The sequence below is a fragment of the Nelusetta ayraudi genome, unplaced genomic scaffold (genome assembly GCF_046127955.1).
Source record: "Nelusetta ayraudi isolate G7.1 ecotype Tasmania unplaced genomic scaffold, CSIRO-AGI_Nayr_v1 ptg000070l, whole genome shotgun sequence".
NCBI lineage: Eukaryota > Metazoa > Chordata > Actinopteri > Tetraodontiformes > Monacanthidae > Nelusetta > Nelusetta ayraudi.
Window position 1 is genome coordinate 2373744 of NW_027466120.1, and position 140038 is coordinate 2513781.

The 140038-nt window shown below is 45.0% G+C and overlaps 9 protein-coding genes across 15 annotated transcripts; 1 reads left to right on the forward strand and 8 right to left on the reverse strand.

Annotated features, from left to right (window-relative positions):
- Positions 1–243: 243 nt before the first annotated feature.
- On the reverse strand, positions 244–15351 carry ube4b (ubiquitination factor E4B, UFD2 homolog (S. cerevisiae)). 2 transcript variants are annotated; one of them, XM_076041672.1, is made up of 29 exons: positions 14967–15351; positions 13591–13810; positions 12838–12973; positions 12543–12630; positions 11514–11658; positions 11170–11395; positions 10524–11003; positions 9612–9719; positions 8589–8730; positions 8148–8248; positions 7861–7975; positions 7503–7586; positions 7043–7099; positions 6825–6941; positions 6637–6735; positions 6431–6544; positions 6109–6307; positions 5617–5755; positions 5431–5530; positions 5056–5183; positions 4822–4920; positions 4485–4720; positions 4239–4365; positions 4009–4153; positions 3729–3863; positions 3384–3575; positions 2898–3072; positions 1912–2058; positions 244–1386 (listed from the first exon to the last, which is right to left on the reverse strand). In XM_076041672.1, the coding sequence occupies exons 1-29, from the start codon at positions 14988–14990 to the stop codon at positions 1322–1324; spliced, it is 4143 nt and encodes a 1380-aa protein (XP_075897787.1). In that variant the 5' UTR covers positions 14991–15351; the 3' UTR covers positions 244–1321. The 2 variants fall into 2 exon arrangements, with proteins under 2 accessions (XP_075897787.1, XP_075897788.1); XM_076041673.1 differs by lacking the exons at positions 9612–9719; positions 10524–11003 and having other exon boundaries at positions 14967–15346.
- A 235-nt stretch (positions 15352–15586) lies between these two features.
- rbp7a (retinol binding protein 7a, cellular) lies at positions 15587–17041 on the reverse strand. Its single transcript, XM_076042440.1, has 4 exons — positions 16829–17041; positions 16492–16670; positions 16276–16377; positions 15587–16177 (listed from the first exon to the last, which is right to left on the reverse strand). Exons 1-4 carry the CDS (start codon positions 16899–16901, stop codon positions 16118–16120), a joined length of 414 nt encoding a protein of 137 aa, XP_075898555.1. The 5' UTR covers positions 16902–17041; the 3' UTR covers positions 15587–16117.
- Positions 17042–17781: 740 nt separating this feature from the next.
- On the reverse strand, positions 17782–21637 carry nmnat1 (nicotinamide nucleotide adenylyltransferase 1). The gene is made up of 5 exons (XM_076042436.1): positions 21494–21637; positions 20957–21096; positions 20132–20315; positions 19495–19619; positions 17782–18694 (listed from the first exon to the last, which is right to left on the reverse strand). Exons 2-5 carry the CDS (start codon positions 21069–21071, stop codon positions 18291–18293), a joined length of 828 nt encoding a protein of 275 aa, XP_075898551.1. The 5' UTR covers positions 21072–21096; positions 21494–21637; the 3' UTR covers positions 17782–18290.
- Positions 21638–21678: 41 nt separating this feature from the next.
- lzic (leucine zipper and CTNNBIP1 domain containing) lies at positions 21679–24752 on the forward strand. 2 transcript variants are annotated; one of them, XM_076042438.1, is made up of 7 exons: positions 21679–21829; positions 22282–22411; positions 22753–22888; positions 22985–23083; positions 23175–23270; positions 23571–23652; positions 23747–24752. In XM_076042438.1, the coding sequence occupies exons 2-7, from the start codon at positions 22311–22313 to the stop codon at positions 23800–23802; spliced, it is 570 nt and encodes a 189-aa protein (XP_075898553.1). In that variant the 5' UTR covers positions 21679–21829; positions 22282–22310; the 3' UTR covers positions 23803–24752. The 2 variants fall into 2 exon arrangements, with proteins under 2 accessions (XP_075898553.1, XP_075898554.1); XM_076042439.1 differs by lacking the exon at positions 21679–21829 and adding an exon at positions 22137–22182.
- A 156-nt stretch (positions 24753–24908) lies between these two features.
- On the reverse strand, positions 24909–58785 carry clstn1 (calsyntenin 1). Of its 4 annotated transcripts, XM_076042432.1 has the most exons (19): positions 58516–58785; positions 46689–46811; positions 43917–43946; positions 42218–42413; positions 41137–41345; positions 40068–40217; positions 39652–39837; positions 38789–39037; positions 38210–38331; positions 37962–38124; positions 37536–37586; positions 36470–36627; positions 36233–36381; positions 35080–35324; positions 33334–33504; positions 32473–32618; positions 32236–32371; positions 31282–31466; positions 24909–28351 (listed from the first exon to the last, which is right to left on the reverse strand). In XM_076042432.1, exons 1-19 carry the CDS (start codon positions 58598–58600, stop codon positions 28157–28159), a joined length of 2949 nt encoding a protein of 982 aa, XP_075898547.1. In that variant the 5' UTR covers positions 58601–58785; the 3' UTR covers positions 24909–28156. The 4 variants fall into 4 exon arrangements, with proteins under 4 accessions (XP_075898547.1, XP_075898548.1, XP_075898549.1 ...); XM_076042433.1 differs by lacking the exon at positions 43917–43946; XM_076042434.1 differs by lacking the exon at positions 37536–37586.
- Positions 58786–75866: 17081 nt separating this feature from the next.
- ctnnbip1 (catenin, beta interacting protein 1) lies at positions 75867–94060 on the reverse strand. The gene is made up of 4 exons (XM_076041919.1): positions 93902–94060; positions 87041–87155; positions 85988–86078; positions 75867–78478 (listed from the first exon to the last, which is right to left on the reverse strand). The coding sequence occupies exons 2-4, from the start codon at positions 87134–87136 to the stop codon at positions 78420–78422; spliced, it is 246 nt and encodes an 81-aa protein (XP_075898034.1). The 5' UTR covers positions 87137–87155; positions 93902–94060; the 3' UTR covers positions 75867–78419.
- A 732-nt stretch (positions 94061–94792) lies between these two features.
- On the reverse strand, positions 94793–110562 carry pik3cd (phosphatidylinositol-4,5-bisphosphate 3-kinase, catalytic subunit delta). Of its 2 annotated transcripts, XM_076041715.1 has the most exons (23): positions 110278–110557; positions 108973–109147; positions 107970–108198; positions 106977–107212; positions 106518–106694; positions 105505–105660; positions 105024–105113; positions 103825–104046; positions 102006–102102; positions 101588–101718; positions 101447–101497; positions 101163–101330; positions 100410–100531; positions 100158–100301; positions 99959–100058; positions 99702–99868; positions 99158–99267; positions 98889–98967; positions 98617–98805; positions 97720–97843; positions 97295–97440; positions 97085–97217; positions 94793–97003 (listed from the first exon to the last, which is right to left on the reverse strand). In XM_076041715.1, exons 2-23 carry the CDS (start codon positions 109111–109113, stop codon positions 96866–96868), a joined length of 3150 nt encoding a protein of 1049 aa, XP_075897830.1. In that variant the 5' UTR covers positions 109114–109147; positions 110278–110557; the 3' UTR covers positions 94793–96865. The 2 variants fall into 2 exon arrangements, with proteins under 2 accessions (XP_075897830.1, XP_075897831.1); XM_076041716.1 differs by lacking the exons at positions 94793–97003; positions 97085–97217 and having other exon boundaries at positions 97299–97483; positions 110278–110562.
- Positions 110563–114682: 4120 nt separating this feature from the next.
- On the reverse strand, positions 114683–124383 carry tmem201 (transmembrane protein 201). The gene is made up of 11 exons (XM_076041829.1): positions 124159–124383; positions 123537–123657; positions 123188–123382; positions 122924–123103; positions 122377–122720; positions 122097–122297; positions 118014–118237; positions 117586–117648; positions 117188–117478; positions 116812–116943; positions 114683–116432 (listed from the first exon to the last, which is right to left on the reverse strand). Exons 1-11 carry the CDS (start codon positions 124266–124268, stop codon positions 116335–116337), a joined length of 1959 nt encoding a protein of 652 aa, XP_075897944.1. The 5' UTR covers positions 124269–124383; the 3' UTR covers positions 114683–116334.
- Positions 124384–124926: 543 nt separating this feature from the next.
- On the reverse strand, positions 124927–126354 carry foxl2l (forkhead box L2-like). Its single transcript, XM_076042258.1, has one exon. The coding sequence runs from the start codon at positions 126263–126265 to the stop codon at positions 125456–125458; it is 810 nt and encodes a 269-aa protein (XP_075898373.1). The 5' UTR covers positions 126266–126354; the 3' UTR covers positions 124927–125455.
- Positions 126355–140038: the final 13684 nt, after the last annotated feature.

Consider the following 140038-nt stretch of genomic DNA (forward strand, 5'->3'; position numbering starts at 1 on the left):
AACTGCCAGGTTAAGTCTGGAAGGAGGAAAAAAACAGATGTTTTTAATACTTCCGAATCCACATGTTGGTGCTCACTTAACGTCTATAAAATTACAAATAGTGATTAAACTGAAGAAAAAAAAAATACATTTTTGAACAATGCAATCCAACTTGCATTCACTCAAGCTAGCCTAATAAAAAATAGACAGAAGAAACTGTAAAGTCATTGACATCGGCAAATAAAACTAGTGACAAGCTGCAAATAATGTGCATCATCATTTATTTCAGTTCAAAATCCTAGCTTCCAAAACAGGTACGTGGTTAAAGGAGACTGTTTCCTGTACAGTCATCAAGGTCGAGTTAGATACAGTGCCGTTGAGGGAGAACATCCTGCGGTGAGATGTCAGTGGTTCAGGAGTACAGCCTGGGCGGTGTGCTCCTAACATGGTGGGGCTCTTGTGTTCATGCTACATTCTCTCATGTTCCCTCCAGCTCTCCCAAAAAAGAAGGTCATTTTGTTCACAAGGCGCTTTGGAGCTTCTAGACTGGAGGCCATGCACACACAAGAAGTAGATTGAGCTAACTGAAGTCAGCAGGGGGGAAAAATGTGACAAGAAGGAAATCTTCAAAGTAATCAATTTAGATAACCACTGTTTTTTTCCTACAGTACTCGGAGAAGGTTGACATTTAGAATTAGTTTCCTTAAAGATACACCTTTTAACTGATATTCCCACTTTTGTTCGGCATTTACAAGCACAAGCCGTGCATATTCTAGATTAGAGAAACCTGCGTACATGGCATGGACTCGACTTCCCCTTTGTCCACGTCATAATGACAACTGCAGGTTTGCAATTAAATCAGAACTCCCCTCCAAACTCCAAAAAAATCATTGCCCATTTTTCCTTGAATCAAGTATTAAATGAACCCAATAAGAAAATGAGGACCAAAAGAAATATTGTTAATGAAGAAGTGTATGCACTTCGCTGGTAATCGTGTCATTGGTGAAAACCTTTTCCTGCATTATAGTCGACTTACTAACTCTTGTTAAATATATGTATATATTTAGATTTTTATATACACAAACTCATGAGAAAAAAAACTTAAAAGTCTTAACTTTATTATATTTCGCTTTTAGAACCATGAAAATGGTTTAAGACAAAAAAGGGGTAAATGCACATAATAATAATCATAATAATAAATGAAAAAATTATCAAATTGGGTCTACTTTTTTTTTTCCTCAAATTTTTGCCGTTAATGTAGTCGGGAGCAGTGACACTGTATTTAGGCAATTTGAATCCCTTAATGGCGCCGAGCAGGCCAGACAGTGGTGACGCGTGGTCCTTAGATGAAGCGTCCAGCTTGTTTCTCTCTCATCCAAGTTTGAATCCTCTCCTTCAGTTCAGGGACTGCAGAATTAATAACAGATTGTAAGTGAGAGCAGGGAAATATATGCAAACAGACAGACTGTAGCCGCGTCTCCAATCACACACTGCTGTACTTAATACCTAAAATTCAAGAATGCAAAATGCAACCACGTTTGAAAATGTGAAGCGCTTTGCGATTGGTTTAGGTGTTCTGAAATCTCCTATGTGGAGTTTGCAAATCACAATTCAAAAAAGTAGTCAAAGACAAAGACGAACACGCAGTTACTTCCAATAATGCCAAAACATTAGCATACATATTGTGACAACATTTCTTCCGTAGCACATGATAAGTGTGCTGCGGATGTCCGCAGCAGTGCTGATGGACGTTTGCCATCTGGGACACAGCTAGCAATTCAATTTGACATTTAGGTGATGCAGAAACACTTGACCTGGACTTTAAACAACATGACAGCTTAAGCGCTCTCACTGAGAAGTGCATCATCGCCACTTCTGCTTCCTCAAGGTTTGAAACGTGTTTATGGTCACGGGAGGGGAGGGGAGGGTTACCTGACTCCAGCATGCTCTCCGTGAGCGGCTGCCTGTTGAACGGGTCGGTGGGCGAGTTGAGCAGGTGGCGCAGAATGATGGATCTGTCCATGATGTTTCCAGAGGGCAGCATCACGGGGTCCGTCATGAGCGTGTCCATCAGCGGGTCTGTTGGAATTCAAACACGGGCACAGTTGGTTTTTTTACATGAAGTGTGCTCTCGAAACAACCGAAAAGGAGATGACGATGGAAGTCTTCTCGAGTTCTCAAAGTAATGACACTCTGCAGCAGCTGTGTTCTGCGCATTTCAATTTATGAGGCAAGGCAATTGTTGTAGTAGCTAACTGCCCACAAGAACAACAACCACTTGACACTGACGGTGACACACTGCTGTCTGGGGCCAGCAGCTGAACAAGTAGATGATCCCAACTAAAGGAAATATCCACGATGAACTCGGTGGCACCACTTAATGGAGCACATCCTGAACTGAAATGTCACTAGGTTGTTACAGTACGGCCAGGACGCAACAAAAATAAAAGCAGCGGTGGGAGATTTTAACCGGGTGGAAAGCCGATACTCCAGTCTCCTGCACGGCACACTCCACGCAACTGTGGTGGGCCGGCTGGCATAGCTGGGAATCAAAGGTGGTATGTGGGTCATGTTCTCTTTCTAGATTATATTAAGTCTGTGGTTATGGGATAGGCCTTGCTCCAAGCTGTCTGTATGACCTTTATGATCTGCAAAATCCCTCGCAAATGTCTGGAACTCAACAGCAACAGAGGCTGTTGAAGAGCTCGTCCGTCTGCACCGGCTGACCCGAGGTCACACCAGAGATTGACAAGGGACTTTGTCTGCCAGGAGCCGAAGATTCAGTCAATCACTATTTAATATCAGTAATTCTGTATATTGAAATATATTAAATACCTACAATTACAATGTTTACTGGATAAAAATATGTAACAGTTGAAAGTGAAAACACGTTTTGGATGAGAGAAAAAAACAAACACCTTTAAACTCGTCAGGTGCATCACTGTAGTCCATTTCAGATTGAGAGTTCTTGGCAACTATTTCCTCAACTTTCTCCAGTAGCAGCTTGAATTTTTCAATGGCGATGGAGGATTTAATGCCAGCTTTCCTCATTTTTGAGATCACCTCTTCGAAGAGCTCACGGCTGTAGGACCTCTGCACAAAGAAAAACAAAAGGGCATGTGTGTAAAGAGACAGAGACAGAGCCAGAACATTTAGAACAAGAATGTATAAGTATTAAAGATTGAGTTGACACAGGACCAAATTACATTTTCATGGGATGAATCCTAGAATTTAAAACAAGAGTGAATGATCTGCAACTGCTTCTCAACTGCATAACTGGGGACAAACAGACGGTCTTCTGAAGGCTGATCACAGTTCAGTGAACTGGACTGTGATCATCATGACCTTCCGTAGTTTGATCACACGAATGTTTGCCAAAGATAAAAACTTGTTTCACCCCTGACCTGGTCATCAGCGATCGCTTTAGCGAAGCGGGCGCAGTCTAGCTGCAGATAAATGTCTGTCAGCTGGTCCAGGAGCTTCTTGGGCTCGAAGCCGTACTTCTCGGGGTTCTCCACCTTTAAGTCCCGACACTTGGGCCCACAGAGCTGCTGGAGGTTGTAGTTCAGCATAGCAGCTAAACGTGGACCAAGTTCCTGTCAGAAAAAGGAGAAGGAGAACCTTGGTGAGTCGAGAAGGCAGCTGGAGTCTTAACATCAGTTCTTATGATGTGTATTGCTTTGCCAAAGATTCCAGAAAACATAAAAACTGCCATTGCTTTTATTTTATCTTTTTTGAAAAACACTTACAGGCCTGAGGAACGGCTTCTGGACCTGTTTGGTGAGGATGTGGAACATGTCAACAGTCTCTGTTGCCAGCGCCAGATAGGAGCGAGAAACCCGCTCGTCCTGAGTCAGCTGGGACTGGCGGCTCTGCTGCTGCTCCTGAATATTTACAGGGAAAACACGCAGTCATGCAGCGCAAGTCAGCACTCACAGTCGTAACATGTTTGTGTTGGAGTAGCGGAAAGGATGTAAACAAGCGCTTTGAAAAAAGTGAAAAGACATTGAGTGAAGTGGGAGAACAGACCCGAGGCAGCTGCTCCCATTGCTCCTTGTTCTTCATCTCCTCTTGGACTTCGTGGATACGCTTCAGGGATTCAAGGCTCTCATCCAGCAAGAAGGTTGTGTCATTAATCAGCATGTTGATGTAGCGCACAAACTGCTTGCCCGAGCTGAGAGAAGGCGGGCAAGGAGATTACATTGATTAGCATTAGGACAACATTTGACAAAATCCTTCGCCAAAAGATTAAAACTCACTTGAACTCCTCCATGAAGGTGCCGTGGTGGGCGAGGTTCTGCCAGAGGCTCTTGAAGATGGTGCTAATATGGTACCGTATAGTAAACTTGTCGTAGAACTCGCTGGTGGCACCGGTGTGCTCGACATCTGACCAGAGGAGACAGACATAGGAAAGATTGCATTCAAGAAGCCCTCTGAGAGTTCGAGCCAAAGCTGCATCACAAGTCTCTCTTTTTTATTGTCGGGCTAATCCAAACAGAACCCACCCGTGTAGAACTTCATGAGGGCGGGGACCAGCTGTTTGACGGACAACGGGTGGTTCTCCATCATTTCGGAGAATCGCTGAGTACGAGGCTGGACAGCAGGGTTGGTGACGAACAGCACCTCCACCAGCTTGGCGATAAGGTAGGGGTTCCTGATGTAGTTCTGGCTGCAGATGAACACCACCAGAAAGGTGACAATGTCCTGGACGCACGGCTCATATAAAACCTGGGGAGAATACCTGGGAGGAGGGGGGAGGGCAAGAGAAGCAGAGTGTGAATGCGTGAACGGCCCACGCAGAGGATTCTTATTGTTGATCAATCAGACAATAGAGTGACTCACTGCACTATGAAAAGCAGAAACTCAGCCACGTCTTCGATGTAGAATTCAGGAAGAGCAGCAAAGCTTTTGGGGATGTCGGGGTTCAGCGGCAGAGTGATGCTAAGAAGAACCAAGTGCATTGGCAAAAATGAAACAAAGCCCAAAACACAGACTCGTACTTCAGCCCCGAGTTGCCCGAAATACATCAGTATTTCTGTGACATTGTGAAAGCTCGTCGGCGACGGGGTGACTTACTTCGGGTAGGCGGGGTCCACCATGCGCAGAATGAGCTGAATGACGGTGCTGTAGAACTGCAGACATCTGCGGAGTAGATTCTCATCCAGCAGGCCCACGTCAGCACAGGCTTTGGCTCGCACTAGTCTCTGACAAGGCAGCCACACACCATCAAAATCAACTGTGTACATGTCTACCTGGCACAGAACCCCTCACACTCCAGAATCAACGACTGCTTCATGAAACTGAGTCCAACTTTGTTTTCCGATTAAACTGGAAATATTTCACAAAGTTATACAGAGGTCTTGATTATCTGATCAATTACAGTGATTGAGTCATCTGGATTAATTACAGCTATTAAGTAAAAACATATGATTGCAAAATACTGCCACTTACCTTCAGCTGTGTTTTGCACCGTTTGAGCATTTCCCTGTGTCGACTAGCCAGGGGAGAATCTTTCCATTGGTTTTCACTGTTCTTCAGCTCCTCCACAGTCCTAGTGTGGGAGAAAGTACTATTAAGGTACACTGCCATGTCATGCCATTACCACCTCTTCCATTCTGTGCGTGTGTGTGCGTGTACCTGTTCAATTCACGGATGGCTCTCAACCTGCGGATGTAGCGCCTGCAGCTGGGCAGGATGGACAAGTGGTGGGTGTGCAGCGTGAAGAAGAAGCACTCGGTGGGGAACTTGGGCTCCGAGAACTTGGTCGGGTCTTCGTCTGTCCGTGTGAACCAAATTTCATTCATTACTTAGAGGAAAACTAATCAGTCTAAAGCAATTCTGCAAACACCTGGCCCATGAAATGATCACACAAGGATGAAGATGTGAAACATGACAAATATGGGACAGGCCCTCTGAGAAATAATTTTTAATTTAACTAGCATGACAGATGACAAACTGCTCTCGAGGCAACCAACCAATTGCTCAAAATGGCAGCAGTGCATGAAATTGTGTAGAAGAATGGACAATAAATAACAAGACTTCTATCACTGATCATTTTTATTAAATCAAAAGAGGCTGTAGCCAGGCTGCAGCAGGGCCTGTTTGTGTTCGTGTGTGAGAAAAACCTACGCAGCTCAGTCAGCCAGCTCTTCAGCTCCTCCATTGTGGCTTTCAGACGAGTCTCCTCGTGGCTGACGGTGAGGCGACACCGTGGATGGAAAATATAGTAGGGGTCCACCGTTTCCAGTTTAATCTTCATGCTCAGCTGTTGCAGCACCCATAGGAAGTTGAGCATGAAGCCGTCTGTGGACACCAGCTTATCGTCGGTCTAGAGGGGAAAACAGTGAATGCATAAAAAGGTTGAACAGACTATAAAAAAATCTGCACCTCAAGCCTGAACATCAGGACAATTGGGTAATTCTGATGAAATGAAAGACTTTGCTGCACTGACCTGCATCTGTGCTTTCTTCACATTATAGTTGACTAGAGCTGCCATGTAATTGAGCGCCGACTCGCGCGTCTCTCCATTCAGCAGGATGTTATGGAGAACTTTAAACAGGTCGCCCTGAGAGAGACAAAAAGAAATATCAATGCTTACACACTGCTCAAAATTCAGAGGGCATGCATTAACAAAAGTCTAGTGGAGAAGTCGCCCACCCTCGCAGACTCCAGATAGTGCTGCAATGACTGGCTGACGACCCGCGTGTTCTCCATGGTGATGGCTGGGCCAGAGAAATACTTGTCTCCCACTTTGGTCTGGGGAAAATTGGAAAGTTCGAGATTTATTCAAGTGTTGTTTTATTTTTGGCATACTATGACCTATGTACCGTGACTGGACCACGCACATCATCCTCTGCAAACACAGAGAGGTTGAAGAAGGCTCCTAAATAGGAGAGTCTCTGGATCTCTCTGCCACAGCCAGGGCTCAGAGGTTTAGGACACCACAGAGGGAGGGAAGTCACCTGTACGCCAGAGACACATCAAACTTAGCAGCGTTCCACAATCGGGTCAAGAGGAAATAATGCTTGACACCAAATGGCTGCGTATCGAAAAACAAACTCACCAAATTGCAGACAGGGTGAGTCTTTCCAAACTTGATTTCGCAGAGTTCCGCAAATGCCTGGAAAAACAAAACAGACTGATCCATCAGGATTATATTCTTACCGAGGCTCACATATCATATGCAGTGATTAAAGCTGTGCAGACATGGTGGAACAGCAACCCCCTGAAGCTCAATATCAGCAGAAATGAGCTTGTGTTGGACTGTAGTGCCTTAAACAGATGTGGCTGCAAAGAAGCTTAACCTCTGACCACTGAAATCTCAAATCGGTCCATGCAGAGGTGTACAATTGTACATATGTGCAAAAAATCTCTGGCTGTGCACCTACAAAGTGCCCTTAACCATCAGCACTTAAAGATATCTTGTAAACTTGCAAGTAAGAGAATCAATTACTCAATTACTCATTTTAAATGGATTCTGCCTCATATTATAGGACTTTTGTTGTACGACACCTGTATCTTACCATGAGGGGGAATTTAAAGTTGTCGCTGTCAAAGGAACATTCTTTCACTGCCAGGGCCAAACCATGAAGGATTGGAATGAATATCTGGGGAAAAAATAGACAAAGTTATCAACTTTGAAATGTCGATGTTGCGCGTGAAGTATCAACATCATCAAGGGTCAAGTTTTGGTTTTTGTGGGTGACGACCAGTAACCATGAACCTTTCCAATGAAGATGGTTAATTTGCATCTTAGCATGTTGATAGAGTGTAGACCAGCGGCTTCATCAGAGTGAAAAAGGTTTCTTACTTTTTAATTATTTCAACAGGCCGTGTACTTTTCTGAAGTCTTGTTTAAAAAGTGAGAGACACACTTCCCACCTGTCTGAACACTCCATCCTCCTGGTGAGTAATGCGAACCAGTTCCTGAATAAAACCATAAGGGAGGTTCCGGCACAACATGTAAGGAACCAGCAAAGACGGCTGGAGAGGGCTCCTGCAGTGAGAGAACAAACAGTGCCGAGTGTGAATTGGATAAAAAGGCGTCCTGTTTGTGTGGGGGCGAGGTGAGCGACAGTGGTTGCTATGGAGACTTAAAAATCGGAAGGAACAGAACATAATGCAAAGAGAGAGTGAGAGAGACGGCCACGACAGTGGAAGCATCTTACCGGGGCTGGGTTAGGGTGCCTTGAAGGACAAGGGCAACGTGGGAGATACACTGAGAGCGAATGTTGCTGAGAAGCTGGCTGACATTTGGTTGGCTACACATCTGAGGGGGGAAAACACAAACAATTCATTTAAAACGGTCTCACAGGCAGTTTAACAGCAGCCCATTCAACGGCGGTAAATAACTGCGTTCTTTGACAAGATTCAGCTCTGCTCACTTCCTGGCCATCTGGCTCGCAGCTATTCTCTAAAGTACATGGTGTTCTTTTGACTTGAGCTGAGAAAGAACGTTTTAGCTCCTGGCATAAGCAGGATCAAAATAATCTTTAGACTCCAATTTAATCTCTGTATAAATGTTAGAGGATGTCACCGCGCTAAAACCTGGCCCAGGCTTCTTTTCTTTTTTTTTTTCGAGCTCTCAGGGGGGCGGGTGAGCCAGTTACCTTGGGAGCTTTTCTTTCCTCCATGCCAACACTGTCAAAACGCTCGATGAGGTAGTTCAGCATCTCTGTCTCTTTGCATGTTTCAATGGTGAAGCGGTCGCTGGCAGATTCACTGGATGCCCCCCCTCCACACGCACCAAGACTGCAAAGAGAGAAAAGGTAAAGAGAAAAAAGAAAAGGGCAAATTAGGTCAAAGAATACACAATGTGCATGAGTGTGATGTTAGCATCAAATACAACCACACTACTTCTGGTTAGCCACTCTCAAAGGTCCTAAAAGAAACAAACTATGAAGCATTAGTCAAGGCATCACACCGTCACAACTATAGAACATGTCTGAAAGCTGTAAGTCATATGATGGACGTCAATGAGGAATCTGTTTGGCCCATTTAAGTAAACAAAAATACAGAGTTTACATTGTTAGTAATCAGCTCCAGCCACGAAAACTGCATGTCAGCTGACCCAAAGCACAGCACAACCTTTAGGGATACACACAACAAAAAAACAAGAGCAAACTTATCTAATAACAAAATATCAAACTTTCAAACTTTAATGGCATCAAGCTGTAATAAAGGTGTTATTAAAGGTGATATTTTACTAGTGCAAAGGTTATATTTTTTAAAGACGTACATTTGCCAACATTTCACAGGGAAGTCACAATAAGATAAGACGATAAATGTGTTGGAAAAATTGTTTTGCAGGTTCAGCATAAATAAATCAAGGCATTTTCATCCTTAAAGCATCTTAAAAGTTTGTATTTTGAGCATCTCCTAGAAGTGCACTACAGGGATGTGATCCCACCAATTTCATTGTATATTATCTGGTCAATAAATGAAAAAATAAAATCTTAAATCACAAAGCTAAAATGCCACAACAGTCTGTGATATATATGAGGAGCTTCTAATACCACACTGGCATTTGTGTGTGCTGTTAGTGAGGAGCCTTTCAGGCCCACTGGACATGCAGGAGGCTCTGAGCCAACACTCGCACACACAAATACGGGCCACACCGTGCAGCCGTGTACCTGCACCCAAACTGAACATGTGAAAAATCTTCCTCCTCCTCCTCAGAGTCTTCATCGCTGCTGCCCTGAGACATGTCTGAGAGGGCGTGGAACAGGAAGGACAGAGGGCTGGCATGACCAGGAGAGGACAAGAGGAATGAGGGGCGGGTTGGAAGCGGAGATGGTGAGGAGGTTGTGCGCGCATGCACGCACGCAAGAGAGGACAGAAGGGGTGCAAAATAGACCAACATGAAACGGCCTCGGGTCACTGGAGGACAGACCAGAGAGCGCACGAGCAGAGGAGGCTGGGGGATGGCATGCTAGCTTCCAGCGCTCTCCTGGAGCTCTTGCTTTTAAATATTCATTAGGGCCATTTTATCTGCAGCGTTCACACACTGTCACAGTTTTTAAAGCGATAGCTGGCCTCAGTGTCACTTATTTGGTTGTGCGAAATAATATAATGTTATTTTCTTACATTATAAAATTCATGCAATGGGGTGCGTGTGTGTGCGTTAGTGTTGTGTTTTTGTAAACCTTAGAAATGAGTCACCTCCAAATCGATTTAGGGGGTAATCTGCCTCCAACTAACTCAATTATATCTTCAAAATGGGACTAAATTCATCAAACTTCAACTTGCTTAATTGCATTTATCCATTTTTTATTTTCTGTTGTCCTACATTGTTATTTCTAAAGACAATGCTGTGGATTTTTCAGAATTAACATTAAACACCCTAATCCAAGTCCATTTTACCATCATAAATACAATCAGAGGCGGCTGAGTGACACCTGAGATTACAATAAGCAAAAGAGATCAGGCAAGTGGTTTAGTCCTAAGCCCTTTAACACATTTAACCTTAACTCTGGCTTCTCAAAGTCAAGCTTTAGTGTTTAGCTTACACCACAAACTGACATGCACGTGAAGGATGAAGATACCTAGACGGTGGGATCCTGGAGGCAAAGGCAGCCTGTCGAGAACCCAACCTGAGGGACGAGGGCACGGCGAGGGGGGGCGTACTGGGAGTTTGGGTGCGAGCCCTCAGAGGGACGTGCTGGGGACTGTGTGGGGGTGGCGCTGGAACCGGGGTGTTGGGAGGAACTGCAGGCCCAGCGGCGCTGGGAGAGGCTCCCGGGTAACTGAAGCCCCTGAGCCCCGGACTGGACGGGGAAGGGGATGGGCCGCCCCACGGGGAGGCGACAGAGTAGGGGCGGTAGCGCTGGGAGATGGGCATCGGGGCAGAGGGGGGGTTTGGGGTGTGTCTGGAAGGGGCAAGGGGAGGTGGGCTGGGGGGGACAATGAACTGTGGGCTCTGGGGAGCGGACGGATCAGAGGGTGTCGGGGGTGCAGAGAGGCACGGAGAAGCGCCCTTGGCAGCAACCAAAGCCACATAGTGAGGACTACCACACCCGTACAGACTGTGGACAACATCGATGAGAGAAGAGGCATCGGCAAAAATTGTGAGGCGGAAAAGATAAGAAAGATCAAACAACAGTCTGAAAGTGCACACCTGGCTGACGACAGAGTGATGGTTACATTTAGGGACACATGTCGGAGAGTTTAGGGTACTTTGAGGGTACTTGCCTGGACAGAGAGCTGGCTCCAAAGGACCCTGCGCTGGGGCCCATGGGGCTGCCACACTGGCTGGGGGGCTGCACCAGCGTCAGATGGTGGTCAGAGGATTTGGCTGCTGCAATTGGCTGAGAAGTGGCGGTTAAGCTGGCAAAGGGGTTGTGGACACGTAGCTGTGTGGACATCATTAAGACTTCCATCAAGATCTGGCCAATCAGGTCTTTGAAGTCGGAGTACACTGCAGAAAGAAGAACGACGGCACGTCAGGCGGAGCCGAGCGGATTGTCCGGAGGAGGAAGACCAAGTCAAAAGGCTCTTGGTGGCGAGCAGGAAGAACGCACCGGGGTGTGACATACCATCTTTAGGGTTTTGGTGGAACTCGAGGGCCAGTGAAGGGAGAAAGATGACATCTCTATCTTGCTCCTGCCACGATACGCGCAGGATCTTACAAATGAGCTGGAGAGCCTGTTCTTCTGAGACGCCGGAGTTAGCGGAGCTCTCCTAGGAGGCACAACGCACAGACAAAAAGAAAGAGTCAAACATCCTGTGGACATTTTCACTGGGTAGCTGACAGATTTATTGACTTGATTGACCTTCATTATAGTGACGAGTCTATGCAATACGTGCAATATTCTGTGAAACATCAGAAATATTTGTTTTGCGCTGTATACAGGGTGAGCCAAAAAACTGACATCATTTTGCAGGCCAATAATTTTGTGCAATTCTTTTTGAAATAACCTCAAATTTTCACAGAATGTATAGAAACCGATCAAGATTTTAGATTTAATGTTTTATTTTTGTTCTGTTTCCAGGTTGAGCCATGCCCTTCACTGCCAAAGAGAAGTCATTTTATGTCTTGGAATATGCTCGCACACAATCACCCAGTTGTTACATGGCACACCCAGATGACAGGCAGTGTACATATTGAACACTTATGAAATCGGTCCCATAATAAACTTATGATGTCCAACACCTAAAACGTTCAATTTCATTGAGCTAGACTTTGTAGTTTTCAAGATAATTGCTTTTAAAATGATGTCAAGTTTGTTGGGACACCCTGTATATATGACCGATGCGTCACTTTTTAGATGTGTGTGTGTTATTCACAATGTCATTGTTATAACGCCTTTATACTTTTGTATTTCTTTACAGGAGTTTTTCATTAACCAAAGTGACATATAATTTAATTGTACCAGTACAATGACAAAAGAACCTTGATAAGTGTTATCAAACATCTACACAGGCCAGACTAAGATTAAAACTGAAACTAAAAATAGTGTCAATGGAAAGTCCGCTGAAAGGTCCAATAAATGCTTTTTGGTTCCTCTTTGAGAGACTCTGCAAACCTTAATCTTGAGTATAACATGTTTTGCTGTGCTGCTCACCTTTTCAGTCAGGTTCCTCTTCTCCCTGCGATCACTGTCCTCCACCTCCATATTCTCGATCCCTGAGTCTACATCCACCTGGGACATGCTGGAAAGACAGTTATTTAACCCAGTTAAATGAGATCCACATTTACTGATTGCCTGTCATTTTTTTTAACAATATTTGAGCCTGTGAGAGAAGTACTTAATGCTCCCAACATATTCAATGTGTAGTATTTCAATTACTACAATTTAAAAAAAGTATAAATATCAACAGTTCCACAGTCTATGAGTGGAACTTTTAGTTCTACTATACCTCTTTTCACAGGAGGCAGTGTCGATGTCCATACTCTGTGATCGCGACAAACTCTGGGATTGGGTCTCAAGGCTGTTGGAGGGGGAGCTGGAGAGGGAGCTCACCCCCTCGCTGCTCTGACTACCATACGCCACACCTGCAAAAGACAAAAAGATTGGAATCTTTGGGATATTTGGATAAATAATCTGGATATTTCTGTTTGCGCCCTCGAGAATTCTGTCTTGAGGGACTGCCTTTAGCACGGTCTAACAAGAAAGGATAAATTTGGTGCTCCATTTCCCATCCTACCAAGCCCAGGAGGGATGCGATGTTTAGCAACAAGAGCGAGAAAACAAAATACAAAACAAGGCATAAAAAATTCTTAACTCAGAATCATTTTGTCTCAATGGAGGCAACTGCGGTATTTGACAGTAAAAAAAAACAACCAAGTAAATAAAAAAGTATTGTTTTTCTCAGCAAGTCTATAATTGGGACGCAGATCAAAAGCTCCTGTGGTTTCTGTTAATGCTATCTCAGTGTGTAACTGAGTCTTACTGGCCAAATATCAAGTTCACCAACATTAACGTTGCTTTTTAGTTGCCTGCAAGTCTTTCAAGACACCACAGTGATCTCCTCCAAAAGCATTTGACCATGATGATTGGATGAGATCATCTATTAAGGACTATTAAAGAAAGGGCAACACAAACGACTTAATGGCAACAGACGACTCAGTGGCCACCTGCTGTTAACTGTGGAAAGTGGTTGAGTTCTCACCAGAGGTGCCCATAGGAGATGTGGCAGGGGTACCGCTGTGGACATTGAGCCCCAGTGACTGAGAGGCAGCTGGTGGCAGGGGCTGACTTGCAGCACCTGAGGGTCCGGGTAGAGGTCCGGGGGGCGTCTCCCTCTGTGGGGATGTCAGGGGCGTGCTGAGGGGGGTGCTCGGCTGTGACGACTGACCACCGGCCAGTCGGGCCAGTCTCCTTCTGCGTATCTTGAATGGAAATTGCACAATGACATGTTTATACTTCAAGCTATTGCAAAATGTGTGTTGAATTACAGCGGCTGAAAATACACTGACTGGTAAACCTGTTAGCTTTTAGGAGCATCAAACGAAAAAAGGGGCATTTACTTAGGCATAGAAATAGAAAGGAAAAAGATCATTTGCGTTTCAATTTGTTTAAGAATGTACCCCCCGAAGACAATAACGAATTGATAATTATTGGCACGTGTTATGGAATACAGTCCTCGTTAAATAGAAACCTTGTATTAAAATAAAATGACAGATGACGAACAACGGATGAGGACAATTAATAATGACGCTCAGCTGACGACTAGAACAATAACAAACCGGGCAGACTCGATTGCTTGTTGATTTAAGAGAATAAATGGGACGTGGGGGTGAAAGGCAAAACAAAGTGAGTGTGGCTCGAAAGCAAACGACCAGAGAGTGGTCACAACGGCCCACAGCTGATTGCACAATGGTGGCCCGGTGTGTTTTTTATGCTGAGTCGTCTCACAGGCTAATTTTTGTGTTAGCCACTCTCAGCTAGCTAGCCCAAAGAATACAAGCCAAATTCGCTGCCAAAACAAATACAGCAAAACCCGTCACTGAAACGCTGAGAAATTGTATGTCAAATAAACACCAATATCTGTGTTGACTTGAACCCATCGCAGAAAGACCGCGATATGAATGAGCCAAACTTATGCCAAACATCCAGCTTTGCATTAGCCATTTAGCATTGTGCACCGGCTAAATACAACGTCGAGGTACTATCGTCAGAAGCATTCGACCGACGCTCAGCCCTGTTTTCCTGCACGGTTATAATACATCGCACTGCTGAATAAATGTTTACACGTGTCTGTCATGCATTTAGTATGATGCTGTTCGCGAGATGTTATATTTATTTATTTATTTATTTATTTTTATCTCGGATTCATCTTTACGATTGCATCAATGCTAGCCGCTGCGCTAGGGGTTCCTGGAGCACAGTACCAAGTTGCCTACTAGCAATCGGATTTCAAAATTACGTCTGTGTTGAATCAATTACATCTGTAAGCGTTTAAAGGGAGCATACAGTTTGGATGACATATAAGGTTATTTCATGGAAATCCCGCATACAAGTTATTTATTTCAATTGTCACCTTACCTCATCTGCGCTTAACTCCTCCATCGCAGCTAAGTTAACTAGCTATATTCACTTTCAACTGTTTCAATTTGTGCCAGCCAGAGCCAGCTAGCTAGCGTGTATTTTGACTAAATATGCATAGTCTAACTCGTCCAGCAAAGGTGTCAGCCTTGATTGTCGTCTAGATAAAAACGAGGACACCGTTTCGCGGAGAGGGGCGAGTTAGAGTTATTCAAAAAGCCTCTCGTCTGCTAGTTTTCTACCAAGAAACAAAAAAAGAAAAGTCGCTAGCTATTATACGTCAAAATACAACAGCGGCCATTTTGGTTCTACACGGTGTCACGTGACGTAAAAGCTTTCTGGGGCGTTTGGCGTTGTGTGGCATGCATATGTTTTCCGATAAGCCTGTTGTTCATGTTTGGATATTGTTTTACTCCCCGTTTTAGCCGTTACACTGGTTGGCATTACTAATGAGCTTAGTTAGTGAACCGGTTGTTCCGACCGGATCAGTTCCATGCGTTCTTTCCTTTGATTATCTTTGACCAGTTAACACATTCCATTGTTTGCGGCAATTATTGAGCGTAAACGTGCGGTGTCAAGAGTCGTGGCACACAGTTTAATTTGCGATAATACAATAGTTTAGGGGGACAAAAAGGTCATAGTACTTGGAAAACATGGGAGTCACGCTTTTGCAGTGTATCGCCCACTGAGCTGCAATTTCTGTCTGAATCACAAAGATGGTGTTTGGAGCAGATCTAGAAGTGATGACAACCCAGGGGGGGAAATGCTTCTTCTTCTTTTTTCATTTATTCATGAATATTTATTTACAAAGTTACATAACATAACATGTCACACATCCCGGTTTGATGTTAAAAAAAAAATAATAATAATAATTTATATTACAGGTCTTCTCAGCTCACCTGAGAGAAAACAAAAAGGCCAAGTGCTGTTTTTATAGTCCAAACGTCCAATCTCCATAATGTGACGAAGAAGGCACTGACGCCATCTAGTGGTGACATGCCAGAACCTGACAGAAAAGCCACTAGAAGTCGCACCATGGAGCAAAATCCCCAAGACTTTGAAAGTGATGTTATTTCAGGTCGGGGTTTTCCAGTGGCCTATCCAACACGCGTGATGTCTGCCGTCACAGACAGATTCCTCGCTCCTCTTCTTCACTCGTTCGCTTTCTTCTTGAATACCTGCCTGCAGACTTCGCCCTCGCAGTACAGGTCCTGTAAACCACAGAGAGGTTAATGGCTTTCAGAAGACTGCGTGCGTGACAGCTCATACTGCGGTGTTTGAAAAGCTGTCATGTTGTTCACTGCCGTACCAGATGCAGCTTGTCGTCTTCCACCCAGTGAGCCCAGCCGCGGTTCTTCTTCTCTCCGATCTGCTCACACACCAATTTGTTTCCCTGCCACGTCACCAGTGACTGTAGCAAGGCCAGAGGAGAGCTTGGATTAACACAGAGCACTGGGAGCCCTCTGGGGGCAATGACACATGTCGCATTAGAGTTCCCACAAGGCAAAGGTTCTTGTTTGGTCACCTTGACGTGTCTGTTGTCCTGCCCCTCGGTGAACTCCTCAAATTCCTGACCCACTCTGAAGGAGATGGAGTAGTTCCGAAAGGTGCTGCAGGTTTTGATGATGCACTGGTCTCCCTTCTGCTCAATCACTTTCCTCATCTTCAGCATCTGGGCAATCTTTCTCAAGGAAGTGCTGATACCTTGAGAGTTATTGTTTGACGTGAGCAATGCAGGTTAAGGGAAAGAAGAAAAAAAAAAAAGGTGGTCACCATGACACCATCACACAGTAGAACTGCTATATAATCATATACTTTTTGGAAATGCATCATACAAAAGCTATAACATGCAAGACACTTACCCAGCGCAATCATGTAGCCTTCCATGTTTACATTGCTGATCATTTCCCAGCTCCCACAAATGCTAGCAAGCATTTTGGTGGCCCCTTTTCCTCCCCCGAGGTATTTACAAAGACTCCCTGGTCCAGTGCACTCTGAGAAGAGCTCAGAAGCAAAGCTGCTGCTTTGTGAGAAACATGCAGCTACAAATGTAGGCTTTGATTCACTGTCACCTGAAGGGTGCGTGTGAGGATGAGGGAGGTACTTTAATCAGTTGTCACCAGTGAGACGGGAGAGCCAGACGGGTCGGACTGGTCTCATAGTTCACCAGAGGAATAAACACTGGGGATACTTTACTCTCTGGTATCCCACATTAAATCACACACAACTGCACTTGAAGTATTCATTGTTGTCTTAAAGGCTAATTGTGATCATTTCCACCGTTTGCCTCATCCCATTATTGCATTAGGAGAACGCTTTTTGCACGCAAAGTGGCAGCGGATTTTACAGACACTGGAATCTCACTTTAGAGGTAATTCAATAAAAAGAATTCCGCAACGCTATATTTGGGGAACTTGGGGGACTTTATTATCGGAAACTGTGCATAAGAACGCATGAAATATTGTGAGCACACAGAGGAAAACACGCTGGGCTCGAACACCTGCTGGTTCTATTAATATGATCAAGGTTGCAATGGCACGCCTTTCTGCACGGGGAAAACAAAGGTGAGACCGACAGCGACGCTGGCAGGCAGTTCTGGCGACCTCACGCAAGTCAAGTTAAACAAACACACATGGTGCTGGTTGGGCTTGTTCTTGCAAACAAAGGTTTGGCCTTTGGCATCACAGACAGGCTTCTCCAACTGGTGTAATTCAAAAGCCTGGATGGAGTATTTAGCTCTTACATTTCACTCACCATGGTGCAACAATTAGTAATAGATTCTATTGCTGCATCTGACATATTACTCGGTGCACTTCTGATTACAATCTGTTTATTTTGGCACCATCCAAGGAGAGAATCTCAACACGTCACACAGCAGCATTGCAACTGCAGTAAATATTAAGACTAACCCAGATTGCCAAAAAAAGGTGTCATTTATTGCATTCTCACTCAAATCACAGCAACAGTTTTCAAATCAGGAAGAATCAAAGTTCAATAGTGTTCAGTTTACAGTCCTCATGAGAGTCAATGTACAACAGGGGGTTCCTTCAGAAAGATGTGAGGTAAAGAGGTACAAAAAGAAATAGCAATTTGCTAACTTGTCATAGTCAGTAATGAAAAGCAGCTAATTCTATGTCAGGCCTTTTAGCTGCTGGTGTTTTTCTCACTCTTAAATGATCTTACCTGTATGTAAGCATGGAAAATCAGATAGTAAAACTCTACATCACTTCATTAAAAAAAACTATGGTGTACATTCTAAAAATAATCTACGAGTCCAGTTCTGATGGAGCTGCACTGTGAACCACAGCACCGAGAGACTCTTCCTCAGCTGGAGGAGGCTGCAGCCGGGCACCTCTGCAGAGGCGCCAGGGTCACTCCTGCGTTTTTCTGCTCGCTCTCGGCGCTGTACAGCTCATGCGCCCGTATGTACCGAATCACGCTGTCCGGCACCAGGTATCTGACGCTCTGGCCGCGCCGCAACGCCCGCCGCACGTGTGTGGCGGAGATGTCGTTGGTCACCCACTCGTGCACCACGTGGATCCCCTTGCGGTGGCTCCAGATCACGTCCGACTGGTCCACGGACTTAAAGGGGTCGCTGCCGCAGCGGGTGATGCACACCAGCCCGAAGCAGCCCATAATCTCGGCGAGGTCCTCGTGCTTCCACAGGTTGGGAACGGTGAAGGACTCGAGGACGTCGGCTCCGCACAGCAGCATCATCTGAGGGCCGTCTGGGCATGAGAGTGAGAGGGGTAAATTTAATCAAAAAGGAGGAAGAAGAAGAGGAAGAAGAAGAAGAAGAAGAAGAAGTAAAATCTGACACTTTGTTCGACCATCAACAAAAACTATGCAGCTGTAAGGTTGTTACAACCAGCTTGCAGAGGGTGCGGTTACTAACATGGGACGTGCAATTTGTGTCATAATCACAAAGAGCTGATTTGCAGAGCTGCATCGTGTGGCGTGCGCTTTCCAAAAAGTGAAGCAAGCAAAAGAAGTAAAGGATGAAGTCTCTTCACGCCATCTCTGGGGAAATCACTAACAGGCTAGAGACACGTTATTCTTAGAAGAACATCGGCAAAGGGAATTTTCCTCACAAGTTCTGCATTATTCTGCCGTCTGCTTTTCGAAATGCAGCATAATGAAACTGACAATACACAGCAAGTCTCTGTTGATTTCCTTCTTGTTCCAATCTCGTGGCTCAAGAGGAAATATCACCATCACCACTGTGTTTAACCTCTACCCATCATGAGAACAATGCTGGAAAAACTTGGGCGACTTTGATTGCCATTTGCTTTCAAAGGTCATCTCTTGTTTTCTCACAACCTCACCTGTGTTAACTGGAAGCTGCCGCCCATCACGCAACACCACGCACCACCTCTAAACCATTGTCCCTATCATGAACTTGAATGAAGCGCAGTCATTTGTGAACGGAGCGGGAACAGGAGCCGACTTGTCGCCTCGCAGGAACAGGAATAGTGAGTTGCTGACTCAGAGAACTTTTTCACTTGTTATGCAACCGCTGAGGACCTACGTCTTCCTGTGTGATGGGACGAGGCCTCGACGTGATTTTCCTCCATGCGTCTCTTTTTGCCGTACTTGACTGTGTCCACTTCATCGCCGTCGTACGCGCCAGCACTGAGTTCTTCATAGTGATGCCTGCGTAAAAACAAAAACACTGAATCAATATAACTGTGGTGTTAAAGTGTCAGGCTGTACGAAATAAAAGCAGACAGGAGAAATTTGTGGGATTGGTTCTATTAATATTATTGTTATTAGCAACAGTCTTTATCTGGTTAAAAACAAACATTTTGTTAACATGCGCTTCACTAAATACAATCACAGTCTTAAAACAGATTCTATTTTATAATAATGGCTTTAATACAGATCACTGTTGCTGTTATTATCAATCATTGTACTACTTTATTAATCTTTACAACAGGTATTTCAGTCTCTTGCTGTCAGTACTGAATATTAAAGCAAAGCAGAAGAGAAAACTTTAAAGATGACGTTACAAAAAAAAAAGGAGACTTGGATTAAATTTTCAAAAATGGTCTTAATACTGTTTTCGATACTCAACAGTGTCATCTAGTGATATTACACATTGCTGCCCTTGACAGGAAAGGGCAGAGGCAGAGCAACTTCACAGGGCGTCGGGAGTGTCAACCCACCTGATGACTTTGGCCGTCTCCACCCACTCAGGCTGCAGGCTCTCCCAGGAGTCCACTGTGATCCAGTCTGACGTCTCTGTGGCAAGTTTGGCCATCTCCACACGGTGGCAGCCTTCAATCAGGCCCTTCTTCTGATAGCCGTCACCCACTGGGGAGATGATGCCCTTCACCACTTTGTACTTACCTTGGACATCAAAGAACAGATATGACTGTCATAAACTGGACGAAATTCCCTGGATTAGGTTATACACAGGTTAAAGATTTATTTTTCTTGCAAATGTGGCTACAACAGGTAAGGCAATTACCCAATAATACAAGGGCTCTCGTATATGCACAATGTCTTTATTATTCAAACAATACTTCTAATAATCAGATGTAACTATCGCTTTTACCCAAGCGATACAATGGATCATTGAGGTTTATGCTTCATAGTTAACACCACTCATTATCCAGTTACACCACAGTACATATTCACTTCTGTAAAATGTCTGGGAAAGTAAAAAGCTGTATATGCTATTGCACTAATGCTACTTTGCTGCAACTATCTCAGAAAGGGAGTATGCATATATAGAATAGAAGGATACACATTATGATTAGGGTGGAAAAAATACGAAGGACTGTAATGCATCAAAACAACAACAATAATAGTAGTAATACATGATGTACACCATACTAATGTCAATCTATAAGATGCAGCGCAAATCACAAAGGCTTTATTAGAGTGTTTTGTAAATTGATTTCTTAACAACTTGTGTTTTCACTGGTGTGTGTTGTACTGAAGCCTCATTAAAGGACAGTACTCACGTAAGGGTCATTTCACCTAACCTGTATCCTCCAGATAATCCCGAGCCAGTTCGAACATCCTCAGGTGCATGTTGGTGATGGGGTTGAAGGAGCCGCAGGACAGCAGGATCACGCTGGATACTTCTGGGTCGTCCATGGCTCATCGCGGGGCTGGGATCAGCCTGCAGCAACAGCAGCAGCAGCGACAACATGACGATAGCTTCAATGTTACGTCGGCTTCCTCATTGTTAATGAGACTCGCGTGTCACACAATCTCTCCCGCTCTCTGACTTCTGAAAAGCGGCCAATTCATACCGGTGGAGAAAAGTATACTATGTCACGTGGTTCCAGAAAGTTTGGAAGAAGAGTGAGCGTATAAATGTAAAACATATGATTTATTTGTAACGGACACAAAAGTGAAACCAAAAACACGGGCTAGCTTTAGTCCTCACTGAATGACGTACAAGGTTTGCAGGGCGCCTAAACAGAAAGAGTAAGACCCCAGACATTTTTGCAGCACGGAGGAGAAATGCTCTAGCGTACAATAAAACGACAAAATGCAAGTAATTGGTGAACTACCGGGTAAATATAACGGCCTGTGATTGCTCCGGAATGTCTTCTGTGTCTTGAGCCGATCCGGAAACAATGCGGACGGACGTCCCAGAGCGTGCAAACTCTAAAATCTGATTGGACCGTTGGAGGAGGAAGGAGCGAGCTGCGCCCACTGTGGTGAGCTGCGTTCAAGAGTACAAATCTATACACAATAATACGATCTGACGGGGGGCTGTATCGAGAGTTTCGTGTCTGGAAAAATCAATATTACTCCTTTTCTCTTTGTTTGTTTTGTAGACATATAATCTTACTACTGGTAAAGATTTTTTGTGCCGGTGACTGACCCACAACAGTCGAACCCAAGTAAGTTTTTTGTTTTTTTTTAGCATGACAGCTAGCTAATCGGCTAGCTCGACTTAGCATAAAGATTTTCCAGCAATAATAACAATAACAATGATAAATAATAATGAAAAACCAGAATTGTTAACACAGTAGTAGGAACGACAACCATTATCGGCATTCTGATGCAAACAAGTCATTTATGTTTCCAAGCTTGACTGACGTCAAAGCTATTTAGGTTTGAGATTATGCTTTATTATCTAGAGGTGTGCTTTCTTTGTTGCAAAAGATTCTTTTCTAGTTTCTTTTTGTTTTAATTGGTCGTTAACAGTCACATACCTTCATCTGAAAGCTCAACAAAGACCGACAATTCTAGGGTAGGCATACCAGGATAAACACTCTGACTTAGTATGCTGCAAAAAACGGTTTAAGTATTGTTTGTCGTTGGTTCACTGGCATTTTTGTGCTCCTCGCAGATTGGAAATTCAGTTTTTATAAGGCAAGGATGGCTTCGCGCGGGAAATCAGAGACTGGAAAACTGAGACAAAACATGGAAGAGCAACTGGACAGGCTGATGCAGCAGCTGGCGGATCTGGAGGAATGCAGGTGCAAAAAGGGAGAAACGTACTTCAATCTCAGTTTAACACTTGCAATGACGAGGGCCATTTTCTAAAGAAAACTAGTGAAGCATCATCATACATTCGCAGAGGATGAACTGCTACACATATATCTAAAAGCTTTAAAAAGGTTTTCTTATTCTTTTGAGCTGGACGGTTTTGTTGCTTGTTCTATGATACCATTTGACCAAGGCTACAATGTAAATAGACCTCACTGATAATATTCCTGCTTCAATAAATGTAAAACAAAAAACTTAATAGATCATTGAATATAAATTGACATTTTATTATTGTGTCTATTGTCTGACATAGCTGACTTTTCTTTTCCAGAGAAGACCTGGATGATGATGAGTATGAGGAGACAAAGAAGGAAACATTGGAACAACTGAGCGAATTCAATGATTCCCTGAAGAAGATTATGTCGGGAGACATGACACTTGTAGATGAACTCAGCGGAATGCAGCTGGTATGCCTCATACATTCTTAATTCACAACTCCCACCCGCCCCTAATGACTTACTTGGCTAGTGATTGTGTGTCATCTCTCCTCTTGTGTTTTTCAGGCGATCCAGGCTGCCATCAGCCAGGCATTCAAAACCCCAGAGGTGATCCGACTTTTTGCCAAAAAGCAACCAGGGCAGCTGAGAACCAGACTAGGAGAGGTGAGCTAATGCCCAGGATATGATTGTGTAGTTACTGTTTGTTTAATGTCAGAACCACTCAGTGGATGCCTGGTTAACTGCGTGTGTGCAGATGGACCGGGACGTCATCGTGGGGAAGCTGTCGCGGGACGATTATACACAGCAGAAAATGGAAATCCTCACAGCCCTGAAAAAGCTTGGAGAGAAGGTGACGATCACTCACAGCGGAACACTTGTGGCTGATTCAGAGCTGTGCTCGCTCCTGAGTCACACACACACACACACACACACACACAAACTTATTTCAGTCACGTAAGCCATCAGCAGACCAACAAGCCCAAGTGGCATTTAGCAGGAAGTTGTGACATGTTAATCTGATTACATTGCTGTTCCTCTACAAACTTCACTTTACCAATATTGTTTTTTAACAATATACATTTCTAGTCTGTCGATTGGATCTTCAGCAAAATGAATCATGCAGCATTTTTGCTTTTGTCCGATGCAACAGCTGACTGCAGAGGATGCGACGTTTCTCTCTGAGAACGCTACAGCTACACTGAGCCAGTTTGAAAAAGTGACTCCAGATTTGGGTGAGAATCACTTTCAAATCAATATTAAGCCATGAAATCTGTTGGATGGTCACTCCCACTCAACAGTGCCTTTCTGTCTTTCTTTTGTCTTCAGGCTCTGAAGACAAAATCCTGGCTCTGGCCAGCTCTGGAGTGAGAACCAAGGTGTAGTCGTTGTGCAACATGTTCATTTTAACCCACGTCAAATGAATGTGCCAACTGGCTGCTGAATTCGCGTATGATCACTTTTTTTTTTTTTTTTTTAACAGTATTGCTTTTGTAAAGTGTCTGTGAGAGTGTACAATAGCTATGAGCCTGTGATGTGTTTAATGTGAAGATGTCATCAAATCAAACATCTGGTGCAGTTTTTTTTCTTATTGAGCTAATTAATCCGTCTTTAACAATTAAAGTATTTGTTGATGTCCTTGCAAAAAAGGGCTCAAAATATTCAGATTTATTCCATTTCAAACATGGACAAAACTTGTTAAGGCTGAATGATTAGTGGATGTGGACACATCATTGAACAGAGAGCAACAGCAGTGCACCGGCAGGAATATACCCGATGCATCAAATCAGGCTCTGAAGAGCAGACCAAGGAAGAGAGGCAAAGGCTGATTTTCTCATTTCTTGCATTTTTACCACCAGGCAAGAGGCGGAAAATGTTTACAAAAATTGCTGAAGTCAATTTTGCATCAAATGGCACTTTTTAATTCTTCCACTGAGCAGCTGTTCTAGTGATGTGGATTTTCGTTATTGATTGAAAAACATTCAATGCCGAGTTATATGTTGACATGGGTCATGTGATGGTCTTGGGATGTGATGACTCATGAGGGATTTGGTTTGTAATGAAATCATCTGGGAGAATCTCCATTAGCTGCGGCTCACAAGGTCGTTTGACGGCGCTCCACACAGTCGGCACCTTCCTCAGACTGCCACGTACTTCCGTTTGTGTATCAGATGACAGCTGGTGGAGAGGAAGGGATGTGAACACAGCATTTAATGTCAGTCTCTTTTTGATGTGTACAAACATACTTTTAGTGTTTGAATTTATCACTGATATTCAGCTTCAAATGTATTTTTTTTTCAATTATGAGAACAAATAAACGTATTCGATGGGGGCAGCACGTCTCGTTTGTTTATTTCTGCGCACCATATGATCTTCAACCACCAGAGGGCACTGAAGTTCGTTCTTTATTAGCAGGGCGTGTACCGTTGTTTCTCCGCACGGCAGCTGCGATTCATTGAGTGATGGAGAAATAAATTACAAGGGCGAAGCAGGTTTTATACCCCATCTCACCATCCTTTATTTAGATCACGAGCAAGCATCAACTTTACTTCAATTCGCCTTTTCGTTTGGTAGAAAAGTGAGAGCAGCTCCAACAAACACAAAAAGGAAGCATTCTGAAGAAAAACACTGTCGCCTTCTTCCATTGTCGGCAAACAGGATTTCGTTTTTTCGTCGTTTGTTTCGAAATAAAACACAATAATAGAACATCCGGAATTGTGGAACAGGACAGTCTGAGATTCAGTGTTACCGCGCCTCCTTTGGAGCGGAATGCATTATGGTTACATGCACAGAGGAAAAAACTTCCCTGACAGCTAGGTGTCGGTAGAGAGCCACACTGTGCACTCACTCACCGGTGACCTGTTTGTGTTGAATATCTGTGGATGCCGTGTTTTAGAAAAACAAAAACAAAAAAAACAAAAAACAAAATTTCCCCCCAAAAATGAATTCTCAGAAAAAATAAAAAAAATACTTTTTTCCCCCAGAAACTGAATTTTCCAGAAAAAAAAATTTAATGAAAAAAAAAAAATCATTTCGAGTGGACAAGCCGGTATATCTGGTGGTGGTTAATGACATGCTGCCCTCAACATTAATCCCCAACAGCTCAGGCAACAGGACACTGGTTAAAATGACTTTCCGCACTGTACACAAAGAGCTCAATCAACACTTCACACCCAGTTAAAGCAACTTTCATCATGTAATGTACATCTCTTTAAAATGTGGACTTTGTCAGTGAATAACACACGACTTATGGAAGATACAAGATGGACCACGTCCTCTACACATCAATGTGGACAACATGACACCTAACGCATGTAAAAATGCCACCTTTCACAAAAGCAACGGTGGGTTACCGTATTCAAAAAGAAAAGTAATTAAAAAGTCAGCCAGATCTAGCGTTAAAACAAACGTAAAAAAAAAAAAGAAGTGGTGAACTAAAAGCGTGTCGATGCATCTTAATGTTAGACCTGCTAAATTGCCCTATGACTGGGAATAAAGGCACTCCCATCTCAACGTGGCGCCCCTGAACTTTCTCCTCAAGCAAGACCGAGTCATTGTGGACGGGAGGCTAATCATTTCCATCAAAGGCCCTTCTAAAGATACTCAATAAAAAACACAGATGGAAACTGTCTCCAAATCTATGACGGATGAATCCGATTCTGGCATCTGAATATTAGATTCATCATGACAACATTCTTCATCCTGAAACATTCTGTTTGCCTCAGATCTGTTTTAAATCAGTCCAGATTTGCAGTTACTTCGTTGTACTTAATTTATTTTGCTCCCACCAAAAAAAAAAAAACACAAGACATTCATGACATTCTAAGGAGTAAAAGGTAGAATTAAGTTGTTGTTTTTTTAAGAGAGAGAAATAGATTGACACAACATCGCAGTACAACAGAGTCTGTGTGGAGAAAAAGGTTGGACACATTTTCCCAATCCAATGTTTAAGCTTTATATTACAGCCAGGAGCAAAAGAAGTTCCCCAAGTGTAAATAAATATCATTCTGCGAACAATAAAGTCAGGCGGCCTACTGAGAGAAAAAAAGAGGAACAACAATGTTTAGTTTGTTTCTTGGCAGCTCAGTTTACAGACTGTGAACTAATCCGGAGGAAAACCAGTTTCAAAATCCAGTGTGGCTTTCTTATCTCCCCGTTTCAACTTGCTGCATGTATAGAAAAACTAGCGATAAAGCAAACCAAGGGGAAAACAAAGTACGTTTGTGTCACTTCCTCCAAAACATCGTCAGCACCTGCACTTCCCCACCAAACTGTCAGAATCTGCACTCGGATTGCTTTGGAGGGTTTTTGTTTGATCATCATTCTGGGGCGCAGAGACAAAAAACAAAAACAAAAGAGAATAAAAATGTTTCTTTAAAGCTGCTGAGGAAGGATTCTCAACTCGTCCAAACACACTGGCACAAATGCTCGTACCCATATTTCCAGATCAACTGCTCTACAGTACCTGCTGGCCTGGGGTTTCGTACCGTTTTGATTTTTTTTTTTTTTTACACACACGGACAAAATGATGATTTGTACATTAGCGTCTAACCCTGAACAAGAGAGAAAGAGAAAAGAAAAGAAAAAAGAAATCCCTTCTGTACAACAGTGACATCTACTGGTCATGAAGTAGGCCGACGCTTGGCGTGCCACCTGTGCAAGCGAAGCGAAGCAAAGCAAAGCAAAGCGAAGCGGTGTGTGAAGCCGAAGAAACGACCTTCGTCTTTGCAAACAGATTGAAATTAGAATTGACAAAGGAGAGAAAATGAACGCCACCTCCTGAAACCTCCGCTGAACAGTCCTGGGTTTCCCATCAAGCAGACGTTGTTTTCGTTTGTTTTTTTTGCACAAGCAAGATGGAAGAGCTGTTTGGCGGAAATTTAGCGACATGCTACAGCCTGCGTGTGACACAAATATTCTACAATACGTACTGCGTTGTTTTTGTTGTTTTTTTTGTCTGTTTTTTTTCCTTTAGATATTGGACCCCGGTGAGAAGGCCTGCACTAACACATCGACTAATTACATGATTTCTTCATATTTACAAAAAATCTTTAAAAAGCAAAGTATTCCTCTAAGCATTTGTCGTCTCAAATATCCTCATGCACGAAAAAGGAGAGAAATCAAAAGAGAGAAAACCGAGTTCTACTTGTTAAAAGCGTCGTTCCGTTCCGCCGTGAAGCTGCAAAGTCGAGGAAAGTAACAAAAAAAGAAAAAAAGAAAAAGAGGAAGGAAAAAAAAGCGAGCGAACTTGTCGGCAAACGAAATCTACGAGCGTTGCACGATGACGATGCGCTAGGAAAAAGGGGCAAGGGGAGAAAAAAAAGACTCTTCATCGGAAAGCCTTGCGTCCGAGCGACACAAAGTGCAGTGTTGGCTTCCTCACACAGTTCCAAAAGAAAAGAAAAGAAAAGAAAAATGTAGGCCAAGTTTTCCTGGGACTTAAAATATAATAAATAAAAAAATAAACAGTAAAAATCAGCAATCCGGTGATGACTACACTACACTGAGTACCACCACGAAGAGAACAACAGGAAAACCTTGACCATATATACGCTGAAGGGAATTTTTCTTGTTATTTCCGTATTTTTTTTTTAATATATATATATATATGTATTTATATATATTTATCATGGCTCCTCGGACATGAATCTTCAGGGTGAGCACGTGGTGTGTGCGTGTCTTGGTGGTGGTGGAGGTGTGTGAGCGTGTGAGTGTGTGTGTGTGTGCGTGTGTGTTCTTCTAGTAGGTGAGGGTGGAGTCGTCCCACTCCAGCTGCTGCTGTCTGCTCGCCCCCTGCTGGTCCTCCGGCTCGCCGCCCTCGTCGTCCTCGCTGCTCTCCGACTCGGCGCTCGTGATGTCGTCTTCCTCCTCGCCATCCTCGCTCTCCTCTTCCTCCTCCTCCTCCTCCTCGCTGCTGTGCTGGTCCTCGTATGTCTGCGGAGAGGAAGCGCGGGGAGCTGGTTTGTGAGACAGACCTTGGCGTGTGCGTCCTAAGAAACGATGGCGACTGCTCTGCCGTTAGCTCGTCTTTTTCCAACAATGTTCTCCACTTAAGATTTAAAGCCAATCTTTCAGGGATGTTAACAATCAATTGATTAAAATTAGTCGCAATTAATTGAACATTTTTTACTCTGGTTTTTATTTGGTAAATTGTGTGGCGTATACCTGCATACCTAGAACAAGTGTTGTTTTTTTTGTTTTGTTTTGTTTTTAACAGAAAAGTTGAAATATGACCCATTAGTCATATGGTTCAAAATGGCAAATGACTAATGACTTTTTTGAGTCATTAGTCATATTGAAATATGCCCCAAAAGTTACAATATGACCCATTAGAAGTCAACTAATGGGGGTCATATTTCAACCACTAGTTGGATGAAATTAGTCAGAGCATAAATGTTGAGGGTGTTTTTACTGTTCTCCAATGTAAAAATTGGTCACATTGGACCCTCAACATTATTTAAGGGTTAAATAATGTCTTCCTTGCACATTTTCCATTGTGAAATTTAGGTTCTCAGGAAAAATCACTGCTTACCAATTAATCGATAAGGTCAATCAACTAACGACTAATGAATTAATCGATTAATTTGCATCCCTATAATCTTCAAATGTGGTTTGTGGAAAAGTTTTAAGCTCAGAGTGTCTTAACCTGCACTGGAGGAGATGATTCTACTCCTCTTGTTGTTAGAATGATGTGTGATATCCAACAGACTGGGTAGGAGGTAACTTGACAGAGGAAACGTGAACTGCCGTGTCATGCTGACCGTCGGCTCATTTCCTGCCCTGCCACAGTCTGATCACATCTGTGATGAAGGATAAAGTACTTGGAGTTTTCATAAAGAATCACACAAATTTTCTCTGACTTGGTGGAGAGTAAACTCACTTGTTTGTCAGATCTGTGTGGTTTTCACTACTAGTGCAATATCTCCAGGCATATGAATCATTTATGGAGGAAAGTTCTGTCCTCAACAAATACACCTTAGGACCATATTAAGCTTTTCCTCTTACTCATGGGGTTACACTCACAAGCGGCTCCCTTTTAATTGCAACACCTGATGTGATTCAGGCTGACTGTTGTATTATGGTGGGCATCACAATCAACTGCAGCAAGGCTTTGAGCAACACGCTGAGGGAGGAGATGAGGCCTGACGAAACACACCCTAAAAAAAAAAACATGCCCACTGTGACATCATCAGTGGGCGTGGTTTCAAGTGTACCGTGCAGAGAGCAGGGATTTATTCTCCTCCGTAAAGGTCCAACAGCATATTTAGCCCTCTGTTTACGGCCTCTTGCCAAAAAGAGAGTCTCAGCTTCCTGCTTAACTCTGACGCATTTTGTATTTTCCATGTGATTTGAAGGGAACAAAAACAAACAAACAAACAAAAAAAACCAAAACAAAAACAAAAATGAGGAGGCTGTTGTTGTCATTCGAGGTTGGTGACAACACGCTTTTGATATGACAAAGGGCGAGAGACCAATATAAAACATGAGCATAGGACATTTTGCACAACAGAGGACCTTTAAATTAAGACTCCCGCTGTCAAGGCTCAGAACGGCGCTGCCAGATCGAATGAGCGATAAAAATGACACGCGCCTCAGCGAGGCTGATGCTTTTGTATGATTTGGAAAGGTTATATCAAAGCCCCGCTGCGAGAGCTGTCAGTCATGAGCTCAGTCAGATTAAAACTAGGCCACTATCACACGTCGGGCAAGGGGGCTTTAATCTGTGGGCAAAATCCGTCTAGACTGAAGGCCCTTACACACCGGGAGCAACAAATAATTCGCTTTTTGTTAAAAACCTCTTGAAGTCAATGGAACTGTACACACCGGCAGCGAAAAAAAGTGGCTGTTATTTTTTTTTGATCTTGTGTTGAATTGTGCGAGGCGAAAAGGCGAATGGCTGGACCTCTGACCAATGGAAATGATGTTGGATGGTCGATGACGTCACATCAAAACTTCTGTATTGTTCTCTGCCTCTGCCAACGTGGAGCCAGTTGACGGAGCAGTCCTCCAAATTGTCCGACGGACATTCTAAAGTACTGCTGAAATTTCACTGGGCAAAATTTGAGCTCCTGGACGGTCGTGTTGAACTCACTCACTTCCTCCTATGTCGGCTTTTACTTGAAAAAGCCGTGGTGTAGAAGGCGGCGGTTTGTTTTTACGCTCGTAAAACAGAACTTCTCGGTCGCCACACCTTAAAATAAAATCCTATCTTTTATTCTTTCGTTTAAATCTGTTCCGCAGAGCTTTCTAATTATCAACACATCCAAAGGGAAATGAAAAAAACATTTTATGGCAACAGGAACTTCAATAACGTTGGTAACCGCCGCTTGTTAACCAAACATTCCTATCTTCCACCTGCGCCGCTGTGTAATCACCTGACCTATATATCCACCTGACGCACACAACACACCCTCTCAAGACAGGAACATTTTTTTTTTAGCGATACAATAAGCAGAATATACACGACCACTATAAACTGAGGTACCAGGCATCGGAAAGTCATTACTTTAATCTAACGGCTGCAGCACCTCTCTCAAGAACAAGATTGGGTGAAGCCAAAGACTTCTATTTTTTTTTTAACTTTTTCTTTTTTTAATCCAACCATCAACAGGACATCATCACTTCAGGATGTAGTCAACTCTTTTGTTTCTCCTCCGGCGCGAAATAAAGAGCCCCAAACTTCATTGACTTAGCGAATTTTATATGCATATTCGGCGAGCGTTAGGTGTGTACAGGATAAATTCGCCGGCGAAATATTTGCATTTTGGCTTCGTCTCATGCCCGGTGTGTAAGGACCTTGACACCTGGAGCCGCAATCCGACAGGTGAAAAAACACCGACAAGCTCGGGAAGTTCGTCCTTTACCTCCATGGGGTTAACGGTGATGGTGAGCGCGGAGTCGTCCCAGTCCATCTCGTTCTCCTTGCCGCTCTCCTGGTCCCTCATGGTGCGCTGGTGCGCCGCCCGGATGCGGAACACGCCCAGGATGATCATGAACACCAGGAAGCTGACGCACACCACGATGACGACGGTGGCGGCGCTGGGCACCACTGGGAGAACAGCCGCATGTTAGCTTTGTTTTTCATTGCGTTACACTATCGACACAGGCGTAGGCATACTGTCCATGCTGAGATATGTTTTTGTGCAAAGCAGCTTTCATGTCAATTCTTCAATATGTGCGACACAGACAGAGGCAAATTACGTGACTCGGTGGTCCGCGGTGCAAGTACAAAAAAAGTACAAAACTGAAGTCGGATCTAAAATTAGAATAAGTAGCGTAAGTGAATTAAAGGCACGGAGACTCCCTGTTTAAAAGGCTCCGCCCCTCTCTGCGTTCCCCCTAACCTGCTCCACTTCAGCCCACATTAGCAGTGGAGGGCCACTCCTCAGGCTTAGCCAGGCTGACGGCTCAGGGGATTAGTGAAGAAATAAAAGGTTGTGCTCAGACCACCGCGCGTACAGATGTCACAAACATCACTCCAATGTAATCCTCTACTGCTGCTGTTAGGGTGGGGACTGGGCAAGTAACCAGTGCTTCATATATGGCCCACATCTGCTTTAATAACCTATAATCCATGTGGAGTAATGGAGTCATTCCGGATATACCAGAGGTCGAGTGTTAGTTCTGCTGCCACAATTAAAGCTGGACCTTTGCTTGATTGTCATGCAGGGTATCAATTGAAAATTGCTTGAGTTTCTCTTTTTCGTTTCGTCCAACAACATAAAAAAAATACGTCTTGAAGAACAATGATGACGATGATGATTTGTCCACATCATGTTGTGTCCTTTGACTCGGAAAGAGTTCCGGTGCTGCAGTACCTGAGGCCTGGTGGGCGTTGACCAGGTTGTGACCGGACAGATCCACCGAGGCGTGGTGCACCGGGTTGATGAAGTTGGGCTGCACCATGGCGTTGTTGGCATGCTCCACGGGATTGGCTGTGTGTATCACGTTGACCTGGAGACAGCGAGTGACAAGGTTGCAGTCAAAGGATCTGATTGGCTGCTATATACTCGGGTCCTGTTCCAGTGAACGCCTTGCAGACGCGCGGCCCGTACCTCGACCTTGAAGTCGTTGCTGATGTAGCGGCCGTTGAGTTCAGAGCAGACCAGCTTGAACTTCCTGTCGAAGAGAGCCTCGGTGTGCCAGTTCTTGTAGCGGATGAGGTGCAGGACCTGCTCGTAGTTGGCCATGCTGTTCACGCCTGCCGTGCACAGTCACAGTCAGAGTCAAAACACAGGTTAAGAACTTGAAGAAGAAAACATGAATAACAGGAAGACTGGGAGAGGGTGTGTTTAAATAACAGTCATTTTCCAGTTATAAAAACTTAAAAGTGAATGATGAAAGGACAGGATAGAAACATTAATTAAGTTTCCTTCTTCTTCTTCTAATGCATGTCAAACTCTGGCCCGCGGGTCATATTAGGGCCGTGAGGGCGAGACAAAATCACTGCCAGAGGTGGCCTGCCGGGATTATACAGCACATGTGCTGCTAGTACTACAAATCCCAGAATGCTCTGCTAGTATTTTGGTGCGTCAATCAGGACAGGGCGTTCATTGAAGGATATTATATGTACTGAATTGGTTTGTTTAAATCAGACTGCTGCAAATAAAAAAAAAAGGCACACAATTTTTGTTTACATTTTATTTATTTTGATGAGTTTTACCTGTGTGCAATATTCATTTATTTATTGTAAAGCTTTGCTCGATCCATATTCAGGTTCCAGCTAAACTTGTTTGGGTCCATATAAAAAGGTTCACTGTTCCATCTGGAGGAAGATTTTTTTTTAAATAAATATCAACGTTGGGTCTCGAATTCACCCAAGTTTCACATTTTGGCACCGCTGTGTATTTGAGTTCGACACACCTGTTCTAATGCATAGGACCTCAGACAACAACTTGATTCCTGCGTGTGCGCACCTGTGATGACGAGGCCCAGGTTGGAGGAGCTCATCTCCAGGCTGTGCTGCTGCAGCTGGGACACATCCAGCTCCAGGCTCTCGTGCTCGCCGTCCAGCTCGTCGCCGACCACCGTCACCTCGCACGTGTCCAGGTTGTGCATGATCTCCTCCGACACCACCGTCTCCTGGACTGAGAAAAACAAGGGAGGGGGGAACCACGTTCAGAACGACGACTTTGAGGTTATTTATGCCTGAGTGTGAAAGTGATAAAAAGGGTTGGAGAGAACAGCACGTTTCGGTCTCCAGTTACACCTTTCCACAAGAACATTGGGTTTCGTATTGCGGCTAAAATTGATGCTTTGTCGGCCCTCCCACGGGTTTAGAAGGGGACAAAAGCAAAGTCGCCTGAGAGGGCGGAGCCTCGTAGAGGTGATGTCTAGTGCTAGGGTTAGAAAATCTATTGTTGAACCATGTGATCTGTGACAACAGGACTTTCAGGGACATTTCCTTGGGATGAAGCAAGCCTTCAGTGTATGCAGCCTCTCATGTAAACACCAAGGTTAGGGAAGGTTGACCAGAACAGATTGGGGAGGGCGTCCAGTAGCTCAGATAGGGTTTGTATCTTTTGCCTGGCGACATTGTGTCTCTAATGAATGTGAATCCAGATACTGTTTAATCCATGGTATAAAAGACTTGTACTCCTGCTCAGGGAACAATTGTGTCAGACACACGCACCGGCCGCTCGTCTCGAACACCCTTGTTCCTCTCTTGTTTTTTTTCATCAGCCAGAGTTCAAAGCCATCCTTTCACTCACAATGCAGAGACGCAAAAACGCACCACAACACTTTTTTGTCCAGAACAATCACAGCAAGTTAATATGGATATTAACAATACAAACATGGAGATTCGTGAAAAGACACATTTCATTCTTGGCGGGGGCAAGAGAATTGGAGGGGCAGTGATTGTGAGTAGTGATGATATTGACTTTTTTATCGATATTTGATATCCCGATATTGTCTAACTCCTAATTTCCAATACCGATATCAACCAATATCAACCGATACCGATATATGCGGTCATGGAATGAACACATTATAGCGAATTTGTATTGTGATGTCCCGCTGGATGCAGAGATAATGATAAATGTAACAATGGAAATGGAAAACAAGGTTTTCCAAAGTCCAGTTATGAACAAGCTATTTTGTTAGCAGCCAGCCACCACTGAAACCACTCTGCTGAAACTAAATAATAGCTGACTAAATAATATGGGCCTTCCCTAATTGTGAGTCTTCTAGCCATGACGTCTCATTTGTAGCCGGTAGCTAGGTTGGTGCAGCAGGCAGTGTAATTCAGGTGATGGCAAACGGATCTGTGTAAGCTCTCTCCTTCTCCCAGATGGCCCCCCTTTTACTGCAGGACATTAAATCCTGCTGTATCTGTGTCAGCCGTCGTGTACGTGCATTGTCCGTCCTGGTCTCAAGCTCATGCACAGGCTGAACAGATGGCCACGACCCCGCCCACTATTAAAGTAGTAAACAACTTAGCTTTTTTCCCCCTCCTTCACTCTCTGTCCAATCGTGTCTGTCACCAGTGACTAAATCCTCACCGCTAATTTACCGGTGCAGCTTTTAATTGTGGGCCTACTCAGCACATTTTCTGGGCCAATGATAGCTCAGGGTGAAAAAAATGAAATAAACAAAAACACAAACAGTCCAGCGATACTGTTCAGAATGATACTAGGGTGTCATGTCCGGGTGATAGATACCAGTGGGGTCGTCATCGGTGCCCTCAGCCACTTCGGACTCTGTGTCTGTTTCCACCTCACGGGTGATGGTGCTGACGATGCGCAGCTCGGGGAACAGCGTCACGCCCTCCTGGCTCTCGAACTCGGCCGCGCTGCGCGCAAAGTGGTCGATGCCGCTCAGGCTGATCTTGGGCTCTTCGGGCTGCAGCACCATCACGTAACCCTCGGCGTCCGGCACCGCCACGCAGGAATCCTCGTTGAAGCATCTGCGGGGGGAGCATTATTTATTTATTTATTTATTTATTTATTTTAATTTAATTTAGAAATATAAAAAAATATATATAAAATAAATGCTTTCGCTCCAGCCATCTGGTCATAATATTCTGTTTACAGATTTTGGGGAATGAGAAGAAGCCTTGAAGGTGAAAATCTGATGTCACTTTTGGTGCATTTACATATATGTGAAAATCTTGCAGACCACATGGAATAAAGTGCAATAACTGCAGAATGTGATGTCATGAATGTGGTATGCATGTTGTGTGGCATGTGTGTTTTTTCTTTTACTATGGATTTACAGTATTAGTTATGTTTTTGTAGCATTTATTGCTTATTCATTTAATTAACAGTTATTTTAGTCTTAATGAGACTAAATCTTGTTGTACTTAACTGTATAATGATGATAAAGGATTTCAATTCAATTCCTTCCAATTCAATTCACATACAGCACAAACGTTGCTATATTATATGAAGAAATGGTGCAAAATAAAAATGTACATGCAGGCAAACCCTGCAACTCTGAGACAAGCGATAACTGACAGGGCCTGTAGGAATCGCAGTCTCCATAGATTCCTCTCATTTCATTTTCACACTAGTGAGTAAAAAACATCTCAGCTGCAGATGATTCATGATCAAAGACAACTGATAAACACAACACGACAGCTCGCAGCTCCCCAGCTCCTGTCGTTCCCCAGCGCAGAGAACTTTCATGTTCGACTTTCTGTCAAAGCCGACCTCAGTCTTACCCCCAACAAACTCTCCCAGCGCTTAAATCAAAAGACAAAACCTTTGCCAACTGTCTAGGAGGGCACACACAGGTGTATATCAGGGCTGTTTCTGAGGCTGCTGACTGACACCTGAGGTGGCCTGACGCAAGTAGGATTAAAATGCTGCTTACTTGACGGTGGTGGAGATGCGAAGGTGCCTGATGCCAGGAGTTGGGAACTGGCGGGAGTTCAAGTAGGAGATGTGCTGCATCACTTTGTCAAAGGCGTCGATGTCGTCGCCCTCGATGGTCAGGGAGGACTGGCTGGGGTTGAACTCCACCTGAGGGGTCAGACGCCGACGTCAATGTTTTATCCCGAACTACAGCTGGACTATTTCAGCCACACGGTTTTTTGCCGCCCCTCCTCACCTTGACAGCGGAAGCGACCTCCTCAGGCAGCTGCACGTCCAGACCCTCCTTGCAGGTGTATAGACAGTCGATCACATTCTTGTTCTCCAGCTTCCCAGTGCGGATCATCAGCCCGGCCAGGTTGCCCCGGAAGAACTGAGCCATTCTGGCATTTCCACCTGGTTGGCGGCAGGATCAGGAGCAGGCGAAGAAAACAGACAAGCACATGTAAAAAAGAATATTAGCGCTCAGGCGTCCATCAACTTTTCTGGAGCAGGACATTCAAACATGCTGCCTGTCTTTGCCAAGCTCAGGGCAATGGAGTTCATGCAAGTTAGTATGTGTACCCTCAAGCTGCCTGAGATCAACAAGAGTGTGACTGACGACTTATGCCTGGCATAAATTCATGCAACATGTGCTAAAAAAGGCAAATCACAGCTTTAATGTGAGAAAAAATATATGGGTGGAATAGAAGAAAGAAAAAGACAAGAACCTAATGGGGGAAAAAAGGTGACGTTCATCAATTTTAATTCCTCATTTTCATAAAATAATCTGACCTTTTGACTGTAGGTCAAGATGAAAGTTAAAATTCAAGAGAAAATCTGTGTAATGCGAAGCCTTACAATTTCAGTGAAACTGATGAATGCACTTCTGTAAAAAATCAATTATCATAGTTCAATCCTGCCCACTGAGAGACACATTTGTGTTTGTTTGCACAGCTCTAGCCAGAGACAAAGAGTTATGCGAGCAAAATGCCAACACCAGATCACGGCCTACTTCTCATTTTTATGTTCATCTACTTGGAGCTTGTGTGTGAAAAAAAATGTGCCTGTCTGCTGCTGTGGTGAAATAAATCTGCAGAATGGAAAACCAATAAAAAGAAAAAATTTGGGCAGCAATGAAACAAAGCCATACGGACAGCCACTCGTCATCATGCTCGTCATGGAATAAAACAAATTGTTTAGGATCTAGAATACGTGAGAGTCATTCTAGCCGACGCGGTGAGATGAGGATGCAGTTAGCGCGGTTGGACATTGTGGACAAGAGTGGACACGTAACGGGAGAGAAAGGGAAAGATTTGAGCAACCTGAGGCGGGCTCAGAGACTGACTCAGTGTCATTGTCATGTCCTGAGTTGTCTGCAGAGGGAAGAAACAAGAGAGCAGGAAGAGGAAGGGAGGAAAGTTCAGGATCTGCTGCAGAGATGCTAGAACTGGAGGTCACACAGTGCATTGTTTGAGAAACCTACAGGAGCTTTTCCAGGGACGTGCAAACCTAAAGTTTCTATAACAGATCTCACCAAGAAATAAATAGTGATAAAGGAGAGTAGAAGGTAGAAATGAAGCCATCTTTATTCATTTTCAGCTAAACAATATAGATCTGCTTTGTTATTGACACAAATATTGTATTTATAATTAAAGTACATACACTTAGTTACAATGAAATAGGCCCATATGGTTTCAGGACATGACTTAAGTTGAGAAAAAACAAACAGCCTGTATTAATGATCTTACCTTGCCAACAGGCACCGATGGTGAGCTGGGTTTCGATCTTGGATGCGTGCAGTGGGTAATCCTCTGTAACCAGGAAGGGCTCAAAGGTGGTGCCATCCACAAACAGAGACACAGTGGGGAACTCCACGTTCAGCACATAGTGATGCCACTCTTTGTCGCACACCTGTGACGCACACAAGGGGAGGCCGTTAAAAACGCTGAAACGCGACAAGACGAGCACGTTTGAATGTGAGCGCCTGGCGCCAGACCTGGTCCAGCTTCCAGTGGAACTCGGCAGGCTTGTAGTTCTCAGCTTCTGTCGGCTCCTGGCGGAGGAGGAGGATGAGGCGGCAGTTGTGCACGTAGAGCGAGTAGTGGTGCCTGTTCATGTCTGCAGCAGAAAACAAACCGTGACGGGGGTGAAATCGGGTGCGATCAACAAAACGTGAACAAACTTCTCTTTTTCTTTTTCTAAATCCCAAGGCGACGGACATGGGAGCCTTGCGTCTGCCGGGCAGCCGCTCTGATGTAATCCCATGTTATATAAGCAGTCAGACGGCAGCTGATGAGCTGCCTCGCACTGCCCACAGTGTAGACTTCACACTCAATAAGATCAAGCGGTGTTTGACCACATGCCATTTGCCATAAGTAGCGACAGGAACAGAGAGGTCACGGGACGCTGGGCGGTCATGGAGAAGTAATAACATAGATGGGTGCTTTTACCTGTGTTTGGCAGTCAGTTTAGCATCAGTGTGTATAATTACAGAGTGGAGCTTTTACTGTAATCAGGCTGAAAATTGATACAAAAAACCCCTCTAAACTCTCCTCCTCCTGTGCAGTGAGGCTACCTGTCTTGTCGGAGTTGCAGAGCACGGTCTCCTTCTCGTGGGCGCCGGGGCCGTGTCTCATCCACACCGAGATGGTGAAGGGCTCCTTCAGGTTGGTGCTGACGGTGCCGTCAGGGACCTTGATGGCCTGCGTGCCATTGAACTCAAACACCTGGTCGCTGTCGTGGCCGTTGTCGGTGGGAAGGCCAACGGTCCAGTTGGCGGAGCTGCTGGGCGCCGGCAGGAGCTCCACGGTGCCGGAGCTCGCTCCTACAAGGAACATGATTCAAAGAAAAAAAAAAATAGGGTTGTGTGTCGATTAAAATTTTTAAGTGCGATTCATCGCATAGTGTCCTGTGTTAACTCGCGATTAATCGCAAATTTTTTTACCCTGTTCCATGTGTAACTTTTATTGTGTTTCTTATACTCTAGGAAATATTGTAGAGGACAATAATAATTCCTTTGTGGAAATATTCTATTTTCATTTTCATTGGAACATTCTAAAATGATTACAGACTCAAGCCATGATCGCATTTGTCAATCGCGGTACTTTATTTTGAAAATTAACCTTTTCTTCTCTCATGTTTCTTTGAGTGACTTCCTGTCCAGCTTCAAGCGGGTCGCTTGCGGCTCGCGCACAAAACAGACCAGTTGCCAAAACGATCGCTGCACAGCGCGAGCTGGCCGCGGAGGTGCACGCTGCTTTGAGTCTGGCGTGAACGACACCACTGATTAACAAGGGCGCCGAAAGGAAGTGAGCTCCGTTTTCACTTCCGCTTCTGTTTATCAGTGCCGTTAAAAGGAGTTTGAGTTAACTCGTTAACGCGTTAACTTCGACAGCCTTAAAAAAAAAAAAAAAAACCTTTAGAATGGCAGCAACGTACCGCACAGTTTATGCAGAGACTTCTCGGAGTAGGTGTCCCGGTCGCAGCCCTTGCCGATGTGGTTGGTTTCTAGTTCAACGCTGGCTTGGATGGATGCGATTGGCTCGTCGCAGGTCTCCAAGTGAACGCTGGGGAATAGAGCCAGGCTCCCTGTGCCAGGCTCGTATTCAATCCTCTTGTTGAAGCCTGAGAGACAAAGCCGAAAAAACAAACAAACAAACAGAGAAAAGGTGGGAAAGAGAGTGAAACAGGATGCAGATCACGTGACAGGAGGAGAAAGAGAGCAAGAAAGAAAGAAAAAGACACAACAGTAGATACTCATTGGCTTCGGTTGATTAAAATAAAAAGGAATGAACAGTGTGTGGATCACAGAGACACACCCAGACGGGCAGACAGGCGAACAGAGGCTTTGATACCTTGCCAGCTGGGTTTGCAGGTGGGCTTGACGCTGATCTTGACCAGGACGTCCTCGGAGGCGCGGTTCTTTCCACAGTCGTAGGCGGTCACCGTCAGCTTGTACATGCGCTCCTTGCCATAGCTCAGCTTCTCTGTGTTTTTGATAAACCCTGAGCAAAGCAAGCGGACAAAGATGGAATGAGTCCTATGGCCACACTGGCACCTGCTTGCTGGAAAAATCAATGATGCAGCTGGACACTGAGAGAGTGACCCTCACAATAGAGGAGCTTGCCTGGCTGACACAGTAAGTTTGAACTTACATTTGTGTGTACAGTGTGTAATACTTTGGCTTGATTTTTTTTTTTATATATATTGGTAAAAGCTGAATATACTGCCTATGAATACATGAATAAAAGTGTAGGTCTTCCTCCCACTTAACCACCATATTACTAGGGAAAACTGGTGCTGACACACTCGTTGTCTCAAATAAACCAACAAAGAAGATAGTGAATGAAGTGTCCAGGCCACTGTAGTTCACTGGCAAGCTCAGGTGAGGGAGTGTGAGAGGGTGAGCGCTGCAATTCAAAATGCAACTACTTGATGTTGCCGTTTCTTCTCAAAATCTCCAAGCACTACCCACTTAACCATTAAAATAAATGACTAAAAGTTAATTGCGGCATCTTATGAGCATCATTAGAAAGGCCTGCTCGATATTAGATGGTGGTAATGAGCTGTCACAGTCGAGCGCCTTTGCTAACGTCACGCACCCACCAGCTCACCTCTCCACCTCATCTCCCTATCAAACTCGGGAATCGTTTTCAGCCGGCGGCAAGTATCTGAGCCCTTTTCTCCGGATATTTAATTTTGTGCGACGCGAAGATAATCCCTCAGACAACCTTGGAGATATTTCAGGGAGACCATTATTGTCTGACAAAAGCGAGGCGCTGCGCTGAATACCAATTGGGCTCCGTTGTTTACACAGATCAATAGATGGTGTGACGCGTGTCAATAAAGTTGTGGCCGGCGGGTACGTGCCGCTCTGAGCCCTCGCCAGGATACAGGGCAAGGCGATCATTGCCAGGTCCCTACCGTCTTTGTCGACGGTGAAGGGCACGTCGGGCGTGACGATCTCGTAGTTGCAGATCTGGCTGAACTGGAAGGAACAGTCGGCGTCGACGGCCTCCACCTTCAGGATGCTGTCGTACTTCTTCCCTTCGATCACCGTGGCCTTGTAGGACTTCTCCTTGAACACCGGCGAGTACTCGTTGATGTCGTTCACTTGGATGTGCACGGTGGCCCTGGAGAGATTGTTGCAATGTCAAACTGAAGGTCAATGGGGAGATGATAAAATTGGTGCAAAGAGTTTTTAAAAAAGGGAGGGATTAAAACAAACAAACATCTATCTATATATATATGTATGTATATATACAGTACTACCCAGAAAATTAGAATATCCTGAAAAGGTTGTTGTATTTCCCCATGTCTGAACTCTTCTGAGCCGACCCAAGACAGACTTTTTAAAGGCTCAGGACCCTTTTGCAGGTGTTTTGGATTCTTTGGACTCTTTGAACCTACAAAACTGAAGCTTTTCACAGTATTCTAATTTTCTGAGTTTGTGGTTTTAATAAGCTGAAAATCTTAATCAGCAAAGTTACAACAAGGAACTGCTTGAGATGTCAATTTGCGTGGAACGGCTCAATAAAATTGGTTGGTTTCATCTTTTATGTTTATATGCCAAAAGAAAACAACTACCTGTAGTACCTGTATATATATATATATATATATATACTGTATGTATACATATATACACATATATACATGTATGTATGTATGTATGTATGTAGAAAGCGATAGAAAATGTTGGCCTTTATTTATTTCGCAGGCACGCAATTCAGTTCTATAATTTCAATAATTAATTTACTTGACATGATAGAAAGTGGGCTAGCGTTTTTATTTTTGAATAAATTTGAGTGCTGTGAACTAAAATTAGGTCACGACTTCATCAAAAGGACAAAAATGTGGGTCCTGAGACTCACACCAACTGAGAACCACTGTTCTAGAATGAAGGGTAGCATTCAGTTTCTGTTACTACCAACGGGGGCAGCAGAAGAGGAGAACCTGATTGGGATTCAACTCTTTTTCTGAACCCAGAGCTCACAGCTCCACTTACTTGTGTGATTTCTTCATGTTGGCGCCGTCGGGACCCTCTCCGCAGTCGTAGGCCTGGATGGTGAAAGTGTGCTCCTTCTGCAGCTCGCAATCCAGCTTCTCTTTGGTCCGGATGACGCCCTCGCCGGTGGACTTGTCCAGCACCACGGCCTCGAAGGGGACGTTCTGTCCATGGATCCTGAAGCCGCAAATTTCACCTGAACGACACGGCAAAAGGCCAAAGGAAAGCGTCCTCAGAACAACTGAAAGAGGAGCGATGCCTCGCAGCGCAAATAAAATGAAAAAACAAAATCATGTCAACAATAAAGCCATTAAATCACAAACAACAAAACAAAAGATTAGCCAAGAGGTTTTGGGTGCGAGGGGGGATTGCAGTAGATTGGGGATTGGGTGGCTGTGGAGGGAGGCCAGAAGCACTGTCATATGGGTGAGCACGGGGGACAGGGATTAGCGGAGGGGTGTGGGAGATTTAGTATCATAGATTACAAAGTGTCTTTTTCCAAGCCACTTGAAAAACATTGCATCCAGTCATGCAAGGCAGAAACTGAAAAGATGTGGACAGGCATTTCACAGGAGCACTTAAGATACTGTAAAATCAAAGTCATGAAAACCAAGCGCGAAGAGGAGGATCAGAGAGGGAGACAGTCGTCCAAGATTACTGATATCTGTTAAATAGATGGATCTTGGTCAACGTAAAAGGACAGAAAAATTTTAAAGAAAAAAAAAAATCAAGTGTCGGTCGCATTGTAGCACTACAGTGTTGTGACGAGGTCGGTGATTCCCAATCAAATCCCTCCCATCCAAAAACATAACACCTCAGTCAGCTATTAAAATCCCATTTTTTTTTACCCCCAAATGAAAAAGTCTTCCTGTGTAATTTTCCCTCAAGCTACCGCAAAACATTTCCAAATCATAATAAAATAAAAAACATTGTGAACAACAATCAAACTTAAAAGAAGAAGAAGAACTGGATGAGAATTGGGGTTTAGAAATATCAACTTGCTTGACATCCACATCAAATGACAACTGCAGCCATGCTAATGGTGGAGATTAGAGGTGGTAGAGAGCCACTGAGGCAGAGATGCAACAACAGAAGCTTTGGTAGCGGAGAGAGTTTGCATCAGTTAACAATCCAGCAGCTTTCAGTAGAAAGTCAAACTATCAGAGAAGAGCAGAGGAGCCGGTGAACCTGCACGGGACCACGTCAGTCTTTATCTTCTCCTTCTATCTAAACACAAATTATTTGGTCCTTTTGTCCAATTATTGCAAAATTGTCTCTTGAGTTTTTGGAGGAAGAGCAGCCATTTTCTTTTTTTTTTTTTTAATATTATCTCTTGAAAGATGAGGGTTGAGCAAATTGGCAGCAAGAGGGACCTCAAATTGTCTCTGGAGGCAGCTTTGTGTTTCCTGGTGACAGCTGAAAAACTGTTAGGGTCTGCAAACTGCAATGGATGTCTCATGCACAGATATTTCTAAGTATAGTAAGCCCCACGTCACACTTTTCATCCAGCTGTTGGAGCTCCAAAAAAGGGTGAGAAAAGAACTCAAAGTCAAGAAAACCAAATGGGAAGATTACATAGCATGGCAGGAGGTTCTGCATAAAAACGTGTGGATGCTGTTTCTTGGCGTTAGTGGGTTAATATAAAAGAGAAAGAAAAAGAAAAAGAAAGCACAAGGCAGAAGAAAGAGCCCAAGATCACCTTCTTCGGTGAGGGTCACCTCAAAACTCTCTACAAGGAAGGGAGAAAAGATAAAGGCCAGATCAGTGAAGAGTTAAAGTCCCAGAAAAACAGAGAAGAGGACAGGAAGGACACAAACAGCAGATCAGTATCAGCTGACAGAGACACCGATGGAAAGGCTCAGTTTGATTAAGATGCAATTACATGAGGCCTAGAAACTTTCTGGGAAAAAAAACAAGTATTTTTATTAATGGCTCACAAGATTCAGCAGATGGCAAGAAAAACATTTTTTTTTTTTTTACGTGTTATTTTTTTTTTACCATTTGAAACAATGCACAAAGGTTTTCAGTTTTCAGCTGATTTCTGACACACAAACCAAACAGCCGATTCCTCCTGTGGACGGTGGTGGGCCTCCAGCGGCTCGGACCCCCATCCTTTTGTTTTCACGTACTGAACAATTGGAAATGGATTTCCCATTAGGCATTGCCTGTTGAGGGGACTGCTGGTGCAGCGGGAGCGCCGGGCCTCCGGGCTGAAGCCAACACTGAGGCTCCAGCCTCCTCCAGCCGGCCTGGATTGCTCAGTATTGATTCTACAGTCTTGAGTGGTTGGTCGCTCAACAGAATGAGGCAAATTAATCCGTGAGTGCCCAGGTAGGCATGGAGATCGATGTGCTGAGGCATCAATTTGCATGAAGCCAAGGCCCGGGAGAAACCCCTTAGTTATCGTCAGTGTGATTACTCCATAAAAGTAATCCAACTACTGATTACTCCTTAAAAATGTAATTTAATTAATCCTTTAACTACTTTGTTTGAGAAATAATCAATTCCTAATTGCCAATTACTTTAGTTAAAAAAAAAGATAAAGTAACAGTTGAGAACGTTGTTTCCTGCACATAATGTACAACAAACCACAATATTCTTTCATTTAGACGAAATGAACTCAAAATAATGTTTGTATTTCCAGCTATCAAACGCAATCCTTTTTTTTTTCTTTTGCGGCCGCCATGGATTACTTAGTAATAGATTACTTGTCAACACTGGTTACTGTTGCTTTTTCTGCGTCGCCGTGATTCACACACAACGTAAAAGGCCTAAAAACTTAAATCAACGAGTCAGATTTGACATAACGGGAACATGCAAGAGCAAAGCGCACATCCTCCATTGGCTCAAATATCTAACAAAGCTCCAGGCGGTCCTCTTTCGCCTGCAAGTCATTATCACGTCGAGGCATGTTTGTTTGCCACAGATGGACGCGGCTACAAGGGAGTTTAGCACGACAGAGCGGGTCGAGCCTGCCGCCGCGTCAGGGCCAAACGTCTGGAAAAGAATCAAAAAGAAAAGGGAGCCCGAGCTGAAAGAAGCTGGAGCACAAAGGCCTGTGTTCGATGGTAATTTGCTGTGAAAGGAGGCCGACATCGTACAGAAAATTTCTTTTCAATCACCCGACTCGGAGAAACGACGGGGCCTCCTCACGGCTCGGCTCTCGAGAACAGCAAATGCGACATCGTGTTCTGAGGAATATTACACACCGATTCTGGTTTTTACCCCCCAGAAGACTCGTGAACCCCCGGCATCATTTGGATCTATTTGGAAAACAAGCGAAGGAGAAGCACGGGAGCAAAAACAATAACGGAAGACGCTGAGACGCTTCACAAGCACGCAGTTTGATTTTACCCACGGACAGTTTTCACACCTCCCTCTGTGAGCCGTTGTCACAGAGTCGGCACGACTGTTGGCAGGCAAATAAGATTGCAGAACTTTGCGAAAGAAATTGTCGGCGCGCCCACGTTTGGAGGTTGAAGTCCTGCTGATGGCCACATCCGGAGGGAGGCGAAATGTGGGTACCACTTTTACAGTCGTCGGCCGTGATGAGAGGCAACAGTGCCTTGTAACATGAAACTCATTTATTATGCCTCTCCGCTGGGAGGGGGCAAACTTGAAAGAGCATTTTTGATGTGAATATATCAAGAGAGACAAACTCCTGGCTATAGCAGCCAGCTGCTCGTAAAAACATAATGAGGGCGGGACGCCGTAAAGTCGCAAAATCTGGCGAGGTGCACAGTTGTTCTTTCCAAACGTCAGGTTAACAGCCGGTCGTCAGTGCGGCATGATGGATGCGCTGCCACTTCACCGAGAGGAGCAGCGGGGAACATTCACAGGCGGCATTTTAGATTGACATCTGCCAAGAAAGCCAGTTAGACGGTGGCACGCCTCGTCTCCGCTCTGTCAACATCTCAACTATCAGCTGCATCGAGGCGGCACAGCCTCAAAACCAGCCAGTCACACCGAGATGGAGGCAGCAGCTCTGATTGGCCGGTTGATAAATGGAACATCTGGTCTCGAACCACCACAAACAATCTGTTCCAACAATACTGCAAATGATTTTTATCCAAATAAACCACAAAAACAGGCAACATTATTCAAAAAGAAAAACAAGAAAAACTGGAAACATCGTTTTGGAATTTGTGCAAGTCTTCCATTTTACAGTGATAGCCTGATGCATTGCTGAAATAGCGTTGAAGACAAACTGGATAAAAACAACACACAGAGTCAATGATGCAAGAAAAACACAGAAAAACACAAAAATCCAAACTTAATGGAGATGCAGCGGTGGCAACACAGCCCATAAATAATCTATAAGCAAACTGATTATACAGAACGTCTTGTACCATTACATAACATTCATCAAAATGTTCTTTTTCATTCAAAGCTTTATTCATAGCAACGAGAGCATAGATGTGACAGTGGAAGGAATCGTGTTCCAGTGGCAAAATGATGGTTCCTCTCTTACCTGCATAGCGCAGTGGAGCGTCCTTGTCTAGCGCAATAAGGGGAGGGTCCAGAAGCACTTTGTCGTCGTTTTCCGTGATGATCCCGTGGTACGTCGTCTCGATCCATGGTTTGTGTTTATTCACTGCGGAGGAGACACAGACAGACAACGGTCACGAATCGTCAAACGTTTTTTGAGAAGAGACATTTTTGCGCCTCGAGAGGCGCAAGAACGTCTCCGGCAACGGGTCTCAGCAACACCGGCCATCAACTGGCGAGTCATCACAGTCACAGTCTTTCACAGATATGCAGCACTGGCTGCGGCCAGTTTCCTCCTTAATAAGGTTCGGACTGCTTTTATTTCCGTGAACGGAAGGAGGGCTGCCTTCACGTTCCACAGCAGTTTAAGTGGGTTATCCCAGGAGATAACGGCACCGGGAGAGATTTGCAGGCTCGCAATAGTCGGCCCGCTAATCCCTTTGTTTGCTAGTTGGCTTGTGATGCGTCGCGGCTGCAGACGGGGCCTCGGCCGTCGCTGGCGGCTGCAGAAAAAGCTGCAGTGACTGACATATTTGGGCTGCTTTGGAAATGAGCGTGGATGCAGGGGAGGGACGCTGCTCCCTTACAGCCGACATGTGCTCGCTGCAGAGCAGGGAGGGGATGATGACGGCCCGCGCTACTGATTCTAACTCCGTCTGACAGCGCACTGCGGGAATCCGAAAACGCTGGGAACGGTAACCTGAGCCAGCAGATTTCCTGACAAAAAAAAAGAATCAAACAAAACACAAAAAACAGTGCGAGCAGTGTCGGACAGCAGCTCCGGGCCCATTACTGCCATGCTGCGGCCCCAGCGTCCGCTAAGGGTCAAACAGTTGACACATCTTGAAATATCTGTCAAGAGACGTAGTAAGTTCAATGTTATTTCCCGTCCCAGAGTCAGCTTTAATCATAAGACGGATTTTCAGAATTTCTGAAAAATGTCCCCTGGAGTCAGAATTTCAGGATGGAAGATTGAAGGACCGGCCCAAGTTTACAGTCCAGAGTGGCGGCCTGGTGTGTCAACAGTACTTGAAGCTGTTGTAGAAACAGGAAAAATCCAGACTTCATCCGAGGCAAGAAGCAGGACGGGTGCATCTTGGGAACAAAAGAGGGTGAAAAGCTCCTAAAATGAGTCTCCCTGGGCTGGGATGACAGATAACCCAGAGCAAAGTGGAAGCTCCATCGTCATTGGTTCACTTACAATCAGCTGACCGCACTCTCTCGGTCTCCATTAATACTATTAGTAATCAGTTTTTTCTTTTGAATAAGAACTTTCAGGTTTTCCATGTTTTTCCAAACGACTGACAATCCAATCCACGGTTTTGTGGATGTCAACGTTCAAAGTGCAATAAAGAAGCACGCTCTCCAGCCCGCACTTATCAACCACACAACGCCACACAATCACCCCTTTTCTGAGCAACAACGCTCGTCCCGCCACACGCATGAGAGGAATCACTGCCTCTGCAGCAATTAAGTCAGCCGTACAAACGTTCGGCGAGGTTGCCAGACAAAGCTCTGGAAATGCCTCAATTTACATTTTTGATATAATGGCGCGCAATTATCACGCACGGCGCAGTCACAATGAACCTTTCCCGAACACTTTCTTCCCACTCGAGTCACTGCCGTTTAATCCTAATTGCAATATGCTTCAAGCAATGAAAGGTAATCCGTTAGCGTGGAAATGCCGCAGACAGCCATAGCAGGGAGACGTCTGGTGGCGTTCGGCAAGTCACGATTTGGTATAATTTCATTAGGATCAAACAAAAAGAAAAGACTAATCACGCCGGCTAATAAATGAACTCGCTCTGACGTTTTGCACATACTAAGAACAACACGCAACAGTCGGCCAAATCTAATTTAGCCGAGAGAAACTGGGCTGCGTTGTGAATTTATTCCCAGTCGTGATTTACTGTAATCCAACGTAATTACTCAATCAGTGCAAATGAACTACGAGCTACTTGAACATAGCTGCCGGGGGTGCAGTGAACAGGATCGAAATCAGAAAACACAACAACGACCGCCGGCCGCCCATCACGCAGTCCAACACGAGGAGCACTCAAACATGATAACTCTTCCCTGCCGAGCATCTCGTGACCTGCGGTGGGTATCTTTAGATAGATTGCCAGGGCGGCCAGACTACTACAATAATCAGCTTGGCCTCGACAAATCAGTCAGCGTGAGCCCGGCCATCGCAGGCAGCTACCACATTAAAACCACAGACAGCTTAGGGCCAATGATGCCGATTTAAACCGGAGTGCAGGGTTCTAATGCATTCCTTTAACGTGCTGCGTCCAGTGTGGCACAATGAGATTTGGATCTGGGCCATTGAGGCCAGGTGGACGTCTTAAGCTCCCTGTCACGTTACTCAGGCCGTTCCTGAGCCGGGTTTTTTTTGTGTGTGTGTGTGTGTGTGTGTGTGTGTGTGTGTGTGGTGCGGGGATCAGTGTGTCCACCTCGAATTGAAATCTTAAGCATTTCTTTATCCGAAGCGGAAAATCCCAGCGGCAAATGTGTGAAATTGCACACAAGGCCGTTTTCACGTGACGGCTTCATCGTCTCCGAGAAACTGCCGTCAAGTGGGCGGCACATCTTTTGTCCTGCGACCTGCTCACCACATCGTTTGTACATGGAGAAACAGATGTACAGCATGAGTCAGGACTACCTGGGCGTGGGGTGAGTCACATGACCAACCCGAAGGAGTTAAACTTCTGAACTTCCTGTTTAGCAATGGGAGGTTGGCTGTGTCTCAATTCAGGTTCTGCACCCTTGAGTCCTCCGTCTGAAGGAAGCGTTCTTAGACTTCCCAGCCTAGAAGGACGGACCAAACCCCGCCTCCCCGGTAACCACCCGGGACGGTCTAGCCTTCGGCGTATTTCCTCGTTTCGTCACCGCCGTTCCCTCCGACTGGCCAACCCCGGAAGTGACGTTTTTATAGTATCAAGCTAACCATTGGTTCGCCATCTAACGATGGCGTTGGATGTTCAAATAAATAAAATCCTACGTTAAAAACTGGATACTTTATGTGAAACTTCAATATTTAGATTTATATGTCGTGTCTTAACCAGTACATGCCGCTAATTTCAGCTGACTTCCCAGGATCCCACGATGCTTTGCAGCAGCACGCAAATCATCATGGGATACCCAAGCGTGCGAAGGAGTGCGGTGCATCCTTGGAATCGGCTAAAACTAGTGCGTATTTCCGAGGGTACATTTTCAGCGTCCTAAGCACCCTCGGGAATTGGGACAAGCCTTCGCGCAGTGCTATGACGCAACTTCCTTCCAAAATGCGTACTTCAAGGGCGCAGCACCTGAATTGAGACACAGCCCTGGAGAGAGGCCAACAGTTCCGCCCTACAGAGTTCAAATCCACCAAACCTGAACAGGTGTCCACTGTTGAGTTGATGATCCACATGAGTAAAGAGCCCATCAACATTTCATAGAAAGAAATTTCATTTATTTCCACATTAGAAATGGTGTAAAGGACAAATCAAAAACACCTGAGTCAGTCACAACAATAACAACATTATATTGAAGTTAAAAAAAAAGAAAAAAAAAAGGTTTCAAGCCACTGAGTCACAGTGTGGACAAAGAACAGAATGGATACATGAATTATTTCTTTTTTTTCTAGTCACAGTCCAGACTAATTGCAAGAAAGAAGTGAAAGCACACGCACGCGTTCTGACATGAAGACGGGAAAAAAAACACAGACTTCAGTGACTCACTATTCTATTTCTAGCAAAAAGAAATCTCTGGCCTCAATATAAATATTAGATGGAGGGTTAGGTTAAAAATACACACGCCAATAAAGGTCTTCTATTTGCCTGCTGCTAAATAATGAATATTAACCAGGCGGCGTCATCCCAAGATGCTGAAACTGCCACAGAGATGATGGATGCATTTGGAAGGGCGTCTCTTCCAAACGTTCAGACAAACAAACCCTTCAAGTCGACAACACGAACCTACCACAGAAACTATCAATCAACACCAAGACAACAGAGGAGAATATAAATTAATCGCAAGTTGTCTTAATTTGAGGACAAATATAATCATTAGGATGGTGTGGTCAAAAACAAAAGCTACAGAGTTCATCTCTTTCCATCAAAGCTTTCTGGTGGCAAACCCTCAGTGGCGCCCACTCATGGCTGAACAGGCAGATATCTCATTTCATTTCATTTCACAATCTCATGATTCACGTCTGTCTGAGCCTTCCAGTGAAAAAAAAACAAAAAACAGTCAACTTCCCAGCAGGAAAATTGACACGAGGAAAATAAAAGTCAATCAAGCCTCACGAGCGTTGGGCAGCACTTCTTCCCGGTCTTCTCAAAGCAGCTGTCACTAGTGACTTCATATGTAAACATAAAAAAGGAAAGAATGGGGATTATATTTTCATCTGGTAACTGATCTGCAGGATCAGCCGCAGGGACGAGCCATTGTTCTTGTGTTGGCTCTTTCATTCTGAACCTTTTGTGCGTCAACAAACGTGGCCGGACTGAGCCTCAAACTTTCTGCAAGCCCTCCGCGGAGCATCTGTGGCGGCACGCAACCCCACTTTGTGACGTCACCGCCCGCTCCACTCATCACAAAGGACCGGGGCGACGCATTGACCATTCAAAAAGCACAAAACCTCCCCTTTTTACGGCCGCCTGTGTGTCCCTCATTGAAGCCAATCCTTTACAGTTTGACCTATTCACCGTGATGAGACGCTTCCTGCGAGAACGTTTGGAGCCAACAATGGATCCCGCTAATCTCGACATTCAATGGCCTTCAAACGCCCAAACACGTCTCTCCCCCGCTCGGCGGTGGCGGCGCTGGAACCAATCGCTCGGCCGACCCCTCGCTGATAACGCGGGACTTTGCGTCAAAGCTTTACTGGTGGATCTGGGATGACGGCGAGGGGCTGCCCAGATGGTAGCGGCGGCGGCGGCAGATGATCGGTGTGTAATTACCAGATGAGGCCTGATAAAGCCTGCGAAGCTCTGAGGGCATGTTGTGTAATGACCAGGATGACGGTGCAGCCGACTGTCAGGTCGTGTGCAGCTGATCCGCTCCATTGATTTCGCGTATGTTTTACATTTGGCCTGCGGTGGTCACGAACTGTCTTGTTTCTCTGATGGCACGTTTGCAGGAACCTGCACGATAACCCACATGGAAGGATCAACACAACTAGTGGTCACAATATGCCTAGCGCCCATCCGCAACCACCGCGTGGTCTTAAAACTCACATTATCAAGCCTCCGGACGACAAACCATCGGTGAGGCTTCGCTTGTCTGATGACACAAACAATGTTTTTTAACTTGAGTCAACTAAAGTTCTTTGGAAATACAAAGACATCAGATCTGCAGGACAGAACATCAGTTACTAGGCTCTCACTTTCCGATGAGTTGCTGCAATTTGTAAGTCATGCTGACACAGAATGTCACAATGTGGGACTGACTTTTGTAACCCTTTCCATCAAACTGAGCTGAAATACATGTTTTACATTTTACTACAAGGCTGTTTTTAGTTTCCAAATTGCAATAAAAGGGTTTGAAAATATTTCACGAGTTGGATGTTTGAAACTCTAAAAGCAACATGATAGATGTAATATATTTCATATATATATTAGGAGCAGTTCATTTTTATCTCTGTTCAGATTTCCGTTTTTGGATCTTCTTGCTTAATTTCCTGCTTCCCAAATAACCTTTGACCAAAACCACAGTGGGTTTGTTTGCCAGGTGTGCGCCACGTGGCCGTGCAATAAACGCCCGAGTCAGATACTGGACGCGAATGCCAATTGGAGCCGAGCAGGAACTTTAATTCTGCTGCTGAGTGGCCCTTTGAACCCGCAGCCCAGGAATAATCTCCCGGCAATCTGCTCGCGCTCTGAAACACTGGACACACTTCTGTGTTTGTCTTGCCTGTAAAAAACAAAAAAAAACAAAAAACTCCTGGGCTTGTTGACACAAGCCGCCCCGGGCACAGACTGGCGACTGTTCTGTGAGACCCTGCAGACCCCTTCGGGTGGGGGGGGAGAGCTCCAGAAACTCCACAAACAGCCGGCTCACACAGGAGAGCCTGTCAGCCGCTCTGCCAAAGCAACGGACGCTTGTCCGTCCTCTGAACGCACCTCCTAATGACCGCAGTGGGAGGGGGCGGGGCAGAGAGTGACATTCAATCGACGCTCTGTGTGAGAGTGGTGGCAGCGAGAGTGAGGCGGAGCTGCAGGCAGGTGAAACGCTCCCTGCTTCCAGTGGAGCCGATGGGGAGTCTGCACGCGGACACGCCCCAACCTGCAGGGCTCTGCAGAGGGAACGCATGAGACTCAGAGGGGTGTGTGTGTGTGTGTGTGTGTGTGTGTGTGTGTGTGTGTGTGTGTGTGTGTGTGTGGGTGGGGGGATGACACAGCTGTGAGCTGAAGGCTGCAGACTGAATTTAAATGTGAGAGCTGAGGTCATGTAACTACCGCAACAGCGTTTCAGTGCACCACATTTCAATGGTGCAAAAACAGGGAAATTTTGCTTTTCGCAAAAAGCCTCCTGCTGATTTGAAGCATTGCGGGCGGGTCAATAGAGAACAAAGTTCAGTTCCAGGATTTTCTGACTCGCTCACTGTCGCGTTTTCATTTTTCATTATCCTCTTCTCTTGGTGTCGGAGCAGAGTTTACACAGGGCTCATCCGAACGCTCTAAATTTAGATTTTGAGTCCTTTTATGGCAGCCAACACAACTTCTCAGTCATCTGGCACAACTTAAAAATTCACAACCGACTGACAGCCCCCACCCCGAGGTTCCTGACGGGTCACCGACTCCATTCAACCCCAGACGACACAAAAGAAAGGGGAAAGTCACCACCAACTTGGATTGAGACCAATTTTCTCATGCAGTGTTTTCCCGTTACTGACAATATTTAGACGCACAAACTGACAGGAAATTTACTTAAAGTGGCATTTCTCAAGATGGACGAGGCAAACAGGGTTTATATCAGTTACACTCTGGTGTTTCTGAAAATGTTGACCACAAATGTTTTTTTTCACTTTTTAAAGCTAAAATATATATATGATGTAGGGAAGCAAATTATCAATGAATTCATTTATCATTAGTTGATTGACCTTATTGATCGATCAATGATTAATTAATGAGCTGCAATTTTTCCTGAGAGCCTACATTTCACAATGAAAAATGTGTAAGGAACACATTATTTAACCCTTAAATAATGCTGATGGTCCAGTGAGACCAATCTTTACATTAGAGAACAGAAAAAACACCCTAAATATTTATCCTCTAACTTTATTATGACTTCTAATGGGTCACAATTCAACTTTTTCTCAAAAAAAAAAGTTGTTTAAAACTAACTTATTCTAGGTATACATGTATACACCATGCCATTTAACAACAAAAATCCTATGTTCAAAATTTTCAATTAATTCAATTCAAATTCTTAATCGACAATGAATCGATAACGGATTAATTGTTAACATTCCTCATATGATGCACTTTACATTCTTAGGAAAGGCAGCAAACTTCCAGCCTTTGACCTTATCATTTTAATAAAATGCAATAAAGTCATGAGTGACTGATAGAAAAGGCCAGTGACATTGATGTATGTGCAGAGCAACACCCACGCTGCCCCCGACAACACGGCGCGCACACATTCCCACACACAACACACATCTCGGCTTTTAGGCGACGCACCGTACGTGGCCCATATCTCAAGCCACGAGTTGCAAATGGCCAAACTGAAATGGCTGGACAACAGAACGGTCGCTCTCAGTGGATTATCTCATGTACACATTCTTGAGAGGCTTGAAGGCGGCGATCGTTCCAAACAGTGACCGCATTGTGACGCGGGTCGAGTCAAGACCCAGACCGTGCGAGTCTGCCTCTGAAAGGCCTTTGTTCCGCTGAGGGGGGTGGGGGGGGGAACCTCTGAATAATAAACACTGGGAAAAATGTCCGAGTTAAGTTGAACGGGACCTCTGTGCGGGCCAAGCAAACAGTTATTCAGAGCACCCGAGGGAGCAACGTGTTTGGCGACCGTTCCGACGCCGTCCGAGACAAGGGAAGTGGTAATCAAGTTCTCCACAGAGGTCCGGCAATGCGGAGCATCTGTCGCATCGGCGCTGGCCGCCAGAACACTCGCAGCGACGCGCTCTGGATGAGGAAAGCAAAGCTGCTAAATACGTCTTTTGATTGTTTTTGGATAATCAATGCGCGAAACGAACAATACCGCATTCTGTGGCATAGAAGAGAAACTGTCAAGAACTCGTCGCTGTATTATTGTGCAGGCTGTGTCTCTTTGTTCTTGCGCCAGGGATTCAAATTCGTGAGTCAGACCTCAAATAAAAGTGTGCTTATGGTTGCGTGCAGGCCAGACTGGCCACGCCCACAAGGCATTTTCAAAATGACTCGGGGACCTCGAATCGTAAAAGAAAAATTTGTCGGTTCGTTTGGACTCAACCGAGGCAGACGGCAATTGAGGTAAACTGAGGGTGAGCGACGGCACCCGACAATGTTACTCGAGCCGCATGAGTTCTTGTCAGCTGTGAGGATTTACACTCTTCCTGTTTGTCATAACAGAGAGTGTCTGCAGGATCACCGAACCCATCAGCGACTGGTGGGTTTGGGTTTCTCAGTCACTAGCTGCGTTTCCATTACCCCTCGAATAGCGCAAAACCTAAATATCGCAATAAAAAAAAAAATCGGTCATGGAAGCAACTTCTCAAATATCCCTAAAAGGCTTTTACGCTCTCATGAGGTGGTTTTTCAGACGTATCCATATAGAGGTACTGTATATCGCAATGGTGTCATAGAAACACTTTTTTCACTTTTACACGTCACCAGACGTGATGTACAGGGGTCACATGATCAGTTCACTTCAAGTGAAAATGTTGCATGATGTTTGGACGGAGGAGGAGACGGAACATTTTTTTTACAAGTAATCAAAGAGAAAAATATAACAACCATCCTTGATAGCAAACAACATCAAAACGCAGATTTATCGCAAAATGTTTTGTACCTCCATTTGACGAGAATTACGTTTCACACCATTCAATGGAAACACCTGCAATTCGCTAATTGTACTTTGTCAAAATCTTAGAAAAATGGCTTTTATTTTGCGAAAAACTGTCATGGAAACGCAGCTACTGTCGTCAGGACTGGAATAACGCTTTCCAATTTCAAACAACTTTTAAAAGCACAGTGCAATCAAGAAGAACTTCAGCTCTCAGCAAATCAACAGTTCAAAGAGACTAGGGGCAAAATTGGAACATCTCATCAGTTGGGTGAGCTTCTCGCCCGAGTTGAGCATATGTGTTAACTCAGCGCCGCGCACAGCAGTGCAGCCAATTTGTTCAACCACAATTCCCTTAATTCAGTGATGGATGAGGCGAGGAAACGTGCTACGCTCTCCCCTCTTTTGTCCTGTGGGGAGGCCGGTGCACCTCAACAGACCTCTCGTTGGACTTCTGACTGCCGAGGCTCACTACAGCTGCTGCCACTGCTCGCAGGCCAGCAGGAAAAGGGACGATTTCACAGGTGAGACCTTGAAGGAGGAAGTGACAAAAATGGTGTTTCCTTGTTGGCGGCTTGAGATGAACTGCATCACGGAGAGAGCGGTGAAGGTTTTCGTTGCCGTGTCTTCTGTGATGGATGCACCTTTAGCCAAACAGGCGCAGGGGGGTTGGTGGAAGGATGCTGCTGCTGCAACCCGACACGCTAGGTGGAATGTTTTCCAAATCTGATTCCCTGTGGTAAAGAGCTCGTAGTGTAGAGGAAGGTCCACAAATAAAGAAAATCACCTTGGAGGTGATTTCACAAAGCACAGCAGACAAATAAAACGTTTTTACTACCAGCAGGCCCCTGCCTGCGGAGAACAACAACAATAAATAAACCTTTCTAAACCGACAGTGAGGGGAAAACATGCTGTCCACTGACAAATTCTTCATTGTTGCTCTTTGTTCTTATTCAATTGAGAAAATATCAAACTGTTCTAATAAAACTGGAGCAGTTGATTCCTCAATGATGAACTAAAATGCTTTTTTTTTTTTAAGGTTGGGGTAGTGGCGATGTTACACTTCAGACTTGAAACCTCTGCAATTCCGCTGCCTTGCAACATCACTGGCGCTGCAAATGCACCCGACGCGGATAATTTCCTGGCACCATGAAACACCCGTAAAGAACTGAGGAAAATTTTCACCCCCTTCCGCCACTGGCTGGCTGGCTGGCTGGCTGGCTGGCTGGAAATAGATAGATCAACAACAAACATGGGCTGAAACGAGACAGCAGGGCGGCAGGTGATAAAATGAGCGACTGACCTTTGGTTCATAAAGATAAGCCCTTTGCCGAGATGGTGCTTTCACGGGCCTCTTGCCTCTTGCCTTGATAGAGGAGGCTGTGAAGCACACAGGTGCACTTCACACAACTCCAGGCTTGACCACAATACGAGGCGACAACATGATTCACACACACACAACCAGGACCAATTCCTTTTGATTGATGGGGAGGGAGGAAAATCAAGTTAGTGCCTTTGCAAACAGCAGCCGGTCGCCTGCCGCTGCATTCTTAGCGGCCTCACGTGGCAACAGAGGAAAAAAATATAGCTCGACCAAAGAGCTCCGAGCATGAGACTTTTCAGATGGATGATCTTTATAATGGAACATGAAAGGAAAACAACAGGCAGTGTCCTGAAGCATTGGGGCGGCGCTCTGATGTGGCCAGTAAATAATACGCACCTGCCTTTACACACCCTGAAACACGAGACCCTCGCTGGGAAACCAATGTTCTCAGCCCGACGCCATGGCAGACCATAGATTAATGCAACAAGGGTGTCGGTGTGTGCGAGCTGCCGTGACGAGGGAGGTGGACCGCCCTGCAGCAAAGACTCGTCCACCCTCAGCGTGTCCACATAGGTGAAACTGCAAGTGAGGCGCATGTCATTTGTTTCCTTTAAATAAAATAGATTCTTGTCTATCAAATGCTGGGATTGTCTAGGTGCCACTGATGCACTGTTTTTCATTTACAGATATTCAAATCTGAGATCACAGCACATTAATTTTTTAAATCCAGTGACAAAACAGAGACTTATGCAGAGGATCTGCAATGCGTAGTCAACCAAACTCCAGCCGGGAGCAACTGCAACGATGCCAAACTGAGAAATAAACACCTGCACCAGCCATTTTATTTCATTTTATTTTCAAAAAGGACAAAACAACTTGTCCTGTTCATAACACAGACCGCCCCCCCTCTTCTAAATATAAAGGAGTGGTGTGTGTGCGATAGAGACGCATGTTGTCACCAGTGAAATTGAATAAACACATTTCAAATGAGATGAGAACATGGCGTACTGGGCGAGAATGTGCGAAAGACAATCTCACAACATCGGCCAGAGCTGAGAATAACATTGTCTTTGCATATTTACCAGTGAAAAGACTAGAAGAAAGCAGCAACCCAAAAATAGACTGAATGCAGATGACAGAAGGGGGTCGTTTCGTGGCCTTGATATTTTCTCCTTATTGTCCAGCCACTAAAGCTTAAAATGACAAAAATGGCCATTTAATTTAGGAAAGCTTCATTGTGTGCATGCTGTGTGACTGGGATGCGTTTGCGCTAAGAATGCCAAGAATCTGATGTCATGTTCCGGCCGGGATGCACTTGCTGCGGGATACATCCATCAGCTGCGCCTCCATCACCCCGCACAGGTTCCCCAAACACGGGATGACCTCTCTCAGCTCTAACCTTCATCAGCCAACGCTGATCGTCCCGTTAGACGAACAAACACAAACACTCACACAACACACACACACACGGCGGGAGATAAATCCCCAGCTTAGTTACCTTTAGCTGCCTCCGCCGCGCATAATAGTCCGAGGACCAGCAGTCCGACAGCGGATGCAAACCGTGCGCTACCTCGGCACCGCATCTCGACTTGGTGTTCAACCGCGGCCAAGTGACAAAGCGACCGTCTTCCTCCGTGGTCGGTCAGCCGGGCGGGGTTTTTTTTTCTCTGGCGGAGGAGAAATAAAAAAAAGAAATCCCGCAGATGAGTGTCTTGCGCCGCGGTCGCTCTAAGATGGCCGTCGTTGCCACCACCGCTCTTCACTCTGCGCTCCTCGCGCAGCTTCGCTCCTGCTGCCTTCACGTACCGTCGGACGTTTATGGCGTTTAATCTTTTGAGTCATTCAGACGCGCCTTTTTCCTTTCTGTAAATCAGTTCTGATTGCTAGACAAGGTCAAAAGTCTGGGACGACAAGTGATAGGCAAATATGTTTTTGTGACACTTGTCTTCACACAATTAAAAGAAACGAAAATAATAATAATAATAAAAAAAAAGTGTTTGCCTACAACGGTAGGTGTGCTTGGGAGAGCGAACAGCTCCAGTTTTGATGGTGAGGTGTGATGTGCTCTATGTTCATACAACAATACACATTGGCCAACCCTAAAGAGCAACAGAGCAAGATGCTGTGTCGTCAAAATGATTGGTAGAAGTTACAGGAAAACTAGCAAATTTAAAAGACATTGCACAGTGAGATTATGCTGCTGGGTTAGCTGGACACAAAAGGTGATGATGCTCGTCAAGCAGTTATCACTGTAGCATCAAGTGCCATCAGCTGTTTACCAGTACTGTCCCTATTAACCTTCATGTCAGGTCAGAACTAATAAAATACTGTAATGACTTTATTACATGAATTTATTGATGAGGAAAATATATCTTTATGAATGCAGTAAACATACACATATTTGCATCAAATCATTGTAGGTCTATTAGATAATGTGTTTGCTGTGTCCTCATTAATTCACCATGTTGTGCAGATCGTTTAGAATGGCTAACACAGACTCACATCTACCAACAGTAATGATACACACAAAGTAGCTTTGTAGATGCCTTTTTATTAAGAATGAATGAGAAAATAAAATACAATAGTTAAATAAGGAAAGAAAAACTAGGTGCAAAATTTGACCCAGCATCCATTTTGAAATAAGTTAGACAGAGGTCAACATTAAGTAGAAACATGGACGTCGCACCTGCAAGATTTGACTGCGGCATCAAACATGATCAAATACTCTTTCAGTTTTGCTTTTCAACATTTCAAACACCCTAAAAAAAAGTTGCATTAATGTGATTTATTTCATGTGTTTCTAACCTTGCTTCTCTGTGGTTAAATTAACTTACTATGATCCTCTTGCTCTTGGAAACAAGCATGTTGCAGGTTGAAAGAGGTGAGTTTAGTCCCCCCGCAAATAAGCGCCGCGCGCAATCAATAATTACGGAGATACGTTGAACGCAGCACGAGTCCAACGACGGCGAGTGACGTCAATGCTTTTATTGTCGGAGCGCATGCAGCTCCTTGGGCACAGAGCGGGCTGTTCTGACACTCGGGCGTTGGGCCAAATGCCTCCTGGTGGTACCTGCGAGCCAGTGGCACCGTGTGATGATCACAACAGTGGCTGAAAACACACAGTGCTGAAAGCCCCACAGTGTCTGCAAATAAATTCCAAGTCTGATCAGGATTTGAGAGTGGAAACTGTCTCAGTCGGGATATTTGATGTTTTATGCATCAGTCTATCGTGTCTGAAAGGTTGGACAGATGCTCAAGATTCAAGTCGACTGCAGAGCCATTAAAAGAAAATGCTGCTTTCAGACCTCAGTGAGACGCTCCACGACAGGATTCACAAAAACATCTGTAAATCCCAAGTTGCACTTTAATTTTACCCTGGGTTTATTCAGAGCAAAAATGCTCAAAATCAAGCTATGCTGTTGCTGACTGTGGCGATGTTCAACAGAAATGAACACCGTATTAATCATTTACAAAAGTATGAGTTAACTCGACCAGCAAACATGGGCGCATGGCAACGTGAGAAGAGCAAGGCCTCAAATAGCAAACGTGGGAGGGGGCCGCTGTCTAATCAGCTTCCTCGGATATTGATGGCACCCCTGAGGAGAAGCGGGGCGCGATGCAATCACACAACTCCACGCAAACATCCATTCTTGTCCTCTTGTTTTCTTCATTTGCGTGATTTCTCTGCGTAACATTGGTGCGCCTCCAAAGAGAAGGTCAGCGTTCTGAATCCAAAAGTTTAAAGGCAGGAAGAAAATAATACAGTGCAAAAGCACAAGCGAAAACACTGCAGAAACAACATGGAGGAATTAAAAGAAAAGTAAACAAATGAACAACACATTCCTCATTCACTCAGAGGCCATCTGTTAGAGCCCAGTGCTTTTTCAGTGGCGGCAATTACAGCGCAGAGAATGGACATAGTTGTGAGAGGCCACAATTAACTGGCGGCTCCATAAACAGGGACAGTGTATGAGATTGAGGGTAGCCGCCGAGCTGAACAACAATGGCTGTTTGTTTCTCGGCTTGGCAGCACAACAAGGGGGCCCGGGAGAAAGTGGAAGCAAGCCCCCCCCCCCCCCCCCGCACACTCCCCCGCCCCTGATGTCCCAGGACACTGGAGAGGACTGGAGGACCATTATCAGTCCTCTGAAGGGACAATGGGCGGCAATAAGACAAATTGGTGAAAAGGTGTCAGACGTTAGCAAACCATCAGAAAGGTGTGACTTCCTCGACACCTGCACCCCCCCCCCCCCCCCCCCCGCTGAGCGCCGCTGCTGTTTGTCTCACTAGTTTGCTGTGCTGTCAATGCAGTGATTTAATTACTCCAAACTGTGTTACATTCAAATACACAAATATTGTCTTCGTCTTTGATTTAAAGGGCCAGTGTGGAACAATCCACTGTCTTTAAGTGGAATAAAACAAATAAAAGCATCACCAGTTAGCTTGATAAAGCCAGGAACAATAAATAACTGCTGTGTTTTCTTTTGCTAATATTCAATAATTCTATTAACCAAAAGCACAGGGGAACAAGTGGCTGGTGGCAGCCATACTGCACTGCTTCATATCAGCAGCACAGAGCATGAATCTGCTCCCTTAAATTGTTAAGGTGGATTTAGATCGAGGAAATACCTGGGACAACAGAAAACAGAGGGTAACATTGGCATTGTTTGAAATGTAATTATACTAAAGCCAACATGTTGGGCCTTAGAGCTAACTTCTACCAAGGTCCTGTAGTCTCTGGGGATGATTCAAAGCCAGCAGAAAATCTTGTCTCTCTGTTGTAGGACAGTAAAATATTTCCCTTCCTACATTAATGGATGCCTTGCTGGTCTTTAAAAAGGCAGGTAGCTGGCTGAAGACAACATCAGCGTTGCCAAAAACATCATTTTTGATAACAAGTCTTTGTTGAGTTTATGGTTAATAGGGATACGAACACAAAATCCTTTCACAAAATCCTGTGGAGCTTCTTATTCGTTATGTGACTCGGCCGTTGTTAATACTAGCTGTGGGCTAAAGTTGGTTGTGACTCCCTTCCCATTACCTCTGGAAACATCTCTTGCAATTCCTCACAGCAAATGCGACCTCATATCATTGTTTCTGTAATTTAGATGGAAGGACAAGCAGTTTATGAGTATTATGATTGCCAGAGCACCAGCAGCAGCGTCTACGTCTCCACACAGCTGCACAGCATCAACAAAGAAGCTGACACGTCATGCGTCTCGAGGTCTTGGAACCCCCCAGACGAGGATTTTGAGGATTAGTCATACCTCATTATTTGGACGGTCTGAGGTCACCACCGCCTAATGGCTGCTCACGTTGTTCAAAATCCTTCACTCCTCCCTCACTCGCCGTCCTCCAGCTCCAGGTGAACGCGGAGGCCAGGGAACATTACCAGTGTTTGGGATTACTGGCTACCATTGCAATTAGTTGTGGTTTGTCGCAAGCAGACAGAGCATTAAAAAAGATCTGGCCCGTGGGACTAAGAGCGATTGCGACTATTAAATGCTTTAGCTCCTCAATATTCTGTTTCCTGTCTCGTGTCTAGACTGCAGCTTGTGTCATTAAACACAGTTTCCTGTTTCTTCCAGGCTGCTATAAATGGAGATCCATTATCTGCTCCGATAGTAGGCCAAGATTACTAGCGCTAATTGTTCAGGAGGCAATTGTTTGGATAGGACGAAGATATCCATCTTGAATCTTTATACACGCGATTTCATATTAATGACGCTGACACACTTTTGTGAGGAGCTATCTGAAGATCTGGTGGTTCACATGCATTTGTTTTTCCTTCATCAAACTCAATCTATCAAAACTATATGGAAGGCAACCAGAACTGGTGTCATCAAATCAGATATTCATAAGCCTCAATTTCCAGAGAAGACTTTTTTTTTGTTGGAAGATTAATTTAATATACAAGGAGGCAGCCATCTTTTTCAATGCGGATGTCAGAGATTTTTACTCATGAATATATTTTTAAAATCCCCTGCTGGGGGGGGCGGGGGGGATTAAATCTCACTTTAGGAGTTCTGGATATTATCACGCTTTTTTTTTTTTGCAGTAGGAATTTTGAGCCTGTGTGTGTGCGTGCGCGCGCAGAGAAGAGCGTTTAAAGCGATATAACTTATCACCGTCTAATACCTCCGCAGGGAATATTTAAAACTCACCCCTACGTGATTTATTGTCTTCCAGTTGAGTTGACTTTTCTTCTCCTCACGTTATCGAGGCTGCAGTTCTTTTCCTCCTGCGAGGTTTCTTCCTCCTGCACTCGGGAAACACAGCATCACTTGTACCATCATACCGTACAACCTCATTATTGTTTTGGCACTGTCTGATAGCTGGCTGCACACTCATCAGAATCCCAGATCACACCTCCATCTCACGAGGTCAATGAAGCCTTTAATGTCCCACTCATTCACAGATGCACCGATGATATTTGGAGCAGATTTTGTTTGATGCGCGTAGAAGGCTGCAGGGAGGGTACTTTTCTTTTGGCTTTGAACTCTATTCTATATCTTCCTTTTATCAATTTAAAGAGAGATATTATGCCCCCCGAAGCCTTTTTGTGGTGCTGTGACCCGCTCTGACTCATCAACTACCCTCTGGATACAGAGACTGTCTACTGCCGGCTGTTTCAGTGGCCTCCAAAGCACCATTATTGCTGATATGAGGCCAACCCCTCTATAAACACAGGGCAGGAGTGAGTGGGAATCCGACAGATGGAGGCTCAAAAAAAAAGCCTCACAGAATAGTCCACTCCTCTTTATGGCAGTGGACCCTGCACATCAAGCCTCAGCCGTCTCCTCAGTCACATGCATAATCATGAGAGCCGCGTCGCTGAGCGGCTTGGAGAAAACTCTTTATTATCCGTGCGTGGCAGATTCCTCCAGATGGGCATCAGGTTGCGGGATTTGGACTTTCTTGTTTTAAGACCTTCACCCCCACTGACCTCCCACAGAAGGTCACCTCTGACATGCCGTGTGGAGGGTTCACACCCGGGGTCAAGCTGGTGTCAAACTCTCACCTCCTTGGCTTTATTGCCACGGAGAATTTAGGGGTGGGGGTGTTGGGGTGTGGAAGGGGGAAGGCGGTATCGTGGCTGTCACATTGTGAGTCCGATCAGTCACGTGTGATAGACGGAGTTCCTCTGGCTGCCCAACATCAGGTCCCTGGGGGATTGCCTGAATATCGACATGCTGGACATTGTAAGGGACTGCTTCCACATGTCAACTGAGAAACAACAAGGAAGTTTGTCTGTGCTACTTGAGAGTCCACACAGTGGGACCTGAAACTTGGAAGGAAATTGGAAGGAAATTGTGATTTAATTCCATACATACAGTGTCCAAAACCAATAAATGATAGCAAGTTCGCCTGAAAATATTTGTCATAATAAATACTAAATAAATAAAATTTAAAAATCCACATTTAGGGCGAGTTTCCACTGGCCCTACACAGTTGCCGCTAGCTCTACTCGGTACGGTTCAGCTCGGTTGAATTCTGTTTCCATTGGCTTGGTTACTACCTGAGCATGGGCGGAGTTACGGCTGTGGTGGGCCGAAGGTCCCTGGACACAATTAGCCCTGTGTTTGCAGCCCCAAGTCCAATTGCTAAAGGGAAGAATAAATCAGTGAAAGAACCAGTCTAATATCTGCCTGATGGCCTTTTCATCCAGCGGAACAGTGGGCGAGTGGAACCACAAACACTTATCAAGGCGTCTGTGCATGCCTGTCTCTTATTGCGGAACAGCCACTTAAAATTAAACACACGCGTACAAAAATCCCCTTTGCATGTGCACAACACACACACACACACACACACACACACACACGGGATAGAGCTAATAGCACAGAAGCAGGCTGAGTGGAGGCACACGTCCCAAACACACTGTAAGAACCTCCCAAGATGAGACACGCTGGTGATTAAACTGAGCCGCAGCCGTCCAGGCGGAGCAGCGAGTGGCCTGCTCCATCACCGCTCTTCAAGGAGGCTCATATGGCGAGTGGGTGACATTAAAGAGGAAGGAGGTTAGGACTGGCTCAGAGCCCAGTTTGTGTGTGTGTGAGCGTGTGTGTTCGTGTGTGTGTGTGTGTGTGCAGCCAGGAGCACAATGACCCACATGCTGGAAAAGCTGATAAATCATTTGATGGTAAATCTATCAAAGGAACAAATCTGAAAGCAGTTCAGACCAGTGCAACAGGAAGCCACATCAATCGGCAGCCAACAGTGCGCATCTGGACCTTGGAAGGCAGAGTTTGTTCCCTCCTGCTCACCGGGTGGTGGTGGTGGTGGTGGTGGTGGTGGGGGTCACAGGCTCTGCTGATTGTTGTTATTAGCTTCCCTTCCTCCTTGCATCTGATGGCCTCCTGCGATACTGTGAGGCTGGAGGTCAGTCTGACCTCTCCTCCGTCTCATGGGAGGGCTAGCACTCTAAATGCTTCTGTCTGCAGTTTGAGACCCCCCCCCCCCACACACACACACACACACCCACAGGAGTCAGCGTCTCCACAGTTAGCGTGGCGACGGCGTGGCTCAGGTCCCGTCACAGTGCTTAGCCCTCCCACTGCTGCTGCTCATAATCATGTTGTTAGCCAAGACTGGCGAGGTTGGTGGGGTGGGGTGGGGTTGGGGGGGGGGACTCCCTCGATGCACAATCTCTTCATGGTGCTGCAGAGCTCAAGGCTGAACCAACTGGCCATGACTTTGGGCTTCAGTGGAGGGAAAACACATTAATTTTTGTCTGATGTCTTTTTGTGTTTCCCGTCTGCGTGCTAACGTTCGCTCTTTGACAGGAAGACTAAACGCTAACAACTCCAGCAGCGACACCTGTCATCAAGGGTAATTGGAAGGTTAACACATCTTTCCAGCTTTCCACAGACATCAAGCAGAGGAGTTGCAATCTTTCCCAGGCCAGCTCTGATGAAGTAAAACAGGAAGGAAAAAAAATTGTTCGCTTCCACTTTCCTTCCCAAAACTTTGTTTCATGTCACATGATGGAAATGCAGACACAGTTGGCTGGTGAGTCTCTTTATCAGAGGAGTAGATGGCAGATGAATACTAATGGTGACAGTGAAACAAATCAGACGGATCAAAAAACCCGGGAATGTAGAAAAACTTTCACCCTTTAAAGCCTGACATTCAGTTTGAGGAAGGCTGAGGCACAACGTATGTTCTTTATTTTGTATTTAGCACGAGCACCCTTAGAGAAGAGTCTGGAGGAAATAAAAGTCGTTAGAGTGACAGACTACGGTTCAGATAAAACAGGTTGGCTTGTTGGCAGGTAGGTTTGACCACACGGACAGAAGCAGGACCTCAGACGAGTCAGACAGTCAGGTGCCTGAGTTAAAAACACCTGAGGAGTTTAAACTGCCACACCAACAACAAGTACATAGAGAGGATCCTGCAACTAGTGGAGCTCCACTAGTAGATTACACTGGTGGAGCCACACTGTGTAAAGGTGGTGAGCTGATGATGACCCAGTGGACTTGATTGCTGAGGCGCAGCAGGTGTGGCTCATTCTAGGAGGCGGGGCCAGGATATATATATTTAAAAAAAAAAAAAAAAAAAAAACAGACAACAAAGTGCACAGATGCACAAACAGAAAAGTCCTTCTGGAACATCATAACAGTTTTTTCTCTAATTGACTTCTTCTTATCTTCGACGTGTCCTAGAAAATGTACTGTTGCGCTTGTGTTCTGTTCGTCAGAGGAACACACTCCCTGCTGAGAGACTGACTGAATAATGCATTAAAGTTCATATTAGTCAATCCTGTGTGCGTGCGTGCGTGCGTGTGTGTGTGAGATTTCAACTTGAGTAATTTGTGGTATTTTATTGACAAAAACAAAAGAATGTCACAGTCGCTCCGCTTTGAAGGTCCTCTATCAGTCACTCCATCCGTGTTTTCTAACGATCACACGTCTCTGTAGTTTGTTAATGAACTCTGAGGGGGTAAATATGTGCGTTCAATCAATCAATCAATCAGCTTTTATTTGTACAAAGCGCTAAATCACATCCAAAGGCGTCTCAAAGAGCCTTGTACAATCAGTGTGTTGAAACATTGAGTTCTGGAAAAACAGCTCTTTGTGACGTCAAATATCTCTCACATCGAAGACGTGAGTTCATTGTACAGTGTACGCTGTGACTGCCTTATTTTTTAATTTCAGGCTGTAAACAGATGGCTCTCTCTCTATATATATTTATTTGTATATACGATCCATCATGAGAGGCTGCTTCTGGAGTCCAGGATTAAAGAAAAATAAAATAAAGGAACCTGATTCAATTAGCCGCTAATAAAGCAGCTCTGTGAATACGCACAGAGCTGCGTTATGTGCTGGGTAATAAATTAAACCAGCGCAGCCTCTGACTGCCACACTGTGTGTGTGTGTGTGTGTGTGTGTGTGTGTGTGTGTGTGTGTGTGTGTGTGTGAAATATAATTCATTTCTCAGCTGATTGCAGTGCGCCACAGTTTGTATAATTCAGATACTAACACACGGAACGTCTCCGGCTCTGTGCGCTAACACAGCGGGACGAGAGCGTCTTCCCCTGCGTGACCTCACGTGATGAAGAGGCAGATTTTTTTTTCAGTCGCCCGCCGCATGTTAATGGAGGATTTACAGTTCAGTCAGAGGTCTCTCTCTCTCCTCCGTCCTCTCTCGTCTCCACATGACCTTTTAATTATTGATTTCCAACAACCCAGCCTCCTCCTCCTCCTCCTCCTCCTCCTCCTCTCTCCTTCATCTCTCTCACTCGCCTCCTCGCTCCCTCCCTCCGCCTCACCACCACTCCCGGCCTTTTTTTCTTCTTCTTTAATCTTCCAGTCTGTTTTCCTCCTCCATCACAACATCCCTCTCACGCAGAAATACATTTTTTATCGTGCGACGTGCAACGCTTTTTCTCTTCACTGCTTTTCTTCTTCTTCTTCTTCTTCTTCTTCTTCTTCTTCTTCTTCTTCTTCAGCTCGTGTTGAACTGCGTCGCATCAGGCCCAGAGCTGCGGCGTCAGCAGGGAGGAACCGCCTAAGGTAATTCATACCCGGCTGGGCTGGGGGAAGGAGGAGGAGGCAGTGGGGACGAGGCTTCCACCCGAGGAGCTTGGAGGCATCAATAATCCAGCGCCTGGTGCTGCCGCCGGCGCCACTGCCTCGTTAAACGCCCGCGAGCTCCCGGCGCCGCCATGTTTGCTCAGCAGGAGGCGAGGCTGAGACGAAGCCGGTGTCTCTTATTCCTGTGGGAATCACAGCCACATGCTAATGGGTTTGATTTGAATCATGCCATCAAGCTGAATTCATCCACCGCCCCCCCCCGGCTCGGCTCGGCTCGGCTCGGCTCAGCAGTGCCCGGCTGGTTTCCACCCAGCGGAGGCACGGGTGTGTTTTCCATGGCCCTGTGAGACGCTCCTGGAAATAGACTGTCACGGCTCTCATCTCACATGGGGAGGGGGAGGAAAAAAAAAAACCCTGCAGTCATAAAAATACAGCTCCACACCCAGCGACAAGGACAGAAACACCAGCGTCCGTCGATGGAACATATTATTTTAAAGGAGCCTATTTTGGAAAATTGGTCACGGTTTATCTTTTGGTTAAACATGTTTTTTAACGACTGATATTTTACAACATTAGTTTGTCATCTGCACAACACAGCTGCATTAACACAGAAAACACTCATGATGCACATCTTCTCATTCGATTTTCATAATTTTATTTTTCCCCATGCTGATTCTTTCCTGGTTGGAGGCCGAAATCGTCACACTCACGTTCGCCCGTTTCCACAGGCGCAAGCTAACGTGCGCTCCTGCCTGCCAGGTTACCAACTGTTCAAAAATAGGCATTTATGAACAGCCACCACTGACCAAAAAAAAAAAAAAGTCTCCCGGCTCCCGGGGATAATTCTGGCGCGGGTATTCTCGGAGGCCGTCTCAGGATGAGATGACGGACAGCTGCTGCCCTCTAATTTTAAGTGGAGGAGCCCGAGGATCAGCCTGTCACACGGCCGGCCGCCGGGAGTTAGCGGCTGATAAACACATTGGAGAAAAAAAACGATTATTGTTATTTCTTTTGCAGCGAAGGACGTCATTTCAAAGCCCAGCGACACCATTTTCAAACAGCAGCGGGAGGTCATGACCTGAACTTCACACTGAGAGCGAAGCGCCGGTCAAACCCCGCGATTCACTGGCGGAGCTTTCATCCCTTGTTGCCACGGCAACATCACCTGCAGATGGATAAAACTCACTCTGCCTCCCCTCCTTGCCGCTGCCGCTGGTCAAAGGGGGGGGGCGTCCAACGAGCAAATAGACAAATGAAGGGCCTTCCTGGTTTGTGGGCGGCTGTTTACAACGGTGCCCGATGTTTCCAGCGGCTCCGTAACCGTCATCGCTCGCCAACAGGTGCTGCCGTTTCGGCGCCAGCCGTTGCGTAACCACCGGTTGGTGTCATTGGCGAACCTATCGACGCAGCGCTTGAACCGCTGTTGGCTCTCTTCCATTCAATGCCATTCAGCTCCACATTGGCATTCACACGGGCGTTTCCTCAAGGTCACGCAGACGGGGCCAGCGTGCTTTGCCCTGGGGCCACAGAGCCTGAAACGAGACACTGACCTTTGACTGGTCAAAGGAGGGCTGATGATGTCAGTGGCAACGACAAATTGGAACTCTGCAACTATCTGGTGGCTCTGGGATGCAGATCCTATTATGTACATGTATATATATTTTTTTCGACGTAAAATAAAATCTATTTCATCTGAACAGCCTTTGATACCAGGAAATAACTTTCTTTCACGCAGGGAATGTGATATTTGAGGGGTTCAGTCAATGAGGTCAACATGGTGGTCAGTTCTGAGGCCACGCCCACAAGTCCACAAGGACCCATATCATACCATCTCCAGTTTCAGATCCTTATTATTCAACTTTGACTGTGGTGGAGCTGCCCTCCATGATGAATTATTCAAAACATTCTCTAGATTCTTAGGGTGCTTTTTTTGACTGGAAAGCCAAAAAACTTTGAAATTTTGAATCCTATTAAAACTGAGGCTTTATTGGACTTTTGACATGTTGGAAGGGGACAAAATAAGATGGACCCAGGGGGCGGAGCAAACACCCAGGGGTGTGGTCACTAACCCAGTGACAGCTTGAATTAAAGAGCCAAAAATGCTGACACGGCTATTTGATTTAATTTGCTGAGCAACTTACAGAGATTAGAAGAAGAAAGAGACATCAAGATCAAACAGAAAAGGAACATTCACAGCATTATTAACATTGTAGCATTTCATGTCCTTATATTTAATCAAGTGTGCGGAACCACCAGGGCTGCAGCAGGTGGTGGTCAGACTGTGGGGGGCTTTCAGGGTGAAGCGTGAAGTCCATCCATCAGGCCTGCAGTGACACCCAGACGCTGTCCTATCGGCTATAATCACGCCGTGCATTCTCTGCAATTCCACTAATTGCGTGTTGGTCCACAGCTTTCTGGGGATTGGTTTGACCCCTGTGCTGAAAGCAGGTCAGTAATATTTCCACCGCTCCCCTCTGTCAGGCTGAGGCGCAGCAGCAGCAGCAGCAGCAGCAGCTATCGACAGACGGCAGACTGTTGTAGTGGCCGTGATGGATGTCCGCTCTGCCCAGAACGCTGAGTCATTCTACGCATTCCCAGCATTCAGCGGGACGCTGCGCAGACGTTGCTGCTCCAGTTTATCCGAGGGGTCGAGGCCCACAAATAGCTCGGCCCACGGAGGATCACAATATGCCGTTTGCTTGACGATGCTCTAGTTTCAGCAGGGCCCACAGGTGGAGCTGGAACTGGAGTCATCGGATTGACAAAAGACTTGTTTAATTCATCCGCTTCACTTTGGTTCAAAACAAATGATGGGCCTGAAAACTTTCATTGCATAAAATGCATTAAGAAAACCAAAACCGTTTTATATCTGAAAATGACATAGACACAACCTGACTGATCAGCCTCGTGAAATATATTTTGAGGAAATTTGGTGAGCAAAACCTCTTGCTCGTTCCCCAGAATGACTTCTCTCTGGTGTGAGGGATTCTTAGGTACGCTGGTAAAACACTGAATATATATCCAGCCATGTGATTTCCAACCCCCGGTCCCAGGCAGCACTGCAGCTCGGCTCTGACACACACACACTGTTTGCTGTCGTCTGATCTCCTCCAAACAGACTCGAAGTATATTTGGTTCCTGCAGCAGCAGCAGCAGCAGCAGTCACTCAGGCTTATTTCAGTAGGCCTTATGCATTCCTCGGGCCTGATGGCTCAGCCTGAATTTGTTTGTTATGACGGGACAGTCTGAGTATTGCAAGGTTAGAGCGTAAAGTTGACTGTGTCATTAACTGTGACTTTGTTGAGGCTCTATTTCTTTCGCACTGGAAAAATTTGCAGAACATTTTGTCAAAATACAACCATGGCATCTTTGCTTTAAGGGATAGCATTGAGGAATTAGCCAGTGTACAAGATACATTGTTCCAAATTAGACTGCAGAGAAACAGTGTCTGTGATACAGATCAGTCAAGTCAAAAGCTGGACAGTTTCTCCACCGGAACTCTGGTGATGTCTGACTACTTCCCATTCCTCTGATGTGTCGCCTTCTAAAAGCAGAGATGACCTCTCCATATGCGTACGGCCCACACGCTGTAGCGTGAGCAGGAAATAAATCTGTCTGGCTGAAAGAAGCCGGGTGGGAATCCTGGAGGTGGACAGGTACGTTAATCCCGGAGGGGGTGAAAATAGGCCTCTGTCAAAACCATATCACGTCTAGGAAGACTTGGAAGAGATGGCCGAAGCCCCGCAGCACAACTCTACTCCTTCACACTCTGATTTTTGTGTGTGTGTGTGTGTGTGTGTGTGTGTGTGTGTGGAGAAAAGAACACCGCCTCCTAAAGGCAGGTGGCGACGGCAGGCTTGGAAATGGAAGGCATGTTTGTGTTATTGACAAAAGGAGTCCAGTGTAGCAGCGGGTGGTCCTGATGAGGAGAGGCCACCTCAGCTTAACCAACATCGGATCTGGAGCAGGTGCAGAGGGAATCGCACTGGTACAGTATTTAAGAAATGCCTCTCATGGCTGTGATGGTTTTCATTTCCGAGCAGCAACAGCAACAGCAGCAGCAGCCGGATCCAAAGGAATTTTAGCTTGTTTACTCAGCCATGCGACACATAACCTTCACCAGTGGTGCAGAATGTGTGTTGTTGCCTCTTCTTCTTCTCCTTCTGCTGAGCTCCGGAACGTCACCCACAACTGAACCCTCTGGGAAAAAATAAAGGGAGCCACAACCTCCAACAGTCCACCGTGCCCGCTAATGTTGTCGGCCTTTTACAGACTCACTCTGACCTGCAAACATTGTTAACACATGACGAACCTCGCCACCCTTGAGAATTCTCAGTGGACATTTGAGAGGCAACAGGCCTTTCAGTTGGTAGGGAGGGAAGACTGAAGTTAGATCAGGGACGACAACACAGGAGGTGGTTGTTGAACGGTTGTTCAGCAATTAGCATGTTAGCGTGCTGTATGCTAAGAGCTGCCAGATAGAACATGCTGTGTCCGAAAAATCACCAGGCCTAAATTTAAAAGCGTCTAGGACAGTCTGGTTCTCAACTGGTGGAGTGTCAGGACTCACATTTATTTCCTCATCACGAAGTCACGACCCAAATTCATTCCACGAAAATAGAAACATTAGCCCACTTTCTATCCTGTCTAGGAAACAAATTATTAAAATTATTGAATGGAATTGTATTTGCTTATATATATATATATATATTTATGAAAAAGGGGTCGGGGGAGACTGTCCATGAAGCTGCAACCCAATCAAACCAGTTTTGGGTCACAACCCATCAGTTGAGAAACGCTGGTCTAGGAGAGAACATGAGCCTTAATCTGCCTTCACTGCGCTGTTTTTTTCATTGCTGATGCAGACTCCTCGTTGGAAGAGACTTTAAACAACTGCACTCGTTTAACTGCATGTTCTTAATAAAGCAGCCTCGAAAAAAAAATGTAAAAACACATTTGCACGGGTGAGAGGACTGACGGCAGTGCTGTCTGCGGGGTAACGCAGCAGAGGCTGGAGAGGAAAATGATTTGGGAGGTGTCTGATACATGAAGGGAGATCATTTTTATTTTTTGACTGGCAAAGAGTTGGGAGCTGCGCGTGGAAGGAGCTGAGAGACAGCAGAGCTCATCTATTAGTCATGAGCTTTAAGGTGGACCGAGCTGCGTGCTGCTGCTGCTGCTTCAGCACCGCCCTCCCCTCCTCCTCCACTTCCCACCTCCTCCTCCTCCTCCTCCTCCTGCTGCTGTGGCTCCTGGTTCTGCCTCGTCTCTCTCTCTGGTTGAGTCACAAGGTGGGAGGGAGAGACACCTTCCTTGCTCCGGCTCCTGCTTTGAAGATGAAAGGTGGAGCTGATCGCATTCGTTTTTTAATCTGCACAGTTTTTAACGGCCTTCCTTGCAGACTCGGAGTGGTGGTGGTGGGAGGCGTGTGTGTGTGTGTCTGTGTGTGTGTGTGTGTGTGTGTGTGTGTGTGTGTGTGTGTGTGTGTGTGTGTGGGAGGGGTTTGGGGAGGAGATGGAGCCAGTACAGACCACTGTGTGATTTTCAATTGAGCTGAACTCAAACTCTGTCAGAAGAGTCACGAATTTTTAAAAAAGCAATTGACTTGAAAAATTCTTAAAATATAACCAAACATCTGCATTACAGACTATCCAATGGAAGCTCATAATAACAAACCCAAATAACAAAATAATTGCATTGTTAAAGCTGTAAAATTATTTATATATTTTTTAATGATTTCGCACATTATGTAGTAACAAATTCAAGTCTGAGTGTGATCCCTATTTTTATTTTCTACTTTTGCACTTCTAGCTCGGAAGAACTGAACGCTTTAAGTTGCTTGTATTTCAGAGAGCTAATGTGTGAAATTGTCAATTTTTGCAGACTCGGTTTTTAGAATTAAACAGCTTTGGCAAAATGTGGTCCGTTAAAAGTATTCAATATGTTGATGTTGATGCCCAAAATCCTCGAGTCGCTGCACTGATTTTGTATTTTCACGCTCCTGCAAGATGATGCTAGACGCACATTCGGCTAAATTTAGACCCTTTGACAAACGGCAGGAAAAACAAACGACCGTCATTCCCTCCCTCCCTCTCTCTTTTGGGAGCGCGCCGTCGGCGACAAGAGGGAGAGAGGTTGACGGTTGTTTTGTCAGACGACGCTCAAGTGTCTAATATTCCCGAATTACACCGGAGATGGAGAGCTGCTTGGCGCGTCAGTCAAACTAAGTGCACGTTAAACGGCTGCACTCGAGTGCCCAAAAACACTTGAGAGGGATTGCGTCCTCAGTGTGTGTGTGTGTGTGTGTGTGTGTGTGTGTGTGTGTGTGCAGCAAGGCTGTCCAGGCACACACACACAATGTTGCATAACGTGGTGTGATAGAGCTGGTGGCAGCTATCAGCTGCTTGGTGCTCACACACTCACACGCACACACACGAGCGCGCACACACACACACACACACAATGCTGTGAGGGGATCAGTGCAGCGCCCAGGCTCACGTGTATGCTCAGAGAGGCAGCTTAGGGATGTGCTGCTGTCACATGCTGCACTTTGTTTACACTATCAGCCCGCAGCAGCAGCAGCAGCAGCAGCAGCAGACTGGCTCTAATAAAGCCCGGCTGCCAATGTTATAAATAAAATCAAACCATAAGGGGTCCCTGCCACAGAATTATAAAAAATCAATTTGTTCACCTCCTCCTGTGCTGCTAATGTTAGCTGTGCGGCATCCAACTCCGCTGGCCAAAGTCAGATCAGGCCTGAGCGACACCGTTACATCCTGACGTGTCACGACCCCTGAGTCTGCTCTGCCTCGGTGCCATGGAGAAAACAGACCTTCGCTAAAACTGCTTAAAACAAGATCCTTGCATTGCCCAGTTGCAATATCTTGTGAGTGGCACTGAGTTTTTAGTGTGTATTGTGTTGGCATCTTGAGCACCACACCGCACCACTGTATGCAAGAGAAAAGTGAAATTCTCTGCAGAATTTTTTTTGGGGGGCCGAAAAATATTTTTATCAATCACGAGCGGCGGGTGAACTTGGTAAACACGCTGCTCATGGACCAGGAAGCTTTGACGCCGGGGGGATGGCAGCCTGAAGCGGCGCTTCAGCGCCTTTGCCGCCAGCTGCTGCGTTATTCCCGCGGCGCCGCGTGTAAACGGTACGGTTCATGTGCATCTGCGAGAGGCGGCACGGGGAACTGGGAGCAGACGCTCACCATTAGCTGCAGAGCAACGTGCCGCCCCGTTCAGAAGGTGACACCATCCAAAAAGACGCAGTTTAAAAGGAGTACATTGAAAGACCACCTGACATGAATACGGATGAGCTTGCAGCCGGTTGATGTGAACGTTGCTTGTGTGACCAGCAGCTGAGCTGTGACTGATTATGCCAATAGCGTAGGAAATCTTTTCAAAATTGCCTCATTTCCACTTGGCAGACAGTCACGTCACTGGGAACCTGAGCCTCGACGAGAAATGGAAATGCACCTTCTGATGCAAGACCCTCAGAAGTACCTCCGCGTCCACACAGTAGCACTTCTGTTTCAGATGGTCAGGAAGTGACTGGACCAATCAGGGGGAAGAGTTGGAAACAATGGGCGGGGTTTACAGTAGTTGAGAGAAAAACTGAAGCGGCCAATAGGAAGGGGCTTTAGTGGTGTCAACTTGCGCTACTGGTTGTTTATTCACACACACATACAGACACAAACACACAAGTCGTTGATCCACACACTGCATCTTAAATTGATCCTTTTGAAGAAGAAGCAGCAGAAGCAGAAGAAGAAGAAGAAGAAGCAGAACAACCAGGCACTGAGATGTGTTTTCACTGTTTAAAATATCTTTAATGGTTCAGTTGGTATAGGATTTTGGAAGCATTAAGTCAAGACATGGGCAGCAGCCATACAAAACAAAACCAACTAATCAAAAAATCCAACTGAGAGAACCCAATACAAAGGCAACACAAAAAGACAAAATAAAATTAAAAAAAAAAAAACAGCAAATAGGCAACGTCAGTTCGTCACAGTAAAAAGATTCATCGATCCTAGAAACCAAACAGCATGCTGAAAATGAAAAACCGGCATTTAAATGATGAGACACAGACACGCACGCACACACAGACACCCACACACACACACACACACCCACACACCCGCACACGAATGAAGGCTGCAGGACAACCCTTATTGGTAAAATGTACAGTAAGACACCTTTAAGAGAGAAACAAATGATGAAACAAGAGAACGATGCATAGACAAAGAATTTCAAAAACAAAAGTAAACATAAAAAAAGACAAAACTTCTTTGTCAGCGACGGACAGCGTGGCAGACCTGTTGGCGCTTTACATTGCGATGGTTGCTGAGGATATTCACACGGGAGTTATTGCCAACATCCTTTCCCGCTCCAAAAAAAAAAATTCAATTTCCTTTTTTTTTTTTTTTTTCCTGAAACATCTGAAGTGAGCGGGCAGCTTCTACAAACGTCGAGAACGTACAAATCCTCCGCCTGGATGACATTATAAACCACGAGGCAGACATGCTGGGCTTCAAAACACTACGGTTAAACTTATACAGGTTACTCAAAACACATCAAATGTCAATCATGTCACTAGAAAAAAAAAAACTTGTCGCGTGGTGACAAACACTTTTATTTGAGCTATTCCAGTTGAGTCGATTAACACAGAATTATTCTTAAAATCACGGAATTAAAAACAAGATTACAAAGTTTCTTTTTTTTTCTCTCTCTCTCGTTACAAACAAACATAGAAACTCTGTGCTAAAAATCAAATTGTATTTTTTGCAAATATCCCACAGACAATAGTGCAAGAGATACAGTACAGTCAGAAATAGCACACAGTTCTGCTGTTTGGTTGTGTTACAGGTAGTTTGAAATTAGAGTCTGAGTGTGTTTTAGTGTGATGACGACGCCGAGGAGTGATTCATGTTTTAGGGTTTCGCTTTTCTACGGGTTCCCCGTTTTAACAACGAGTCAATTCAGTAAACAATAAATTACGACTACAGTTTGTCTTGTCATTTAAAAAAAAAAAGAAAGTTATCTTACAGTTAAAAAAAACAACAAAAAATACAATTGGCACAATCAATTCAGTATTGTATTTTCAACTTTCTGTACAATTAAAAAAAAAGTTTTACATGACACAATTACAAAATAAAAACAGCAATTTTGTTTCGGGGGAGAAGATGCAAGATGCCCTCATGTGTTTCATGCGATTGTATCTGCTAGTGTTTTTTCTTTTCTTCCTTTTTTAAAATTCCAATTTTCTGCAGGAAAGGTCTGGCTGCACTTTTGGCAACCTTCAAAATAAAGCAGCATAATAACAAGTGGGGGCCTCATTTACAAAACTGTGCAAATGATTGAAAAGAGAAGACGATGGTTGCCGCCAAACTACTCGGCTATAAAACAACCACAGGCTTGTCTGAGATGCTAATGCACACGTTCGTTAGCCACTTGTTGGATTTGTATTTTGCTCATATGGGTGATTCAAGGTGTCATCCAAAAGCAGCAAAGCTTGAAATATCACCCTGGGAAATAAAGCGGTCAACTGGCTTCTAAAACGTTCTGGATGCTGAGGAAAACGATGAGAGACTGGCGACAGTTTATGTAAAAACAAAACGCGTGAGACGAAAAAATGATTCCTGCGTTACTTGAAGTACTTTTGTTGTGTGAGGCGGTGGTGAACACACCCATCAAACACCGAGTCTGTAAATGAGGCCCTCTGCGCGCTGGGACACAAAAGCCTTTAAAAGCCAACAGCTAAATGGAAAAAGCGACGCCGGCTCCTTTAGTGTACGCACAAATGTTTGAAACCTCTCCCCAAACGTGACTTCGCTGCTAAGCTAAAAAAAAAAAAAAAATTCTTTCCTCTCCCTCTCTCTGCTGCAGTCGGCTGCAGACTTTGATCGCCTCCTGCAGCAGATTTAACACAGAACACTGCCTAAAGTCTCCACGTGGACAGAAATGCACAACACCCCCCCTCCCCAAAAGAAAAACACCCGACCGAAAAAAAGGAGAAAGAAACTACATTTGATATTCATCCACACATTCTGCGATTTTCCACCAACTTCCTTGTTTGCTGGGCTTTTTCCGAACGCCACGTCGGAGCTCCCGGGGGCCTCTCAGGTGACAGTGCGTCAGCTTTGATTTCTTGAGATTTTTCTCTTTCTGACCGGGTGTGTTGCACAAGGAGGGGGGGTGGGGGGAGGACGCAGCTCGGAGCGCCGTCCCTCCCCCTCCTCCCCTCCCCTCCCCTCTCCTGAGCTCATCGGCGGTGTGTTCGGGGTCGGCGGCGGCGGATGGCGTGCGGCGCGTGAACGGGATGGGGCGTGGCGGGGTGGGGTGGCGTGAGAGAGGGCAAAGGTCACTGGCGCCGGTCCTCCGTCTCCGACCGCGAGAACGCCATCACCACGTCCTCCGCGCCTGAAAAAGAGAAACAGGTTGGTGAGGTCGGGTTCGCTCGGACGCCGCGAAGGCTGATTGGCTGACGGAAGCTCAAGGCGGAGCTTGGAGAATGGCTGAGGAGAGAAGAAGGCAGGAAGCCGGAGTGTGGTGCGATAATAAAAAGTCGCCCATCTGCCGTCTGCACACACGGTGTCGAGGGAAGTGTCTGACGTTCCAAAGCAGTGTTGTCACCATACTGGAGTTCAGACTTCGATACGGTATTTTTAAAAAGATACGAGCAAAGGCAGAAGTTTCGTCGACGGGGCGGCGGCGCACGTGGAGTATGGATATATCGCTACTATGGAAAAGTCATATTGAACCGATTTCACTTTTCAATATCGGTATGTAATCGATATATCAACAGTTTTGACAATACTATTCCAAAGTGATTTTTTTTTTTTTTTTTTTTACAGCGTGAGAAGCTCGCCACGCAGCTTTTCTCTGGGTTTGTAACAGTCTTGCATGCAAATAATAATAATAATAATAATAATGATAATGAAAATAATAAGAATAAGAATAAAATGGGAGTTTTTCCAGATGGCTGCACCTCTGATCTGTGAATATGTTGGGAAGGAAAGACAACTGAGGCTCCCAGGTAGCAGATCAGACTGATGGCTGCATGGAGCTTCAGTATCTGCTCTGCTCTTGAAGCCTCCTGCCTGCTGTGAGGAGCAGGTGTGTCCACGAGTCAACACTAAGAGCTCACAGCAGTGAGCAACCAACTAGCAACCTTCAGAGCAGCATTTTTCGTTTTTTCTCTTCTTTACTTTCACCAGAAAGTAAAAAAAAAAAAAATAAATGAAGAAATAAAGCTTGTTTTTCCTCACATCGGCTGGATCCTTCTAGATACACAATGAGACTTTCTCTGCACTGCCAATTGTGACTCATTGCGTTATTTGGTCCTGCCAACCCCCAGCTGAGACACTCTTAATCCAACCCACAAATCAAAAAAATATTGTAACCGAGGGAGATTATGTAAGATGCAGAATGCCATCTTGCCACCTCACAGCAGAGCCACCGCCGTCAAAGGCCCGGCGACTTATCCAGTAGTGGTTAGCATCACACTGATAGCACAGCTCTTCATGTTCTTTAGCATGGTAAGTGTCAGTCATCCGAGAGCCATTAGACCGTTAGACCCGGTGACCCTCGCTGCAGTGAGCCGGCAACCTCAGCAGCATCACTCTGAGCAGAGTTCTCACTTGTCAGCAGTGCGCTGCGTTTGGAAAGGCCAAGCTGATGTTAAGCCCTGTTTTCTGATGGGCCCACTTGATCCCTCAACCTCGTTATCCCAGCTGTGATGTCAGGACCAGAAGACAAAACGCTGAGCAAGCCCCCCACCAGCAGCCGGGCTTATACAGACAGTCGCTACTGGACCATTAGCTGTTCGTTTTGGGATTTTCTATAACTGGATACGCACTGCCAAGAAATCCATGCAACGTTGCAAACAGAAAAAAAATGAAAAATAGAGGAATCTTGCAGACTTTTGAAAGGCAGCATGGTGACCAGTGCTAAATATCATAAAGAAGTCAGCAAGCTGCCGTCCTGTCAAAACTCTAATAAATCATTTCTTGCCGGTCCAACACAAGAATAGATTTTTTTCCCCCTCGTCCCCACAGCAGCTCATGGATGTTATTGCTGCTAAAAGAAATCTCCACCACAGCCATTGAGGGCTTGTTAGATTTAATTATGGTGGAGATGTGAAACTAGGCCAGCGAGCTTCTGCATGTATTTGGCACAAAAAAAGAAGGTTACTATCAGACGGGCCCAGACTGGCCACGCACCGAGACCCCGCGCCCATCTCCACGCGGTACATCATTAGCACGCCTTTATTCACATCTCGCCGACTTTTGAGGGGGACGGGCTCCTTTAATCATCAGTCCTCTGGAGTTCCTCCACCCGTGGGGGGGTGGCTGGCTAACCAAACGAGGTTACGGCAAGGAGGAAAAAGCTGCGTGAGCTCACCATAGTTTGGAAGGGGGGAATCTTTGCAGTCGTTTCAGGGAGTTCACCCACATTTTATGGAGTGTTCGGAAAGAGTCGTCAGATGCCGCGCAACTTGAGCCAAGCGGCCAGCAGAAATGTTATCAAAATACATACGAAGGGGAAGGGTGGAGGGGTTGGTGGGGTGTGGGTCAGGATGAATGACTGAGCTATATCTGTTTTACTAGAGGGAGAACTCGCTCGCTCTTGTTGCAAAACACGCGAGCACAAAGCAGCTTTGGCCGACGCGATGAAACCGTCGGGGCTCTCAAAGCTGTTGCCTAGTGACGGCTGGAACCAAAAAATACTAAAATTAATAAAGTCAGACTGCTTGAGGCAAAGCTGCCTTCTTCATGCTGCTGCTGCTGCTTTCAAGGAAAATTTGCTCAGATTCCTTTTGATAAGCTCGTCTGGCCACTCCCTTCAATTTGCACCAATCCCTTCAGCAGCTGCAGCTCTGGTGGCAGACGAGAGCCGCTCTGGGTGGATGATTACATAAGTAGCAGTGGCCAACAGGCTCGTCATCCAACTGTTAACTGTAGGCATCTTCAAAAGACCAAAACGGGACAAAATCACTGCAGAAGTGGTCTTTGCCGGCGGGGGAGGGGTTATTACTGCACAGCGAGGATGAAGCCAGAGGTTTTAAAAGGGGGGACATCATTAGAATATCTCAATTAAAATCTTGATGCATCTCACAGTCCTCCATTAATCAGAGAAAAAAAACAAGCACAGCAACCAGACAACAGAACCACGCAGGTGAGAGACCATTATTAATCAGCAGTGGGTGTCACTGTGGGTTTGACTGGCTTCACTTCAGCAGGAGCAGACAGAGGTGTCCTCTTAATCACCAATAAGCCAAGTCTGGTTTGGGGGGGAGACATCTAAAATAGATGAGACACAAACTAAAAAGCAGTAACAAAACTGCAACACGATGTCTAGAATGTTAAAACAGCATGTGAGGTCACCGTGTGCAGAGGGCCAGCACAGAGGATGAAGACACACCCCGTGGTGAGGCAGAGAAGGGAGAGGCTGAGGCAGAACTTGAACTGAGTGTTGCCCAGCAACATGTTTTTGTCTGCAAACATAATGGATTTGATTATGCCGAGACAGAATTACCTGCTAAACCTGATTTACGTGTCTGATTACTGTTGATAGACGTATAAATACACTTCTAGAGTCTTCATTTAACTTTGTTCACCTCCTCTTACACGTGAGTTTGACATTATGAGAGGCGGCGAGAGAGAAGCAGATCAGCTGGGAAAATCTCCCTCAGTGCAAACATATCAAATCAGTGTTTTAAAGACGGCCATTAATGGATATGGATATTAATACATGTGAGCTCCATGCAGTAATATCCACAGTCTGATGGAATACTAAAGGGCAAGATGCAATAATCCCGGTCGGTGCAATGCAAACATGAAGCGCAAAGTTGCACTTTAGTCTGACGTTCTCTGCTGTTGCAGTGATGAGCGACTGCCTGCGCAGGGCTAATTTCCCTCTGGCGACCGAAAAGTTTAGAAAAATCATTATGACCTTTAGCACAATGGTCAATCCCTACTGCGAGAAGAACACGTCAGGTCACGTGTAGAACAGATCCAGGCCCCTGCCTCGGGCATCTCCTGGAATAACGGCAACGGAGACTTAAGTGCTGCATCACATCAGGAGTGAAAAACACAAAGACAGACAAGTGGAGGCAAGATGGAGGGATTGATAAGGCAGAGCCTGCGTGACCGCTGACAGTCGCACGAAAAGGGATGACGGAGAGAGATCGGAACATCAGGCTGTGTAATTAACACTTCAGCCTGCCTCTGGGCCCACTGATGACACCTCCTTTAATCTACTGATGCAGCACACTGCAGCAACACTGAGGCCCACAGAGAGACGCTGGGCTTCCATGGGACAACTGCGGTTGCCATGCCGATGCTGCCGCCGCCGCCGCCTCCTGCTGCTGCTGCTAGTGCCCCTCCTCCACCAGACTAACCTCCAACTCCGACGTGGAGCAAACAACCCTCTCTCGTCAAAACAGACGGGGTGGGGGGGGATAAAGGAGATGCGGAGATGTTCGGCGTCTCTGACGCGCAGCATTGTCTGCAGTGACAGAGTCAGAGTGAGTCCGGGGGAGATTACAGGGGCGGCACACCACGGGCTGGATGGGCAATATCAAGTTTCTCCTCTGCTTCATGTGCGACTGTACAAAAACAACCACATTCGCTCACATGCAAAACACACACACTAGACACGTACAGAGACGTGACATTGCGATTTCCTGAGAATTCAGCCAAAGCACAAACTCTTACTTCTGCGCTCCGTCCCCATGTTGACAAAAAATAAAATAAAATAAAAAGTGAAAAATATGAATAAACTGTATATATAGCTGAAAATCTATTTTGGCCTCATTAAAATTGCATCAAAAAAACCTGCATTAGCATTTATGGTAATGAGCCAATTAAAACTATCTGAAATGTAAATTTTGAGACTTAAAAGGAGAAAGAAATGTCTTTTTTCCAAGCCTTGGACAAAAAGGATGTTGAAACTGATTTCTAATCCTAATTGCATGTGATGAAGGGAGGCAACGTTCCTAAATGGTTTGGACGTGAATGCCTACTGCAATTATTTGTTTATGGGAATAGTTTAAAGTGATGTCAAGTGTTGAACATACTTAAATTTGGCCCAAAAAACCCCATGGAAACGGATCTTTGTTGATCATTTCTTGGTAGTTACAACCTTCTTGGAAAAAGATCTTATCCTACTGCAAAGCCAGTTTGTCTCCCTTTTAATATTTTTTGTGTCCGACATTTCTATGACTATTTCCGGGATGCGCCGCGGCCTTGGCTGCCAGTGATCAATTTGCTGAGTGCGTCTCCAGTGCGTCCTTCAGGCAACGATCGATGAGGCCATGTGTGACATGCGACACCGCCGCTGCCCACTCAGAGGACGCCGCTCTAAAACATCCAGCATCAGCTCATTTTACTGGCCTCTGGAAACGTCTTCTGTTGCTGGAAAACAATCACTGGCACCTTATAGGTGGAATCAAGGATAAAAAAAAGAAAATTGTTATTAGTCATAAACAAGTGAGTGGGGTCAAAATCTATGAGGTCAATTCAGAATGAGCACTAGACACGGTCGACACGCTGACCTGGGTGAGTCATTTGTTTTGAATTACAATTTCTTTTAGCTCAGCGGCAACAAGAACACTTTCATACAGCGTGCTAATCTCATCAAAGGCCTCGCTTTGGATTCACAGCTTTAGATTGCAATGAATCTCCGAGCATCTCCTGACGGAGCAGAGACTCTGGCGGTGAAGGTGAACCTGCAGAGGAGACACGTCACTGATACACACTCTCACGCTGATCATAAAGCCCCGTCTGGAAAAACTGCTGGCTGCTCACGGTCTGTCTGGCTGCAGCGCAATGTCAGGGTCAAAGGCAGGAAACACTGTCAACCAATGTCCTGAGTCCTTTTCACTGCAGATGTAAAATAAATAAATAGTTATATAAATATCCCTCAAGATTAGATCTGCATTTAAAGGATTTCTTCACACGGCCAAAGTAAAGCCCATCAAATCTTCCTTGACGGATGACATGCCATATTTTTGACAAGTTTAGGTGTTTTAAATTTGAGTTTATTGTCGAGGAAAATAGCCAAATTTGTTTGAAAATGGTCTGAAAATAGGATACAACAGATGGAACACAAAAGAGCGAAAAAAAAAAACAAAAAAACAAAAATAGATCTATTTTGGACTATAAAACACACACATTCATGTACAAAATGTCTGAAAAATACAAAAATAAAACCAAACAAATTAGTCTAGAAAAAGAAATTCAACTAAGCCAAAGCAACTATTTACTTTGATCTATAATATGAGCTTCTATTAAGAGCATGAGATGATCCAAGTTGCTGAAAACATTTGCTATCATCTTTTACCAGGTCTGAACTGAACTTCAAACCGCCTCTGAGGAGCCCAGGTTGCGCTGGAACCTCTCCCGACTGCCGTCTTCCCAACGCAGCGTTTAAAGGTGATAAACTCCTCACCGTCTTCAGGAGGCCTAATTACAGATAAGATGCAGCGCACTAATTATTTATTGGCTCGGGGAGGAGGTGGCGGGCGGCCAACTGACACTAAATTTATCTGTGATGTATAATTCATGCGCGAGTACCTTTCACAGGTCATAATCCTCTATAATGGATGACTCTCTGCTTTGCGGTATTGACACAGCGCGGACACGGAGTCCTGTATCTAATCAAAAAAAATAAGGTGCTGCAAGAGATAGCTCCACTTGTTTTAACAGCGAGGAAGGAAAAAGATCCCTCATGAATAAATCATCAAAAAAAAAACCCAAGTCTGATCTTTTTCTTTTGGCCGTGGTTTTAAGATGCGATTCCACTGATCCCTGCTGATCCAACGGCTGTGGTTGGCTCTTGTTCTTTACGGTCACATTTCAATGGCCCAACTTATACCACAGTGTCAGGGCTGATACAATCTGAAATACAACGGGGGTACACTAAATAATTAAATAAATACAGCCTAGTAAGAACGGAATCGAGGTCCGTTTCACTTGCATTCTCAATACCCCGCGTGTCATTCCAAATCTAATCCGCCAGCGGCTGAGAAAATTAGAGGGACTGCGTCAACTATTTCCTTTGCCGAGGAAGAGCAAAGACAAGGACGTGCAGCAAAGCACGTGGGTCAACCGCTGCAGGTGATTTTACCCCCCCCCCCCCCCCCCCACCCCCACCGTCTTGAAAGGTTTGATGTGCAAGTGACATCAGCCGGGGAAAAGCGAGGCTTGGGCAGAGCGGAGAGCAGTAAGACCCCCATCTGACCGCAGAGTTTGGACCCACTCAAAGCAAAATGTTCTGGGACACTTGGTTTCTTTCTGTCCTGCCATGTCTGCAGCATGTCGCTGCAATTTGTGTACTCCAGCTCCCTCTTGTGGTTCCCTCGTTTGAAACGCATGCATTACATAAAAAACGGACAATGGCACCCTCTGCTGGACGAGGGATCCTTATTTTAAAGGTCATATTGAAAATGACATCCTCAGGAATATTCACATATATATATATATAAACAAGAGTGCTGGTCTGCACCACTGTATGCAGTCCCAGTGTTCCCAGCCTGCCTGTGAGAAGCCACAGTGACACTTGGTTTGCGTGAGTCACTGGTCCCTCACACACAGTCAGACACACAATTTGCTGTGTGAGTAATTTCACAGCGCCGGTGGGCTGCTGACTCGGCACCGAGCACTAGCAGGGACTCCATGTCTGCTGCGTGTGCGGTGTCGCACCGAGGGACTTTCCCTTGTTGTCACTCAGGGCAAAAGTAGCACTTACGTGACATGTGAAGTGCGGGCGTGTTTGTGGACTAATAAGATTGTGCGTTTGCTAAACACGCCTGTTGCTGCTGCTAGGTTTGACTGTTGCGCCATTTAAAATGAAAACTTTCAAACATACTTGTTGTACTTGTTAAGTAGGAACTTTGGGTTGGTTATGAGTAATGTACAAGCTTACCTTGGTCTATGTTGTGCTGTGGCAGTTGACTCATCTGACTGTGAACCACACCTGCATAACTCCGGAGAAAAGCCTCTTCACTGGGCGTAAGCTGATGAAAAAAGACAAAATGAATACAAGAGAAAAGCAGTACAGACGTTTTGTTGCAATATAACAGTTATAATAGATAACACATCTCAACATGAGACTATTTGCTTTGTACAGGAATGCAAAAACATTTTAGTTTTTTTTTTCTCTCAGTCTGTTATCATTTTAAATTCACTGAAGTATGCAAATATTTCCAGTGAAGTGTTCAGAGAATAAAAGACTCTGGAATGCGACAATGTAAGACTCTCATTGCTCACAGTTTGACATTTATTCCAATGAGACAAAAACAAAAGAAGACCAAGACCACTTTGATGTAAAATTCAGTGGAACATCCGCAGTTTTACATCATTTGCAGCTTTCCCACTACTGCTGCACACACTATGAAATAGCCACAGTGTAAAAGGCCAGACATGAAATGAAGCTACATCTGTATATGTAAGTAATTGGTAATAGTAATTTGATGCGGGCAGTTTAATACTAAATGCTTAATTCAAGCTGGCTCCATATGAACTATCTTTGTGAAGGATGTTTGGTGTGTTGAGGAAAATACACAGTTTCATTCAAAAACATAAATAGCTTTCACTATGCAAGACTCTGAAGGCACCACAGATTCACAAGGAACTGAATTTGAAGACGGCGTTTAACTTGAATGGGTAAAATCTTCCTTTGCAGGATGTATGTATACATCAGCTACAACGCATTTTAGCACTTCGCCAGGACCCCAGACTCATTCTGTCACATCCATACAAGTCCTTCTGCCAATAGCTGAAAGCAGAACCTCTTCTGATGTCTTGCACGGAAGAGAAATTCAAGAGTAATTCAAAGACTCGGCTAGATGGCTAGTAAAAAAAATATATTTTGGGGACTGGTTTGCATTTGATGGTGGCGGACCACTGTTCACTGCTCCGCGGACTCGCTCAGAACCGACTCAGAGGCCGTGGCTGCCGGCCGAGAAAGTCTACCTACGTTTGATCCCATCTTCTTCAGCATGAGCAGGACCCGCACTTTCTGTTGGATGTACATGTCTTCAGGAGACTTCCCCGGGGCCTCCTCGCGGTTCATCCCCCCTTCTCCCGTGGCTCTGTGGCAGCACACAAACACACAGCACACAATGAGACTATAAAAACACAACATGCAATCCAGACATTTTTGTTGTTTTTTTAGTTGCGTTAACCGAGTGAAAAGAAATCCTACAAGCTGCAATGGCATAAAGAACAGAGATCTTGAGAAAAGGCTCTGCGTTAAGCTGTTGGATAGCATCTTTTTCCACCTGCTCTGCACATCAGGTCAGCCATGTGACCATGGAGCTCACTGAGTGGTTATCCAGACAGAGACATGATATTAAACAAATATTATCCAGACATGAAATCTGCAGACTGCAAACAAACATCTCACAAATGATATAAACATGCACAAATTGTAGTTGTGTAACGTAATTACAAAAGCTGAAAGAGTAAATGCAACCAGATAAACATTAACTATGAAGGCACATATAAGAGTATTGTTAGTATACTGATGGACTGGTAAATATGTATAAGCTGCCGATAAGGTGGTTTAGGCTTAGTGATAAATACTGGGTGCAGGTTGGGCGTATCGCAGCGTGAATAGCTGCTATTAATAGGGCGGTTTTCTCCCCGCCTGCTCCAACCATGTCTGATTCTCCGTGCAACTAATGACCTATTTTTCGCAGTCGGTTTGCAGAAATGCAAAGTATCGGCAAAGCGGGAACGAGGCAAGGGCGATAAAAGAGCTGCCAAAGATATCGCGGGTGACAGATAAGGGATGGGGTTTTGCTGCGATGAGGCACGCACGCAGGCACCCACCCACGCACACACACATCAAGGACAACTGTTTGTGCATTGCACAAACGCCTGCGAAACTCAGACACGGAGAGCCAGACGCCGCATCTTGACATCCAGCCTGCGTTTGGCTAATTGAAATATCCCGGCAAGCTGCAGTAATAACTCCCAGGAAAGGAAGTGAAAATGATCCTTTTTTTTCTTTTTAAATGGACAAATCTTGTGATGCAAACACATAAAATGAATGAAAGAATATCAGTATGCAAGTCAGGATCTTGTTCTCCCCTTAGAATTCTGCATTAAAAAAGCGCAGCGAGCGGCAGCGGCCGTGATAGTTCTGGCAATTTATTTTGTCCTCTTATCTATACAAAGGGCCACTAATGCATGTTGACAGGCTGTTTGATGTGGGGTTATATTTAATTGAGGAGCTGGCTCGCGCTGTCCCCCTTCTCAGAGCCCGGGTGTGTGTGTGTGTGTATGTGTGTGTAGGGTTGGGGAGGGGGTGAATGGGGCGCCATTGGCCGTTGGCTAACGTTTTGAGTGCCACTGTGAGCGCGTGCGGCTTCGGAGCAGCTGGAGACCAAGCTTCTGGCCACAGTCCTTATAATTAGGAGCAACCTTTGGTGCCTGTTTACAGCAGCGAACACTTGACTTTGTCTACTTATTGTTCTTGGGCCACACACAGGAGCGGGACCCTGAGTGAGGGGCGGAGGAACGCGCTGCTTATCCATTTTTTGGGGTGAGGAAGGAGAGGAGAGTGCACGCTGAGCGCTCGTTACTTCGTGCACCTCTGGGGAGGTGGTGTGTGAACGCGTCTGAGGTGGGGGAGGGAGCGGGAGCAGGGGTGGGGGGAGGGGGGTACACAACTACAGACAGAGAGGACGATGGCGGCGGCGGAGGGAGCGCCGGGGCCGCGTCTCGTAGCGGCGACACGTTTGATCACGATCCCTCGCGCTTCAAAGGGGCGCAGGAGCCGCGACTCGGGGCAGAGAGGGCGGATTAAGCGCGTGAAATCACACGGCGCAACAGACTGTGCCCCTCAGACGCACACGGGGAACAACGCGGTCACTGCGCGTGCGAGCGTGTGATTAGGAGGACACCGGGATGGGAACGGCCGAGGGATAATTGTCCAAGTGCGTCATCTCTCTTTTCTTGAGGACGGACGCATCAGTGCTCAGACTGTGACAATCTCCAGGTCTGCTAGCAAAAATAGCCCTGGTTCTGCTTCATCGACTGGGGCAGTGCTCATGCTGTAATGTTTGCTTTTTAAAGTGTGAAAAGACAGATTTATTCCTTACCACTGACTGATCTCATGGAGGCATTTCTGGTGCATGGCAGCTCAGGGCAACACATGCTCATGTTCTACCGGTAAAACATTACTTCAGGATTCGTTGTGAATATATTGCATTCAGCCAAACACGCACATTTTAAAATACACAAGAATCCTGAGGGAGGCTAAATATACCCCCGCTGCTGTCTATTTTCAGCAACACCAGAGTCAGAGTCTCCCTCCACCTGCAGTGATTTATGCAGCTGAAACCCCGAGCAGACAGTCTGGGACAGAAACCTCCCGGTGTTAAAGCCTGTGAAGAGCCCAACAAGCACACCGTTTCTGCCTCCGTCGATTTGGAGGGCCACAAAAAGGCTTCTGTCAGCCTAATTTGTGTATGCTTGATGCGAGGCTCTGAAGGTGGGCCGGCTCAGCGCTCCTCCCTGGGGAGATGCTCAGGCGGCCTCAGATGCAGGCGGCTAATATTCCCCGCCTAATCAAAGGATTTCTATAGTGCTGATCTGGACCTAATCCCCCTCCTCTCCATCGAGTTCGGCTTCTGTCGGCGGTGCAATGTAGGGCTGGGATGGGATCGAACTGGCTGCAGCGCATCATGGCTGAGAGGCTGCACTAAAGTGACTAGACGCACCTTCTTCAACCTGGGTATAAACAACATTTATCTCAAAAAGAAGAACAAATAAGATGATGATGTATGTAAATGTGTATATGTATATTTAAGAGTGTGTGTGTGTGTGTGTGTGTGTGTGTATATGTGTGTGTATGAGTATGAGTATGAGTATGTATGTGAGACAGTGTTATGATTTAGTTATGCAATGAAATAGCATAATTTAGGGCGTAAATGAGCTCATACTTCTTCCTACTTCTTTTCGCTTATGTATGTAACTGAGTTACTAATGAAGTCACAGATACAGCTACAATTTAGTTTGTTTCTGATTTTCTGTTCACTTTTTTATTTTTTTCATTTCTTTTCTGTTTTTAACGTTATCATTTACATGATCGAAATAAAATAAAGATGTCAATATCTATATCAATACCAATATCAATTAGGTAATGATTTAAAAGAAATCAGGAACCTATTTCAGCCTTTGTTGTTTTAAGATGACCACACTAACTCGCAACACGAGCAGGTCGCAAATCAGGAATTATTCCGAAGAATTGCTTGAATGAAAAAGAAAGTGAAAATAGTGGACAGAATTATGTTCCATTCTATTATGAAACGATGGAGATGATGTGCATCTTATTAACGGCCCCAATGCATGACTTCACCTTGAAGTTTTGTGTGAAGCTACCATAAAACCTAGGATGTGAAAACGGATGGAATACAGGACCTTGGAAAATTCTTTGCACGCTGGATCTGTGCCCTTACATTTGTGCTCATTTTCTCAAAGAAACCCCCCTCCACCCCTCACAGAGCTGACTTATCGTTGCCATTTCAACAACGTGACTGAGTCACTCGCTGCAATGAGGATCTGCTGCCAGAGATTACAGTTTGCAATGTGATAGGCCCTCACATTTGCCCAGGGTCATTGAGGGTGGACTGATCCACGCTCGCACAGTGGTCCAGTGCTCAGACCCCGGCCAGGCCTGCTGATCAGCTCTGGAATCGCCTGCTCACGTGACGCACACAGTCTGATTGTTTGAGTAATTTGATTCCGGAGGGCGAATGGGGAGGATGAGAAAGTGAGGCTCGCAGGTGACTGACAAAAGCATTGCTGAATGCGCCTCAGCTTTCCCACGAGGCTGCCGTACGAGAGCCGCTGAAGTCGACGGGCTCCGAGGAGACCTGAGATGGATAAATAACTGGCCGCAGCAACATCCCAAGCGCATGTGTGAGAAACTTAAGCAGGCTACAAGCCTGGTGCGCTGCCAACAACCTGGCCTGGTTGTGCAGCGCAGCTGTGTCGCTGCAGGTACACACAGTCACTTGCATGCAGCCTCGCCTCATGTGACAAAATCTCAAAATTATAAAAATAACAAAAACAAACTAGTGTCCTACTGGCTGTTCTAAAAAACAACAACATTGTAATATAGAGATTTACTGCCATGTGTTTTAGTTATATTCCAAATGAAGGAGTGCAGACACATCTGAGACAAATCAAACCGCCTAAGCCTCTTAAAACATGGGGCAACCGAGGGTAACGCAAAGTAGTGTTGAGTGACTAAATATTTCAGAGCTCCGTGTTTTTTCTACCTAATTTATATTTATATACATTCCACACTCTAATCTAGAAACCTTGTTTGGCTCAAGCAATGCTTCATTAATCAATGAATAAACTATTACATTGTCATTGCAAAAATATTTCTGTTTTTTCCTTGATAAATTATGCTTCTCAGAAGCCCAATGGATAACAGAGCTCTTCATCACAAGAAAAAAATAATACACAAGAACTTTGTGGAGATTCTAAATGATGTCAGTCAGGTCATACTGAAACAGACTCAACTAATAGCTGCAACATTAAAGGAAAAAGATGATGAAAACAAATCGGCCAGCCACAGTGCCTGCCGCTTGACTCCCCTGAGGCAACATGGGGTCTTGAAAACAGCATGAGCCAGACAATCGGATACAGCAGCCCAGAGAAGCTCAGACTTAACCAAATGTCTGCATGCTGCTTTTGTGTGAATGCATCTTCTCACATGTACAGTGTCCCACAACAATGGCTGCAGTATTTGGGGACAATAGTGATGAAGTGGATGGTGAGACCATGATTGATAAGTAGGTCATGCCTTGTTGTCACCACGTGAGGCATGAACTGTCCTGCTCAACTGTAAAGACTTGGTTCACTGATGGCTATTTCTGTGCCATCATCATGGCCATGAAGAAAATGAGTTGCATCAGGCAAGACAGGCTAATAACTCGTTTTGTTTTTAACTCTATCCCAGACCCTTATATGAAAACAAGACACCATTTAATGAAAATTAATTGAAAAATTATTCAAAATTTGATGCAACCAAGCCCACAGTTCCCAATCTAATTAAATCTGGTTCACGATCTCAGATCATCTGAGCTCACTGCTCGGGGTCCCCTCAAAGGAGCAGGAGACATAAGCTGCTGCCTTAAGCTGCTCCCCCGGGATGGTGTCTGTCAGATTTCAAAAGCGCCAACCTCTCGGCAGAGCGCAGGATTCTGAAAGTGACATGATCAATCAGCTTTGAACGACACAATGTCATGCAAATGCGCAGGATACGGCGCACGAGAAAAGACTGAACCGCACGCCGCAAAGACGTCGGCGTTTGCCTAGAAACTGGTCTTTGTGGTCATTGAGACTGGCAAAGTAAAGCGCAATAGTCTCAGCTCGCAGTATTACGGTGTCGGGCTGCACTCGTCTACGACGTGGGCTTGTTGATGCTGACACGCTGCCAAGACAGTGAGCCAAACTGAGAGCTGCAGATAGTGATGTGAGGCAGCCCAGCCTCCAAAACCAGGACCAGCAAGCAAGCAAGCAAGCAGCTGATGAGATTCCCCCCAGGGGGGTGGGGGCGGGTTGAGCAGGCGATGAAAAGCACCTGCCTCGAGCATGAGGAGGTGAGGAGGGGAATACAGGAAAGGCCAGGGGGGAGGTGTCCCGCTTTGGCCTCCAAAAATCCAGCCAGCTGGTGGAACGTGCACACTGCCAGCCTGTCAAACTGCAGTTCATGGCACGACTAACTCCAGGGGGACCCGGGCCATTCTAGGGGGCTGCAGCGCTTATCGATGCCCCACCCTGGCACCAGAGCAGGGTGTCAGCTACATCCCAACTCCAAAGATTCTTCAGCGATTTCACAAGTCGAGGAGGTGGGTGGGTGGGTGGGGGCTGGCGCTGGAAAAGGCATGGTGGCACAATGCACCCATAGGTGGCAGGACCCCAAAATAGAAAAACCAATCAAGTGGCAGCTCCGGAGGGCAATCTTGAAAATTAAGAGTCAATTACTATGAAAGTGAGCGGAGACGCGTTGGTACAATGGGCAGCAAGACGAATCTTCTAGCAACATTAACAACGCCTCGACTGAACAGTGGGCGTTTGACAGCTGGGACTGACGGTTCAGTAATGTGCATTATATCCAAACCTGTTCATTTCCTCTCACCTGAAAATGAACGCATCCTGACGAGAGGCAATACGCGGCAGTTTTATACTCAAAACATCGCGACGAGGCTTTAAATAACGCACAATAACTTGAGCCGCGCTGGCTACACACAGAGCTGAGCAAGACTACAAAATGTGACCAAACGTGTATCAAGTTTTTTTGTTTTGTTTTTGCTTACCACGTTAAAGCAAATCAGAATGGACAACTTGGGTGGATGCAAGTCACTACACATGGCCGTGAACGGCGCTTGTTATCATGCTGTACCGACTGTAAGGCTGCTCCTACGGTAGCAGCGCTTTCTGCTAGCAAGCGCCGAACCCGTCTTTAGCGCATTTTCACCGTAACGACGGCAAGCAACAACAGTCTGGGAGCAACGCGGTAAAAGTGACCCTTCTCGGCGGCTAAAGAGCCGAGCCTATATCTATCAGCCACACATTCAATTTAGCCTCGAACGAAGCCTGGCCAGGCGGCCAGTGCTAGTCAGGCAAAGCTAGCCCGCTAGCATGTGCGAGACAAAAGCCTGAATGAAGTTCCATCGGTTGCGAACACCATCCAGGTGCCGCTGCCGCTGGCGGCAGCATAGACGGCCGGGTTTTAAAAAGAACACACGCGTCGTGTTAAGACAGCGAGACCGACGCTGTTCGCCTCGTCGGGAAAGTGGACGTGAGCGCTTACCCCTCCTGGTCCAGCTTTCCTTTCTTCTGTGCTCTTGTTTGAATTGTGTGTTGTTGTAGGAGGGCGTCCTGTTCCGGGGTCACATCCCTCCAGTCGGCACAGCTTCGGCGGACTGACTCAACGCAGCCTGGGCTGCCGGCTGCTAAGTACCACTGTTGGCCACTGGGGTCGCTAGCGGCCCACACTGTCGTAGGGGTGACTGACGGGTCTGATGTATGTTCTCGGTATTCGTCCCAGAAAAATAAAACCACATTAAAAGCAGGAGGAGTCTTTTTTTTTTTTTTTTTTTTTTGGGGGGGGGGGTGTTTTGCTTTCTTTGAAACAAAAACAATGGAGAACTACAGAACAAAGAATGTCCCACAAAGGTCAGAATGCGTGTTAATGCAAATATATGAATAGGTACAAGAACGTTGGAAAAGTAATTATGATGGGCTAGGAAGACAATGAACAGTACATGGACACTGTGTGGTTTTTCACCCTTATTCATAGTTCTACATCAGAAATCCCTGATTTCTGGATCAGCTTGTTTTTAAAACTTTAGGAAAACAAGAGTAAGCTAACGAAAAAGTTAAAAGGAGTTATTTTACAAGGTGCTCACTGAGAGTCATAACAGGACGCAAAAACATTGGTCATGTTAATTTTACAAAATATGTGGCGTTTAAGGATGAGCATCTGGTTTTCATAACTTAGTAATTCATGAGCAGGGTGTTGAAGAACTCATTAAAGAAGATTCAACAATAACAACAATTGGGGTGTGCCCTCCGCTTTAAACTCAGCCCTCCAGAATAAATCTGTCAGGCACTACAAGGGCATTCAGACCTTTCAAAGAAACCTATGATGAAGCATAAACTCTGACCAAATATTAGCAATGACCAACTTATAATAAGATAATGAATTTCATGGCTTTTATTGATGGCTGTCCCTTTGAAGATGTCCAAAACATGACGGCAGGGAAACCAACGTAAAATGTGAACAGTTGTGCAACCGCTGACAAACAAATGTTCAAATTCTGGAATGGCTTTCTTATTCAATAGTACATGAGATCTGGCTGGCACTTATTTCTTACATTGAATTCAAGAGGCACTCAGTAAATTCCGACACGAAAATGTCTATTGTACAGCAAGCAAAGAAAATGTAGAATCGGGAAGAAGATGAGAAAGGGCAGACGGATCTGTTTTTAGCACTGAAATGTGAAGGGCTTAAAGGCGCATAATTTATGTATTACAGCATGTCCAATGAGCGGCTGCAGACCTTCTTTTTTTTTTTCATTTGAAAGAGGAACCCATCTCAGTGGACTCACTTCCGCTGGCTTTAAGCCGCTTTAAATAGAACCGTCGAGCTTAGTCGAGACTGAGGGACAACTGTGAATATTTCATAAAGTCTTTTACAATCGTCTTGCTCTGTTCCTTTAGAGTGGCCATCACTCTAAGACTCAAGCTGGAGTGGAACTGCACTTTTTTTTTTTTTAAAGTATGATAAGGATAAGGCAATAAAAAACACATCATCATACTTGGAGGACTGATACTGAGACAGACGGTAGGTTTGCAGGGGAATTTGGAGGGACAAAACAAAAGCACAATAAAACAACGTCATGCAGCAGGTTCACTGCAACACCACTCTGCACAGTCTAGACGTATTGGAACATGAGAGAATATGATACTCCAGGCATGAGATCTCTCACAACATGGCATCTGGCACATACGTTTCTAGATTGCAATAAGAATTTACTTAAATATAAAAAATAAACACTGCCACCCAGACACACAAACACTGAGGCTGCATTTGCTGGACTTGTCTTGTTGTAACTTTTGCAATGAGTCGCAAAAGTGGAATCCTCCTTTCATACCAGTTCCTTAAAAGGTGAAATTTAGCTTAGAGTTAGTAGCTAGCATAGACTGTAAACAGGAAGGTGCTGGCTCAGTCCCTTAGTAAACGATTGATACGTCATTATCTCTTGCGGGCCTACATGAACTGGTAACACTGCAACTTGCCCTTTTGACATCCTAATAATTACACAGAAACCAAGCTGTAATGGATTAATTACAGGTGCCATTAGGAGGAGGCTTGCCGTTCCTCATCTTCACAGTCTTTGTGCTAAGCTAAGCTAAAGGTTGCTGGCTCTCTGCTACAGAATTAGCAGAAAATCTAACCTCTGAGCATCAATAGAAATTTGGATATTTACACAAATATCAATCCATCAGCCTGGTGGCTGTTGTAGGTTTAAAGTCTACTGGACAGCACAAGCTGCTGCTGATGTTCTAAAAATAATAGGTCCCGTTTTACAGTAATATGTAGTTTTGACAATACTGTCTACTGGCACAACAAAGGCAGCGCACTTAAATGCTAAGTTACACACTGATGGGAGACACAACACTGAAACACATTTAAAAAAAAAAAAAGAAAAAAAAGCTAATTTGTAATTTTAAACAATCTTTCAAAGGCAATCAAATTAAATAATAAATGACATAATTATAAAAAAAAAAAAATGAAAAACATAAAAAAAAACTATAACTGTGTAACCGGGCTGTTGAGAAGCGAAGGCAGCCACTGAGAGTTGTAAACCTGACAAACCTCTCGAGAAGATACGTCAGCCCCGTTACTACAGTCTTTAAAGTAACCACCATCAGAAACGAACACAGACTTTGAGTGGGTTTTGCCTCCCGCTGCGAGATGAAACTTTCATTCTCCAGTAATACATGACGCTTTGTCATGAGCACACAATGTTCAAATAAAATTAAAAATAATGAATCCTTTGAGCAAAATGCATTCCATGGTCTGATGAGTGACAGAGAAGGAGCAGACTAAACCTCTCAAAGTTCCATGGTATGGTCAGTAGTCGCCCCTGCTCAGTCTCCAAGTAAACATCTGTTGGGCTAATGAACCAAAAATACTTGATTGACTTTTCTTTCTTCGTGTCTCTGTAGATACAATTTTTGGCTGGTCCTCAGGTTGACTTGGTGTTCCTCATGGTCGGTTATCTTTGGCTAAGGAGTGCATCATCCAGTTGACCTTTGTTTTCCAGCTTTCCCGCAGAGCTTCGTTGAACTTCACTTTAAAATTCTTCAGTGCCTCCTCCTCTGATTTGCCCAAAGCTAAAGAGTCCTTCAAAAACAAAACGCAAATTTTTTTTTTTTTAGAATTTTAAAATAATTCAAACCGTCCGCTGCATCAACCTCAACATACCTTTAGATACTGGATGTCCTTGAAGGATGTGAGTTCTGGCAGTCCTGCTGCCTTCATCATAGCAAAGAGGTTAACAAACAGCATCCCATTCCGGCAGAGGATCTTATAGGCCCGCTCGCAGTACTCCCTGAACCTGGTTCAGCAGTCAGCCCGTTAGCATAAACGCAGACAGAGATGGGAGAAACACAGCCATTGTAAAGGATGTTTTACCTCTCAAACTTCTCGCTGTTGTTGGTCTTTCCTTGCTGGATCACGTGGACAAAGTCATACGTCAAGATGAAAGGCACGCGTTCCCTGTTGATTCCAAGTTTGCGCTTGAAGTTGCCCAGGAAATGGCCAAAGTCAATGTGGAAGAGCTTGAGGAGGGAAAGTTACAAAGAACGTACACTTAAGTTTGATCTGTTGATCAAGCAACAAGACAAAGAGAGCTCAACAATTTAATATTTGAGATTTAAATGGGTATTTTGTTTGTTTGCTTGTTTTCTTAATAAAACATCTTGACACACAAGTCATTTAAAAAAAATCAAAAAGCAGAATCATTTATTTTTTTGAAATAACTTGGTCCACTTCAGATGTGCATTCAGAAGGAAGTGACATCAGGCTGGCCCCCTAGTGGCGATTAAACATCTCAGTACCTGTCCAGTTTCCCTGATCATGATATTGTCGTTGTGACGATCTCCGATGCCCAGGACGTAAGTAGCTACACAGTAGCCGGCGCACGACAGCGTGAACTCTTCTATTGCTTGATCGAGTTTGTCCCTGGTGAGGGATTATACGAAAAACAACAAGGAAGTGACGCATGAGAAGTTCTGTTTTCAGAGCATTGATTAATCACGCAAACTGGTAACCCACTAAGCGCCCCCACACAGTCACAAGGCTGATTCCCGCCCTCGCTGCCACATAAAATATTCACAGGAGAAGGAGGAATTCCTTTGGGCAATGAATGACTGACTGCAAAATTCTTCTCGGAACAGGAGTGCAGAGGGTTGAATGTGTTCAAACAGCCTGTCTTGCCAATCTGGCACACTAAGGTGTCTCTCCATCTCCATCTTCCCTCACTCTCTGCTCATTCCAACAGACAAGGCCATCACACGGTGTACCACCAAATAAAAAAACGACTCTTATCTAATGCTCCTGAAGCTGCAAGTGCCTGCGCAATTTACACTGCTGCTCAGTCATAAAAAAAAACACAGAACAGTTTTATAACGAAGTGCTCTCATCACTGCTGACAAATCACCCTTCATATTCTTTATTTTATCTTCCAAATAAGTATACAGGATGTATTGCTTCTATTGAAAAGATGTCGGGATTACAAAAAAAACAACCACCAAAATAAATGTCTAGATTGCTTTTTGAGTTCAAGGTTAAATGTCTTATCTATTTATAATACAATCTATATTTGATGGTATTTGCACTAAGGTTCAGGGTGTTTTTTTTCCAGATGTTTTGCGGTGAAAGGCCTGGTATTGTGCAAAACTCACAGCACCGCTGTCTTTTCACAGAAATAATTCTGTAAGAATCCCAACACTCACTCTGGATTCTTGGATTTGAGCCAGTTGAGCAGAGCGTCCTTGTTGAAGGCAGCAACCAGTACGCTTGTTGCTGCCATCCCGGCACTGTTGCTGTTGTTTCGCTGGATGTTGGCGATGGTGTCCGAGCTCTTCACCACCTCGATGAGTCCCATCTTGTTCCCGGTGGATAAACAGCCGTACGGGATCATCCTGTGAGCGTCGGGGACGTCGTAACGTCTAATTAGATACGACGACTGTGTCAAATGAAGAGCAAAAAACTTGGCCTGCCGTACCTGAGATCCAGGTCTTCCTTTTTCCATAAATTCTCCATGAGCTGGATCATCTGCAGCGTCAACATGTCCTGTCGAAGATCTGAAGGCAACGAATGAAGACTGACGTTAAAAAAGAAGAAGAATATCTTCTTTGTAAAGTAGGGTATCAATTTTTAATCTTATTTTTGACTTTTTAATTTGTTTTAAACCCAAGCAGAGCTTCTTCTTTTTTTTTTTTTTTTTAAAGTTTATTCTTCCAGAGTTTGTTTGTGCTTTTCCATGAGGCTCACCGTCTCCATTCTTGAAGATGATGCCCATCATGTCTCCTTGAGTGCTGGGGTTTTTGTACATCAGCCACAGTGGCTTCATCTTGGAGTCCATAAACCTGCACTTGTCTGCGCTGCAAGGCCAAACACACTTAGCGTAAAACACAAGATCATTGCGACACTGCCAGAATTGCAAGTTAAGTTGGAACTTTATTTTTTTGGTCGAGACAATAGTGCAAAAGAAGTTTGAGGCAGGCTGTGACGAAATGCTGAATTATGAATACTGTCAAACAGGGATGCATCTGAAATACATATTTGCTAATTTTTGAAAAAAAAAAAAGAATGACGTTTGTTTGCTTCTAGATAGAATTAAGTAAGAAAAGGAAGTGAAATAAAATGCTACTAACCAAATCTTTTAGGATTTTATCACTGTGAAAAACAAATTAAAGCAACAAAATGCTGCATTTGCAAACCATAAGATGTCCATTAATCATTCTGTGATTCAGTAAAGACAGAAAAGACAATAAGTTGGAGCAGAGTAGCGTGCGTGTGTGCGTCTGGCACCAACCAGATCTTGGTCAGGACGACGCTGGGGTCGAGCGGCGACAGCAGGTCTGACAGGGGCTCCAGATACGACTCGTGGCTGATGCACGACTTCAGTCCGTCCACCGTCATCTTCTGAGAGCCCGACTTGACGATGTCGCTCAGGGTCTTCATCTTGAGCAGAGCCTCGTTCTGCACGGACAGTGCAAGAGGGCAAAGGCGGCACATTAGAGTCGCAAGAAAGAAAGTTTGGAAGGAGTTCACATCAGCGTGTGGCTTCACCTGTCTGATTAAGAGCTTGATGTGCCAGATGTTGCCCCTGCAGTAGGCCTCCAGGATCAGAATGAAACGCAATCTCACAGATGGCACGTGGATTTCTGACCTGCAATAGTTCACACAATCTACGGTCAAACACAGGGGGAAAAAAAGCAGATGCTGTTGATGTTTTTATGTTTTTGTATTGTTCTTTTGCAAGATTTACTTTAGATGCCAAAATAGAAAGTGTCCTATTCTCCTGTTGGACAGTGCTCTCTCGAGCAGGAAGGTGGTGAGGTCACAGTCCAGGTAGGACTCGTACTTCAAGACCTGGACCAACTGGATGAGGTACTGCAGAAGTTCATCATCACTGTGTGAAGAAAGACGCAACAAATCTTGACGTCGTTAAAAGTCCAAACTGAACTCTGCCAAGACACAGAAACTGGGGCCGCGAATTGGACAAAGAATGTTTGTGTACCTGAGTTTTCTGAGGCATCTGATGGTGAACGAACGGACCGCTGGGTCAGGAAAACTGTAGTCCAGCAGCTCCAGGGCGTGAATGGCTGGGAGGTCAGGCCAGTTTTTCAACAAGCTCACCATCTGAAGAGGGTCAAAAGGTTGTTGGGTTTGTTTGGTGTTTTTGAACCACGCAAAGAGGAATTAAAACTGCACGGTTGTTTGATTATAATGATGTTATCCCTCAATATAACAGCAGCTGCGTGACGACAAACATCGAGTCCATTATTATTAGATATTTTGGGCGACACGGTGGCGCAGTGGTTAGCGCTGCCGCCTCACAGCAAGAAGGTGGTGGGTTTGATTCCGGGCTTGGGACTTTTCTGTGTGGAGTTTGCATGTTCTCCCTGTGTCTGCATGGGTTCTCTCCGGGTTCTCCGGGTTCCTCCCACACTCCAAAAACATGCATGTGAGGTCAATTGAAGACTCTAAATTGTCCGTAGGTGTGCATGTGAGTGTGAATGGTTGTTTGTCTCTATGTGGCCCTGCGATGAACTGGCGACTTGTCCAGGGTGTCACCCTGCCTTCGCCCTAAGACAGCTGGGAGAGGCTCCAGCAGACCCCCGTGACCCTGAGCTCGGGACTAAGCGGGTATGGAAAATGAATGAATGAATTAGATTATTTTAAAGACAAAGTGTTGAGTAAAGTTAAAAGCACAGGATATGGGCTGGAATGCTAGAATCACTGTCAATAGTAAAAGTGTCTCTAAGTTTACCTGAAGCACGTCTTCACGTTTATTCCATTTGGTGATGAGGAGCAGCTTGGACAAGCTTTCGGGATAATGGTCTCGGACTTCTGCACGAAGCTTCCACAGGAGCTCCTTCTCGTCCTCGAAGAACTCAGTGTAGTTTTTGTTGTCCATGATTTCTTTTAGTCTCAGGTGCTACGACAAAAGAACAAACACACACACACATTAAAACACGGAGTAAAAAAATTATCTGTTTATTTATTTTTGCCTATTTCCAGTATTTTTTCCCTGCATTGTAAGAAAGGTTTTACCTCTTCTTTACTGACAAAAGACACATCGCCGTTCCTCTCCACATTACCTATCTGCAAAACAAACGTGCAATTGTTTTGTTTGTTCTGCATAACTAAACAAATCAAATAATTGACATATAATTCTTAAAAGAAATGAGGCACCTTGTCCAGTGGAGGGTAGTACAGAGGATAGGGTCGGATGTTGGGGAAGCAGATGACGAGGCCAGCAGCACTGTCCACATTGGGGTTGTTCTCTACTGTTCCCATCGGGTTCAACAGGTCGCCTTTGTCATCTGGGACCAATCAGATTTTTAGTTTAATTTACAAAAAAAAACAACAGCAAAGACAATCACTAACCTTAACCTGCTCGGTAAAATTAAAAAAGTACATTATTCTGTTAAGTATCAGCGTTTACACTTCAAATCAAGTAGCCCTGTATTGCAAATTTGTTCTAAAAAGCAACAAATTTCACTAATATGTCCCAACACGGTGAAGCCACAATAAAGCAGTCGTGGTGCAGTGTTGCCCTGTGGCTGAACTCTCTCTATTTTCTGAAGAAAATGGAGAAGGACATAAGTACCAGGGACGGACGACCACATGGACAGGCTGAACTCTCCGGTCTTCAGCTGGTCCTTGTAGTCAAACACCATGGTGTTCACCCAGGCGATGGGACAGTCCTGTAGAGACAAACACTGACAATGAGCTTTTATCAAGCCACTTGAAAAGACCACCAGGAAGAGGTGCGTACGTGACAGGAAGCTATAGGCGACCCATGGGGGACATGTGTTGTGGCACACTTTATTTAGAAGAGAAACGGTTTCGTTTGCCCAAGTCTTGACGGCCGGATGAAGATGCGCTTAAAATTGAATCTCTCTGTTCTGTAGCCAGTCCAAGTGGAAGGGTACAACTTTTTTCAGTAGAAATAGACATATAGATAAAAAAGGATAGAAATTCATATAATAATGTAAAAAAAAATATATTTACATAATATAATATCATATAATATTATTATATTATATTATATTATATTAAATAAAAGGTATTTAATCATTTGGACGCTTATATAAAGTGAACTTTACTATTATTCTTTGCCTTAAATGATTAATTGGGAGCTAAACAAAAAATAAATATTTATCAATTCCATTTGTAAAATTTGATTGTCAGTAAAATAAAAGGACATCCCAAAACGACCTTTAGAAAATCACCCAACCATATTTCTCTATTTATTTAGAACTTGCACAGAACTTGAAGTTCAATGCAGCGGCTCCGATAAAAACCTCACAGTGCATTGAAAGACTGGGGTCTAAAATAATCAGTAGCCCTGTGTGTATTTCTGTCCTCTGTCTGCAGGACTTCTCTTCCTGGCAGCATTAGAGAGAAGTGGACCAGAATGCAGAAGTGGCCGCCGTACTCAGAACCCCACCTGGGCACATACGGCTGTTTCAAAACAAAAAGGCTGCGGCGAAGGGACAGAAAGCGGAATTCAAACTGGCCGACTGTACTCGCGAGTGTGCGAGATGAGTGGGAGTTCGGAGGCCAGCGTTAACATGAACTCATAGTACAGTTACTGAATTAGTGCCGAGGCTTGAAAAATTAGGAAGTCGGAGGAAAGTGAAAATGTCTCTTGGTCACAAAATTGTTTTATCAAATAGATGCTCATATTAATTTTTTCTTTCACTGTTGAAGTGTATATTTTTTTGTCCAAATGCATTTAAATTTAAATTGTTTTTTTAAAGAAACTAAAGAAAAGTAATACATGGAAATATATGGTTTTAAAAAATCACGATAAATAAGCCAAATAATAAAATTGTATGCATCATAAAATGAGACCGTTACACTGTCCATCACTGAGGAAGTACATCACGTAAAAATTGTGTTTCTCAAACATTTCATTTTTTTTCTTTTGCATTCTTGCTTTGGTGCTTTTCGCCAGAAGTGTTACAACACTCAAAAATGAAGAACTTGGAAAAAAAAAAAAACGACAAAAACAGACTCCTGTGTCGTGCCTGCGAACGCGAATGAACGGCTACTCGCAGGGGACAAATTTAGGATTCCGTGAAAATGCTTGGCAACCCTCTTCCTTCCTTGGCGCGATGTGGAGATAAAAGAGATAGAGCGGATGAAAATAAAACCGCAGCATTGCCACTGAACATGCTCGGCGCGGCCAGACGCATCAGCAGAAGAAGAGTGAAGAAAAAAAAAAAAACACAACAACAACAACACCCACACAGCCGTGCGAGCACACACGCCTCTGAGAGGAAACGGATCTGCTTGTGCTCGCTAACAGAATTCACACGTACCAGACGCAACGCTCCCCAGGCCCTGCCTGCTTCAATTTATAAACTAAAGCCCTGCAGAGTGTGTGATTGTGTGTTGTTACGATGAACGGGGGACCCCACCGCTTTCTTATTCTTCTTTTTGGTGCCTCGGGGTTTCTTGGCCTTCTCGATGACGGCGTAGAGGGCGATGCACAGCCGGCTCATGCGCGGCAGGTCGGCCACGTGGATGTCAAACTCCAGCCGCTGGTCCCACAGCGGCTCCGAGCGCACCGTCACCTCGGAGCTGGTCACCACCTTGCAGAGCAGCTCGCTGCCGTGGAACAGGCCGGCCTGCACCACAAGCTGGAAGGAGAGAGACGTGTAATTAAAAAAAACAAACCCACACTGATGAGTGCTGATGAGATGGAAGTTGGGGAGCCGAGAGACTTGATTGTTTGTTGACAGGTTTCTGCAGATGATTCAGAGTTTCCTGAGTCTCTACAACGATGAGTCAAAGGGTCGGCGCCGTCATAACAGGAGCAGGTGGCCGCAGCCCGGCTGCATCAGCAGTGATAAACCAAATTTAATATTGCGAAGGCCATTAAGCTCCTGCCTTTTCTTTGGAAGTCCAGAATGCTCCCAATCTACGTTTACCAAAATGTTTTGAGTGGTCATCCTTCCCCTGAAGGGGTTTTCTCTGGGATGGATAATTACGTCACGTATGACAATTTGCCATCAGCCGGAAGTGCAATTACGCTTACAAACTCCCATCGGAAAACGTAACGCACTTTAGTCATGAACACTGAGAACAGGGATCTCCGTGTGCGTGCTCACGTCTACCTTGCATTGCAAAAATGAATAAATAAAATACGATACAGACAGAGACAAAAACAGAAGTTGCAGTCTGGCTGAGAGATGCTTATGTTTTGCTGGTCACTTGCCAGGAAACACTAACCACGAAGCGCAGGTGTAATTTTAAATCCTGTCTGCAATAGTAACAGCGCACCCGCGTTGTTTTCAGAGAAAGAAAATGGAGGAGTAAAACCGAGAGACGTGGCGGCACCATCGAGTTTCTTAGAATCTAGGCCTTCAAGTGAGACCTAAAAAAAATCAGATAGGCCCTCCCCACTTCCTGTTTTGAACTTTTCACCAACCGCCTCGATGAATTATGGGAAACGTGCGGTCGGGGGCCGTGTCACTCCCTGTCATTTACATGTCAGGGCCGCTCTCCGCCGCGAGTACAACTGAAATTGAGAAATTGGGTAAACAAGCCAACAGGCCACACGCTCCATTGAGCAGCAAAGCAGGGGAAAGAACCCCTGAAAAGAAACCACACCCACCTTCATGCCCTCGTCGGCGTTGACTCGGCTGCCCTGCAGCAGGTGTATGTAGAAGGGCTCGTTGATGGACCACAGAGACGAGGTGTTTTGCTGCAGAGGGGAATCACAGGAGGAGGAATTAGAGATTGTTTAGGCTTTTTCTGGCTTCTTCTCGCTGCAGTTCAGTCTTGTGAAACACGTGTCAAGACTTTCCCGTTTGATGAGTAAGAACAATGCAGCGAGGAGAAACGTGCGAGTGCGGTACACATGTTTTTCAAGAAGATGTTTCAGCGGATATTTGCCTCAAAAAAAGTAAATTTGAGATGTTTGTGTTGGGCTCAGCGTAAAGAGAGAAAATAAATAACAACTCATCCAAATTAGTTCAAAGTCTCCGAGCGTTAAGTGCCGTTGGCCTCGCTCAAAGTCCGCAGAGTGGAGTTAAAGAGAGAACCGGAACAGGTGGAGGGCTGCTCTGTCAATGAGGCACCGGTTGACCTCTCACCTTCTTCAGGGGCAGCGGCGGGGGTCTGGTCACGGAGCGACTCTTGAACACCTGCGTGCACAGGGTGCCCTGCTCACTCTGGTACTTGAAGATGGTGGAGTGGTGCACCATGGTCAGGAGCGGTTTTATGCCATTCCTCAGACAGGAGAAAATGTACTGAAAGAACAGAAGAAAAAAAACAAAACAGGGGGGGCTGAACGAAAGGAAGACTGTTTGTTGCAGTGCCGTGCAGCCGCAGATGCTCCCCAGTGTTCAGATGCACTCCTGTAGGCTGTTCATTTGCAGTAGGTTAATGCAGGCAAAATCACATTATGTGCAGCATGGATGGACCCGCGGCTCCCACTCTGCGGGGCTGCTGGACTGATATGAGTCACCCCCTCCTGCAGGTAGCAGGACCTTCAGAACCAGCGCCGGGGTTTCCTGCTTCTGTCAGCTCCACCCGCAGCAGTCCTGCTCTGAAAAGTCGCCTCAGATATTGCCAGTCCCTCGTACCGGCCGCGAGCAGAAATACACAAAGATATATGTATATATATATATATATAAAAACCATTCAGGGTTCGGCAAAAATAAAATAAAATGCACAGCTCCTGACACAGCAGAAAATGTCTAGTGCTAATGATAATTAGCCATTTTTTTAGGCAGGTGGCACAAAGCAACTTGGCGTCTCATCCTTTCCACTTCTCTGTCCACTTTTAAAATCGTAACAACCTCAGCTGATGCGGCCATAAGCCAAATCATGGAGTCGTCAACTGCTGTGCAGAACGGTTCTGGACCTTTTTTATACGTCAGAAGTGAGATTGGAAGGCGGCTGCATCACCTGCAGCCTCTGCATTGCTCTCCAAAACATGGATGAATTACAAGAAGTGGATACCAGACTGGCAATATGGCAGTGCCGCAATCTTTCCCCCAGTGGCCACTCGATGTACTGCACCCAAAAAGCCCATGTGTCCAAAAGAGCGTTTTTAAACGGGGTAGACTCACACCAGACAAGTCAGCCCAGACTGCCAACTTACTTTGAACTGACTCAGCGGCTGATTCCCGTAGATAAAGTCCCAGGTCCCGTTGACCTGCAGGGTGTAGTCCTCAGGCTCCTGCCGCACCGAGCGGAAGACGGTGGCCTTCTTCTTCAGGGCACTCTTCATCAGGGCCACCGGTTGGTCCTGGGGGTCCTGCTGCAGCATGAAGCTTTCCTTTTTGAGAGCAAGAGACATTTTTGATTGAGCAAAGTGCCTTGGCCTTTGGAAAATACACACACGCAGAACGCAACTTTCGTCTCTTTCAGGACTTTCAGGAAAGTGTGAGCAGCGTGGGAGGGGGTTTTCACCTTTATCTGTCACACCGACTTCAAATCCTCCTCCACAAACCCCTGTTAACCCCATGTCCTCCCAGACTGTATGAGCTCAGGTCCTCTTTCGTCTCTTTGAATAACCTTTGCCAAGGTACGCAAACGCAACATCGGCGGACGGACTCACATCAGACGCCTCGAACTTGATGTTGATGAAGATCTTTTTGGCGCTTTTGGATTTGGCCGCGGCCCAGCTGCTCGGCGGCGAGCAGCATGGCTCCAGCTGGCAGGGGAAGTTGTACTCCATCCACCGCTGCCACGGCAACATCTGCCGCTGCTGAGCCTTCTCCTCGCAAAACGTCCTCATCTTGGTGCGGAATTCGTTCACCTCGTTGTTCTTCTGGGCCTCAAACTCGTGCAACCCTGGCAAATCATTATGTCAGGATGAGTAACATGGAAGTCTCGCAAAGAAAAATGAACGTTCACACCGCCAACCAACTCCCGCATGTTTTGTTGATTGAAATGGAAGTCACATTTACAGTTTATTGGGAATGTCAACCCATTCCAACACTATGACGGTATAAAAAATTTGAGTCCAAAAGCACAATGTAGCTGAGGGTTGAGCTCCATCAGCCTGTAGCAAATCTGAAAATTATCAAAAATTATCAAGAAAATAACACTGAAGTGACAACAGAACTGTTTTAATCTGCAGTCTTTCTATTAGTCACAACCAGAGTAATAATTTATTTTCATGGTGCCATTCGAACTAGACCTATTGACCATGAAATGAATGTTAACTTGATTCCATCCATGCAAATAATCTGGTGCTTCTGGTTTTTTGAAAATAGGTTCAGTGTTTGGGTAAAAAAAAAAAACTACTTCTGAAGATATTGTAGGACAATATGAGAAATGAAACCACTCGTCATTTCACGAAAGCGGCTTATTTAAGTATGAAGTCACTAAAACACACCTGCGCCATAATATAAGGCCTACATCATTTAGAGTGTTAGCGGTGAACGCTATTAAATCAGACTTTAGGGCAAAACCTATCAAACAAAATGTACTTTATTCTGGATTTTTTGACTATTCCCCAGAATTCTGAAGAGTTCAGTTGGGTTGCATTGACTCCGCCTGCAAAGCAAAGGTTTTGCCTTCCTGCTGTGGCCTGCGACCTGCTGACCTTTGCCGGTGAGCTGACTGATCTGGGTGTTGGTGAGCTTCTCCACGCGGTCGCCTTCCCTGGCCACCAGCCTCAGAACACACATGAAAGGCTTGACGTCGCTGATGCGCCTCGACTCCTCCTCCAGCTCCTCCCTCTCGGCCGTGTGGTTGATGCAGGTGAAGACGTACGCGTCGGGGTCGCCCAGCCCGCTGTACAGGGCCTCGTTCCTGGCGTTCCTCCAGACCATCTGAAATGAGGAACGGGAGAGACCGCCGTCGGATCGAAAGCGAAGGTGTTTGACATCGAACTGTACACATGAAAAGCCAAAGTGTCATGTATCCAGGCTTAAACTAAGCAAATTAAAAATCCTGTTCCGCTCAAACCTGGACTGTCCTCTGAGGAAAAAACCAAACGGGACATTTTGGGAGCATTTTCTTCGCTTCTTTGAGAATTGGCCCGACTGGAGGGACGTTTAATCAAGCGAGGCATCTTATCGGCTTCCCAGAGAATTATTACTTAACGCGGCTGAAATCAAACAGCCTGAGGAGGCAGAACTGTTGGCATAGAAACTGGCACATTCACATTTAACAGCAGATCTGCCTTGGCGCGGAGCTGGAAAATATATATAAAAATCTGTCTGTCTCTCTCGCTGTATCTCTCTACTCCAACTTCAAGATGAATCGACAGCGCACGCAAGCATTGTTCCCACTGTGCCACGGTTTAATTAGCCTAATGTCTGCTGGGAGTATTCTGTCAACCAATTAACTTAAGAGCGCAGAGCGAGAGAGAGAGAGAGAGAGAGCGAGAGAGAGAGAGAGAGAGAGAGAGAGAGAGTGTATTGTAAATAACAATGGTGAAGGATTATATTTTCTTTTCCTGCAAACTGGGATCATCAGAGCCGCAGTGTCACGCCGCAGCCAATCAGCTGCAATGCTGAAGAAATGATTGAAACAACATCAACGCGCGGCCGCATCACATCAGGTGCGTCTACCTCTGCGGTGCTGGACAGGACGGGACATACTTTTTTGATGGTTTTGATGGTGTCGTTGCGAGACACGGCGAATTTGAGGATGATCCCGGTCGGAAGCAGGAAGTCCATGTCGATCCCATGGTCCCCCTCCTTCTCCCACTCCTCCTGCATCCCATACTTCCCCGGGGGCATGGTGACGGCCTCTCATTTACCGTCAGCTCCTCTGCTGCTCACCGGAACACCAGCCAGCCAGCCAACACACACACACACACACACACACACACACACACACACACACACACACACACACACACACACACACACACACACACACACACACACACACACAGCCAGGGTTAGTGGGTCCACTAGAAGCGAGTGTGCTGTGTGTGTGTGCGTGCCACATTACCAATTTGAATTTTTCAAGTTTTGTTTTGTTTTTTTTTCGTCTTGTTTTTTTTAAATTTATTTATTTATTTTTTTAACTCTGAAAGCCTCAAGACCCATTCAAAAAATCGCACTTGGCTGACACACAAGTTACAAGCCTCAAACTGAAGGACCCTGTGATGGCAAGGTATTAAAAAAAAACAAAAACCTTAAGATAAAGGCATCCAACAAAAATCAGCAACACTTTTTTTGTTCCAAAAAAAAAAAAAAGGTGCCAATCTAATCACATCAAAAACAAAGGTGACACTAAACACATGACTCAAACAAGAACCCAGAGGCCTTGTTTGGAACCTGAACTCCTCTTTGCAATTTGTTGCATGAGAGAGTTAAACTGCTGTGCAGGGCTACTGCACTCTGCTCCACCCAAAGTGACAAAGACATTTTACCTGGGGGGTCATTTGAAGCGAAGAAGGCACAATTTAAAGAAACACAAAGGAGACAAACTATCCATATTAAATCATCACACAACGCCGGGTTAGCAAGACATGTCCTCCCTTTCCGCACTCCACATGACATGTCCACGCACTCTGACCGCCAGTTAACCAATAAGTAATTCTACACCATTGATTTTTTTTTTTTTTTCTTCAGGAAAGAGAAACTGTGCAGGCTGAACAGACACGACTTGTGTGTCTAAAAAGTATTTAAAAATGAATGAATGAATGAATATAAGTGAAAAGAAGAGACTAATGACGGTGTGAGGTGAGATGAGCGTGAAGGGAGCAGACGCTGAACGGCGTCATGTTCCGTCCGTGGCTGCGTGACTCGACGTCGGTGCCAACCTGTTAGCGTCGGGGCCCCCTCCCCCCACGCCCCGCGCGCGCCCGCCCACACACACACACACACACACACACACACACACACACACACACACACACACACACACACACACACACACACACACACACTTGCCTGTGAGCTCTAGCAACCGGTCATCTCCTCCTCACCGCTGCTGCTGCTGCTGCTGCTGTCGCGGGACGAGCATCACGTTGTTGACGTCGCCGCTTGCGTGTAAATACGAGCCGTGCGAGAGCGCGTGGGGCGCTCAAGCGTTCCCCCGCCTCGCCGCCGTCATTCAAGCGGAGGATGGTGTCGCCGCCCGCGAACGTCTTCTTCTCCTCGAGCTGCCTGCAAGGGACCGTCCACCAAGTGTGGCGTGTGCGCGAAGTGAAAGTGAACGCGCTCCTCTCTCTTCCTTTGCGCACCAACACCCGCCTACCCTACCGCCCCCTTCACAACTGCGCTCATTCAGAGAGGAGAGTTTTTTGCTTGGCTTGGAAAAAAAAATAAATATATTTTTTAATTGATTTTTGATTTATTAGTTTTATTTCGTTGTCAGCTTTTAAATACACACAGTCAAGAGACACCTTACTAGATTATTTTAAATTTGATAAGTAAGATAAGATTATTTTCCAGAGTTCACTTTTCCAAGTAAAAGCACGCATGTGTCGCTTTAATTATTTCAGTAGATTCCTTTGTAAGTTTTATACTGCCGAGTTATTCTTTAAACAGTTGAATACAAGATTCCATTTTAATTTGCATTTAAACACAGTCTTTATGATCATTTACACAATTAAACCTAATAAAAGTTGAACAAAATAAAGAAGTTATTGCATAACAATATTTGAAAGACTTTTGAAAGACAATACAATTACTGCCTTGACCATTTATTAACTCTTTCCTCTTTTCTTTTTTTTTTTTTACTAGTGTGTGTCTGCAGGTAAAACTAAAATCTTAAACTAAATATTAATTTAATAGAATATCATAATTTAGTGTAGAAACAGTGAAATAACTAAATAAACCAAAAATAGTTATTCATTTTGAAATGAAACAGGAGGGACAATTATTTGTACAGCTTGGCAAACATTGACCCACACCTACTCTCTGCACATACTGTATCAATAAGAAGACCATGCATATTTTACAACTGGATGTACTGTATAGGCCAGACACTAGGTCTCAGTACAACATACCACAGATGAATCAACAGGAACTCTGAAGGTTTTTTTCTGAGTTGACATAATTCCTGTTTGGTTTTGCAGGTGTTAATCTTTGCACTGAAGCACTGTTGGTAGGCTCAACCTCTAAAGCCTGGTTTGTGATGTTTTAGATGCTACCCTCCTGATAATGTGAAGACCAAGTTATTGCATTGCCAAATGACTACAGTCATTTGCAATGCAATTCATCTGTGGTGTCTTTTGGAAAGCACCACATGTGTTTGTGAGTGCACTTGAGCCTGGTTGCTTAAAAAAACAAAAAAAACAGGAAATGATTGAAGAAGAGAAACTTTCTGACCAGCACTGCAACCTGAAAGTATGAACTTACATACCATCTCATATCCAAAGCGACACTCTGTGTCGCTGTGAAATCCCCCTGTGAGCAAACAAGGTAGTTTTGGAACCTTTGTTAACTGAGTTTGGAAAAGCAAAAAACATCAGAAAACTCAGCTCTGTGTAAAAGCACAAAGACAGGAATATCGCTTGCAGAGAGGTGAGACTTTTAGATGATGTACTTAAAATAAATCATACATAAAATGAAACTGTATAATGAAAATAACCTGAAGCGATGATTGGTAGATCTCAGCTCTTACAACAGGTCATTTCCTCAATAGAAGGAAGCAGCAGTGAGCCACAGCCAATGCCACAAGAGCTTGAACCTTTGCATCAATACCAATACAAACAACATGGGCTGCTTAACGCATTGCTAAAGATGCGACAGTGTGCGCTGAATAGCTCATAGCAGACTGTGCAGGCTGTTATTCGGCTGCTAAACGGCAAAGCTGCACAGAAGTGCTTCACAGTAAAAGTGCAGAGTGCACATTGACCTATAAATTAAAAAAAAAATTATCACTCTAATCACTTATTTGTCACACATATCTCCGCATTTTACCTAAATTGGTTTTGGAGTTATTTGATTGCTTTACCTGTTTAGATGTCAATTGATCCAAAGCCAAAGGTAAAACATTTGTTCCATGAAACAAGGGCAAATAAGTCAACAAACAAAACGGAGTGCAGACAGTAGAACACAAAGCTAAAAGGGTTGACAAACTATACTCAAAACTATACTGCAAACTATACTCTTACAGGTCAGTTGGCCTCCAAGTAAAATTCTAGATCGATGTAAATATATACAACACTCAACAACAAGCTTTGATTTTCAAAGACTTGCCATCTCCACAGAGGATCTTATATGAGTGATTTTACACTTGGATAATGTCAATCCAGAGGTCAAAGCTTTCATAAAGAAATGGAAAACACTCGGGCAGAAAGTTTCAGACGACTAAATTTGAAATGATCTCAAAACTACAGACTAAAGGCAAAAGCTTTGGTAATCAAAGGTCGGTGGGTGCAGTCCAGACAGCTCGGAGTGATCAAGGAGTTGTGAGTTTGACAATTTGAACCAGATCAGGCGTTTGTTGAAGGCTGGATATTCTAAAGCTAATGGAGAAAGCTTTTAAACCACAGGTAAGTGGCTCGAGCACACGTTGCCAAGAGTTGTTGGTACACTTCAAATATCAGATGACTAGCAGCAAAAAAGTCAAGTATTGCCTGAGATCCAATGCGCTGTGAATATTTGATTGTCTTTTTCTGTAAACCTTAGACATGGTTGTGTATGAAAGCAGCACTCTGACCAGCCAGTCTGGCACCAACAACCTGCAACACTCAAAATGACTGGAACACCAGTCTTCCCCATCTGGATGCCCAGTTTCCATGTTTTTTCGTAGGAAGTGGCTGATAAGTGTGGATGCATTATATTACGTTCCACTTAAGTATTGTTCCAGTGGAGCTTTGTTTCTCGGGTTTTGTTCCATCTATTTCTCCCTCCCTCTGTCATTCTCTACAGGCCTGAGTTCACCAATCATCTGCTTAACCACCCCAATCATCTCCCAACCACCTCATCGGCTACTGATCATTACCTGCTTTCTCCACCTACCTTGACATCATCGGTCAGCTGCAGATTCCCTGGCTCCGCCTCCACCAATCACACTCCTCTGCCGCCCTATAAAAGGGCTGTGTCCAACCCAGTTCAGGCCCTCTGTCGTCCGCGCCAGCTGTGAGTTGATTTGCTCCTAAAAGCCCATTGAAACCTTTGAGTTGGGTCTCCTACCTTTTGACATTTTATGCCCTGTCTCGGAAAACATTAAAAGGGGGCCCCCATACATAGACATCACGTAGGATGAAACTTTGTCAAGCTACACTAGGTAAAAGGTGGTTACCACCTTTTTTATTTATCCTACTAGACAGAGTAGTGAGGCAGGTAGGCTTTTGTTTTCTTGACTAGTTAGTTAGGTTGTCTGTGTTCCCCCTAGCTGCTTAAGTTTGTTATTTTGGCAATATCCATGGTCCCCTGGCAGTGGCTTGTTTGTTTTGAAACGTTTGAACTCTTGAAAAGAAAACCTTTTGTAAATACTTGGAAACAACTGAAGGATAAAAAAATAAAGAGTAAAAGCACATAGCACCTTCTTACTTTTAATACCTGTTGACTCCTTTATTTGCCTACTAGATGCTCAGCCTCATATGTATATATACATATATGTGTATATATATATATATATATATATATATATATATATATATATATATGTATATATGTATATATATAAGTATATATATATGTATATATAAATATATATATGTATATATGTGTATATATATATATGTGTGTATATATATGTATGTGTATATATATGTATATATACACATATATATACATATATATTATATATATGTATGTGCATACATATATATATGTATATATGTGTATATATATATATGTGTGTATATATGTATGTATATATATGTATGTATATATGTATATATATATGTATATGTATATATATATGTATATACGTATATATGTATATACATATATATATACATACATATATATACACGCATATATATATATATATATATATATATATATATATATATATATATATATATGTATATGTATTGAGAGAGAGAGAATTTAAGCTCTTCAAGACAGCTATGCAACAGAGCAATGCGATAAATGAGCTCAGTTGGTAAAGCGGGACGCAAATTGATGATCGAAGGGTTGGCGGTTCAAATTTCGGCTCCAACTGTCCACTGTCCACGTTTGAAGTGTCCTTGGGCAAGACTCTGAACCATAAACTGCTCCCAATGGGGCTGGCAGCACCTTACATTGCAGCAGCCACCCATTGGTGTGTGAGTGTGAATGGGTGAATGAGAGGCCATTGTAAAGCGCTTTGGGGTACCATTAAGGTGCTGGACAGCGCTACATATACTAAGTGCAGACCAGAAGTTGCACATCAAGCCAGACAGGCAGACATTCACAAAGGTTGGGGAGCATTAACTTTGTGATAAACAACACATAAAAGGGAGTGTGTATTTTATTACAAAACTGTGAGTCAAGGTGAAAAAGGCAAATGTTGTTTGTCAGACAGATCAAACAGCTTTGGCAAAGGTTTGCATTGCAGAAATGCAGTTGAACAACAACACAGCAAACAACTTAAGACAATGAACCGTACAATATAATACAAATTCAAAAAACAATATTTACACAAAAAAAACAAAAGAAATCACTTATTACCAAACCTAGTTTGCGATTTCCTAAAGAATGTGATCATTATCTTTCTATGAGTGTGAGAAGGGGAAAAAGCCCATTGACATTTCCATAAGAAATATGTAGACATGTTGGAAGGTTTTGAATTCTGTTGTCTTAATATATCTCAGCAGAAAATGATTTTTTTCTCAGTGTTTCTTCAAATCACTCACATTTAAGTAAAACTAACTTAATAATTTGTATGAACCCACATATGCAGAGACACTTTAAAAGAAAGAATAGTTCTTTTTTTATTTTTTAAGAAAACCGCATAAAATGTCAAGTCAGTATTGTGTAAAGTCCTTTCCACAAACAGTCATTTAGCGTTGCGATAAAGAAACCAGAAGCCCAAAAAACAGAACTGTCACCTGAAACAACTCGGCAAAAGACTGTCAACATGTGACTTCATAAATGTGCACTCTTATCGTCTTAATACACACATGCACAGAAACGTGTGCTCTTCAACAGTGATATAACAACATCAAATTACATTCACACAACTGAAAATGACTTCAACTGAATAAGCAAATTCTTTTTCAGGTCGAGTAAAATTAAATATGCTGAATGAATTTTATGCATAGCTTTGTTTGGGGTAAATGTATCAAAATTTTGTCCTGTTCAGTTGAACTGACAAACAAGGCAGTGAGCAACAAATCTTAGAGAAAAACATTGTTTTGATGAGCCCAATCTTCACTCAGTTAAGTGACCAATGCGGATTGCAAACCATAGAAAACTTCACAGGAAAGCGTTTGAAAACGCTTCTGTCACAGTTACATTTACAATGTACAACAGTAGTGCAAAAAAAAAAAACAAACAAACAAAAAAAAAAAGAGTGCACAAACCAAAAGAAAACTGCACTCAACATGCTGCATTTCAGTATAATCACACGTTCTGCTGTCGTAGAGAGCCAGACGTGTCGTTTATTTAACAATTGCACCAATCATGGTCATTTTAAGTAGTTAAGACACGTCCCAATGTACGAGCAGCGTTGACTCTACATCATAATTGCACATTTCACATTATGGTTTCTGAGACAATGTCAGTGCAAGACTTGATTATTTCATGTCAGAGCAGCACCTTTGTGTGTGTGTGTGTGTGTGTGTGTGTGTGTGCGCGCGCGCACAACCAAGGACAAAACACTGGTACAGGTAATTGGAGCCAAAGATATTCTCATGACTTGTGATTCATGTCCAACTTGTTTCAGCCAAAGCTGCCACGTCCAGACCTCGGAGCACGCGAGAAATTCTTCTGATAAAAATGTGTCACGAGGAAAAACTGCAGCCGTAGAGGTTGATGCAGTCTGGCGCTGTTGTCTGGCGGGCACAAGGTCACAGTCGGGACAGACAGTGAGTCACTCTGTGCAGCCGCGGACCCTCCGACGACTCATCCCCACTGGTAGTACACATACAGGCCGGCACACAGCAGGTTGGCCGTGAAACTGGCCAACAGAAGCCCCGGCCAGATGAGCCGCGACACCAAACCTGCGGATGTCACGGGAAAAGAAAAAGTTGGAAAAGTTAATACAACGAGAATTGCTGTGGAGAATCATCACACTGGACTCGTTCGTGTGTGTTTCAATGTTACTGCACAACCCAAACATTTAAATTTAAAGTTGAATCCCCCGCACTCCCAAAAAAAGGGGATGCTAAAGTTCAAACCCTAACACTTAAAAACTATTCTACTGTTCAATGTTTTTGATAACAGTCATAATTTCGGCTCCAAATTCATTTCACAGAACATTATCCAGTTTTCTAAAGGCTGTTGCTCAAAAATAAAGGTCAAACACCTCAAGCTCACAGGGTTCATCTCTGCAGCCCTACAATGCTTTTGCTCAGACAGTTCATCTTTCAGCCATGCTACCTTTCTTAGGCGTGCTGCTGTCGAAGCCCTGCGTGGTGGTGCCCACCGCGCACGCAGAAGACCCTGACGAGCTGTCTCGCCTTCCCTCCTCCTCCTCCATCACGGTGCCATCCCTGATCAGCGAGCTCAAATCTGAAAAGCAAGAGAGTGTGGTAAATTCCCAAAGCTAAAAAAAAAAAAAAAAAAAAAAAAAGAAATCATGAAGACTGTCAATAAATTAAATCAATAGGCTCTCCCAAGAATCTGGTCAAAGATTTGAGGAAAATAAAAAGTCAATCTAATGCCATCTAGTGGTGGTGTCACGAATGACAAGACAGACAGTAAGGGGTGATGATGCAAAGTGAAGCTTTTAGTGCTACACTGCAGCCTCACGCACCATTCTGGCTTTGGAAGGGCGAGACGTCGCATGAAAAGCAGCCACTGTAGACCGAGGGGGTGGGCTCCACGTAGTAGTGGGACGGGGAGGCCGGAGGGGACATGAGGTGGGGCTCCCGCTCAGTGGAGAACAGCCGCAGCTTCTGGCCGCTGATGTTGAGGCGAGCGGGGCTGATGAGGGGCCGCCGCAGTCTGCCAGAGCCGGAGCTGGACGTCACAGAACCGGCAACCGAGGGAGCAGGCGAAGGGACCTTGGAGGACGGGCGGCTGCCGGACTTCAGCGAGAAGTAGTCTGACGCAGACACGGAGACAACCAAGAAAAGATGCAATGGTGAAACTGTCTGTCGGGCTTTACGGGAGAATGCAGCGCTGGTGAAAAGAGAGGATGAGGTTGAACACCTGAAGGCGGGGAGTCTTTGTAGGTCGAGCCCGGTCTGCTGCCGCTGAACAGGTAGCCAGAACCTGAAAGACAGATTAATATAACAAATCATCCTCTAAGGGTGGGCTCACCTATGCTTTAGCCTGCTCAACAGAAATATGACTACAAATAAATAAATATGTTCAAAATTAGTCAGCGGATGAAATGCCAGGTATTTTTTAAATGAATATTCTGCCCTCCAGTGGAGAAAAATAGCACTTTTCCAACTCCCTATTTAACCTTGAAGACTAAAAGGAACTTCTTCAGCAGTGTTAGTCCAACAGACCAAACAGCTATGTTTAAACTGATAATGTATCAAACCAACATGGACAGGTGGCGGGTGTGGGTGGAGCTTCGTATTTCCAACACAACCTTTCACCAACAGGAGACTGAGAATCCCAGAAGGTACCTGTCCTGCTGATGGAGGGGATGGTGCCGAGGGACAGCGCCCTGCTGAGGCGGCTGGGGAGGGACGAGGGCGACGCCTTGCGCTCGCGGGGGCTCTGCGGCCGGTTGATGAGCTTGGACAGGTTGGGCGGCGGGCTGGGGACGAAGGAGTCGGTCAGGTCCACGGGGAAGAGCGAAGGCTGGAGGCTGCCGAGAGGGGGCGCCGCAGAGCCACCTGAAAGGTATCTGCAAGACAAGAGCAACGCAATGGTCCAAATCCTGAGGTGATGACAGCGACAAGATGATATGCTGGGCAGTGGAAAGGAGGCAAAGGTATACGTGATGTCTTCTTACTCGGCAAAGGAGCGAAGAGAGGAAAAAAAAAGGGGCTGAACAAGAAACAAACAAGATTTGTCTGATGAGACTTTTGTGCAGGCTGCGCAATGAATAGCGAAGGGCTGACTGGCCGCAGCAGAGGCTGTCCAACAATTGTTCCTGCAGCTGTCCAGAAAGCGTGCAAGCAGCTGAGAGCATCACACTGACAAGTACAAATGCTGGCCAACAATACTGCACACTCTTGCTACTACTCCACATAAGGAGTCCACACCTTTGTATCAGTGGTTCAGTGGTAGGCACAGTGAATTGGGGCATTCCGTTTTTTTTTTCTATTCTATTTCTTTCTATTTTCTAATTCTACTGCAGAATTTTTTTTTTATTTTTTTAAACAAGCTTCGTTCTTGTTAGCTGGAAAAAAACAACAACAAAAACAAACAGAGGTAGAGAAGAACTCAAATAATTTCATTTGTTTGTGTTTATTACATTCAGTTTACAGCAAACACTCCCAGTCTCACATTAAAAGCAAGACGTCCAGTTACTGAATGTGTTGCAGGAAACTTGAACTGGATAAAACTCCATTATTGCCGTGGCTGTTTCAGAATGCACACGTTTAATAACAATCATCCAATCAAATTTGTGTTTAGAAAGTGCTTAATTGTTAATAGCATAGCACAAGTGCACGATTTTGTATAGAAAGCACCAACCCTTTGCATTATTAGTGTGAAGTCTTTAAATGTTTCTGCAACACAAGCATTCTGTAACATTTGGGGTGGACACAATCACATACACAGGCTACATACTGGGTATTACACAGTGCAGTAAAAACAAATATGGAGGCTCTATTAATAAAAATTAAAAAAAAAGGAAGAAAATGCTAATAGAGCCGTCATATTTAAAAAACGTTGCAAAATTTCTGAAGCCATGACAAAGTGTTGCAGGCTAAAATGATTATATCGGTACAAGTTTTAATATGGTTACGTTTTCAAAAGTCAAAAGTAATACAGCGCATCGTCAACCTGTTTCTCTCTGACCACACTGAAGCCCTCGGGCAACAAATAATTCACACACTTCAACACAAGAAACCTCAACACTGGAGGTCTTAGAACAAACACAAAAATGATACATGTCAGACACTAGGATAAAATGGGAAATCAATGTACTGTCAAGGCTAAACAATCGCTTGCAGTCACATCAAAAATTAAGAGGTCGCTCAACTCTTCCATTGCACAGCGGTTCAAAGAGTAACCGTCAATGTTCTGCAGAAATGCTGGGCAACATTTTAATCTGGACAAAGCGTCCTTGTCAACAGTTTGATATTTAGTTAGTTGCACAATACAGTTTTTATTGATTTATTTTTTAAGAGCAGTGCTAATTACAGCTGCAGTGTTGCGTAGCATCACGATGTTCCTAACAACCTCACAGCCACTTTATTATAAGTACCTGATATTTTCACATTGGAGCTATTTTAGCGTATGCAACTAATATTTTCACCTTAAATGAAAATGATCCACAACCAGCGTGGTGTGTGTTTCGAGAACATAAATCCAGCCTACAGTACAACATGCATCGTACAGCGCTACAGCCGACACATACACATCTTTCATCACTCCACGGCTACACAGTTTGTAACACCTTTTCACATTATGGTGAGAAACCCTCTACCTCAGAAACAAAACAAACAAGAATTTAGTAAAATATTGACGCATGCAAATATTATGTCCAGTATTTTAAATATAAACGGTCATGCCAAAGCACTAAACAAGGAAACAAACGGCAGGGATTCAAGGCAAGGTAGAGGAGGAGCGGAGCAAAGCTCAACTTTTTTTTAGCTGCACATGTTAAAACGCAATGTTGGAATTTTAAACTGGCAAAATCATCAACACAGAAATGAAAGAAAAAAAGCAACTCATGCGAGTAGGGATCTGACGGAAGTCGCTGCAGCGTCGCTTCAGGGAAACAATAACATGACTTGCACATTGTTATCTTCTTTTTTTTTTAAACGTCCACGAAAGCTGCGTGAGTGCTAGCTGCTCTTCACTTACAGGCAATTTTAAGCTTTCGGCATGGAAGACAAGAGGATGGCACAAACTTATTTCAATGTGTGATTGGTACCAACTATGTCTAGAATGTCCCTTTTAGTCACATGACCCTTACAGGAACTGAGGTATCTTATTTACAAATGGTACTGGTAGTTGGTTTGAGCGCAGCCTCACGCATAAGATCATCCTCATGAAGCCGAGGATGAATGGGATACACTGAATCCTTATTTTAACAATTTTTTCTCATCTGAAATGTAAGGCTACAGTCATCATCACATCAATATCTAACGAAAGAGAGGATACAATTAAATACACCACAGCATTAGCCTGGGGAGGAAAACTCATAACCACCCAAAACCATATAAAAATGCAGCAAATACAGTAACAAATATTTGGCATTGCTAACAAATTTAAAGTGAGGATCAATGCAAAATTGTAAGGCAAAGGAGGGAAAAATACTCACGCATAATTTAAATGGGATAACCGCTATAGGCACGAGATGACAAAAAAAGGCTGCAGGCAGCAAAACCTTTGGACTAATACTACTTTAGTAATAGTAAATGTTGAAGCTTTAATGTAACAACAATGAAACAGATACATCCTGGTCTTAAACGGTGTCTCTCTCTCTCTCCGAGGACATTGTTATAGAATGTAGTTCATCTAGAACAGGGGTGGGCAAACTTTTTGACTGGTGCGCCAAATGGGTTCTAACATGTTTATATGGATCCCTCAGGCATATAAATATATATGAGGGACGTGTAGAAAACATATCATGTAGCTTTAATGTCAACTGACAATGAACAGTGTTTAGCTCTTTGTTGAAATGACTGTTGAGACGCTGAAAAACGGATGAAACACAGCTATTTTATGACATAATATAATTTCTTTGAGTTTAGTGGGCCGGATTAAAAAGCTTAACGGACCGCATATGGCCACCGGGCCGTAGTTTGCCCCATGCCTGATCTAGAACGACATCATTCGCATGTCACTGGACGTCCAAATTTCACTGCACAAAACCTTTTAGCTGTGGATTAAAGATTAACAAGCTGCTTCATCATGACACCTTCCTTAGAAAAATCCTCAAAACAATAGTGATTAATGTTGTTTCTACTGAGGACGGGGAGGAAATTCAGTCTCTTGTCAGAAATAGCAATAAACGTAAATAAATATAGGAGGAAGATTGTGTCCTTGCAAATTAGTATTTCATGCAGGTGTGGTTAGCAAACCCACTCAGCAAGAGTTTAAATAACTACATGAGTACATTAAAAAAATGTTAATAAATATTCTTCTTCAGAGTTGAGTTTAGTACTAACTGGGCACTAAAACTTCACACTGTCACACCTTCAGCTGTAACATGGGACCTTTCCAAGTTCATCTCTCATGTTAAAATAACTGCTTACAATAAAAGAATTAAGGAAGTGGCACAAGGAAATGTCTTACTGTCATGTGTCAGTCACACATGTTCCAAAAATGTTGGATCTACAACAGGACGAGACTGGCAGTCATTGTGCAGACAGTGGTAAAGGACAGAAGTTGAAAGAATATAAAAAAGGACAATGAATTAAAAAAAGGCATCCTCCATCCACCCGTACACACTGAGAACGTGGCAATGTCTGTGGATCTAGTAGGCATTGTGAATAAATGCCACTCATGGAGGGAAAGCCTCCGATTAAATCCATTTTTTTTTTTTTTTGGAAACACGGCTGTAAAGTTACTACTCAAACTCTGACCTTCGGTATCTGGCTCTTCTCGGGCCAAGCGGTCTGTGGGTTGCCACGGCAGCAGCGAGGCTGACTAGGCAACACAGGGGGATGGTGACGAGCTTGGCCGTGTGCATCCAGTCCAGGCCACTGTTAAAGTAGCTCTCAGCCAGGTAGAGACAGAAGACGAGGAACCACAGGACCGAGGCCGCAGCGTCGATGCTCCTCAGCCTGCAAGCGCAACAACACGTGAGCCGCACGTCTTTCATCGGGCGCTGATCTTCTGAGCAGGAAGGTCGTGCGTGCTTACCTCGCAGGTCCTGCCAGAAAGATGGCAGTGAGACACGTCAGGAGGCCGGCGGAGGCGACGGCGATCTGGCTGTCTCTTCCATGCTGCCACACCAGCTTGGTGTTCTTTAAGACCATGTCTGGGAGCAGCTCCACTAGGCTCTGCAGTACAGGGACACCCTCGCTGCTGTTGCTGGTGGCATTGGATTCGTTGGCGGGTTTAGAGTTTGACGTTTCGGCGCCGCTGGGTGAAGTGGCATCGTCTGGCAGTTTGCAGAAAAACGCAGCGGCGAGGAAAGCGCATATGAGGAGAGCCAGGAACCTCAAAAGAATGACACTGGTGGGAGATGAAATGCAACAGGAGCTCTGCGGGACAGAAGATGATAAAAAGCTTAAGAAAACAGAAAACCAGAACTTAGCATTCAGTCAGCCAATTCCATAAAATTAACAGCTGTCACTAAACTAAGTGGTTGTGTGTGTGTGTGTGTACGTTTTAATATCCTCAACTCAGATTAACACACGATTTATCTCTGGAACAAATGTGAAATCTACATTGAAATTAAACTAACCTTTACAAAGCCTTTGTCCGATTCCCTGCTGCGTCTGAGCTGATGGTTGAGGAGAACAGTGCGAAGCTGTCGGTTCTGATATTTAATGTAGTACTCCACAGCTGTCTGGCACGGCCTGCACAACTTGTACATCTGCTCCAGGTGGTGCTTATAGGCTTCAATTTCCTCGTCGTAGTTCTCCTGTGGACGAGTCAATGTTATGTGAAGTCATTACAGCTGTCTATGGAACTGTAGTGGAGTAAAAGAAGGGAACAGAGTGCATACGTCATCTCTCGGAATGAACGACGCCAGCTGCTTGATCTTAACAGTCTGGTTGTTGTTGCACTTCTTGCACAGCAGCATCTGACAGTTGACCCACTGCAGTGTCTTGGGTGTCTCAGAAGCAGGAATGCCGCCAGAAACTCCATGGTTCAGATGCTCTAGGTACTGCGCCGGGATTGGTTTGTTGTAGTCGCCATTCTGAAATAATAATAAAGAAGAAAAAGAAAAAAAGACAACAAAACTTTTAATTAATAAATAAATAAATCAGTGCTCACAGAGCGGCTGGATTCTGCTGCAGTTTACAGATCAGAAAGAGAGAAAATCATCAGAAGCACATGGATTTCAGACTCACCTCCTGGAAGCCGTTGTACTGATCACAGTTGGGACAGTCCCAGCAGTTCCGGTTGCCATAGGGCACCACTGTGTTCTGGTTGCAAAACCAGCAATTCACGTTGGCATGGATGGGCTTCTTTCTGCAATTGTGCGCGGGAAGCGTAATTTAAAATGTATCCACATTTGTCAAACAAACAGGTATGTGATGGTTAAGTCGTTTTGCGAAAGTGAAGTACAGTGTTATTAGTTGGTTACAGAGTTGAAGCATTTAGATTTTAATAAATATCTGGCCCACAATAGTTAAGGTGCATTCAAAATAATCTACATAGCATCCAACTGTCGTGAACACACACACATAAAAGTGACCTTGCACGCAACTGTCAAACCCAAAACATCGGCAACTAGCAGTTAGCATCGCGGCTAGCAAAGTGAGCGGGTAAATTTGCATGCAGTGTAAGCACAGTGTTCAGTTGGAACATTAGCTACATTCTAACATTTACTATTCTATTGCTACGTGTTTCTTCCTAGCATGCCATCGTATCGAAACCACCGGAACAAGTTTAAGAGTCTTGTTTCCTATTTTTAGGCGCGTTAGCCTGGAGGAGTCGGCACCAGACACATATGGCGAGACCGCACTCTACCTGGTAATAATTTTATAGATCAGCGCTCCACCGGCGACAAAGGCCGTCGCTCCAACTCCGCCGTACATTAGCTGGCGATATTCCAACATGAGGTGGTTGAACGCCTCCATTCCTACGCAATTCGCAGGTCGGTTGGCTGAGAAAACATGGACTGTGTGTAGTGCTAAAAGTCAGCCGTGAAAACACGGCGCGAGACCGCACGCGGCAACTGTCTCCTTTTGTTCACGCCCATGTAACCGGAAACGGAAATGCGTAGCGAGTTGGGACGTCTTTCTGGAAGATCTGTAGTGATTAAAAATAAATAAATAATATCTGAAGGGATTTTGTTTAAAATAGTTTACGTATTAAAGACACTCACCCTTCGTCCAACTAAACTTCAGTAGGCACTCAATGTCGAAATACTGCTGCTGCTGCTACTACTACTACTACTACTACTGCTACTACTACGAATAACAATAATAATAGACTGAATTTGTGGTCAATGGTAATTACAATCAAGTTCTAATCTCTAGTTCAGAGTTCTAGAAAGTGAGTTTCTACATTTTTCCACATTTTCTTTAAAAATGTAAATATTACTGTCACAATGGGCTAATGAAAATATGTAATGAGTTCAAAATCTATTGTAAAAGACTTCATTTACAAATGTGGCAAAAATGTACTATCATATAATAATTGTAATACCACAATATTAACTTGATGTATATGCAGACTCAATATGTCATTAAAATGCTGACACGTGTATTGGAGGAGACAATTGGTACACGTATCTAATACAAAATAACCTTTATTTTAACAAAGATCATGCATTGTAAATCATGTAACATTAACATACCTCCAATACAGTCAGTGCTTCATTGTCAAAAATTGCATAGCAGCTTTTTTAAAAGAAAAAGGACAGAGAAAAATAAATAAATAAGCAAAACTCAGGGACCTATTCAAAAACAAAACGAATATAGGTGACATAAAAAAGTAATGAAAACAAACACTCTGTCACAGCAGTGATTGACCATCGAATTAAACGAAAAGTGAACACTTCTGATTTTAATCAGTTGTTTTTCCTGCACAATTCACGTTGGTGTAATTAATGAAGCACGGAACATCTGTTGGCCAAAAACAATTGATCAAATGCGTTAGAACAACTCAATCCAGCATACGATCATTAAATTAACTTTTTTTTTTGTTAATGTACCTGACAAACTAGCAGTGACAGCCGAACTGAAATGATGAAGAAGAGAAGTGAACAAACAGGCTGTCCGTGATAGGGGAAAAAACAACAACAACAACAACCAGAATCTCTCTACATGTTATAAACAAGAGCCATCGGCACCTCCGTTTGCCTGGTGTAGGAGGTGACCTGCTGGTAATTACAGGCCACCGACAAGGTGCCTCCGTCGGCGGGGCTCATCGGTGGGCTCATCCCGCCCCAGACGTACCCGTTGTGCGGTGCCATCACCGGCGGGTGCTGGCGGAAAGCGGCGAAGGCATGGTGGGGCAAGTGCACCGGCGGGGGCGGGCTGCAGGGGCTCACGGGGACGCCTCCGGGCGAGACGCTGGGAAGTGGGTGCCTGCTGATGACCTGAGGCGGCGGCGGCGGCGGCGGCTGCACCTGGCCGGGCTGCCACAGACCCCAGGAGCCCACGTAGGACTGCAGGTAGCGCGGGTCGTGACAGTCCGCCAGGTTGATGAAGGTGACGCCCGGGACCCGGTAGGATCTGCTCACCCGCCTCCTCCGCCGGTAGTTGCCCTTCTCGAACATATCTTCGAAGGCGGGGTCCAGCATCCAGAAGTTTCCCTTGCGCCCCCCGCCGCTCGCCTTAATGGGCACCTTGAAGAAGCACTCGTTCAGCGAGAGATTGTGCCGAATGCTGTTCTGCCAGCCTTTTTTGCTGTTTTTGTAGTATGTAAATCTTGACCTGATGTAGTCGTATATTCCACCCAGGGTCAGTCTCTTGTTGTCGCTGTCCTTGATGGCCATGGCGATGAGAGCCACGTACGAGTATGGCGGCCTCTCCTCTTCCCCCTCCTCACCTTGGGGCTCAGTTGGAGGCGACTTGGTGCTGATATCCACGACCTGCATGGAGCTGCTGGAGTTCACCTCTTCGGTCATGATTCCCGGTGTCTATCTGCCTATGCTGCGCTGCTGGGTGAAGTTTAAAAAAGAAAAAAAAAAAAAAAAAGAGAGAGGAGAAAAAAAAGTGCCGTTTACCGCCACTGGGTGCTGACGTGTGTGCAGGTGCAATCACTCCTCCTCCACAGGAGTCCATCACTGTCTTTCATCTCTGCGGTTTCTCACGCAGTTTGTGCTGCTGTTTTTTTCCCCTCCAAGTTGAATGGGAGGTCACACGAGTTTGTTTGGACGGAAATCCAAAATATTACCACAAACTGAGGCGTGATCAAAGGATGAAAGACCCCTCTCTTTTTTCTTTAAAACCAGAAAAGACGTTTCATGTTTCGTACTTTCGTACTGTTTTAATAGAGAAAGTTTTGCAAGTTTTTCAAATCTTGATTTTAAAAAGCCATTTAAGTGGTAAGGGCAGAACCAAAAGAATGCCCTGCAACAAGTTAATGCTGCTTTTGTTGACAACAACGCTCCCTTTTGTGGACGGAATGAGGAAAGGAAAATATTTATTTTGGCATCAAATAAATATTCAAAATCAAACAAATTAATTTTTGGCATGACTTGGTAACAACAACAACAACAACAACAACAGCTCCAACAACACCACCAACAGCAACAACCACAACCACAACCACAACAACAACAACAACAACAATAATAATAATAATAAGAAAAATAATTGTTTTGTCAAACACAGTAAATGTAAATGAACTTTAATTACCACTTGTTTTTATACACTATGTTTGTTTTCGTTTTTTGTCATTTGTCCAAAAAAAACCTTGACCTAGTTTTCCCGTTGAGAACTGTGCAGTCAAATATAGTAACAGCTGTCATTACTTCAAGATTGAAGTCCCACCTGTCTATTGTCCAAAATGATACTTTGTTTTAAGTCAACTCGTTGGGACGTGATGGGTGGAGATTTCCCGGGAAGGAGGTGTGACTGATCTTGCAGGCCGCAGATTTGCAGGCCTTGCAGGTGAGATGTCACCAGTACACACACACACACACACACACAATTAGGCTAGACCTGTCTGTCCACAGAGCATAGCAGATAATCATCACCCTGCTTGCAGTAGACCGTGTCTCTCACCAACAGCAACAGACTTTTACAAAAGGGTGTCGGCCATTAAAGTGAGCGTAGTAGGAATAGGTTACTAGTGCGTAGTGTGAGGCGCCACGCTTTTTATTACGGGAGAGAGGTGACCATATTCACAAAGGCATACTGTGCTACTGTACTCTCGTAATAATTGCACTGATGTTATGTTAAGCACAGTGTTTTACGGACTGCGATTTTGCATTTTGTAATTGAGATTTTGATCACAGGACAAATATAATACTCAAATCATGACAGTAGGAATGTTGATACCGTTCCTTTTTTTTTTTTCCTATACTTTTACTTTTGTGTGCTTCAAATAATATTTGCTGTCTGGATAACCTTGTGCCATAAAATATGCCAATAAGAACGAATCAGAATGTACTGAACAATTACATACAATATGACTGCAGGGTTGGAGAGGTCAGAGAACAACTTAACAGAACACCTGCAAAGCTGCGATCAGTCATTAAAGGAAATGGTAGTGTGTGTTGTGGCTTCTGTTCACATCACATGCCATAGACCACAGTGACAGAACCAAGGCCTAGACATCCCTAATCCAGGGATTACATGGAGTGTTACTTGTCTTTGTTAGTAAGGAAACAATTTGTTGATGAGCTCAAACCCATAAGAACTGCATCTTGGTAGAGAAAACAATGCGAGGCAAAATATTTTACGACGCAAATCCTGCCACAGGTGAAGCCATCAGGAAACGGATGCACTCAAGATCATTTGTACAGTTCACTAAGTCATCAGTATTCTGTCATTCCCCTGCTGCTCCTTGCAGTATGAATTCCCCCGCAAGGTGTGGTTCTGTCATAGGTGATGAGATACTGGGTACTTACTTGGAAGGCTAAACAATTCCACTGAACTGAGACGTGTCCCACAATGCATTGCTGCGTGGGTTCTACATGACAGCTGGTCAACCAGTTTGTTGCCAGTTTGGCATGGCAGGACTTCTTAGCTCTGTGCTGTTTGACTTTTTCCCCTTTAAAACGGTTCATCTGACATGCAGCAAACACTGGGGCAACAGTCAAAGCGGTGGTGGTGGTGTGTTGGGGGGTGGGGTGGGGTGTCAATAACATACTGTTATTAATAGGCTACATATGGGAGGGGCATTCCTCGACAAAGGTATGGACACTTACTTATTCATCATTTGTCTGACAGATTCTTGTCTTCATGGCATCATTAAAAATGTTCAGTGTGGTGGTAATAATAACACAGTTGCACCCAGTTAGCAAAACAGAATCTCTGCCAAGACAAAGGATACCTGGATTCATCAGCGACAGGTTCATGTTGAGAGTTCCAGGGCGTACTCTTTATTTTAAAACTCTTTCTTGGTTATACTTCAGAATTTTAGGACTTTTCTTTTCTTTTTAAAAACAGTGTTCTCAAAACAAAAGGGAACTTTTTTTGTAATCAGATTTTTTTTTTAAGAGCATAAGGCTTCAAGCTTCCTGTTTGACTATTTTCTTTCACTTAGAATCAACCTGTGTCTGTATTTTCAAGTATGTGAATTGATTACTGTCATGCTTTACTTCTCCCGTCAGACAATGTTATGGGGTTTATACTGTATATATACGATAGTGTTGTCCTCACAGAGCCTACAGCTCTTTCATGAATGGTAGCAAAGTCCTACCTGTGTAGGGAAACCTTATTACCTTATAACCTTATACCTTATTATGCTTGTAGTACGTTTTTAACCGCGTTTTACCTAGGGAGAGCGGTTGACATGCGCAATTGTTATTTATTTATTTATTTATTTTTATCAACCAGCAAAAAGGGTTTTAGCCCATTTCAGTCCCCCCACTGCCATCTTGTGGAAAGAAAGAGCAACAACAATCTTAGTCATGTTATTGAACATTGACCAATCGATAAAAACGTTTGGGTGGAGGCCCCCTTTTTTCTTAGATCTAGTAGTCTGTCTGTTAGTGACGTGTTGTTTCAGTAAAGTGTAGTGTAACAGAATTTGTCATGAGCATACTCAGTACACAGAAAAAATTAGTATAGCGGAGGTTTTCCTTCTGCCTTTCTGCTACTAGTTCATCTTGCCACTAGAGGGTAGCAGATTGTCATCCTTCGAGCCCAACTCATGACCATTCCTCTTTACTTCAGCAATCACCTAAAGGGAGAAGACTTTCATGCAAATCTGCATACGCTTAAAATAAACCTAATAATATTTGTGAAATTATATTGCTTGCTTCCGTAAAAGCAATTTTTCAACAGAACATTTGTTCACTGATAAAATATTCAAAAACATTTTGACATTTTTGTTGGGAAATCTCACAGTTTATGCTGTTCCATCAAACACAAACATTAAACCCTAAGATTTAGGGTCAGGGCTAAAGATTTTTTTCTGGTTGATTTTTGTGTCTATCTATTGCAAGAAGAATTTAATTGAATTAAACTGATAAATATTTCAAACAAAGGGACCTCAGAATAACCCAAAGCAGAATAAGAAAAAAAGGTTTGGCCCATTAATTTATTTGCAAAGCTCCCCACTCCCCCGAAAAAAACCTCACAACTTGGAAATGTTTTGTGTTATGCCCTGCGGTGACTTCATATCTTCAATGCTCCTCCACTTGGTGAGAACGCTGGTAAACATCACTGGACCTGGTGACCCCCCTCCAAGTTTCGTCATTCCCACACGTACCGTTCCAGATAACTTTGAAGTCAAAGACAAAAAGAGAAAAATGTATCCCCAGGCTCTTTGGAATGCATGCACGGAGCCACAAAAACAACACTTCATCAGGGGCACCATTCAGCGTGGCGATCAGCAATATATGGGGGAAATTCAAATGAGAGGCATTGTGCTCGCCAAAAGCCAAGGAGATTTGTCTTGTTCCTGGCCCCTTCCTCTTTTTCTCTTTCGCTCATGAGTGACTTTGATGTGGACAAGATGATTGAAAAACAAAGAGGCGCGGTTCAGTTTAATTCCAGCGGAGAATAGGTTCGCTGGACGAGTGTGGGTGGGATGGGGGGATAGTGGGGGAGGAGAGGGTTTGGGGTGAGGGGAATTCTGTTTCATCGGGGAAAGACAACAAGAAAATCACATTTCAGTCAGTGTATCAATCTGCCAAGGACGGATGGGAGCGGAGGGGAGGGGAGGAACGGAGGAGGAGGGCGAGGAGGAGATACAGAGGAGGATAAAGTGAGCGGGGTGTGAGAAAAAGGAGCTCCAGTTGATCGCTCTTTAGAAAAGGCCCCCCACTCTCCTGCTGGGTCCTGCTCAGCTCTTGTCCTCCTGGTACAATGCTGGTGGAGCAGCTGCCCCCCTCCAACATCTCCCAAGGACCAACCCCGGACCCCCTTGGCCCACCCCCTCCCTGTGCCCCCAACTGCCCTCCATGTAGTGGGGCTACGCCGACAGGCTGGACCCAAGACCCCAGCATATGGAGGCCAGACCACGAGGCCTGCTCCACAGCTGGGGCCCTGCAGGAACGGCCAGCGCAGCCTTCAGGAGGCCACATGCTCTCCAGACTTGATGACCCATATATAAAATCTAGATGTGTTTTCTTAGTTACACCTCAGGATATTTCTGTACTGTATATGGTCAGCACAGGGTCAGGGTCAGTGTGTGGCAGGCTTGTGACAGCTGATCATTAAATAGTTTTAAAGCTGTACCAATGCTCTGCAGATAATGATGACATGTGTGACCTCTGTGCCTGTCATTTCTTTTATTACTTAAGGATCTACCAGGTCTAAACCAAGCATGGGAATGATCTTGCTTTTAATTAAGGTCAACTTTTAGTCATTTTATAAGTCCTAACATTGGTTTTGGGCAATTAGTAATGAATCTCCACCCTTAACCCGTACACCTGCACATTTATTTGTAGGTTCAACCACAAACAGAATCCAATGCACTGAATAAAATTTTTTTTTTAAAGAGTTAATTTTGAAAGATGCAAAAGTACAGCTTTCTGAAAAAGATAACCTGTCAGTGGAGGCTAATGAAAGACACCACAGACACTGTCGTGGCGGTGTAAAAATGAGAAGTTATGATGAAACAAAAACAAATTGAACGTTCTCAGTTACTTTGAAAGGTCATATGAAAAAAATAAATAACGGCAGCTCAGAAGTCATTGTCTCCAGTGCCATCTGCCGCCAGCAAAACAGCAGCACCACAAAAAACTGAGCCTCATTCTGACACATCTTGAACTTGTGAATCCCACTAGAAATCAAGTACACTCGATGGTACAGCAGGAGATTTGTAGTCTGCAGTGTGACCTCCTCCTCCTCCTCCTCCTCCTCCACCTCGCCTGACATGAACTAATGTTGACTCATGGCAGAAATATGTGGTCATTCTAATGCTAATGCTAAAGCTGTACCCACCTACTTAACTACATGCCCCACACACTCCATACAACTCCACTCAACCCAATCTGTGTGTGTGTCTGTGTGTGTGTGTGTGTGTGTGTGTGTGTGTGTGTGTGTGTGTATGCACACGCACATTCACGTGGACGCGCCTCTGTTTTGGTAATGAATTTCCCGGACGGACAAACTTGTGAACTTTGCATGTTAGCTATTGAAAATTAAAGCTAAAATGCTAACAATGCATGTTGTGTTGATTAAGACAAACTAAAAGTTGATTTCAGCACTAAACTTTTTGCCGCACTCCATCACGATGCATTCCATTGTCTCTGGCAGTCAAAATTTCTAGGTTTCCCGCTTTCCCCGTCCTCACACACGTCTGCCTGAAGTCAGAAGTTAGGAAGTGGGCCAAACTAGCAATATTGTTTGCATATTTAATGTGGCAGCCCATATCCATACACTGTACATTCACGGCCCTGACCTCCTGAGGATAATGGACTGCAACCACTGGGTTTGTGATGTGGGAAGCAGGGGTCATCAGTTAGCAATATGACCCCTTGAAAAGTGTGGGGCTGCTCATCGTTTGGCCCGGCGGGGCACAATACAGCGGCGGGGCAAAGACAGGTGGTCATTAAAAGCGCTGTAATCCCCTCCATGAATAGCTCATGGGCAGGATCACAGGGGGAGAAAGCAAAGGATGGACAGATAGGGAGAGGAGAGACAACAGGAGCAGGGGGAGAGAGGTGAGGCCGGGGGAGGGCGGGGGTGGCGTTTGATGCTCAGACCGCGGGGCTCTCCAAGCAGCAGCGGTCTGCGGGGCCGCGCTTCAGAGCGGATGTGTTAACAGTTTCAGGCTCAATGGAGGGAGAAATCCCCACAAAGGGAGGTGTACAAATATTGTGGGAAATCCGTCCGCTCTTTAATATTTCATGAAGGCCCACAATCTATTCATGGGACTCCATTCCTTTGGAGGGGCCTACATTCAAGCTCACTCCGCTGGCTCAATGGGCAGCCCTTAATTGAGTGCCCGCTCATTCTTCATCTCCCTGGCAGATTGTTCCCCCGTGAAAGCCCCTGCCTCTTCATCCTCCTCTTCTTCTCCCGGAGAGTGGCCATAGAAAAAAAAAAGAGGGGGCATGCCTTGCTGGTGGTGCATGCGGGAGGGTGAATGAGCGGGGAGGGAAGGGAGGGTGGCGGCAGTGGGGTGGGCGGTTGTGGATCAAATATGATAATAGGACAAGAGGGCAGTGTGGCAGTGTGCAGAGGGGCTGGGGGCAGGGGGATAATCCTCGGGGTGGGTGATAGAGGCTGGGTGACGGAAGGGTGGGGTGGGCTGCGGTGGGGTGGTGGAGGGCTGTCAGCATTCCCACTGAATGGGTGGAGTGTGTGTGGCAGTGTGGGTGTGCGGGTGTGTGTTTGTGGAGGAGGCAATTGCCGTGTGTTTGGTGCAGAAGTTTGGTGAAAACAGAGAGAGAGAGAACATTTATTACAAACAATTAAAAGCATCACTATCTAGGTTTTGTATCTTAAAACTATACTTTATTTGGGATAGATAGATAGATAGATAGATAGATAGATAGATAGATGTTTTGGCAGTCTGGGAACATGCTCTGTACCTGTTGCATCATGGGAAATATAGGCTTGTTTTTGCGGCCAGTTGGGCCGTACACAGAGCACCAGACATGTTGGCATGTGGATGAAGATCTTGCAGATTAACGTGGAGACTCCCTCATAAATGTATGCCTCATGCCTGCGCTGAGCGCTTGATCCGGCCTAAAGCAACCTCGCCGTGCCCGTCCCAAGGTGGACGGCCGGCCGGGAGTCTGACCCGGAGGGCTCCCACACAATCGACGGTCCTGCTGGCCTTCAGCGGCGGCCCAGATTCCTGATCCCTGATTAAAGGTCATCCCACTGCCTCCTCCAGAGGCCCGCTCCCGGTGACTCCCCCCTCACCCTGCCGTGTGTGTCCAACAGGCTTATGCTGCCTCGTGAAGGATGGCGAGGGCCTGCGGAGAGGAGTCGCTGAAAGAGGGAAATCCCCACCACCCCACCTCCCCATCTAAGGTCGCACACTCACACAAGCTGCGAAAACAAGCATGCATATTCACTCGCGTGTGCGCACGCACGCACACACACACACACAAAGATACTGGATGCATAATTTGTCTGTGTGATGCAGCGCCTGGTATCCAGACCCAGCACCCACCCACCTCCCCACCACCACCCCGGTGAAGTGTGGCAGAGCCATGCTAAATGGATTCTGGCGAGGAAGAGATTTAAAGCTTTCATGCTTCTCAGTGTGTTCCAGGCGGCCGCATCTCCGGGCTTTGATGGTTTGTTCTCAAGGTTCATTTGTGGACTTTCATGGAGACGCCACTGCTGGGGCCTTGCAGCCGGTGCACAGGAACACAGGGTTCAGTTTCTGTTTATAAAGTATAAGACTTTAATTTCTCCAGCCACACCACCTGTGTCTTGCCACACCTGTGCTGGTGGAGTTCCTCTAAAGTGTTTTCCTCTCTCTTTCTTGAGCTCACTCTCTGCAGGAATGTGTGAGGCCTTAACAGTAAGTTGTCTTGGTGCCATTTTGTTTTTTTTTTTGCAAAAATAAAGTTCAGAGTGTTCAGAGTGTTATGGTATCATCATCATGAAGCTAAACTAAGCTAAGCTAGCTAAAAGAGATCGCTCAGTTGGCAACAGGATGCAGGATCAGGATCAGGAAGAATACACACACACACACACACACACACACACGCGCACACACACACACGCACACGCACGCGCACACGCACACACACACAAGCACACACACACACACACACGTATTTGTGCTATAAAAAGCTACAAAAGGTGCTATATAAATGTGTCTAAATCTATCTATCTATCTATCTATCTATCTATCTATCTATCTGTCTATCTATCTATATGTATATATGTTGCACCTTTTATTCCATTTAATCACTGATCCACGTGGCAAACAACTAAAATCAGAAATGCTGCTGTCTCTGTTTTCAATAGCTCACCAGAATATTTGTTTCTCTCCGCGGCTCTGCCGAAGCTCAGTAGGAAGCTGCTGGCCTGGAAAGAAAAGGAGTGGAAGAAAAAGAGAAAGGAACTAAATCTTATAACACGATTGTACTTTGCTTGTTAACTTAACAAGTGCAGATGATTAAATTCTCCCCCATAATCCCTCGGCGGCCTACGGCTTCCGGGAAGAAATGGTTCAGGAACAGTCTAATCCAGGCCTCACCGGATATGGGAGCCACTCACCAGGGCCGCTCGGCCGCCTTTTGTAGCAGCAGGTATTAACACCACAAGTGCCGCTTGAGACGGAGATGGTCTCATGATTATGGAAACAAGCGACCGCCCGGAATGGAACCTCTGAGAAGACGCGGGTACGGATTTCATTTATTAAAGTTCAAGGAGATGTTTTGTTGTTGTTCTTTTTAATTACAAACATATTTTCTAGTTATCCATCTATTTTCTATCACTGCTCCTTCTGCAAAAGGGCCGTGGAAAGTTTTCTGTCTAATCTCTGATTTTGTAAAAATTTGGGTGATTTTTTTTATTAGCTATTTCATGTTTCTCTCAAAGAAGCTCTTTGTCTCAGATCAATAAAACATGTGATCACCAGGAAGAAACCTTTTGGTTGACAGAGCTGGAGGGGACTATTTATAAAAACACAGGACAGAACTTTTTTTTGTTGTTGTTACGTATCTTCCATCTAATCTTTAACTTGATGAAGGTTGAGTGTGATTTTCTGAACTACCCCACCCAGCCTAAAAAAAAAAAAAAAAACTCATAAAAAAGCAACTGCCTGTCACATGTCTGTAAATTAATTCTAAGTGGCAGCACACAAGCCCCCACAATTATTTATACCTTTACTATTGGTGAGGGTGTCACTTAGATAAACACAGCAGAGGTTCATCTCATCTGATCCACAAAAAGCCAGAGTGTGCCGCTACCAATGGCTGCGCTGAACTCTGACCCGGGCGGGTCAGAGGGAGCATTTGTCCCCTCAGTAATTGGACAGAAGGACCCTTTCGCTCTTCATTTAACCTTTGGAGTCCAAATCCTTCTTTTTGCCGGCGACCATAGAGTCCCCGGTCCTGACCCAGTGTTTTCAGGGCCTATCTCTCCACTCCCCACCATCACAGGCCTTTGAAAGGCGGAGAAAAGCCGAAGTGTGCTCGCCCTGTCAGGGACAATGGCGGAGTTAGTGACCCCTGACCCCGTGGGCTGGGGCCATTCTTCCTGGATCAGGCGCTGCCTTTCGATACGGTGGGTTACTGCTCCACAGCTTGGCAACAGAAAGAGGGTAAACACTTGTTAAGATTCTTCTTCCCCAGCACCACCACCGCCACCCCCAACTTCTTTTCTCCACCAGATGAAGGCTTATATATTTTTTTTCCTCTCTGTTTTTTGGGGGAGGGGGTTTGCGGAGCTGCTTTGAGGACTGGACCGGGACTGGAGCAGCTAGCTCCCCTGTTTGGAATTCAGGCAGCAGTTTATAATCCATCATCGGGACAGCTCTTTGTTAGTGGTCCAAATGGGACAGGAGACACAGTTTGTGGCAAGTGTAAATACAGTGAAGTGATGGATGTGATCAACGTCACATCTGCTGTGGTTTGGAAGCAGTTGGACTGGGAAAATTCAAAATTTTAAAAATTAAAACGTGTCCAATCTGTCACAAATCACCCGTTTCCTTACGATATGAAAATGCGCCTCTGACTTTAATTCCACACTTGAGTGCCAACTTCATCCCATGTGATTAAATCTACTAGTCCTGACAGCAAACATTGCACCGGCAGTGAAAAGCTCCAATAAAACCTTTCCTACAAAGCTTGAGCCTCTTTTGAATAAACCACGCTTGTTATCTTCATGGGGCAAATTCAGAGTTTCGGTCCTGGGGAGGCATTTGCTTGGTGTTTTTTTCTTTTTCTTTTCTGTGTGTGACTCTAAATCCAACAAAATTGGGATTTCACTCCCCACATCCACAAGCACTTCCTCTCCTTAATCTCTCGAGTACTGCGCCGGATCCCCCCCCTCCCGGCGTCCCTGCGGTGTTGCCGGGGGGACACACAGCTGCTCTGGCTCGCGCTGCGGCGCCCAGACCTGGTGTGTCCAGATGCTGAGCATGCGGCCGCGGCTGGAGGAGCATCCTGTGAGGCGGCCGCGGCCATATGGGCTGAAAGGGAAAGGGCTCCTCTGGAGCTGCTGGTCATCTCCTTGGGAACAGAGGCCCCCATTGTCCCCAGCGCTGCCCTCCACGCCACTTAATGGCGCAGAGCGGCACTGTACAGGATTGTAAACTGCTCTCTGCTCCTTTCGCCACGTCAGGCCCTCAATAGCAGGGCCCTCTCCCTCTCTGCCTCTCACTCAGCGGGGGTTTTAGTGCCCTCTTCTTTCATCTCTCTTTTATGCGGCAAAACCTCCTCCCTTTTTTTGCGGCCACTTTTGCCGGGTCGCTCAATGGTCGCTTGAGTGATGGTCTAATTGTCAGGGAACAATTAAGCCATCTGATTTCTCCCCTCTCCTCCTTGTCGCATCCGCTTTGTTTCAGAGTGGAGCACCCCTGAGTACAGGAAAGGGCCGTAGGTCACTTCAATATCTGTCTGCGGCTCCGATGTAAAATCCGCGAGGTGCTGGTGAGCCGCACTGGGAGGCGGCCCTCGAGTCTGTCGGTCCAACAGTCTTCTCGTTGTATTGACCATTTGATTTCACATCGCATCACTGATTGGAATGTGAAAAACTGTATCTCTATCGGCCTCCATCATCCCCCAAAAAAGCTCGAGAAGATCCCGCCTGCTCCCCTTAATCAGGGGGGAAAGTGATTTACAGCCACTTGTCTAATTATCAGCCAACTTTAAAGCCCCCCCCTCCCACTTGTTGTGCCTGTAAATCTGTCTCTTGGTCTGTGGCCTCCAAGAAATATGTTCCTTTTAATAGACAGGTGAAGCAAACAGCTGGGAGACAGCTTTGCCCAAGAAGGGATGTCTGCACACTTTTATCACCGCCGCCGCCATTGTCGGCGCAGTGTCACATCTGTGTCCCTGTCTGCTCCCCTCTCCTGGTTGGCCTTTCACCCTCTTGTCTGCTCATACCTTCCGCTCCATTTCATTACCGTCTAGGTTCCTCCCCAACACGTGAAGGCGAAAGAGACCAAGCGGACCCTCTCGTCTAATCCTGTTTTAATTTGACCCTCCTTCAGACATATGCAGTTTTTTTTTCCCACCTACTGGACGGCACTAGAAGTGTCTGCAGGGTGTTCTCAGACCTAAAATGTGGAATTGATATGCAGTAGCTTCCAACACTGTATTTCTTACAGTCACACATAAGTTAATATGTACACTTCACATATAAGAAAGACACCTCTTTGTTTTGGAAGCTTGATGTTGCGACGTGAAATGCATTCAATTGATTAATTTTCCTGAGGACAGTCAAGATTCATCACAGGGACCCCTTTAGATTTTCTTAGAGTTTTTCCACTGGATATTTCATAAACATCCTCCAATTTTCAGCACAAAAATGAGCTGACAGATGGTAGTGATGTGGAAAGTATCTGGTTTTGCCGCTGGTGATTTTGACCACCGAGCTACAGAAAAGATGCAGGATCACATACTTGGAAATACGTTCATCATGCATTTCGAAAAGCTAGTTTTAGACGCCTCGTTCACGTAACATTGAGATGCCGCGTAAACATTGTGAAGCCTGTTGTTGTTGTGGTGAAAATGCATATTTTACACATGCAGGCCTGCTGGTTAATGATTGGCCGGTTGGGAGTTTCGCCGTGTGACAGCACATGCAGCAGCTCACTGTGGTGCTAATGAGAGAAGGGGACGGCCAGACCTCCCTCGCCACACATACAGCCCTTTGTCTCTGCCGCTGCCCCCCATCATTAGCTTAATGTGGCCCGCTCCCTCAGTTAAAAAGGCCACTGGCAGCTTGGCAATAGTCTCACACATGCAAATCGCGTCCCCGGTGCTAATGGAGGTAAATGAAAATTAATTGATTCTCATTCATCGGCGCTTTTAGCAGGCCGCTCTCCCTCCGTGTTTTCTTAATATGCAGACCGTGCCTCCTTAACAATGCAAACTTGGCCCCGCAGCTCATTAATTCAAACGCGGGCACAATTTACTTGTCTTTGCTATGTATGGTGAACGACACAAAGGCGAGCCGGGGAGAGCACAACCGGCCTGTCACCTTGGTATGTATGAGACGTGCAGATTCCCTCCCCGACTCGGACCACAGTGTGGGGGTGTGGCCCGCTCGTTAAACAGCCAAAGGGCAGAGTTCAATTTAAATGTTAGACTCACCTGCAAAGTCAGTCATGCAAATGCAAGAGCTGCCAAAAGCAGGTAGATAGACGATTGATACAGTTTAGAAATTGATTGAAGCCTTTTTTTTTTTTGCTTGTTTTGTGCAGACCTTCTTTTTTTTTTAGGATGTGTAGGAGTTAATGTCTACATGCATGAAATATGTATAGGAGAAAATGTCGACAACCAGTTGTGGTTGGACAGTTTGGAAGAAAACACTTTGGCGTTAACTGTCTGTTAAGGCCGTAGGCAGTCGTCCAGGTGGATCATGGTCCGTTGGATGGTCCATGTTCTGCTGCGTTCAGCGGCCCAGCCAGTTTTAGTTTTAACTCCTGGTTATTTGAGGATTGTTGCTTAAAAAAAAATGCAACATCTTTGCAAAAGTATTTCAAAAATCAATTCCTGGGTTTCAAAACAGCTCCGAAACGCTGTTTGCTTTCCTAACACTTGACAACTTCATGGGCGATGAGCGCCATCGATGCCCCCAGATACAGCCGTGATAATGAGCCGTGATGGATGGAGGTGTCACACGTGGGCAGATAAGGAGCCCTGATGAGCAAGCTGTTTGTTTACCAATCGATCGATCACCGTCCGCTTCTCCTTTTGTCATTAGCCGAGCCTCCGCTGCTCCTTGTCCCCTCCTCCCCCGCTCCCCCTGCTCCTGCGGGCTGCTGAAGAAAGAAAAAGTGGAGGAGCGGTGAAACATTAACCATAGCTCGGAGGAGAAGTGACAGTGATGAAATGAGCCTGCAGGGATGATGCTGTTGTCATCTGCCAATGGGGACGATTGTTCCTGAGCCTGTAAACTGCTACCCGGGGTCAGCCGCGGGGTCAGCGTGGACATCCAGCCAGGCTTTATCTTACGGACGAGACACAGGCTCATTATGATGATCCACACCACCACACTGGTCAAATGTATTCAAATGGCCAAAACCAAAGTAAATTCTTAGTACAGGAAGTTCTTCGGCGCATCCGAGTCACTTTATGATCCTGAGCGTCCGCTGGGATTTATGGAACGCTGTGAAGCTCGCGCACATGGTGTTT

Excerpts from the sequence above, each read along its gene's own strand:
- ube4b (XM_076041672.1), bottom strand. The coding sequence starts at position 14,990 with ATGGAGGAGTTAAGCGCAGATGAG. Across the intron at positions 11,659-12,542 it reads AGAGGAACCTGACTGAAAAG|GAGAGCTCCGCTAACTCCGG; the intron begins GTGAGCAGCACA and ends TGTGCCTCCTAG. Across the intron at positions 6,308-6,430 it reads TGAAGAAAGCACAGATGCAG|ACCGACGATAAGCTGGTGTC; the intron begins GTCAGTGCAGCA and ends TTTCCCCTCTAG.
- rbp7a (XM_076042440.1), bottom strand. The coding sequence starts at position 16,901 with ATGCTTGCTAGCATTTGTGGGAGCTGGGAAATGATCAGCAATGTAAAC. Across the intron at positions 16,671-16,828 it reads AGGCTACATGATTGCGCTGG|GTATCAGCACTTCCTTGAGA; the intron begins GTAAGTGTCTTG and ends ATAACTCTCAAG. Across the intron at positions 16,178-16,275 it reads AAGACGACAAGCTGCATCTG|GACCTGTACTGCGAGGGCGA; the intron begins GTACGGCAGTGA and ends TGTGGTTTACAG.
- nmnat1 (XM_076042436.1), bottom strand. The coding sequence starts at position 21,071 with ATGGACGACCCAGAAGTATCCAGCGTGATCCTGCTGTCCTGCGGCTCC. Across the intron at positions 20,316-20,956 it reads GGATTATCTGGAGGATACAG|GTAAGTACAAAGTGGTGAAG; the intron begins GTTAGGTGAAAT and ends TTGATGTCCAAG. Across the intron at positions 19,620-20,131 it reads GAGACGGCCAAAGTCATCAG|GCATCACTATGAAGAACTCA; the intron begins GTGGGTTGACAC and ends GTTTTTACGCAG.
- lzic (XM_076042438.1), top strand. The coding sequence starts at position 22,311 with ATGGCTTCGCGCGGGAAATCAGAGACTGGAAAACTGAGACAAAACATG. Across the intron at positions 22,412-22,752 it reads GCGGATCTGGAGGAATGCAG|AGAAGACCTGGATGATGATG; the intron begins GTGCAAAAAGGG and ends TTTCTTTTCCAG. Across the intron at positions 22,889-22,984 it reads AACTCAGCGGAATGCAGCTG|GCGATCCAGGCTGCCATCAG; the intron begins GTATGCCTCATA and ends TGTGTTTTTCAG.
- clstn1 (XM_076042432.1), bottom strand. The coding sequence starts at position 58,600 with ATGCGGTGCCGAGGTAGCGCACGGTTTGCATCCGCTGTCGGACTGCTG. Across the intron at positions 43,947-46,688 it reads CGCTCCACTGCGCTATGCAG|AGAGTTTTGAGGTGACCCTC; the intron begins GTAAGAGAGGAA and ends CCTTCCTTGTAG. Across the intron at positions 31,467-32,235 it reads CAACGCCCACCAGGCCTCAG|TGGTGCCCAGCGCCGCCACC; the intron begins GTACTGCAGCAC and ends CTGTTCTCCCAG.
- ctnnbip1 (XM_076041919.1), bottom strand. The coding sequence starts at position 87,136 with ATGAACCGCGAGGAGGCCCCGGGGAAGTCTCCTGAAGACATGTACATC. Across the intron at positions 86,079-87,040 it reads TGAAGAAGATGGGATCAAAC|CTTACGCCCAGTGAAGAGGC; the intron begins GTAGGTAGACTT and ends TTTTTTCATCAG. Across the intron at positions 78,479-85,987 it reads ACAGCACAACATAGACCAAG|GCGCGGAGGACGTGGTGATG; the intron begins GTAAGCTTGTAC and ends TCTCTTTTTCAG.
- pik3cd (XM_076041715.1), bottom strand. The coding sequence starts at position 109,113 with ATGCCCCCGGGGAAGTATGGGATGCAGGAGGAGTGGGAGAAGGAGGGG. Across the intron at positions 108,199-108,972 it reads CCATCAAAACCATCAAAAAA|ATGGTCTGGAGGAACGCCAG; the intron begins GTATGTCCCGTC and ends TCCTCATTTCAG. Across the intron at positions 97,004-97,084 it reads AGGACATCCAGTATCTAAAG|GACTCTTTAGCTTTGGGCAA; the intron begins GTATGTTGAGGT and ends TTGTTTTTGAAG.
- tmem201 (XM_076041829.1), bottom strand. The coding sequence starts at position 124,268 with ATGGAGGCGTTCAACCACCTCATGTTGGAATATCGCCAGCTAATGTAC. Across the intron at positions 123,658-124,158 it reads ATCTATAAAATTATTACCAG|AAAGAAGCCCATCCATGCCA; the intron begins GTAGAGTGCGGT and ends GCACAATTGCAG. Across the intron at positions 116,433-116,811 it reads CAGCAGCACGCCTAAGAAAG|GTTTGGTGTCGCGGCTCATC; the intron begins GTAGCATGGCTG and ends TGACATCCGCAG.
- foxl2l (XM_076042258.1), bottom strand. The coding sequence starts at position 126,265 with ATGACCGAAGAGGTGAACTCCAGCAGCTCCATGCAGGTCGTGGATATC.